Source organism: Peromyscus eremicus, chromosome 5, assembly GCF_949786415.1.
Source record: "Peromyscus eremicus chromosome 5, PerEre_H2_v1, whole genome shotgun sequence".
NCBI classification, from domain to species: domain Eukaryota; kingdom Metazoa; phylum Chordata; class Mammalia; order Rodentia; family Cricetidae; genus Peromyscus; species Peromyscus eremicus.
This window is the reverse complement of record NC_081420.1, coordinates 120,814,145-120,937,853: the sequence shown is the minus strand read 5'-3', so window position 1 is coordinate 120,937,853 and position 123,709 is coordinate 120,814,145. Positions and strand designations below refer to the sequence as shown.

The window sequence follows — 123,709 nt, the reverse complement described above, 5'->3', positions numbered from 1 at the left end:
GTTCCTATGGTTCTGAGGTGAATGTGCCCTGGTCCGTTGGATGAATGGCCTTTTTAGTTGTATAGCCAAAGACATTTAGTATTTTCTGGTTCTTGAAGGTGGTGTATTATTTTGTAGCAGGATTTTTTTAAAAGTATTTGGTAAATATATTGACAAATGGCCACAGCAGCCGCAACTTAGATAATGTCAGAAGTAAGGTGATTTTTTTCTTTTAAATTTGAGTGACCCAGCCAAAATGAGGTGTGAATCTGTCATATTGTTAAAATACTAATAGAATGTACCCTCTCAGTTTATAGTATTTTTGAGTTTTTAGAGTAAATGAAAATTTTATTTTATTATATTTTAAAATAACTTCTAAGTCTTAGTAGCAAGATGGAGTGTAATTCCAGTTTTTATTTTCTATGGAATAGACTTGCTAACTGGAGACCCTGAAGCAGGAATACCCAGAGGCCTTTATGTGCTACACATCATTTGTATAAAGTTTTATATGTGCAAATTGGGTACATAAGCAGTTCTCCATTTTTCTAAGGGAATGCAATAAATGTAGCATCGTGAATAAATATAACTTTTATAATCCTTAAAGTGGTCTTTCTTTCCATCTCTTTGAATTTTTTTCCTTATTTATTTAACTTCAACCTTTTTCCCTTAAGAGATAGTCTGTTTCTCTTAGCTCTCTTCCTCTGAAGCTTAGTTTTCCTCTGTGCACAGTTACTGAAGTCTGCTGTCGTACTGTGATTGCCTGAGTTTCTTAAATGTAAGCTTGCTGATGTGTCATGCATTTAGTCTGTGGGTACTGTAGAGCAACTTGACTTCTTCTCATCTTTCCCAAAGCTGGTTAATATTGACATTAGATGTGGCCTCGTTTTGGAAGAAATAATTGAAAACAGTTCTAAGATTGAGGAAAACTATAAAGGTCATAAAAGCGAGGTTTTGAAGATGGAGAGAAATTGGCAGTGCTCTGCAGTGGAACGATGCTGAACTGAGCATGACGTATCTGTTGAAACCTGGAGATTTAAATATAGAAGAAATACAAAGGGAAATCAAGTTAAAGATTGTGGAAGATGCTAGCCAAATTAAGCATTGGCGATTTAGTCAGTGCTGGGGGTTGTTCTAGGGCCCATTTGGATAGCACTCCACACTCCTGGAAGGAGGGAAGGAGGGAGGGAGGGAGGGAGGGAGGGAGGGAGGGAGGGAGGCAGGGGGAGAGGGAGGGAAGGAAGGAAGTGGCGGTGGTGCCTGAAGCAAAGCCAGAGCCCAGCAGTGTAACGACCGTATACGTAATAACATAAAAATGATAATGTAAACATTTGTATTGCTGTCCTTCTACTTGACAGGACTTCATAATAGACTTTAACTTTGCGTAATTTAATGGCTGTCAGAGTGCACACCTGTAATCTCAGATCTCAGGAATCTGGTGAATTTGAGGCCAGCCTGGGCTACAGAGACCTTGCTCCAAAAACAACAAAGTTATCAATTTGTTAGTGTATTTTAAATAACTTCTTTCAAATAGAATACAATGCATAGTTTTGCATTTCATGTATGTTAACTTTTTTTCTGTTAGAGAAAGGAAATCTCTAAAGTTTTCTTTAGAGAAAGGAAATCTACTTGTCCTTAGAGTAGTAAAGAGGTTTAGATACAATAACAATTTGGGGAACATTTGTAATTCCCATTTCTGAGAAGCCTTTAATCCTTAATGCTTGACAGTCCACTGTTCAGTGTTTCTCTACAACAATAAATTGTATAAGTGGAATCAAGGTTTAGAAAAAAGTGTGTTCCTTCAGGAATACAGTTTACTGTGACTTTTAAAGGAAGGAGCTTGCAGAATGAATACTGTGTGTGGATCTAAAGTATGGGTGCTTGGGCTTCCCACACATTTGGGTAGCCAGGGCTTCGGAATAATAGGCAGTCACTGGAACTTGGCAGCGAAAGCATGTGAGCGCTGCTGTCTTGATGCTTGTCTTTTCTGAAGCCACCCTTTCTGGTAAGAAGTCAGACATCACTCAGCACTACAGGTTGAGTTGATAGGTGTCACCCCAAGTTTGATATTTTGACAGACCTTTCTGGACCTATACTGACACTCTTAAGACCTTCATCTGGGTGATGATAAAGGCAGATTTGGAACTTGTACTGAATAGGATCAGTATTGTACCAAGAGGTGTTGTATAGAATAGAATTGGAAAAGCAATGCTTCAAAATATTTTGCAGAAGGAAAATGAAACCTTAATGGCTGCATAGCAGCAGCATTATCAGTGACATTATTATCAATAGCAGACATTATCAATAAGACTACTTTTTTTTTTCTTTTCCTATGCTGAACCGCTGAGCTTTAATATTTTTCAGGAGGCCTCCCAGTGTTTTCAGGGTGGTCTTGAACCTTCTTCAGCCTCCTCTAGCTGTGACTCCAGGTGCAAACCAGTGCATAAACACCTAGTTTGAAAAAAGGGAGATTATATTTTTCAGACAGTGCTTTATCATTTAATTTTTCTATGTATATAGTTCAGGCTGGCCTGTAAATCTTGTGTGGGCATGCTCCAGTATACCTGGCCTTTAAATTGTTAAATGTTAGCGTTTTAAGTCATAAGAGCCCAATTACTTTAGAGCTGTTTCTTCAGGATGTGGTACTACGGTTGTCAGTGGCAGTGCAGGAGAATGTAGAATCACTAGTGTGGTTGGCACATAGGCTCTGGCACCAATCTCCATCAGCCCTAAAAGTAAGTCAGTTTGTAGTCCAGAAGTTCATGGACTACAGGCATGTTCAAGTTGAGATGCCACCATTTAGAAGGCTTCAGTGTATCTCTTGGTTAGTATTCCGTTTAAATGGAATGGATGCAACAACTTTAAACAATTTTCTTCTCTCAAATTTATGAATATCAAATGTATCCTTAAAGGAAGAGTGCCATTTGAGTAATTCTGGACATAACCTAGAATAACCTAGAAATAGAGTCTTAAATTACATGTTTGTTTGTTTAGAGTGTGTGTATGTGTATAGGAGCACACATGCCACAACCTATGTGTGGAAGGAAAAGGGCAGCTTATTGGAATCAGCTCTTGCCTTTTAGCATGTGGGTCAGATTGCCAGGCATTGACTTGGGAAAGAGTCTTAGGAATTCTCTAGATGAGGTTCACCTGTGGGCATGTCATTAAGGAGGTTCAGGGATTGTTTGGACTGTTACGGGAAGATCAGTTCACTGACAGTGGCACCCGCTAGGCTGGGTCCAGAACCGTCAGTAAAGAAAGCTAGCAGCTCTTGACTCGAGGTGATAGGATAAGCTCTTGGAAGTTCCTGCCTTGACTTCTCCACAGTGATGAACTGTAAGCTGGAATTTTAAGCTCAAATCAATCCCTTTAGCCTCTAAGTTGCATTTGGTCTAAGTGTTTAATGTTGTGTATATATCTCCAATAAGAGAGTTCCCTAGTTAATGCGGAGGTTATAAGCACTACATTCACAAAACCACTTACCGGCACTTTGGGAAACAGTAAGACACTAATTTCCTAGGAAGCAGTTTGTGACACTTCCAGAGATAAGGACAAATGTCTCAACACCTCATTTATTTGAGGGTAATTCCTCAACTAGAAATAGAGTAAAAGAGAAGGATTTTCTGAAAGTCACTGAGATTACGGGATTCAAACTAATCTGTGGCTTTACCTACAGTGTCTGGTGAATTTGGGGGCACATATTTTCAGCATGAAATCCATGATGGACAGAGTCAAAGCTGGAGTCTTCAATTGAGAGTTACCCTGCTCACATGGTAGTTTTCCCAGTACCCTTGCTAATATCTGGGGAGAGTGTGTCTCTCTCTGACCTATAGAAGATTAAACAATATTTGTTAATTGACTTTAAAAGATTTTGGGCTGGAGAGATGGCTCAGCTACTCTTGCAGAGGATGCAGGTTCAATTCCCAGTCCCCACAGGGTGGCTCACAACCATCTGTAATGTCAGTCCCATGGAATCCAAAGCTCTCTTCTGGCCTCATGGGCACTACATGCATGTGATACACAGACTTACATGCAGAAAAAACACCCATATACTTAAGACAAATAAAAATAAAGTATGATTTTTAAAAAAGATTTTGGACCTGGGTAATGAGACAGCCACTAGAGAGCTGTGATTTTCTGATGGGATCACAACTGTGCAAGGTCTTACTTAGAAACTGCTGGCACATATTCCATGGTGGAAACCTCTTACCTTGGACTGGGAAACCTGAACTAACAACAGCAAAACTTGGGCTGACAGAAGACATGCCATCTGTGCAGATCACCTCACAGGAGCCTTCTTATTCTGTGTGTGTAAAGTCATGAATTTAGCTCCCATGTAGGTTTGGAAATAGGTTAAGAAATGTTTAAAACAATTTTTTTGGCAGTTTCTCTGGGTAACAGTCCTGGTTGTCCTAGAACTCTGTAGACCACCAGGTCTGCCTGCTTCTGCCTCCCAAGTGCTGGGATTAAAGGCATGAGCCATCACACCAAGCTCTCTGAAACAAATTAAAGAAGGCGGTTGTGCAAGAAATACCTAAAAGTAATCATGGGGCACAAAGATGTGGTTTAAACATAATTTGGCATAGTGATACATGCCTTTGATCCCTGCACTCAGATCATAGAGGCAGGAGGATCTCTGTGAGATGGAGGTCAGTTCCAGGACAGCCAAGGCTACACAGAGAAACCCTGTCTCGGAAAAAACAAATAATTTGGGGATTTTGATTTATGTGGCATTATTAAGGCATGGATAGCTATAAATATTGTCAATTTAAAATTAGTTAAGAACTTACTAGGTAATCTGGGAGCTATGCAAATCAAGTTTTCTTTCTTGTCTTTTTAGATACACTTTTATCTTGTTATTGTTCATTATCCTTTACATGAAAGAGTGAAAAATAAGAGATAACATAGTTTGGTGAAGGCTTGTGGACAGATTTGGTGAAGGCTTGTGGACAGACATTGAACAGTTGGCAAAAATAACTTAGAGATTATTTGCAGATTTCAGTTAGGGAACATATCAAATAACGTGTGTGTGTGTGTGTGTGTGTGTGTGTGTGTGTGTGTGTGTGTGTACACCTTAACACCCAACATCGACTGGTAAAGAGAGAGCTGATTTAATTGATGACAGTGGGTTTTACTGGCCTTAGGAACAAATGAAACAGAAAAAGGAACAACACATTTTTTATTGGCTCGATCCTTTCTTTTATATATATATTTCTATCTCCATGCAGTTACATAAACTATTTGCACAAACACAATGACAGTACAATATTGTTATTCCAGAGTTGCTAAGCTCTGGAATGGCTCACCTTCAGTCTGTGGTTCGGAGACATCGAAGCTACTGTTTGCCTCGTCAAGGAAGTACAGGCACTCTGCTTGGCAGTCGGTGTTGTCGTTGATGGTAATAGTGGTTTTATTTGGTTCTCCCAGCACTGCACCTGTAGGCATCTGGAGAAGTAATTCAAACTTCTCTGGACCCTCAAAGGCAGGCTGATGCAGGTCATCAAGGATTGTCACTTGGAGTCTCTGTACGCTCACTCCTGGGCTAAAGTGCAGATTTTGGCTGACACCAATGTAGTCTGTTCCAGCTGGGGTGGGGAGGGAAAAAAGACAGTAATGAGACTGTGGGGTTCATTATGTAAGTGATGAGAGCCGCCATCCACTCTGCAGTGCTCCCTCTCCTCAGCATTACCAGAATCATGATTGTAGTGGGTTCCCAGAAGGCGAGAGCTGTCTCTATATTCTAACAAACGTGCAGTGTCTCATCACATGCCCACGTACCACTCTTACCAGACCAAGCACATCACCTTCTACTGACTTCCATGGAGACTTCACTTATTACAGAGAAGAAGGTGGCTTCAACTGGAAATAAAAGAATTTGCCTTTTAAACTTGCATCTTGAAGATAACTGTTACAGGTTTTACTTGATGAGGTTCCCTGTCCCTGGTTCAGTCTTGCAACAACCCAATTCAGTTTTACTCGGCCATGGAGTTTTTGCAATTCTCTGGCTTGTTTTATCAGCCATTTTTACAGGCTGGCACACCTGACCATTTAGATTCTTGGTTATTATTTATTTTAAAAGACATCAAATATGATGAGAGAAGCAATGATAACAATGGAATAAGATAGAAACCGCTAGACATAAATACATACATACTTTGAGGAGCAGAGTATTTATATTGTCTCAGGGGATCTTTCCAAAAAATAGTTAATAATCACAAAGAAAATGAGCTAACTTTATAGTGGAGGAACCTTAGCAGACACCACTTGACCAGATGATGAGAGTTAGATCACCAGAATCAGACAGAATACAGTGAGAACATGGCACCATCTCTGTGATATTTCTGATGAAGGCATCATTTCAGTCTAACCATGAGGAAAACAGGCAAATCTAAGTTGAGACATTCTATACATTAGAAAGACTAGTTCATTATCTTCCAAAACAGCAAGTTGATGGGGGTTAAGAAAGGAAAAAGGTGTGGGGGTGGGTGGAGATTCTAGGGAGATGGCTCAGTCAGCAAAAGTGCTTGCCACGGTGGCCAGGGCATGCGGCGGCCAGGGCATGCGGCGGCCAGGAGCATGTAGTAGAAATCAAATGAGAGATACTTTCATCCCTTTTCCATCACTGTGATAAAGACCCTGACCAAAGCACCTTCAGCCAGAAAGGCTTTATTTTAGCTCACAGTCCAGGTCACAGCCCATCATTGCAGAGAGGTCAAGGAACCTAAAACCACTAGACACATCCACAGGCAAGGACAGAGAGGGATGCTCGTTTTCTCCACTCTTACACAGCCCAAGACCCCAATCCAGGGAACGGTGCTGCTCACTTTTAGGCTGTGTCTTCCCACATCAGTGAATAATGAATGAAGACAATCCCTCACTGAAACTCCCTTCCCAGGTGATTCCACATCCCATCAAGTTGATAACTGAACCTAACCATCGCAGTCACAATACCTAATATCAGCCTCTGACCTTAGAAGGGTCAGGGGGAAGGGGAAGGATGAAGAAGGACCTGTTCTGCATTACTAAAAATTACAGAGGGGCTGGAGAGATGGCTCAGCAGCTAAGAACACAGGCTGCTCTTCCAGGAGACCCAGGTTCCATTCCCAGCAACGACGTGCCCGCTCACACTCATCTTCAACTCCAGTCCCAGGTATCAAATGCCCCTCTCTGGCACACACAATCAAAACACCCAAACGTAAAACATTATTAAAGCAGATCTGACAACTAAATCTAGGGTGAGATTTTGGACTGGATTAGTTGAGATTGGACCATTGGTGGAGTTAACCCGAGGAGTTACAGAAATGTGTCAAGTTTGTGTCCTGGTTTGATGTCTGTGCTGTAGTTATGTGGGGGAATATATTTGTAAGGATTACATTTTGAGCTTTTAGAGTGGTGGCTGTAAATTTACTGGTGACTTCCTCCCAAGGCTTGACAAAACCCTGTGGCACTTGTTGCGTCTCTGTCAGTTGGAGGTTGTCTCAAAACTTTTTGAGAGGCACCAAATAAATGATGGCATTAACAGAAGATCTACGACCACAGTGAAAACTAGCAAGGCAGGGGAGGCAGAGAAAGAGGCCTTTGTACCCCAGGCACTTGGGTCACATCTTGGGTCATTGCTTCATTGCATCTACTAGTCAAACTCATGTGGGCTCAGTGTCTTCAACTGCAAATGCAGATGTTTACAGCTGCCTTCAAGGCCACTGTGAGGACTGGAAATCATATAGCAACCACGGCAGCACAGTATCTGGCGAATACTGGGCATGGAGTGAGTGGAGAGTTAGAATTATAATCATGCACTTCTTTTCTTTTTTCTTTATTCTTCTCTCATGTATTACGTCCTGTCTGCAGTTTCCTCTCCCTCCTCTCCTCCCATTCCCTTCCTCCAACCTCCCTTCTCCTACAGATCCACTCCTCCTCCTTTCCCTTCAGAAAAGAGCAGGCCTCCCAGGGATCTCAACCAAACATGGTGTATCAAGATGCAGAGGTCCACAGCCAAGCACCAGGCCGAGCTCAGGGAGTCCAGTCGAAGAGAGGGAGGAGGGATAATATGAGCAAGGAGGGTAAAGATCATGATGGGAAAATCTACAGAGACAACTGACCAAGCTTGTGGGAACTCACGAACTATAGACCAGCTGTGGAGCCTGCATGGGACCAGACTAGGCCCTCTGCATACAGAAGACATTTGTGTAGTTTGGTCTGTTTGAGGGGCCCCTGGCAGTAGGATCAGGATCTATCCCTGGTGCATGAGCTGGCTTTCTGGAGTCCATTACCTGTGGTCGGATGCCTTGCTCAGTCTTGATGCAGTAGGGAGGGGCTTGGACCTGCCTCAACTGAATGTACTAGGTTTTGCTGACTCTCCATGGGAGACCTTATCCTTTCAGAGGAGGGGATGGAGGGTGTTTTGCGGGGGAGGGGAAGCTGGGGGAGGAGCAAGAGGAGGGATGATGATAAGGAGATCTGTGGTTGGTATGTAAAATGAATAAAAAATTTCTTAAAAAAGAAAGAAATATTTTAGGATACGAATGAAAAAAAAGAAAAGAGTCAGAGACATCCCCACTCACACTGTTAGGAGTCCCACAAGAACACCAAGATACACAACCATAACATATATGCAGAGGACCTAGTTCAGACCCATACAGGGTCCATGATTGTGGGTTCAGTCTCTGTGAGCCCCTATGAGCTCTGCGTAGTTGATTCTGTGGGCCATTTTCTTGTGGTGTCCTTGACTCCTCTGGCCCCTACAATCCTTCCTTGCTCTCTTTCTCAGGAATTCCCAAGCTCTGCCTAATGTTTGACTGTGGGTTTCTGTATCTGCTCCTATTAGCTACTCGATGAAGCCTCTCTAATGACAACAATCATTCATTTTAAATACATATGTGAAATGAATATTGCCTCTTGAGCAGATGGCTAGGTCTATAAGAGTACCTGGTCTGAGTCATTCTTGTTTAGACACACGAATCACTACCCCAAGAACAGTCAGTTCTAGTCCATCCCAGCCCCAAAGTGGCAGTACTTTTGGATTTACCAAAAGGAATTTAAATGTCACCTCCAAATTATAAGCCAAAGAATCCAGTGAACTGAAATTGGTTCTATTCAGTTCTTTTCTTTGTAGACATATTTAGAACGAGAAATGAACCTCTGTGAACATTAAAGAAAGAAAGGTAGATGGGTGAGACGGTTCTGTGGATAAAAGTGATTGATGTACAAGCCTGGTGCCTGAATGTGATCCTTGAATCTCACATAGGTAGAGGGGTAGAGCTGACTCCTGACTCCAGCAAGTTGTCCTCTGACCTCCACATGTGTGCTGTGGCTCCTGTGGCTCCACACACAGTGTTGTGGAGTATTAGTTTAAGACGTGTTACATTTGTTCATGCTGAGGAACATTTGTTTTAATGGTGCAAAGATGTGTTGCATTCTTTTATGTTGCATTTGTTTAACTCTGTGGAGCTGTGTTACTGTGCCTGTCTAAAACACCTGAGATCTAATAAAGAGCTGAACAGCCAATAGTGAGGCAGGAGAAAGGATAGGCAAGGCTGGCAGGCAGAGAGAGTAAAGAGGAGGAGAGATCTGGGAGGAGGAGATCGAGGAGTGAGAAAAGAAGGGGCCAGATACCCAGCCACACAGCCAGCCATGGAGAAAGAGGAAAGGTGTGTAGAAATAGAGGAAGATAAAAGCCCAGAGGCAAAAGATAGATGGGATAACTTAAGAAAAGCTGTCCAGAAATAAGCCAAGCTAAGGCCAGGCATTTATAAGTAATAATAAGTTTTCATGTGTATTTATTTGGGAGCTGGGTGGTGGGCCCCCCCAAAGAGCAGAGCCAAAGAGTAACAACAAAATAACAAAGATCTTGCATGTACACACACACACACACACACACACACACACAATTTTGTTTAAAAGAATAGATGAACTAGTCAGTCATTATTGCTGTTTCATATATCATCTCCCTGTGATGTATGTATGAGTGTTATGATGTCGGTTTTACAAGTCTAAGCAAAATGGCCGTGCTTATCTTCCTCAACCATTTTGGAGATGAAATGACATTATGTTCACATCTTCATTGGTATTGGTGCATTTCACTGTCCTTATGTCTGGTCAGTTATTGTAGACATCTAGATTGTTAGTAGATTCTATTTGTTTAGAGGGCTCTTGCATCTACACTGAAGTATTGTCATGGTTTATAGACATGTAGGCTGCTGGCCCTGAGGTATGCTGGCTGACTGGCTGACTCCCAGGAGACTAAAAGATCCCAGCAGAAATGAGGAAATGCAATCATCTGCGTACTGGTTTTACTTTTATGATAAGCACCTAACAGGCTTTCAGGAGGATGTGGGATCCAGAGTCATCCAGCCTGGCTGCCAGCTAGACTTTCATTGTCTGTGTCAGGAAACACAAAGGTGAGTGGGACGTGAGAACAGTTACTGGAAGTCAAGGGAAATGCTGGAGTCAAGAGGCAAAAATTCTCCTCTTCAGAGGCCTATAACTTCCAGGGGTTCGGCTTATCCAACTATTATGCAGTTCTTACACACACACACACACACACACACACACACACACACACACACACTGTTCCTTAGGAGAGAGCCTTTTAAGACAGGGTCTCTTCTTGCCCTGGAACTTGCTGATTAGGCTAGACTGCCAGACCACAAGCCCCAGAGATCCTCCTGTCTCTGCCTCCACAGCACAGGGGTTGCAGGTGTGCAGTGCCATGCTTATGTGGTCACAGAGGACTGAATCCAGGTCCCCACGCATTTTGCTGCCTGAGCTATTGCCTCCCACCCCTTCCCCCAAGCCCATGTTGTTGATGAGCACTGTAAGGTCTTATAAGTATTCTGGACATTGGAAAAATTCATTGGAGTCCATGATAAGCAAGTGGCTAAGGAGTAAGTCATATAGGCTGTGGTCTGAGGATGCTTTTGCATAGACAAGCCATTTATCCAGTAGAAAGAAGAGATAGAGTCAGAACCCACCAACACAGACCTGGCTTGCTGGCCCCTGACAGACAGCGCCCACCACCAGCATGAATGGTGGTGTTCTCTTCCCTCGGCCCTCTCACCTTCTGCTGGCTGCTGCTCTGTCTTCCTAGAGCGCACAGCGATGGAAGACGCCACAGAAAGGTCAGTGCCTCTTCTCCAGACGGCCACCTCCACGTAACCAGCAGTTTCCTCAACGTGATACTCTGCATCTCCGAAGTGCAGGGCGGGCTCTAGGGAGGTACAAAGGACAACCCAAGGAAGGATGCGATGGACTCCCTGATGTGCTTGCTCTCTTTGCTGGCCCCGTGTGGGCCTGGACATTTGTCACACCTGTCATACCTATCAGGTCACATTAGGTCACACAGACCCTGCTCAGGGAGAGAAAAACCCCAAAACTCAGAGAGCTCAGTCAGTGAATGACATGCTGTGACTGCCTCTTGGTTGGGGTCCCACTTTTTCTTCTGTTTTAAGATCTTTCTGTCAAATAATAGTGACGGCCAGGCAGCCAGGCAGACGCCAGCAGCCAGCTATTGTCTACGGAGCGTAGGGGTGAAGTTAGAGAGGCTTCGCTCTGTTAGGAACAGCCGAGTCACTGTTCTGAGTTTGGGGACCACTACTGCGCATTTTTTTCATAGTATTTGTTGATTGCAGGGACAGATAGCAATCTGGGGCTGGGGGAGGCGGGACTCTGTCGGCTGCGCTAGAAAAGTTCCCCCAGAGGGAAGGAAGTGGATTTTTTGAGAGGGAAAGCTGAAGGAGGTCAGCGCAGGCACCAGCCTCGAGGAAACATGTGTCTTCTAGAAGAAAGGAAAGCTTGATAAAGAGAATGCTAAGATTGGACACGTAAATGTACTAGCTTCATTCTATGACCTGACCTGATTACAGTTTATATGAAGTTTAGGGCTGATGAGTAGAGTGGATATAGTCTCTCCCCACCCAGTTTCATGACCTGAGTTTGGTGCCTGGGACAAATGGAAGAAGGAGAGAGCTGACCTCTGCAAACTGTCCTCTGATCTGCACATGCTGTGGCACACACTCCCAACAAAATAGACAGACAGATAAAGTAAATGCAATAAAATTAAAGTTTTATGAAGTTTAGCTCCTATTTGGGCTGATACTGGAGGTTAAAAAAAAAAAAAAAAAGCAAGCCAGGAAGCTTCAACATGGAGGGATATAACCCAAAGACAGAAAAAAATAGAAAATCAAAGTTACGTAGCCACAGCAATGACGCCTTTGTAAATATATTAAGTGAAGATATATATCTGAATTAAAGTAAAAAGAATCTGGAGAGTAGAAATCAGAATTAAAAGGTGTCTGTTCATGATGTATTTTAGTAGAACAGACACACAGATACGTTGTACTGAAAGTTTTACTGTGGCACATAAGACCTCTCATAGTGTAGTATGACTTGAGTCTGTTTTGCTTTTTGCGCCTGAAGTCATCTGGAACCATGCTCCACCTGAACCGTCCTCCACCTGGAACTATGCTCCATCAGCTGGAACTGTGCTCCACCTGGAACCATGCTCCATCATCTGGAACCATGATCCATTTGGCACCGTGCTCCATCTGGCACTGTGCTAAACCTGGAACCATGCTCCATCATCTGGAACCATGCTCCATCATCTGGCACTGTGCTCCATCTAGAACTGTGCTCCATTTGGCTCCATGTAGTTCACTGTTTCCCAATTATACCTAAGTTTGCACTATGCCTGCTCCACATGGCAAGGGTGATTCGCTGGTGACTTTCTCTGAGCTGGATTGTGCTATTTTGAAGAATGCAAACTCTTCAGGGCTTTGATGAGACATTGCTGGAAGCTGGAGACCCAGCGTGACAGCTCTGGAAGCCATGTTGAATTTTCTCAAGAAATTATAAATTCTGTAAGCTGTGCTTCTGTAAGAGCCTGGCTAGTTTATAATTGTGGGGCTGGCCACCGCAGACTGATAGCAGGGGTAGGCCGTACCCAGAGAAGGGTGCTGAAGCCATCTTCTTTTTTTATACCAAGGATTCTCACCCTACCTCCCTGTTCTCAATCCTGGAGATGTTTATGATGCTCCCAAGGCTGGCATGGGACATGAAATCAAGAGCTGGGAAAAAGTTATTTTCCTTTAAATTCTTAAAATGTTTAATAAACCGAGTTACATAGGCCATTTTTTAATGTGACTATTTAATGTGCTTTGAGAATGTGCTCCCCGATCCCCCGCTTCTCTCCCTTTTTGTGCCCTGCCCTGCCATTAGTCTATTTTGTCCCCATAGATAGTTATTCCTCCAGTTTCGTGTTGTCTGTACACATGTGACTTTGTGGATCTGCAGGGCAGGTCTTTCCTGACAGACATCTTGTTGGTGCTGGTCCTCTCTGGCCTTGGATTTGTTCCTTGTGAAAACGGTGGCATCTTTGGAAGCCTCTCACTCCAAAGCTGGGCGTCGCTCTTCTGTGGTTTCTTCATAAGGATGAAATGTCACCATTTTGACTGTGCCCTTATCAGTCCTTAAAACCCATGTATTTGGTGATGTCCTCCGCTGAGACTGTCCTAGCCTCTAGATGGCGCATTTGGACCAGATCAGCTGATGTCTGCTGTTATTCCAGGATAACCCTCCTTTTTTTCTAGCTAGAATCTGGGAAGACAGCACACTCCCAAAACAGTCCTCTTATTTGTTTGTTCATAAAAGCAGCCAGTAGCTTATCTCCTGCACTAAGGTCTCTCAGACCACAAGAGAGGGGGCTGGGATTGAAGTCTATTATGATGATGATGTTGTTGTTGATGATGATGAATTGTGCCCATTTCTCACTCTGGTTCTTGTTTTCTTAACATAATCAGGAACTCTAGTGTTGAGATCATGTGGAACCTGCTGTAACTCCCTAACGCAACGACATTTTATCATGTGTGCTTCTTGGTTTTAGCACCAGTTGCTAACATGTCCATTTTGTCCCACTGAAGTGAGTCACCCCTGCTCTGTGTGGGCTGTTGTTTGCACAGAGTATCTTTTTCTCCCCTTCATTTTCAGCCTATGTGAGTACTTGTCTACAACGAGTTACGTGCAGATGGTACATATGGCTCTTTTCTGAGTCCCTTCAGTCACTTTTATTTTATGAATTTAATCCATTTGCATTTGAATGTGACAGCTAATAGGGAGGAATATTACCTGTGTGTGTGTGTGTGTGTGTGTGTGTGTGTGTGTGCATGCGTGCGCGCGCATGGGTGCACATGCATGCACCCACACACGTGTGGAGTTCTGCCAGCTTAAGACCACAAACGCAGGAGGCAGGCCCTTGGTGCGGCCCTGCAGGCCCAGACTCCCTGCCAGTTAACTGTTTCCTCTTCTGCCCAGTTCTGTTGTCCTTCTTTTCTTCTCTAATGCCGTTTTTTTATGTTCCATTGAGGCACCGGCTTTTTGGTATTGATATTATAATGGCTCTTCTTGGCTGTTGGCTTGACTGCATCTGGAATCAACTGAAGTAAGGCTCTGGGCAGCCTGTGAGGGATTTTCCTGACTGGACTTTCAGAAGCAGGAAGACCTCCTCTAAATGTGGACGGCACCGTCTGACGGCGGCCTAGAGAAAAGGACTTGGCTTTGCTTGCTTTCCTCGCTCTCACAGCAAGGTCATCTGTTCTGCTGCAGCTGCGTTCCTTAGCTGACATCCAGCTTCTTCAGGATTCCAACGTGGACTGCAGAGTATTTTGAGTATCCAATTTGATGATGTTTTGCTATTGTCTGTCTATCATTTGTTATTTCTTCTTTTACTTTGGCTTGTGATATACTTAATAAACCCATTCATACACAACTGGGAATATGGCTATCATAGACCATCCTCTGGACTGCACAAAACATACCCCTCCTTTCCCCAGCCCTCCCTCAAGGCTGAAGGAACATCACAGAAGGGAGGCAAACAGAGTGTAGGAGGGCTGGAGAAAAGGCTTAGGCATCAGGCTGCTTTTCCTGAGGATATGAGTTCAATTCCCAGCACTCTGTGGGTGGCTCAGAACTGTCTGTAACTCCAATTCCAGGGGCTCCAATGCCCTCTACTGGCTTCTGAGGATGCCAGATATTCACGCGATGCCCAGACAAACATGCAGGCAAGACACCCATATACATTAAAAAAAAAAAGAAAAAAAGAAAAGAATGGAGGCGCTGGAGGATGGGGAGGGGTGGTGTGAAGTGCTGTCTTCTGAACTTGACATGACCATTACATTTGTGGTCTTTATAACATCTGTGGTTACCTGCACATGGTGAGGTGGGTGTCATTTTTCCTTAGGGATGTAGTCGCTTAACTCCAGTAAATAACCCCACACTCACGCAATCCCTAAACTCAGCAGAAGTAGGAGTGTTATTCAGGGGGGTTGGGGGGATGAATGTGGACAAAGTACCTTACATAGTGCATGGAATTGTCAGAGAGTGAATTTAAAAATTAAAAAGAACAAAATAAAATACGATTTATTAACCCAGTAGTGGGTATATACCTGAGGAAAATGAAGTCTTGGAATTAAATTAGCATCATTCTGTTGTCTGAGTGGCATCCGTGGCTTATGGATGCAACTTTATTATTTCCAACATGAACAAGAGTTAGAGAGAGGAGGCTAGCCCAAGTGCATCACCAGAGTGTGCAGAGGCTGAGTGGAGAGAGGAGGCTAGCCCAAGTGCTTCACCAGAGTGCGCAGAGGCTGAGTGGAGAGAGGAGGCTAGCCCAAGTGCTTCACCAGAGTGCGCAGAGGCTGAGTGGAGAGAGGAGGCTAGCCCAGGTGCTTCACCAGAATGCGCAGAGGCTGAGTGGAGAGAGGAGGCTAGCCCAAGTGCATCACCAGAGTGTGCAGAGGCTGAGTGGAGAGAGGAGGCTAGCCCAAGTGCTTCACCAGAGTGCACAGAGGCTGAGTGGAGAGAGGAGGCTAGCCCAGGTGCTTCACCAGAGTGCGCAGAGGCTGAGTGGAGAGAGGAGGCTAGCCCAGGTGCTTCACCAGAGTGTGCAGAGGCTGAGTGGAGAGAGGAGGCTAGCCCAGGTGCTTCACCAGAGTGCGCAGAGGCTGAGTGGAGAGAGGAGGCTAGCCCAAGTGCATCACCAGAGTGTGCAGAGGCTGAGTGGAGAGAGGAGGCTAGCCCAAGTGCTTCACCAGAGTGCACAGAGGCTGAGTGGAGAGAGGAGGCTAGCCCAGGTGCTTCACCAGAGTGCGCAGAGGCTGAGTGGAGAGAGGAGGCTAGCCCAGGTGCTTCACCAGAGTGCGCAGAGGCTGAGTGGAGAGAGGAGGCTAGCCCAGGTGCTTCACCAGAGTGCGCAGAGGCTGAGTGGAGAGAGGAGGCTAGCCCAGGTGAGGAGGCTAACGACAGCCTGTTCTTCCCTTTCTCCGTCTTTCATGTGCAGCTAAGAAACGCTGCCGTTTCAGTCTCCTCGAATTTAACTCCAGACACCGAGGCACACTTAATTTGCCACTTTACAAGCTAGCCAAAACATTTGCCTTTGTCTTTGTGTCCTGCTGTGAGGGTTTCTTGGTTTCCTAAAGAGTCCAGAACATGTGGGGTGCGTTCTGGGGCTGGCTACTTTCTTTGACTCCTGGTTCTTATCACGAGAAGCACTTTCCGTTTCTCCACAGAAGCTCACTCTGCCTGTGAGAAGGCCGCCAGAACGCATCAGCCGCTTGTACGTCAGAGCTTTGTTCGTTTACTAAGTAGCACGTCACGTACATCTCTATCTTAACGTTCGCTGGTAGAGAGCTGGGTTCCTTGTTCAGGTGCTGATGCTAAGTCAGCATGTCACATACGATGTGACAATGAGGATCAGGGCGTATTACACAAGCTTGCTGAGTAGTGTCTCCAGAGCTCATCTTCTGCATCTACTTCTGTCTGTGTGCATGTATGAACATGTCCTTCAAGAGGTGTGCTTGCAGAGCTGCTGCACCATGGAATCATGGGCATAGATTTGCAAACGGAAAGGATGCCGTCCTTTTTGTGGGGCCTACTGAGCAACAGTGACTGGTGGTACCTAATATGAAGGTAGCGTCTTATTACCAAAATACTAGCCAGCACTTCCACCACTGCGTATAGGGAACTCGCAAAGAAGAAGCCATTGCTCTGTAGAGGCTTGGCTATTTGTTGTTGGTGGGAAAAGACCCCAGAATCATCCACTGATATGTCATAGCATGCACAAAATAGACAGAATCCCCACCTCCACACACCTTAAATGAAAATAGGGTATCAGTGATATTTCTATCCCCAAAACGATTTTGTTTCAGTAAACTACATTATCATGATTAATCTTCCCAGAAAGTACTTCTGGATGTGTCTTAGGCTTAACAGAAAATGTAACAAAAATTCAGATTTCCATAAAGAAGAATACTGGAAATTTATACACTGTGTTTTTTTTTTTTTTTTTTTTTTTTTTTTGAGACAGGGTTTCTCTGTGTACCTCTGGCTGTTCTGGAACTCGCTCTGTAGACCAGGCTGGGCTCGAGCTCACAGAGATCCCCCTGCCTCCGCCTGTGTGAGTGCTGGGATCAAAGGCGTGCCCCACCGCCGTCTGTTTCATACACATTCTTTTAGGAAAACCAATCCCTACCTTGTCTGTAATGGAGGTACTGTTGCAGGATACATTCAGAAGAGAACAGAGACCTCAGGTACTATTCTTGTTCTTAGCTCTTGATACTTTAGAAAACGTGTTCTGAAATAAACTTAGTCCTTCAATTTTTTTTTTTGAATGTCACAGAACTAGTGTTATGTGTCTCTGAGGTGTGGTGTAAAACTAGCCCATTGTACATCTCTGAGATGTGACGGACGGGCTGAGGATCTGGGAGCACCAAGCCACTGGAGAGCAAACACTAGCAATCTCACTCATTTGCTCCCTTTCTGTGGCGGTTTTAGAGACAAAAGTTTGAACAGAATGTTGTTGTGTGTGATCAGTTTGCATGCTGTCCTGGAGAGCACGTACCCTGTCCCATCTCCACTCTGGGTGTGTTTGCATCTTGTCCCAGCTCTCAGTTTAATGGGAACTCCATGCCATGTACAGGAAACAGTCATATTAGTTCTGTGGTACTGGCCAGCTTAATCCTGCTCAGATCTGGGCACAGACGCCCTGCTTCTCAGGTCTCCACCGAGGCCTGTCTGATGGATGGAGTGACCTGATATGAGAGTGGTCATGTAATACTAGCCTCCATGTACAGAATCCAACTCTTGAGTTTACTAACATTTTTTCTTAAACGAGACAGTGGTGACACCGAGCTCGCTACATCTTATCACATGGGGGAAGAGGTGGTCGGTGCTGAGGAATGAGGAACCCCTTCATCTTTGGCTGAGTCTCAGTTGGGCTCCTCAGAGATCAGGAGCCCTAGGAAGGGGACCAGATGCATGCACACAGAGTTCTCAAGTCCCCCTATATCATTTTAAGACTCTTTATGCTATTGGGGACATAAATGTTTGATTAGGGATTTTTTTTTTTTTTTTTTTTTTTGGTTTTTCGAGACAGGGTTTCTCTGTGTAGCTTTGCGCCTTTCCTGGGACTCACTTGGTAGCCCAGGCTGGCCTCGAACTCACAGAGATCCACCTGGCTCTGCCTCCCGAGTGCTGGGATTAAAGGCGTGCGCCACCACTGCCCGGCTGATTAGGGATCTTTTAAGCCTTACACGACTCCTTTGGCTTGCTGTTTTTTTTTTTTTTTTTTTGGTTTTTTGAGACAGGGTTTCTCAGTGTAGTTTTGGTGCCTGTCCTGGATCTCACTCTGTAGACCAGGCTGGCCTCGAACTCACAGAGATCCGCCTGACTCTGCCTCCCGAGTGCTGGGATTAAAGGCGTGTACCACCACCGCCCAGCGGCTGTGCTGTTTTTTTTTTTCTTTTTCGAATAAAGTCATACACAAAGTCTTAATCTTCCTGCACTCCATTTTGTCCTTGGTGTTGGTGGAAAAACTGTGGAAAGCTACGGCACAGCTTTAGCGGGGAGCAGAGCATGAAGGTAACGGGCTGCCGTAGTGGCTCAGCTGAGGGTGCCTGCCCATCATGCACAAAGCTCTGGGTTCCAACCCCAGCACATCCAACAGGCATGGTGTCTTACATCCCTAGTCCTAGCACTCGGGACGTAGAGATAGGAGGATCCGAAGTTCAACGCCATCTTTGGCAATACAGTGAATTTGAGGCCAGCCTGGGCTACACGTGAGCTACACGTGACCTATATAGAAATCATATAATTTACCTTACAACTGCAAGAGCAAAGTAGAAGCTGAGTCATTGCTTAGATCAGAAAGAGAACTTACCATCCTCTCTGTTAGCCAGGATTGTTACTCTGGAGGTGGGGAATTTAGCTCCCAGCTGCCCTCCCACTGGCCGGCTCAATGCAATGCTGAAGGACTCCTCTTCTTCATAGAGGGAGTCATTGATGTTCAGGACCTGGCAGGTCTTCTCCGTCTCACCCTTCTCGAAGTGGAGCTTGCTGGTGTTGTCTTCTGGTCGTGAGACGTAATCTGACCAAGATAACTCCACGGCAGGAATCGTGCCAGTGGCAGAACCTGCAGGCATGTGAAGAAACACAGGAACGGTGAGAAGATGCAGAATTCCTAATGGGAGTTTCTTCCTGGTTCATCAGACTATTTGTAAATAACAGCCATCGGAATGACGTACTTACTTCTTCCATTCACAAATATTAATATTGCGGTTGGAAGGCTTTCAGCACAGTCTATTTTGACATGGTGCAGATTTACTGGTCTTTAAGTAGGTGTCAGACCCCAAGGACATTCCACCCTCCACCCCCTAATAAAAGGGCAAGCCCACTGACTGGGTCCGGAATTGAGTCTAGGCCCAGCTCAACCTGGACAATAGAAAGATTTCTGGCAGTTGGATAAAAGCCAGCGTTCCTCAGGAACTTATGAAAGTAGTTCCCATCTGCCAAAAGGAGTCATTCCCCTCACCTTTGGCTCCATTGACAGACACTGTGACTGCATTTCAAAGCCCATGCTGGCATCCCAGCTCCCTTGGTCCCTACTTGAAGTGCTTGCTGTATATTTCACAGTCCACGCTAGCTTGCCCAGGCTCCCCTCTTCGTAGATACCCTTTGTTTTCTTTATAGCAGCAAGGCTTCCCCATCCTGCTGTTATCACTATTCTCTTACTCTCTCTGTATCTCTTGCTCGTCTCCTCTTTCTCTCAGACAGCCCTGGCCATGTCCATTCTGTTTCTCTTTCTCTCTGCTCTGGAGTCTTCCAGATGTCTCTGGATATTTTTTCTCCTTTTTGCACAATAAAAACCTTTCCCTTGACCTTACCATGGAGTGGTCATATATACTACAGCTGGATGAGCCTTGATCTTACATGAAGAGATGGGAAAATGGAGAGGCAGAGAAATGAGAACCAGGAAGTCCATAGTCTGACAACTGCATAGATTTTTTCCTACCTTCCCATGCCATAGTGATACAGCATTTACACAATCTTTCATTCACACTCTGATTAGAGCTCCCTGCACACCACCACCTTTGTGCACCACCATCATATGGCCATGAGATTACCTGTCAGTTTACAAACAGTGCAGGATTGATCAGGGGATTTTAGCTTGGATTCAATTCACCTTACATAGGTATATTTTTAGATTTTTTTTTAACTTTTTAAATTGTGTGTATATATGTGTGTGTATAGATATGGGCAGAAAGGAGCTTAACCAGGAAGGACTATAGGAGGATTTCTGGTGGTTAGATAAAAGCCAGTGTTCTTCAGGAGAAACTGGTTACCATCTACCAAAAGGAGTCATTTCCCTCACCTAGGGCAGAAGGGAAATGTGGCTATCCGTGGCACCATCAATATGCCAAAGCAGATTCTGACCCCAGGCTCCCCCAGCAGCACAAGTACCTGTTACAAATGTCAATGTCTGTGCTGCCATGCTATCACCCCAGCCCTTCTCATACACCCCCCCAACTTCCCTACAGTTCATGGGTTCCTCCCCCGAGCCACTCATTCTCCTTATAACCCTGCTATCCTCACTATGTTTTCTCTGTGCTCCGACTCCGCCTCTCTCACTATCTTTCCTCCATTCTCTATCCCCTCCTCTTTTCCCCTCTCAAAGACAGCCCTGGCCATGTCCTGTCTGCTGGCCATGTTCAGTCTACTTTCTTTCTCTGCCCTGGACTCTTCCAGATGCCTCTGGCTGTTTTCTCTCCCATATCTGCAATTAAAACAAACAAACAAAAGCAAAAACAAAAACAAAACCCCACAACTTTCCCCTTACCATACCATGAAGTGGCCATGTCGTTAGTTTATACATCTGGTGCAGAAACCCAGAGGATGCATGAATGGATCCCTTACTGAGCCGAGCTTCTGACTGGACTCTCCTAAGGTATGGGTCATTTGTTTCTGCTGGCTTCTGCCACCTATCACATTTGACTCCAAATTTTAGAGTCTGTCTCTTCAGCCACTTCTTCCCTCTACCTGCTCTCTCCTGGTACTTAAGTAAATGTCATTTAGGAGCTGTCCACTTTGTCTCTGTCAGCTCCTGGAACCTACTGCTGCTATAACACCCACACTGGTGCATCCAGCAACTTCTCTCACCCTATTGGGCACCCATCACATGGAAAGGGATGCCTTTCTGTGATTTGGGACATCTCTCTCTGATTGTGTAAACTTTCTATATCCCAGGATTTGTAAGTTCAGGGATTTTTATATGATGACTTTTGTTCTGGAATTTAAAAAAATGAGTACAAAATCATGAACAATGTTTAAGGAAAATAGGACTTAAAAACAGCGTATGTTTGATGATTAAGGTGTACTCAGGTTAACAGAAACTGACAGAGATGTATGTCTAGCCATTTATATCTTTTCTAACTGTGTTCAACACCAGGCTTCCAGAAATTTTTAGCATATGTTTAATGAATAAAGTAGATTTGATGAATAAGGTTTATAAATTCCTAAGGTCTATTCAGGCTGGCAAAAACTAACTTGGAGATGTATGTCTAGCCTCCTTGTCTTTGCTAAACTTTTCTAAGCTTTCTCTTTTTTTTTTTTTTTTTTTTTTGTTTTTGTTTTTCGAGACAGGGTTTCTCTGTGTAGCTTTGCGCCTCTCCTGGCACTCACTTGGTAGCCCAGGCTGGCCTTGAACTCACAGAGATCCGCCTGGCTCTGCCTCCCAAGTGCTGGGATTAAAGGCGTGCGCCACCACCGCCCGGCAACTTTTCTAAGCTTTAGTTCTTTGAGGTAAACTGAGTCATACAAAAACCTGTGATATTCTATAAAAGCACACTGTTAAAGAATCAGAAAAATAAGGTTCCCAGTCTGTCTACAGACTGTGTTTATAGTTTAAAGTTTTATTTTGATACAAAGCATCTTAAACCTTCTATTCAAATTTTTAAGACTCAAATTTAACAAGGATAAATTTGTAAAATCCTAATCTTATAAGAGCTACTAACTTGTTGTAACTGTTAAAGATAATTAAGACATACAAGTTAGTAGTCCGTCACCTTGTACATTATTAAATTCTTTAATGTGCTCAGAACTATGTTTGTAGTCATGTAAGCACAAATGTAATTCATTTACAGGGACAAGATTTAGCCTTTTGTATATGTTGTCAAGGTTAAGCCTGAAGCAAGTAACTAGAAATAAGTAGTTTGTTTAAAATCAGGTATACTTACTAGGTAAGATTATGGTCCTTAAACCCCTCAGAGAGTTCTGCTGAATATGGTGTTTAATGAAAAAGGCTTCCCCCATAGACAAAATACCAGGTTTTGGTAGCAGCAGCTGAGGCTATCTCCAAAGACGGGCAGCAGTGGACTCCATCCAGAGCTTGCTTCAAGGGTGATAAACACCTTCAGTGATGTGGCTGGATACAAGACTCACTCAAAAAAAAATTCCAAAGGGGCCAAGAAAGAAATCAGGGAAACTACACCTTCACAATAGCCACAAATAATATAAAATACCTTGAGGTAACTCTAACCAAGCAGTGAAAGACCTATATGACAAGAACTTCCAGTCTTTGAAGAAGGAAATTGAAGGAGATATTGGAAGATGGAAAGATCTCCCATGCTCATGGATGGGTAGGATCAACATAGTAAAAATGGCAATCTTACTAAAAGCAATCTACAGATTCAATGCAATCCCAATCAAAATTCCATCACAATTCTTACAGACCTTGAAAGAACAATACTCAACTTCATATGGAAAAACAAAAAACCTAGGGTAGCCAAAACAATCCTGTACAATAAAGGAACTTCTGGAGGCATCACCATCCCCGATTCCAAGCTGTACTACAGAGCAATAGTAATAAAAACTGCATGATATTGGCATAAAAACAGATAGGTGGACCAATGGAATTAAATCAAAGACTCCAAAGTAAATTCACACACTTATGAACATCTAATTTTTGATAAAGAAGCCAGAAATAAACAATAGAAAAAAGAAAACATCTTGAACAAATGGTGCTGGTCTAACTGGATGCTGGCATGTAAAAGATTGCAAATAGATTCATATCTATCATTCTGTTCAAAACTCAAGTCTAAATGGATCAGACCTCAACATAAAACCAGATACACTGAACCTGATAGAAGAGAAAGTGGGGAATAGCCTTGAAGAAATTGGCACAGGAGACCATTTCCTGGACAGGACACCAATAGCACAGGCACTAAGACCAACAATAAACAGGACCTCCTGAAACTGAAAAGCTTCTGTAAGGCAATGGACACTGTCAATAAGACAAAATGGCAGCCTAGAGAATGGGAAAAGATCTTCACCAACTCCACATCTGACAGAGCACTATTATCCAAAATATGTAAAGAACTCAAGAAACAAACAAAACAATCAAATTAAAAAATGGGACACAAATCTAAACAGAGAATTCTCAATAGGAATCTCAAATGGCTGAGAAAAAAAATGTTTAACATCCTTAGCCATCAGGGGAATGCAAATCAAAACAACACTGAGATAACATCTCACACCTGTCACAATGGCTGAGATCAAAAACACAGTGGAGAGGATGTGGAGCAAGGGGAACACTCCTCCACTCCTGATGGGAGTGCAAACTTGTACAGCTATTTTGGAACTCAATATGGCAGTTTCTCAGAAAATAGGGACTTGATCTACCTCAAGACCTAGTCATACCACTCCTGGGCATATACCCAAAGGATGCTCCATCCTACCACAAGGACACTTGCTTAACTATGTTCATAGCCACTTTATTCATAACAGCCAGAAACTGGAAAGGATCTAAATGTCCCTCAACCAAAGAATGGATTTTTTAAAAATGTGGTACATTTACCCAATGGAGTATTATTTGGCTTTTTTAAAAAAATGACATCATGAAATTTGCAGGCAAATGGATGGAACTAGAAAAGATCATCCTCATTTCTTCCCGACACGTACTTCAACATCTCAGAGGATGAAAGTTCAAGGTGGGCATTTAAACGTTTTCAAAAGCTTAAAAGGAAGGCGTGACAATCGTCAGTGAGTTGTCAGTCAGCATGGCCTGCAGGCACAGTTGAGGTTGAACGAGGGTGGACACAGCTTACCCGTAACCCACAAGTACTGACTGCGGCTACGGTAGGTGAAGGAGGCTTGTGTTGGGGTGTGGTGAGACCCTCAGGGTTGCTTCGTCAGGTTTCTTTTTGCCCCACACTGTCTACCTGTGATGTCTGATCTTGATTGTCGACTTACTGGATTTAGAATCACTGTGGAAACAGCTCTTGGCGTGCCTGTGACAGATTAGAATAGGCTATTGAAGTGGGAAGATGCACAGTACATGTGGGTGGCACATCCTGTGGGCTGCGTCCTGAACTATGTAAGAAGGAGAAAAGGAAGTGAGCATCAACCTTCTCTTCTCCTGCTTCCTGATGGCAGATGAAGTGTGACCAGCTGCGTCATGCTCCTGCCTCTGCGCCTTCCCCATCACCCTGGAGCTGTGAGCCCAGACAAACTCCTCCTTCCTTGAGTTGTTTTTGTCCATATTCTGTCACACAGTGAGGAAAGGAACAACGCACGCATGTTTCATGGGAGGAGTGTGCCTCATCGCTACTTTCAGAACACGACGTGAAGGTTTTATAATAAAACAAGGCATGAAGATGGTTTTTATTTTTTGTAGAGGACAGAGTTGGAAGAATTGAGTCTCCATGATTAGTGCATCCGCAGACAGGGGCAGATTTGGAGACAGGCTGTATGACTGGGCAGTGCTGAACCACATAACCGGAATACTGTGGCTGGGGAGACCGCTAAGAGAGCTTGCTGCACAGGCGTGAGGACCTGAGTTCAAGGACAAAGTCCTCAGTATAACCATGCATGCCTACAATCTCACCACTGTGGAGACAGACAGGAACTCCACGGGGCTGGCTGGCCTAGCTCCCTTCAACAGTGAACATGGTGGCAAGTGAAAGGGCAGGGTACTTGACATCATTGTTTGGCCTCCTCGTGTCCATGGGAGCATCTTGTCACTCACACACATGTGCACTACTCCCCCATAAGTAAATAAATAACCCCCAACTCCCAGAACACTGACTCCGTATCTGTAGCAGTGAACGCAGCTAGCTCTGCAATCAGGAGGAATGGCGAGGGATTGGCCCAGAACTCTCAGCTTCCATACTTCTTATCCCCTTTTCTCATTTAGGAACAACCAGAGAAACCCAAATATGCTCTCTTAGCCAACCACATAGGACCCTAGATTTCTTTCCCCCACTTCCCCACACCACCAGCCTTGAGTTAGGCCACACCTGACGCCTTCCCCTGACTGGCCACTGCTAAGTTTTCCTGTTCTTCTGCCTGCCTTTGGGTCTCTGCCAAACGCACGAGGCAGACTCCCTTGCTCTAGCCAGAACTGAACAAACAGCCTTTTCTTAATCCCATTTGGGTGGTTTTCATTTATTTCCTCATTTTTTTGTTTGTCTGTTGCACAATTCTAATCAGTCAGAGAGCATGCAGCTAGGGGTAAGATGCAAGAGAGTTCAGTCAGGAAGAATGGGGGCATATCTCGTGGTGTGAGGACAGTAGAGCTCCAGGTCGGAGGCTACTTACTGTTGTAAGATGAAAGGGAGAGACAGAGTGACTTAGACTGTTGACAGTGCTGCTTGGAAGCCGGGCACACCCTTAGAGTAGGAACACTTTGCGTATAGTTCCTGTCAACTCAGAGAAACTGTTTCACCCGAGGGTCTCACTGGACTCCCACAAACGATGAGAGCAGGCGTCCTTTTTCCAATGTTGAGGACATTTATCTCTGCTTGACGGAGAACAGCTAGCTGGGGGTACTCAGGGCACCTAAGCAGAGTCAGCCAAGGAGAGAAACCACAACCCCTGGGTGATGGCTGAGCCGGTGTCCAATACCCTGAGCTCTGTTTCTCCCACATCTGCAGCACTCCCAGCATCACTACAACCCCATGCTAATAGCCCTAATCCCACGTGCAAATGCCCCACGGAGTCTTAGACCTGGACGTGTGGAGCAGATGACCGTAAGCTCCTGGCTTGTGTCTCCAGATCGTCTGACAGGAACCAGAAGCTCCCCAACAGCCTCTGCTAGTTTGTATTCTGCCTCTGGAATGTAAACTGTTGATTCTAGAAAAGATGGAAGAAGGTGTTTCAGCAGGATCTAAACTTGGTCCCTGGTATTTTAACAGACCTGTGCAGAGGTGTGCAGTCATTGGCCCCTATGTTTTCAATATGATTAACTGTGTCAAGTATGAGAATGGTGTGAAGTATTTATTACTAGGCGAAAAGCAGGGGAATTGGGTTGTTAAATTGTATGTGACATACCATCTCCAGGATCCACAATTTCAACTATTGCCGTCTCTGGAAACTCCAGTGCAGCCATGCCAGGTTCTGATAGGATGATTTGGAAAGATTCTGAGGCCTCATACTTAATGTCGGGGATAAGTCCCACCTTCCACGTGGCTGTAGACTGGCCGGGGCTGAAGCAGACCTGTTTAGGAGCTGTTCCTCTGAAATCTTCACGTTCTTTTGCGGTCTCCTCTTCGGTTTCAATGCCTGAACAAAGGTCAGGAAACTCGATGTAAGTCCGAAGGAATATTTTCCCTTCAAAGTGGTTTATATTGTTGACAAAAATAGATAACATGGTTATTGCTTCCTTTTAATGTTCCCAAAAGATATTTGTGAACATTGTTCCTGGCTAAAAGAGAAAGCAGAAGTGAACTGAGTTGAGAGGAAAGCAGGAAGGAAGGGTGGGGGGTAGCTCGGTGGTAGAGCAACTGTAAGTATGTGCCAGGCCTTGGGTTCCTCTGCAAAAAGACAATGTGCTGTCCAAAAGCACCAAGGAGGAATGAAAGGGGAACAGCCACTAGTGGATTTATTTTAGCATATATTAACCTATGACCTCTTATTGATCAAATGCTGGGAATTTGAAGATGAGTGAGAAGCAGTTCCAGCCCCTAGCGAGCTCACTGTTTACACAGAACACATTAGAACATGAGCTCCAGGGAGGCTTGGGTTGCTATTCATTAATGAGTGCAATTGTGCTTGGTACATAAGAAGTCCTCAATAAATATCACCGAGAGAATGTATTATGAAAATTTCTATTTCGGCAGGCTGACTTCCAGCTCTCTCAGTAGTTGAGTCTGAGTTTCAACTTCTCACCCTCTTGCCTCTCTCGCCCAAGTTCTGGGATTAAGGCATGGATCACCACACCTGGTTTTATTTGGTGCTGTGGATCCAGGCCAGAGCTTTCCACATGCTAGACAGTTACCTTACCAGCTGAGCACCATCCTCCCACCCCCAGCCTGTTTAGTGACTTTTGATTATGAGAGAATTCTTAGTAGCTTTCTGTTATGGAATATTAGTTTAAGATGTGTTATATTAGTTAATGCTGTGGGATATTTGTTTAATGATGCAAAGATGTATTGCATTCTTTCACATTGTGTTTGTTTAACTCTGTGAAGCGGTGTTACTTTGCCTGTCTAAAACACCTGATTGGTCTAATAAAGTGCTGAACAGCCAATAGCTAGACAGGAGAGGGATAGGCGGGGCTGGCAGGTAGAGAGAATAAAGAAAAAGGGAGGATCGAGAAGAAGGAGGAGGAGAGGAGAATGCCAGGGGCCAGCCACCCAGCCACACAGCCAGCCATGGAGTAAGAAGGAAAGAAAGGTATATAGAATAGAGAAAGGTAAAAGCCCAGAGGCAAAAGGTAGACAGGATAATTTAAGTTAAGAAAAGCTGGCTAGAAATAAGCCAGGCTAAGGCTGGGCATTCACAAGTAAGGATAAGTCTTTATTTGAGAGCTGGGTGGTAGGATCCAAAAGAGTAAAAAAACAAAACAACAACAACAACAACAAAACCAACTACAGTTTTCCAGATAATAGATCTATGATAGTGAAAATGGAGAGGTGGGGACTGAGTGGAGTTTTGTCAGGAAGTAGAAGTTAGTGACTTATGGAAGACACTCATCCACAGCAATCAAAACAACTCAGGAATATGTAAAATAGCCAGTGTCAGTCAGACACAGCCGTGAAGACTCGCTGAGACTGAATAAAGTCTCTTTTTCTGTGACGTGTCAAGCATGTTTCTTTGTTTGATTCTGTATGTCAGGGTGGGGTGTGTGGGAAAGGAGAGAAGGCAGAAACAAAGGTCCTGAGGTAGAAAGGTTCACTAATGTTTGGGGGAAGCCCCATGTTATTTTATTTATTTATTTAATTTTTTATTTTATGTGCATTGGTGTTTTGTCTGTGTGAGGGTGTCAGATCCCCTGGAACTGTAGTTACAGACAGTTGTGAGATGCCATGTGGGTGCTAGGACTTGAACCTGTGTCCCCTAGAAGAGTACCCAGTGCTCTTAAGTGTTGAGCCATCTCTCCAGCCCCTTTATTTAATTTTCTTTGAGGCAGGGTTTCTCTCCACAGCCCTGGCTGTCTTGGAACTCACTATGTAGATCAAGCTGGCCTCAAACTCAAGAGATCCGTCTGCTTTTGCCTCCCAAGTCTGGGATTAAAGGTGTGCCCCACCACATCCAGCTAATTTTTTTCAATAAAAATAATAAAATTGTACATTCAATTAAAAATTTTGAATCTGTAATTGTTTGGGTGTGTGAAATCAACTGTAATAATATAATCCTTGTAAATGATACCAGGTCTGGAGAAAAATTGAGATTAATAGCTGCTCGTATAATTCTGCTGCCTCCTTGTCAAATTGTCTGAAACGTCGTGGATGATGACCCTCGGCTGTAAAGCATGGACATCGTTTCTTGGGTAGGAGAGCTGGTTTTGTCTTGTAAGCCTGTGAAGGAAAGGCTGAACTCAGGGGTGTGGCTCAGGGACTAGAGCGTCTGCAGAGAAGCCTGAGGAACTGTGTCCAGGCCCACCGCACCCAGGGACAAGCCAGACACCACGAGCATCTGTCACCCTAGTCCTGGGGGGGGGGGGAGCTGATGACGAGTGGATCCCTGGAACTTGCTGCTCAGCCCATCTAGCAGAATTGATAAGGTCCAGGTTGGGTGAGGAGATTCTCTCAAAAGATAAAGTGCAGATTGATAGAGGAAGATACCTGATGTCAAGCTCTGGCCTCCACATGCGTGTGCACCCTTGCACACTCATGTGTGACCCATACGTAAGCATAACACACACACACACACACACACACACACACACACACACACACACACACAGAGCTGCATTCATACAATTTGGAAGCCGAGAGTGACTGTCAGATATTTAGAAGCACACCCTTGGCCACGTGTTGGAAGTAAAGACTGCAAGGAGGTGAGTGATCTCCTCAGTGGAGGCTTGGAAGGAGAAGGTGCCACTGTTACAGAAATAAAGCTGGAATGTGGCTCCTTGCTCAGTACTTATGGAGGGTATCAGTATTCTGTCGCAGGGAATAAGGTGCAGCCACCACTACCCTCAAGGAGTTTTCCATGTATGGGGACATATACAGATGAACAGATGATTTCAACCCTGATAGAGTCATGGAGTAACAATAGTGGTCATCATTTGAGTATCATTCTGAATTACTGTCATGTATCAGCTATCAAGGCATTATGAGGTGGACAATCCATGTATGAGGAAGCCTGTGTTCTATGTAATACTCTGGAAGGCCAGAGCTGGAACAGGAAACCGGGCTTCCTGCTACCTGTGCTCTGCTGGTAGCCCTGGTCTGGGATGGTCGTGGGAGTCAGGGGGACTTCCTGGAGCAGTGGAGTGAGCCATGTTAGAGGCTCTCTTCAAGCAACAAGAGGCGGCTTTCACAGTCACGTTGCTAGGGTCCCTGTGAGAGTGGAGCGAGCTATCTGCTGCAGAGGACAGACTGTGACACATGGGCCTCTCAGTGAGCTGGAGGATGGCAAGGGTGCAAGTGGGGGAGGGGCTGGCCCAGGTGCAAGGCCTCCTGAGCATCTCAGTCACACACAGCCAAGCGCTCCTCACAGCCGCTACTCTAAAGGCGGAATACGGAAATTCTTCCTGACACACTAATTCAAACTCACAAGGAGGCCTTGGACTACAAATTGCAGAAGCCGAGTCCTAGAAGAGAAAGGAGGCATATTTCAGTTGAAGTTCCTGGCAGCAATCCCAGCCACGCATCGAGGAAAGGACCTGAGGCGTGGGCTGAGGCTTCAGCTGACCTAAGAGAAAAGCCTGTTCCCGGAGCCTCCTGTAAAGCACACCTTTCTTTGACTAACGTTTCCTGTGCCATGTTTCCTTCCTGAATCCCCTTCACTGATTTTGATATGGTAGTGGAATTCTGCTTGTCCGCGAAGCTCCTTATGTTCATTCGTAAAATGAACATCAGCAGCAAAAGAGGCTGGGTGTAGCACTTTAATCCCAGTGCTTGGAGGCAGAGACAAACTCTGTGTGAGTTTGATGCCAGCCTGGTATACAGAGTAAGTTCCAGGACAGCTGGGGCTACACAGTGAGACCCTGTCTCAAAACCGCCCAGAAGTTAACATATTCTCGTTTGCCTCCTCAAGAGATCATAAAGGTAAAGGCAAAATGACTTCTGAAGGTTCTGGTAGCTAACAGTGCTGTCCAAATGTAGTGGGTTGTTAGAACAATTATTATTAATTATTAAAGATAGTAATTGGATCCTTTATGCAGACCCTGCCTATGTCTTTACTCCAAAAAGCTATGTTTTGCTGGTAGGTGTTTGTATAGCATAGAAAACTTGACACTATGCATGTCCTTAAGCAAGTTATAACCTCAGAGCTGGATTAAAACAATTACATATAATCAAGTAGTTCAATTTAAAACAGCAATTAATTAGAAAATAATCCTTGAGAAGAATAGCTAGAACTAAGCATGGCAATGAATTCTACACTCAAAGGCAATTTTAAAAGAAGTTCATTGTGGCTTTATTTCTAATAGCCGGAAACTGGAAACAACCTAGATGTCCTTCAACCGAAGAATGGATAAAGAAAATGTGGTACATTTACACAATGGAGTATTAAAAAACAAAGGACATCATGAAATTTGCAGACAAATGGACAGAACTAGAAAAAAATCATCCTGAGTGAGGTAGTCCAGACCCCGAAAGACAAATATGGTATGTACTCATTTATAAGTGGATATTAGCTATTAAGTAAATGATAACCAAGCTACACTCCACAGGCCCAGGGAGGCAGGTAAAGAGGAGGGCTCTGGGGGGGATGCATGAATCTTTCCTGGGAAGGGAAAATAGAATAGATTTTGCTGGTGGGCTGGAGGTAGGTGGGAATGGGATTGTGAGAGATCAGGTTGTGAAGGGTGGGAGGGATGGAGGGATAGAGTATGGGGAGAGACAGATAGAATTGGGGGCATTGGAGGGGGCGGTGTGGAAACCTAGCACGGTGGGAACTTCCTGAAATCTATGAGGGTGACCCTAGCGAGGACTCCTAGTAATAGAGGATACAGAATCTGCACTGACCATCATCTGCAGCCAGGCCAGGCTTCCAGTGGTGGGACAGGGTTGCATTTGGTTGAGTTGTTGGTCAAGGGGGTCCTGTGGAAATCCCTAAACAACCCAGGCTGATGCTAGGACAGAAGGTCTCTCTCTGAAAACCGACAGGGGGCCACACTGCAGAGGACAACATCCACTTGTAGAGAGGTCGAGCTAGTGCCTGCATGGAGCCTTACATTCTAGTCACCCCTACATTCTAGTCTCTGGCACAAGAAGGTACTCTGCAGGCACCAGAAAGAGAAAACTGGACATCAACCCAGCCACAAAACCCGGACCTACAATCTGTCCTGCCTTCAAGATGTGCTGGGGCAATGGTAGCACAGAACTTGTGGGACTGGCCAACCAATGTTTGTTTAACTTGTGGCCCACTCCACAAGAGGGAGCCTATGCTCTACTCTGCCTGGATGGCTAGGAACCTCGGAGACTGCATAGCCCAGGGATCCAGAATGGAACCAAATACAACTGGCAAAACCAAACCAAACCAAAACAACAACAACAAAAACAAGCAAAAAACAGTAAAATGACTTCTAATGATATTCTGCTATATTCACAGATCAGTGCCTTATCCAGTCACCATCAAAGAGAATTCCTCTGGCAGCAGATGGAAGCTGGTACAAAGACCCACAGACATTATATGGAGACAGAATCTAAGTTAGAGGTCTCTATTGGGCGGTTCCGCCCTTGGAGATTAGAGAATTCAGCGGAAGACCGGGAGGAAAGACTAGGCATTAGAGGGGATGGAGGACACCGGGAGACCATGGCCCACTGAATCAACTAAGCAGGGCTCACATGGGCTCACAGACTCTGAAGCAGCAAACACATGGCCTACAAGGGTCTGCACCGAGCTCTGTGTGTGTGTTATGGCTGTTAGCTTGGTGCTTTTGTGGGACTCCTAACAGTGGGATAGGGTGCTTCTCTGACTCTTTTGCCGCCTGCTCTTGGGACTCTTGGTCCTGTTTGGTTGCCTTGTCCAACCTCTTGAGGGCCTTAGCCTTGTCATAGTGTATCTTGTTTTGTCCTGTTTGGCTGTTGTCTCTTGGAGGCCTGTTCTTTTCTGAAGAGGAAATAACGGAGTGAAACAAGGGGAGAAGGGAGGGCGGGGGGAGAGGGGGACAGGAAGAAGTGGAGGGAGGGGAAACTGTGGTCGGGATGTAATATATGAGAGAAGAATCTATTTTCAACAGAAAACAAAAAAGAAATTGGGTGAGCGGGAGATTGTGGGATGGGTAAGAAATGTCTCAATTTTCCAGGAGTTTTTTGAGTTATAGAAAAGAAAAAGAATATTATCTGTTAGAAAATGGAAAACACACAGAAAATAATCAAAGCGTATCAGCTTATAGCTCATACAACACAGTTTTCCTGTAACTTTTGTAGGTGTTTCCACCAAACCAGCTCCTGATGCTTTTTCACTCTGCTTTTGTGTTCCCATGTCTTTTTGCTGACAACCAGTCCCAAGCTACTTACTGATGAAGGATGTGCTTCCAAGGTATCCCCTGCGTGTGAGGGTCACTTCCAAGAATGTGGAGTCTTCATCCACAATGTAGTACTGTCTTTCCAAAGAAATCCAAGCCCAGTTTAGACGGAAAGCTTGATTGGTCAGTTTGTTTCCTCCTGGGATTGATGGGGATAAAGAAGACATCAGCAGAAGCAATGAAAAATAATGATCAGGGCACTTAGTATTATTATTCTTTGTAGAGAAGAAAGGGTCTTTGATTTTCTAGAGAACGTTGTAAGTGATTCTCAACATATGGGAAGTGACCACCACAGGGGTTGCATATCAGATATTCTGAATATCAGATTTTTACATTAAGACTCATAACAGTAGCAAAATTATACTTATGAAGTAGCAACAAAAATAATTTTATGATTAGGAGTCACCACAACATGAGGAGTGTTAGGAAGGCTGAGAACCAAAGGCTTAGAGACACAATGCTACAAATTGTTGGGCACAAATGAGATATTCAATACATGTCAGTTACTTTCATCAGGGTTTTTAATTTATTTATTTTTAAATTTGTGTGTGTGTGTGTGTGTGTGTGTGTGTGTGTGTGTGTGTGTGCAAGCACACGTGTATTTGGATATGTGCACATGGGTGAAGGTGCCAGGGTGTCAAAGCACCTGGAGCTGGAGTTACACACTCTTGTGAGTTTCTCAACTTTCATCATAGTTTTAAAGGAACACGGACCTGATTTACACCAGGCTCTCCACCCCTGGTGTAATATTCCTTTGACTAATAACTGGATTATTTGTATTTTGAAATGTTTGCCAGCCTCTACTTCTATCCTAACATCTCAATTCAAGGCATTTGCCTACTTCTCTCTGCCTAGTTAGCCTAGTCCTAGAGCAAGACAAGTAAATATGAAAGTGTCCCTGCCTCAGGCCTGAGCTTATCAGTCTCTGGCCTGACACCTAAGGCAAGCCCTTGCTTTCTGCAAGCCCATGCTTGCTGTGGAACTGCCTATCGATTCGCTCTAGAGAAATGAGAAACAGGAATGCAGATAGACAGCCGGTGTGGACAAACAGCCAGTGTGGCAAGACACCCAGCAGATGTTTGCACCAGGTGTGTTGAGGGGAGAGGCCAGATGAAGCCAAGAGGTGAGGTCCGTCTATAGGTGCTTTGAGGCTGTTGTTGCTAACATTGCTAAAGAACGGCAGCCTCAGAAGTAAACAAATATCTAAGAAACAGCTTGACAGAGCCTCAGTGTAAGGGTACATGCTGCAAGCACATACAATTAGACACTGTGAAGAAAAAAAACGTCATGGAATATTAGAAGCTCCAAGTGGTAAGACAGCATAAGAAACTTCATACTCCTTATATTGGTCATCTCCCACAGACTGGTCCTAATATGCACCCATTAAAATATGGTAAAGACATTATTACATTAGAGTTAAATGTGGACTTTTGTCAATGACAATATTGGATGCTGGACCTGGCCTATACATGATGCCACCTTTAAGAGGTGGAGCTTCCTGGAGGAGTTTAGCTCACTGTCTTTGAAGGGACTATCACTACTCCAAGCTCTTCCTCATCCTCCCTTTCACCTTGGCCATGAGGAAGGGTCTTTTTCCCCATAGACTCCCATTGTGATATTCTCAGCCTTTCAACAGCTCCCAAATCAGCAGGCCAACAATGGGCTGCAGCCTCTAATGTTGTGAACCATAGTAAATGTTTCTTTTTTTGTAAATTTTGATTATGTCAGTAAAGAAAAGCTGACTAACACAACTATTAATGAATGATAGAGATAACAACTGAATTGCAGAATTTCTGACTTCCTGAAATGTGAGTGACTGCTATGTAGGTTTGAATAATTCCAGACAGTTTCCTATCTTATATCTAGTGGGGAAGTTGAGCTACCCACTCCCTTCCCAGTGTGACATCATGTCAGATCTGTGCCTGAGAACCTGACGTCCTTTCCACCCGAGGGGAAGTTACATTGATCCTGATCGGATCCCAGGTTCGAGTTGCCGACCTTGATGACAGCCCCAAATGTGTACAAAGTTGAGAGCGCATTTACGGAGCTTAGGTCCTGAACGCGTGTTGTGACAGACTACACTCTGTCAGCCACTTCTCTGAAGCAGAGCTCAGGTCACCAGGGCAGTACCCTGTAAGCCTTGGGGTTTTGAAGCCATGTCTGCTGACATGGACACTGGCTATAGTATCAAGGGACCTCACATGTCACCAAGGAACTTCACTGCAGTAGCCAAGCCAGTTTCTCCTGAGAAACACTCATGGCCGGGTGTGGTGGTGCGTGTCTTTAATCCCAGCACCTTTATATATTTGAAACTCATTCTGAGGCTAATTTACCCCATTGCAAATTTACCTCATTTATCAAGTGTATACCCTGTGAGGCTTATTGGTGTTACTATATAGTAGGAAGGTTTCTCTGGTCCCACCAGTCCCCCACAGTCCTGTGGCCTGCTTATAAAATAATCACTCAGAAGCTTATATTAATTATAACTGCTTGGCCATTAGCTCAAGCTTATTACTATCTCTTACACTTAAATTAATCCATAATTCTTATTTTTGTTTAGCCACGTAGCTTGGTACCTTTTCTCAGTTCTGCCTTGACATCTTGCTTCCTCTGTGTCTGGCTGGCAACTCCTGATTCAGCCCTTCCTCTTCCCAGAATTCTGTGGTCTGCTTGCCCCACCTATACTTCCTGCCTGACTACTGGCCAATCAGTGTTTTATTTATCAACCAATCAGAGCAACACATATTCACAGCATACAGAACAACATCCCACAGCATTATTATTCTTCTTTAAACATTCTGAATCTACAAAAACTTCTCTTTGTGTGGCAATAAACGGTATTTATGATCATACTTAGATCAGCTCTTCATTTCCACCTGACCTAACAACCTAACCTGGATTCATGGGACATGAATCCAGGGCTTAGAGTCTTCTAGGAAGTCCTCTACCACTGAGCAACATGACCAGTGCACAGTGAGACTCATGTCTTCACAACTGTCTCTTATCAGGTTGAGAAATGTAAGAAAATACATCAAATTTTTATCCAAGCACTATATCCAGTAGTATATTTTATACAGGTATCAAATTATCATATTGTATACTATAAATACACACAAACACCACTGAGCAAAAAAGACAAAACCTCTAGATATTGTATCCAGGAAGCCAATACCTGATTTATTTTATTTTTATTATTATTATTATTATTATTATTATTATTATTATTTTTTTTTGGTTTTTTGAGACAGGGTTTCTCTGTGTAGCTTTGCACCTTTTCCTGGAACTCACTTGGTAGCCCAGGCTGGCCTCGAACTCACAGAGATCCGCCTGGCTCTGCCTCCCGAGTGCTGGGATTAAAGGCGTGCGCCACCACCGCCAGGCCTGATTTATTTTAGTTACTAAGTCTTATTGTAGAAATAAAATTTTCTTTAAAAATACAAGAATTTGGAATTAAAAATAAAAATAAAAATTGGGTCAGCAGTGCTTGTGGACAGACCTGATGACCTGGGTTTGATCCCAGAACCCACAAAGCAGGAGGGACTCAACTCCTGCAGGCGGTCCTCCGAGCTTCTCACGTGTGCTGGGGATGTAGCCCAGTGGTACACACAGAATAGAAAATGAATGCAAAAAATTTACAACTTAAAAAGGGATTATAAACAATCAGAGAAAAACTTGAAACTATAATTAGTAAATCCTGACTCCCAAATAGGCAAAATTAAATACTAAATGATAAATTAGCAGCTGATGTCAAATGTTTAAGACCTTTAAATTTTGGGGAGAAAATATTGTTGAGTAGGGTATTTGGGATGCTAATAATTTAAATGAACACTTTCATGTTCAAATAACTTCAACTGTCATAAGCATTTCGCTCCTGCAGCTTTTATCATAATATAGCTTAACATGTCTTTAAATTCATTTACAGCTTTTTATTATGAATTTGGGAGTATAATTTGGAGCTTACAGCTGTTGCATAGTCCATATCGTTCAGAAAACATTTCACAGTGCCTTATGGGGATGTATTCCTCTGAATTATTGTTTGATATGCACAGTTGCATGGCCTCAGATTAAAAATAGAAGTCTTTTTTTTCCTCCCAGAGAACTATAAATTTAGGTAAAAGAAACTCGAGATAGAAAAGTTTCAAAATTAAAGAGAAAAGCCGAGTTGCATGTCCCCTGGGTCTCCGTTTACTTCCCGAAGTCTTTACCTAAGTGTCTGGAGTTGTAGGTGACAGTTTCTGAAGTCTGCCTTGTGGGGAAGCCCTGTCACCTCTCCCTCCAGACAGGGTGATCCTCCAGGTGGCTGCCATTCCTCAGGCTTTGGTTTAAGACACATATTTCAATTATTCTACAGGTCAGCCTGATTCTCCCCGCTCAGTGCTTCAGGGTTCTGGGAGGCAGAGACCACCTCCGTGCAGTCTTCAATATCTCAGACTCCAGCATTCTGTTCCTGAGAAGGTAGACTATTTTTGTGTAACTACACATTAAGGTTTTCAGAAAAGAAGTAAAAAACCAAAACTAAAGTCTCCCAAAGGCTTGAGATCTCTGTAACTGCTTCTCTAGTTGTACTGACCTAAGCTATTGTGGGGTATTACTTTAACTGTGAAAGTGTGTTACATTTGTTTCGTTATGTAAAGATGTGTTGCATTCATTTGTGCTGCATTTGTTTTGTTATGTAAAGATGTGTTGCATCAGTTGCACCTTGCCTGCCTCAGGCACTTGATTTCTAATAAAAAGCTGTACAATATCTAGGCAGGGGAGGGATAGGTGGGGCTGATGGGCAGAGAGAATAAATAGGAGGAATCTAGGCAAAGGGAAAGAAAAAGGAGGAGAGAGCGAGGGAAGAAGAGAGGGACATGCCTGGGGCCAGAAGCCAGGCAGCTCCCTGCCTACCAGCCATGGAGACATCAGGAAAAGTAAGATATGCAGAAAGAAAGAAAGGTAAAAAGTCCTGAGGCAAAACGTAGATGAAGAGAAACAGGTTAAGTTATAAGAGCTAGCAAGAAATGAGCCTAGGCTAAGGCTGAGCATTCACAATAGTAAGTCTCCTCATGATTTGGGAGCTGGTTGGTGGACTAAAAGAAAGCCTGCTACACTAAGCTGAGGATACAGTGTGCGACTTTGCTCTTGGATATGCTTCTAGTTCCTTTGAAGCCATGGGTGTGAGTGCTGCGCAGAGAGGCCTTTGCTTTGGTGGGTGAGGTGGCAGGTGTCAAGATTTCTTGCTCTAATCCAGTAACAAAGAAATGTCTGGAACATTCTTTCTGGAGGTGCCTCCAAACTGTATTGATGATATATTTGGCTCTCCATCTTGGTAATAAGAACACAGCATGTGCTGCTGTGCACAATACGTGTGTTTTTGCTCTCTGTCCATTCTTTAGAAATAGTTACTCAATGTAAGTTCCAGGAAGCAACTCAAGGAGATTACAGATTTTCTTAGATGTTTAGCATAGCTCAATAGAGGCATTGCTTGATTTGGACAGAAAATAAAGGCACTTGAAGAAGTCTCAAAGCAATCTTAGAGAATTAAATCAAATGTATTTCAAGACTGTGTTAGCAGTTTTCAGTATATAGGAGAGCAGAAATACATAGATGTCATTAACATGTGGGCCAGTGTGGTCAGGCTTGGTTGTCAGCTTGACTAGATGAGACAGGCTTAGGTCATTGCTAAAGCATACTTCTGTCTGTCTGTCTGTCTGTCTCTCCCCCTCCTTTTCCCCTTCTCCTTCTCTCTCCACGTGCATGAAAACGCATGCACACACACTTGTACATACAGGAACATGTACACACAAAAACCAATTTTCTCTCCAAGAATTCTCCCTTCTGTGTTGAAATTGTTACAAGGATCAAAGATAATGACATGCAGACATTGCATAGAACTTTGCATTCTGGGAATTCTAAACTTTCAGGGATGTGGGCTGGAGGAGAAGGCTGGTCACCTACAGAGACCACAGGGCCGGGGGAGGGGAGGGGGGGTAGAACAGCCTTTGCAGAGGAGACTGGCCAACAAGTGAATGAACCATAGGAAATAACCGGTCTCTTCTGCCGCTGCCTCTGGAGTGGTGGGATTAAAGGTGTGTGCCAACACGCCTGGCTGGATGTCAGCAGCTTTCCATAGGTGAACTTGGCACATAGGGAGGTGGTGAGATGTGGCGGCAGTGCTGGACTCAGAGGGAGGAGACAAGTCTCAGCGATGCCACTAACTGGAGTCGGCCCTTTGGGTGATCTGCCTCTGGGACCTCAGTGTTTCCCATCTCAGGGAAGGAAGAGGAATCACATTTTTTCTAAACTCATTTTCAGGTTTAATCCCCAATATTTTTTTTCTGCCCATCTTAGTATGAGGCACTGCTGTTAGCAGCAGAAAAACATTAATTTATGCCCCTGTTTAGACAAATTATATTACTTAGTGTAAATCCAAGAGGACTTGACAAATTGTGAGTTTTAAGCTCTCTGGTGGTCTGAGCCTGAGTCAGGAGAATGAACTCTGGAAGGAGCAGGAGGTGCCTGAAGAGTGCAGTCCTGACTGCGTAATGTTATCATGTCCTTCCAATCTCTCTATCTCCTGTGAAAACCCAGTTCTTAACAACTGCTATTTCTATCAGGAGCCAGTGTACTGACATTTGACAAATTACATCCCTGTGGTTCTGTGACCGTGCCTCTGTCCAGGTCCCAGAGCTAGTAAATAAATGAAAAAGTATGCAAAGCCTATCAGGGTGTTTGTTTTTCTCCGTTGTCTCCTGCCCCTCTTACTGCCTCTGCTGAGAAACGGGCCATTTGTCATGTTCACCGTGTGAGTCTGCAGTCTTGACAGTTCATGCACCTGGTAGTCGTGGCTTATCTACCACTTACACTGTGGTAACACTGTCACAAGACTGCAGTGTCTGAGTGTTGATCTCGTTCTTGTTATGGAATTGATTACAGGTTTCTTTTCATGTTGGTGCACATAGCCAAGTCACTGGTGATTAGCAGGTCCCCAATAAGTACCTGTGTGATGGCTGAATGCCTCCTGGAACAACTGGCTTGTGTATGGATGGAAGCATAGCATGAGCACCTATAATAACTTAACCTATGCATAGTTTATGCACACATTACTTCTACTTATTTACTGCGCAGTAGACAATGGTTACAATTTTCTAGTAATATCATAGTACTCAGTCAAGTGTCATAGTATGAAGTCAAGTTTTATTCTAGTTGGCAACAGAGCAGTACCCATGGCCAAACTTTTGCATTTTTGGCGTCTAAAAAGTGCTGTGTGAACAGCTAGGCAGTGGGAATTTTCAAAGTTTGAGGGTCTTGTTCTAGAGAAATCTTTCAAAGATTTAATTCCTGTATGTATGCATGTCTATGTGCAGGTGGGTACACATGAATGTTCTTGTAGGGGGCAGAAGAGGGGATAGGATCTCCTGGAGTTACAGGTGGTTATAAGTCCCTTGATATGGATTCTGGAACTGAACTTGAGTCCTCTGCAAGGGCAGTGCATGCTACTGACTGCTGAGCCATCTCTCCAGCACCTAGAGAAATCTTTTAAAAACAAAGTAATAATTTTTATGTCCATAATAAATAATATCTCACAGTTTCTTATTTTTTTCTAACATTTTATAAACTGATCATGTCACCTTGGTAATACAGGCTTATATTTGAGTATTTATTTTGAATATTTACTGAAAAGCCACTCTACATTGTGTGCCTTAGGAAGGTCAAGTTCCTTATAGAATAAAGACTTCTGCTTCCTTTTGAGTGTCCAACACATGAGATGGCCCCCAGCAAGTATGTACTGATGTCAGCAACTGAGGGCTCTGAAATTCAAAATTAATTACAGTGGTAGAGAACACAAGCAGCAGGCAGAGAAGGCATGGAGGTAGAGACAGAGGCAGGAACAGGAGGCTGATGGACACACTGCTTCCATATTCAGGAAGCAGAGGGTGAGCAGGAAGTGGGGCTGGTCCCCAGTGACCTACTTCCTCCAATGAGGTTTTACCTCCCAAAGATTCTACAACCTTCCCAAACAGTTCCACCAGCTGGGGACTGAAAATTCAGAAATGTGAGCCTTTGAGGGACATTTCAAATTCAAACCACAGATTACTCAATGGGACCCAGCACTGTAATTCAACATTATTATTTTATTTTCAATTCAATGGATCTATTGTGGGCAGATCCATGTTTGTAACCTCCAAGGAACTAACAGCTCAAACATTGTTTCCCCAGCTATGTGGAGAAGCTCATCATTTTGTGCTTAATATTAAGTGCTCCCCATTTCATCTATTTATTTGGTCTCCCTGGTGTGTACTAAAGACAAAACCCTTACAAGTAACTAAAGAACTCAAAGCTGTATAAAATTCTTGAGTCCAGCTGATAACAGGGCTTAGACTCTGTGCTTTGGGCACAAGGAAGCAAATCTGAAATACAAATAGCTCAGAAATAATTATTCGGACTGATTTCTGGGGTAGTTTTCTATTGCCATGTAAGAATGAGACCGTCTAAGTAGACTGGAAAAAGAAGGTATATATACATTCTCTCCTAGCTGCAGTGGGTCAGGTATATGGCTGAGCCGGAACCCTGGATCAGATCTCAGAAGGACTAATACCAAGGTGCAACCTGGTCTGTACTCTCAATTGATGGAGAATATGCTTCAAACACACTGCAACCCCATCTGCAACTGAGGCTCCTTACAACTTTGCACACGGCATTGGCCGGAGGCTGCCCTCAGCTTCTCTAAGGTTCCTGAAGTCTTCCCATGCTGAGGGTCTTCTAGTGGCTACTTCCCACCATGATCATTTGCTTCTTTAAGGCCAGGGGACAATTGCTTTAGTATCCTTTGGCAGGAAGGAGGCCCACCTACCACGCATGTGTGCACACACAGGCGTGTGCAAACCTAATCACAGTAGGGACATGTTATCACCCTTGACATGTTCTGTTCATTGGAAGTGTGTTAGTTACTTTTCTATTACTGTGATAAAACACTACAACCAAGGCAACTCGTGGAAGGAAGGGTTTTATTTGGTTTTCTGTTCCGGAGGGATGAGAGTCCTTTACGGCAAGGAGGAGTGACAGCAGGTGGCAGACACAGTGGCTACAGCGGAAGCTGAAGGCTCACATCTTTTCTTTTTAAAAACTCATTTAAAAGAAATTAAAAAAATTCAAGTGTAAGTGTGTGTGTGTGTGTGTGTGTGTGTGTGTGTGTGTGTGTGTGTGTGGCGATGTAGTTATGTGAATGTGGCTGTTGCAGAGGTCAGAGGTCTTGGACCCTCTATGCCCAGAGCTGGATTTAGAGGCAGCTGTAAACTGTCTGATGTGGGAGATGGGAGCCAAGCTTCATCCTCCAGGAGAGCAGTGTGTGCCCTTGACCACTGATCCATCTCTCTAGCCTGGGACTCAACATCTTGAGCCACAAGCAGGAAGCAGAGAACACACTGGAAATGGCACAAGAAACTAAAAGTCTGCCCTGGTGACATTTTTTCCTCTAGCAAGACTACACCTTATTTTTTCCTCTAGCAAGACTACACCTTCTACCTCTACCCTGCAACAATGCCACCCACTGGGGACCAAGTATTCAGACATCTGACCCTATGGGGGCCATTCTCATTCAAACCACCACAGGAAGCAAGTCATTATTCCCACTCACAGTCAAGGAGAAGCAAAGGGAGGAAGCACATGGGGCTTATCTAAGAATTTTACTTGCTGTAGTTTCCATTCTGATTGTGCATTACAACTGCTGGGAGAGTTCCTTAGCACACAGATGGCTTGGACACACCCTGAGGATCCAAAGACCTGGGCCCAGACTTGTGCTCTCTTCTATAAAAAGGTAATCAAATTATTATACAACAAATGTGTCACAAAGCTTCAGGTGTGCCTATTATATAACTCTGGAAGCATGGGGCTTTCTTCTTTTGAACCAAGAAGGACTGAAATGCTAGAGAATTTAAAAGAACTAACCTCTTTTCAGTAGGCAGTACACAAAGTGAAAGTTGGTGAACAAGTGAGACTGTGTCCAGTAGTCGAGTCCGAGTCAATACCTTTGGGAGATCTGTTGGTCTAAATCTAGATATAAGGCAACAGGTTAGCGAAGCCTCCTGTCACCCAAAAATAATGATGGGGAGAGGAATGAAGACAGAATTTAAGGTGATTAGAGGTTTAAGAGGCCTCGGGCTTGATCACCAGTACCAGGGCAAACAAAGCTGTTGGAGGGGCGCCTGCTGTTTCTAGGCACTTTGTATAAAAGAGCTCAGCCAGAGGGATTTACCAGGAGAAGATGAGTAAGAACTAACAGGAAGGACAAAAAGGAAGAATCCTGTGACTCCCAACGCTATCATCTGGATCTGAATGGCCTTGGAGGGCCTCTGAATTAAAGGCTGCATCCTCAGCTGGTGGAAGTGGTAGACCCCTTAGGAGGCAGAGTAGGGTAGAAGAGATTTGGATCACCAAAGGTGTGCCCTTGAAGGGGATAATGGGACCCTTCCAAGAATGCTACTCTACTAAAACACCCTCAGAAGGGCATTTTGTTCTAGCTAAAACTGTTTAGAAAACATGGCATTTTTAGAAAACAGAGCATTTTTGTCCACCATTTAAACCTTCTAAACATGGCCGCTGCAGTCTTAGCTGAATGTGCCCAGAAGCATGTCCACCATCTTTCCTTCTTGAAGGATGACCTTCAACAAAGCATCCTCAGGAATATTCTGTCAAGTGCTTTCCTTTGTGAATGTGTGTAGGCTCCTCCAACAAAGCCTGTACTTCCTTTGTTAAAGGAGGCATTGCTCTTGGAGCATCTGCTGTGCCATGCTTCCCTTCATCAGGTAATACGCCTTTCTCTACTTGTCTATTGGACATGCCTTTTTTCACGTCCACTCACTAAGATGTGAGCCCATTGAATTTGGTTGTATTATCACAGGCTCCAAAGCAACATAGTCAAAGAAAGATGTACTGAAACCATTGACAACAAGTGAATTAACCTTTTAGTTTTTAAAAGTTGATGTCAAGTACTTTGTCTTAACAACAGAAAGCTAACATACCAATCTGTTCTGTTGGAAGCTCCACCTCAGCCCTCCTCATCCCTCTCCAAATGCCCCACCCCTCAGAAAGCCGCCAAGTGGCAGCTCCTCCCCCAGAGCTGCTCAAGACCATGCCTACAGGGTATTTAAGCTCTGGTCCATAGACCTGTCACATGATTTCTCCTCCTCCCTTCCCCGAAAATCACCCGGGAGTGCTTTGCTCAGATTAAACCTAGTCTTTTACTTTTAATTTGGCTCGATTTGGCTTATTGAGTCATCAGAGAAACCTAGCACGGGGATTTAAAATACCTATCACAATCTTCTAGCTGCTGTGGATATCGCTCTGTATGAATAAACACTGATTGGCTGGTAGCCAGACAGGAAGTATAGGTGGGACTAACAAAGAGGAGAATTGAGGGAACAGGAAGGCAGAGAGAGAGACTGCCTGGAGCCGCTGCCAGGACAAGCAAGATGTAAGGTACAAGTAAGCCATGAGCCACGTGGCAAAGTAAAGATTACTAGAAATGAGCTAAATATAAGAGTAAGAGCTAGACAATGATAGGCCTGAGCTAATGGCCAAGCAGTTTAAATAATGTAAGCGCCTGTGTGTTTATTTTATAAGTGGGCTCCAGGACTGGCAGGACTTGGTGGGACCCGGAGAGAAAAGCTCTCCAGTAACATCTAGCTGCCATTGCTTTCCATTAATGTAGTTTACACATTTATCAGTGTCATGTATATGCACCCCCTTTTCTCTTCTGCCTCTCTCCTCTGTCTCTTTCTTCCTCTGTCTCTCTGTCTCTGTCTCCTCTCTGTCTGTCTGTCTGTCTTTCTGTGTGTAATTAACTACATTGAATAAAACAATGTCACTCATTGAACTGTTGTGTTTCTATGTTACTTGGCAGGTAGAGTTCTTGAACAAGGAGAGAAAAGAGTATCTTTTCACACAGTGACTCTTGAACTGGATTTCCAAACTGTGTTTGTTCTGTTCTGTTGTGTTACTCTGCAATGAGCTATAAAATGAGGCCATATTGTGCCTAGACAGGAGACAAGTTAAAGATAACAGCAGGTACAGAAATCAGCTAGGAGGAGCACATAGCTGGGGTGGGGGCTGTCCTCTCAGTCCCATACCATTGGTTTATGTAGATGATTGAGTTGGGGACAGGTTGTGTGGGGACAGCAAAGTTGGGAAAGGTCTGATCTCAGTGCCATGGGAATATGTCAGAAGTCCTTGGCCAATGTCTTTACTACTCCATGAAGCAATGTTCTTGGAACAAAATGTTTTTCCTTCTAATGTTAACCTTTTGACTGTAATTTCCATAGGGCCCTACACAGGAAGCAGCATGTTATTATGATAACATTTATTTTTATTTTATTTGCATTATGTTTTGCCTTTACGTATGTCTGTGTGAGTGTATGAGATCTTGGAGTTACAGACAGTTGTTAGCTGCCATGTGGGTGCTGGGAATTGAACCTGGGTCCTCTGGAAGAACAGTCAGTGCTTTTAACCACTGGACCATCTCTCCAGCCCCCAGCATGTTCTTTTAAATTCTTGTAAAAACACTTGAAAGTTATTCTATTAGTGCTTCCTACACCTTGCACTAAAGACTTTACAGGGCATTTGAGCATGAGTCTATGCTAGAAACAGTGGGAAGGACCCAGGACCTGCAACATGGCTGGAGGCTATGAACTTTGAAGTGTCAGAGGCATCTTAAGAATTCTCTGTGAATTTTATACCATTTTATACTTAAGTACTTCTATTATTGTAAAAGCAAAACTCAGCTCAGACAATACGCACCCAATTTAGTGTTATTGCAACCCTCTAGCTCATGGATCTAAGCCCCAAATCAATCAATATCAGAGTAAGTATGGGCAAAACTAGAAAGTCTCTTGAAAGACTAGCTCACCAGCTGGGGATGTGACTTAGAGTTAGATCACTTACCTTGGAAGTGAGAGGGTGCTTATTTCAACCCCCAGTGTAAACAAACAATAAGAAAAAAAATGACCAGAAAAACAGACCATGAAATGAAAACCCCAGATGGCAACCTTAGGGTACTGAACTCCTGCAGAGCGTGGCACTAAAATTCCCCTCTGATAATTCTATACCAAAAAGAAGTTATTTGTACATACTTAGAAAATGCCTAAGTCTAAATGTGTTTTTAAAAGAGATCAAATTATTTTCTCTCAGAATAGAGAGGTGTTCTGCCAGGCAGCAGTGAGCACAGATATCAAGACGTTCCAAGCTCTCAAAATTGAAGGCTTCCCTCTTCATAGCATGCCCAATAGAAACATACACACAACTTAGAGCCACACAAAAAGTTGTTCTTGGATATTTATGAAAGCAATATTTACCAAGACTTATAATGGCATCAAGTCCATACATTAGACTACAGTGCATACAATGAAGTATTATCTGGACATAAAGGAATGATACATACTAAAGCATGGCTGAACTTTTCAACATTTTGCTAGATGACAGAAGCCAGACAGAAGCCATTCATACGGAAGGCCCCAAATGGGCAGCTCTGTCCAGATGGAGAATAGATTAGATGGACATAGGAGTGACTGCCAGAGGGCATGTGATTTCTTCAGGGCCTAAAGTTGGGTTGTCATGAGTTTGGAAGTCTGTGCACATTCTAAAACCATTGGACTGTGTACTTTACATGGGTAAACTGTACAATATGTACATTCTGTCTCAAAGAGTTGCTAAAGTGCCATGTGCTTTTTGTTTTTCACTTTGCTAATGTGCACTATTACTGTTAGTGATGCCCATCCTGAGATCCAAAGCCACCTACAGATTCAGTGCAGTCACTATCAAAATTCTCCTCGTTCACTGAGGAGATAGAAAAAGAAATCTTTAAATTCATGTGAAACCACAAAACAACCCAAATAATCAAAGCAATTTAGAAGAACAGAGCCAAGGTTTCATTCTACTCAGTTAAAAATATACTACAAAGTTATAGAAAATAAAACAGAATAGTATCAACATAGAAATTGATATTAGACCAATGGGACAACCCATTAATAAACCCACGTCTTTATGGACAACTATTACAGTCAGAGAAGGTGAATGAGTTCTGGAGCTCTATTGCACAGTAGTAAGTGTAGCTAATGAAAGCACAACTCATATTTTGGAGAGGATTTCAAACTTTCTCACAATGAAGAAATGATGAATAATCAGGTCTGAACTGGAATCCAGGTTCTGCTAGGTGGTGTATTTTTATTTTTATTCTATAGATTGACATCAAACATTTTAAACTTCAAACACTTAAATCAAACAAGTATTTTTCTTATCAAGAAACAAAAACTTGAGCTGCGGTGGCACACACCTTTAACCCTAACCCTAGTACCGGGGCAGTGGAGGCAGGCAGATCTCTGAGTTTGAGACCAGCCTGGTCTACAGATCAAGTTCCAGGACAGCCAGGGCTACCCAGAAACCCTTTCTCAACAAAACAAAAAAAGCAAAGCAAACCAACAAAACCAAAACAGTAACAACAACAACAAAACAAAAATAAGAAAATTAATTGGACATGATGCCACATTCCTGCAGTGTCAACACTGGTAATTCAGAAGCAGGAGGATTGCCTTGAGTTCTTGAGTTTGAGACCAGCTTGGGTTATGTACTGAAAAATAAATAAAATATAGCCAAGCCACAGCAAGAATGAAAAAATTTCTCTCTCTCTCTCTCTCTCTCTCTCTCTCTCTCTCTCTCTCTCTCTTTAAGATTTATTTATTTATTATGTATACAGCATGTATGACTGTAGGCCAGGGCACCAGATCTTATTACAGATAGTTGTGAGCCATCATGTTGTTGCTGGGAATTGAACTTAGGACCTCTGGAAGAACAGTCAGTGCTCTTAACCTCTGAGCCATCTCTCCAGCCCCAAGAATGAAAAATTTAAACAAACTCTATAAATGGTACAGCAAAGCAGACTACAGTAAATTCATGTTAGATGTTTAAAGAGACGACAGTTCTATGTAGGTGATGCAATTTTTTAGATTCCTTTTTCATTCTTTGACAATTTCATGTGTGTACATACTGATTGTGGTGGTTTGAATAGGAATGGCCCCATAGGCTCATAGACTTCAATGCTTGGTCATTAGGGAGTGGTGCTACTTGAGAGAAATAAGGGGGTGTGACCTTGTTGGAGGAAGTGTGTCACTGGGGGTGGGCTTTGGTATCTCAGAGGCCAAAGCCAGTCCCAGTGTCACTCTCTCTTCCTGCTGCATGCCTGTCCAGATGTAGAACTCTCAGCCCCTTTTCCAGCACCATGTCTGCCTGTATGCTGCCACATTTCCCACCATGATGATAATGGACTAAACCTCTGAACTGTTAAGCCAGTCCCAATTAAATGTGGACCATGGCAGCATTCTTCACAATCCCCTAAACAGCCCAAGTGCACATCAGCAAATGAGTGGATAACAGAGTGTATATATATATATATATATATATATATATATACACACACACACATATATATGTATATATATGTAAAATGGAATATTGTTCAGTCAAACAGTGATGTGTTTGTTGATAAAAGCTACAAGATGGATGAACCTAGAAGACAGTATGCTAAGAAGAGTGAGTCAGACAGAAAAGGACAAATGTCATATTAATCTACTCGTCTATGACTTATGCACTGAAAGATTACTGAAACAAGAAAATTTAGCCGGGCGGTGGTGGTGCACGCCTTTAATCCCAGCACTCGAGAGGCAGAGCCAGGTGGATCTCTGTGAGTTCGAGGCCAGCCTGGGCTACCAAGTGAGTTCCAGGACAGGCGCAAAGCTACCCAGAGAAACCCTGTCTCGAAAAATCAAAAAAAAAAAAAAAAAAAAAAAAGAAAATTTATGTTATATATTCTCCATGGTGGCTCATGTCCTTGGCAATTGCAGCACTTGGAAGGCTGGGGCAGGAGGATTGACCAGAGGTTCAGGGCTAACCTGGGGTATAGAATGATTTCTAAGTAGCCTTGGACTAGAGTGAGACTCTGTCTCAAAAACAACAGCATTAGTAAAAGTGAAATATTAAAAATTATTGAATTGTACATTTTATTTTATTTAAAATAATTTACTTATTTGAATTTTATGTACATTGGTGTTTTGCCTGCATGTATGTCTGTGTGAGGGTATAGGATCCTCTGGAACAGGAATTACAGACTGTTGTGAGCTGCTATGTGGGTACTGGGAATTGAACCTGGGTCCTCTGGGTGCTCTTAACCGCCCAGCCATCTCTCCAGCCCCGAATTGTACATTTCAAATGAACGAATTGGTGGTTTGAATGAAAATGGCCCCCACAGTTTCATGTATTTGGATACTTGGTCTACAGTTGGTTGATTGTTTGGGAAGGATTAGGAGGTGTGGCCTTGTTGGAGGAGTATGCCACTGGGTGTGGACCTGGAGGTTTCAGAGTCCATGCTGTTCCCAGTTGCTCTCCTTCTCTCAGCCTTGAAGCTGCTGTATCGACATGAAGCTCTCAGCTGCTCCTTCAGTACCACGTGGGCCTGCCTTCTGCCACACTCTCTTTCATGGTGGTCACGGACTCACCCTCTGGGACTGTAAGTCCGATGAACTCTTCTATAACCAGCCCCAGTCATGGTGTCTTAGCACAGCAATAGAAAAACAATTAAGACAAATTGTGTGGTATATGAATTGTATCTCAATAAAGCTGTTAACAAAGAAAACTATGAAAAACTTACTAGCAAAACAGCAGAGTACTGATGAATGAAGGTGTTTTGGCTTTTCTACAATGTCTGTGAGTTGCTATTTCTATAGCTACACAGACAAGACAGGCAGTAATTCTGTCATTTGTTACCTACATGTATATGGAACTGAGATAATATTACATTTTACACGAAAGTTATTGTGCTACATAGTTTTATGTCAGCTTGATACAAGCTAAAGTCATTTGAGAGGAGGGAACCTCAATAAAGAAAATGTCTGTATAAGATCAGTATGCCAGCAAGTCTGTAGGGCATTTTCTTAGTGATTGATGGGGAGGGCCCAGCCTATTGTAGGTGATGTTAACCCTGGGCAGGTGGTACTGGGGTCTATAAGTAAACAGGCTGAGCAAGCCATGAGGAGTGAGCCAGTAAGCAGCACCTGCCATGGCCTCTGCATCAGCTCCTGCCTCCAGGTTCCTGCCCTGCTTGAGTTCCTGTCCTGACTTCCTTCAGTGATGGACAGTGATGTGGAACTGTGAGCAACATAAACCCTTTATCCCCAAGTGGCTTTTGGTCATGGTGTTTCATCACAGCAATAGGAGTCCTAACTAAGACAGTTAGTAAAAATAACTATTATTTTATTTGGGTTTACTCCCTCTATGAATTCTATGGAGCGATAGGGACTAAGATGTGTGTATTCATCCTATGGAACCACTGCTCTAGGGGAAGACCCTTTGCCTTGGCTTTCTTTAATTTATTGTCATGAACGATTTTGGCAATGGAGAGCTCAATATTTGGCAACAGTTACTAGTTTAGAGTTGCATATTAAATCAAACTATCACAGAAAATGGGAAGCCTATGACAAAATTTTCTTTGAATCATCACTTGTTAACTCTAGTCACTTCAGAGACTAGTAAGTCATTGTCTTAATGAACCCGACCTCTTATCCTGTAATTCCTTGCCAATCGGCACGTTTTCTGCTTTCCCTTCATCAGAGGACACAGAGACCGCAGCCCGTCAATCTGTCAGAATGTCCTTGGACTCCTCCGAGCTCCACCGCATCCAGCTGTAACACTGCCAGTTACAGTGTCTGCTCTCCGTGACTCGGTGCCCTCTTCAATCACTAGACAGAGGAGGCTTGCCCCTAAGAGCTCATTGTGTGAATGAAACATCTTACTTAGCCAGTCTCTGAGGGAATTCAGTCTCTCTTTAGTAGGGTTTAGTTGTTTGGTGGAGTTTTCTAATATTCTTACATTCTTACTTTTTCTAAATGGGGTCTCCCTATATTACCCAGCCAAGCCCAGAACTCCTGACTCTGAGTGGCACTCTGCTTTATCCCCCAAGTAGCTGGGGCCTACTGCTGCACCTACCAGGCCAATGGTATTCTCAGCTTTTAAAAAAAAAACATCACAAATGATTCTGTTTCGGAGATTTTTACTTCTAAAATGAACAAACTACACTTTATAAACACTGTAGTAGTCAAATATAAAAAGTGGTTTGTCATGTGGAGTCTAATTTAATAATTGAATCTGTATTTTTTTATTTTAACATAATTTTTTACTGATTCTTTGGGCATTTCACATCATGCACCCCAATCCCACTCAGTTCTCAGTCCTTCCATGTCTGCCCTCCACCCTTGTAGCCTCCCCCCCAAATAAAAATAAAAATAAAAACAGCCCCTCCTCTCCCCTGCTTCCCCGCCCCTTCGTTGCACATGCTCATCGTGGTGGCGTTGGGAGCTGCGCTGTGTCTCGGAGCACACCCCATTGTCCAAACAGCTTTACTTGCAAATGTTCGTTGTGCAATGTGCTGTTGGTCTGGCTCGAGGACTCTGAGTGTTGGGGCATGGGTCTGTGACACTATGCTTGACCCTGAAGTGACTTGGGAGTTTGCTTAATGAGGCAAAATGAGAACAGCTTTGACTTTCAAGAACTCAGCTCTCTTCTCGAGGAGTAGCGTGCTCCTCAGCTGATGTGTACTGTAACCAGGATATTTAGAAACTGAAAAGGGAGAGCAAGGGGTTCACAATAAGGCCGTGTAAGCGTCATGCCCCTCTAAAGCAGTAGGTGTTCCTTACTAATAAAATGTGTTAAAGGAAAGTCATTTACTTGTTTTGGAGCTTGAGAAAAATTTTGTTAGCATTTAAAAGAAAAACTCCATGGCAGGCAAGCTGTAAATCTCAGCTTGGAGAAGAGAAATAAAAAAAAAAAAAAAAAAAAAAAAAAAAAAAAAAAAAAAAAAGAGCCGTTCTTTTGTGTAAGCTGGCACAAAGCCCAGCAGCTTGGTGGCCAGGTAGCCACATGACAAGGAGGGGGAGCTGGAGAGATGGCTCAGCGGTTAAGAGCACTGGCTGTTCTTCCAGAGGTCCTGAGTTCAATTCCCAGCAACCACATGGTGGTTCACAGCCATCTGTAATGAGATCTGGTGTCCTCTTCTGGCCTGCAGGGATATGTGCAGACAGAACACTGTATACATAATAAATAAATAAATCTTTTTTAAAAAAAAAAAAAAAAAAAAAGAGAAAAAGGGGAGTAGTTCAAAGCACCTGAAGAACGCTTGGGTTCTGACCAGCACCCCAAAGAGAAGACAGAGGAGAAGACCAGGGAACAGTTACGACTTTCTGAGTCAGGAGTCAAGACTCAGGCAAACACCTTGTGGCTCCTCCCAGGTCTGCTGGGGCTGGGGATTCTGGGAAGGAAAGTGTGTTCTCTCATTAAGGATTGACTATTCCTCCCGCCTCTTTGATATGGCTTAAGGTGACTCTGCCTTCCTGAGGTCCTTAGCCAGGTTACTGACCCTGTCCACCTGGAGAGCTGGGACTCCATCTCCACCTACAGAGATTCTATTTTCTTGACCAGAAGGAGTCTTCCTTTAACAGGCAAGAAAATCATGTATAATGTTTCTCTTTCTTTGAAAAGGGTTTCTCCTATTAATTCTTCGTTAAAGTATGTTCATTTTCTTGCACCAAAGTTTTCTTAGATTCCTAGATACTCACGCTGACCTTCTGTTGTTGTTTTTAGAAATTAATAATTAAAAATTAATTTTAGTAACAAAATGAGTGCACGTCTCGCTGTATAAAGGTAGAGCTGGTGATGCATGTAATTTTTCCTGCTGAAGAAGACATTACTCTGATTCCTTATTGCTTGGGTTTCTGAGCCCACTGTGTTGTTAAAGGGCTATTTCTGAAGAATAATGTGCTTAGTTCTGTTAATCAATGTTATTGAACCAACTTGGCTGTGGTGCATTCATACATTCTCTTTTTAAAACAGAAATTGCTTTTTCCTAATAATAGGAGTGACCTCTGTAAAGCATTTACACAAGAAAATATAAAAAAATAAAAAGCAATAAAAAATTTATGATCCACTATTGCTATTATAAGCTAATTTTTACTATCAATGTATATACTGTAGAAATTTCCTCTGCTTCAACACACATACACACACAAACACTACATACACACACACTTCCTACTTCCCTACACACACACACACACACACACACACACACACACACACACCACATACCCCATCCCCTTCAAATCCATACCCCAATACTACGCTTGCATGCAGACACACACCATACACATATATAATCCTCCCCACACCTATCCCCACACACATAGGTATAACCCCATCTCCAACATATACACACAGAAATACCTCCCACAAACACAGACACACACCACATATGTTACACCCCCATTCCTCCCTCTTTCTGTTCCTACACCACACACACACACACACACACACACACAAATGTACACACAGACACATAACACTAACCCTACCTCCCCTCTGCAGAGACACACAGACACCATACACACATAGAGAGACACGCGCTCACGAAATTTTCTTTGTGTCATTGCACACTGCTTTGTACTTGGCCACTTTTATTTAGTGACACAGTGTGAACCTCCTTCCACATTCATAAATGTAGATTTATTATGACATCAAGGACCATGGAATGTTTTACATGTAGTCTTATTACAGTTATGCTTCTTTTGATTTGACAAGGAGCCATAGAAACATGAAACATTTATCTCACCACTGTATTATGATTTTGAATTTTTTCAGATATGATTTTAGTTGAAATAGAATTATATCACTCCTCCTTCCATTTCCTTCCTCCAGCCTTTTGTGGCTACCCTTTCTTGAACCTTTTCCATTCTCTTCCCCTAAGTTGACACACACACACATACACACACACACACACACACACACACACACACACACACACACACACCTCTCCGAGTATAATGATGTAGGGAGAGGAAGATAAATGTTTATTTGACATATGTTTAATTGACATAGTTCAGAATTAGAGGACTCTGAAGTGTCTTCTCTGTTCCACTGGCGGCTTTCTTGGCAATCTTGAATATAACGAAGCTTACCTCAATATTAAAAAGAAGACTGAGGGCTGAGAATATAGTAGCTCAGTGGTAGAGTGCTTGCCTGGTTAGTGTAAGGCTCTGTAGAGCTTTGGATGAGAATGGTTCCCATAGGCTCATAGATCTGAGTGCTTGGTCACCAGAGAGTGACACTATTCGAAAGGATTAGGAGGTGTGGCCTTGTTGGAGGAAGTGTGTCACTGGGGGTGGACTTTGAGGTTTCAAAAGGCCATGCCAAGCCCTGAGTCTTTCTTTCTTCCTGCTGCCAGCAGACCTGGATGTAGAAAACTTAGCTACTTCTCCAGCCATGCCGCCCGCTTGTCAGCATGCTCCTCACCATGATGATAATGGACTAAACCTCTGAACTGTAAGCCAGCCCAGTTAAATGCTTCTTCTTTTAAGAGTTGCTATGGTCATGGTGTCTCTCGACAGCAATAGGACACTGACTAAGACAGGCCTTAAGTTCAGTTTTCAGAGTCAAACAAACAAAAAATACCCTCTCCCCCAATCTTGGGACTAGAGAGATGGCTCAGAAGTTAAGAGCACTTTCTGTTCAAGGACTTGGGTTTGGTTCCAAGCACCCATATTAGGCAACTTGCACCTATCTGTACGTCCAGTTCCAGGGAGCTGACACCCTCTTCCTGCCTCTTTGGGTACCTGCATGCATGTGGTGCACATATATGCTGTGGGATGTTCTGTATGTTAAATGTGTTGCTCTGATTGATTAATAAATAAAACACTGATTGGCCAGTAGCCAGGGAGGAAGTATAGGTGGGACAAGGAGAGAGGAGAATTCTGGGAAGTGGAAGGCTGGGTCAGAGAGACGCTGCCAGCCGCCATGAGAAGATGTTAAGATACTGGTAAGCCACGAGCCACATGGCAACTTGTAGATTAATAGAAATGGGTTGATTTAAGATATAAGAACTAGATAACAAGAAGCCTGCCACGGTCATACAGTTTGTAAGCAATATAAGTCTCTGTGTGTTTACTCGGTTGGGTCTAAGCGGCTTCAGGACTGGCGGGTGAGAGAGATTTGTCCTGACCGTGGGCCAGGCAGGACTGGAGAAAACTCCAGCTACACATACATTCAGTAGGCACATGTATACACACATAAATACATCTATAATTAAAAGACCAGACTGAGAGTTTGCACTGGAATGGCCCAACTTGAAGTTCTTTAAACTAGAAAATGTTGGAACACACAAATTAGTCTTATTATCAATTTTTTCATTAAATTGCTAGTTAAGCACTATCCAGGTATCATTATATTCACAACTATGTGAGAGGCCCGCTTACGCTCAGTGGGCGACTGACATATCCCGGGCCTCCCACTACGTTTTGATGTCTGTTACTTCACTAAGCTGTAACAGAGCAAAAGGAAAAGGCGTAGCTGATTGTGAAACCAAGAATTGCACAGGCAAGGTGACCAGCTCAGCAGCCAGTGCCGAAGCCCAGACTGGCCCATCAGTACTTCCCCTTCCTCCTGCGCCTGCTTCTAGCAGATACGACAAGCTGGGTGGAGTCACAGAGGTGAGAATCATTATAAAACGTTCTTAAAAACTCACAGTGCAGAATGCAGTGGGCAGCTTTTCCCTTTGGGGGAAGCCTACTCCAGTCTTTCTTCAGAGTGCACACTTTGCTCTGCTTTGCTAAATATATACTTAATCAGGCTGTGTCTCTCAATCAAATTCTTTCCTTCAAGAAGAGTGAACCGGGAGACTGATCCCAGATCTCTATAACCCTTCTTCCTCAGTGTACGGTGGAAAGTGAATCACTAGACACTTACCCACCCCAAACTGCTGAAATGGCAGGAAGTAATACCTTCTATTAGTGTGTTGGGAAAGAAAATTATTAACAATTCAGATCATAATTTTTATTCAACTTTCCATTTCAAATTTTAAAAAATAATATATTTATTTTCATTTTATGTGAATTGGTGTTTTGCTTTCATGCATGTCTGTGTGAGAGTGAGAGATGTGTGGGTTCCCTGAAGCTGGAGTTCCAGGCAGTTGTAAGCTGCCTGATGTGAGTGTTGGGAACTGAACTCAGGTCCTCTGCAAGAGCAATACATATTTTAACCACCGAGCCCTTCCTCCAGCCCAGAGCAGGAATATGTTAAAGGGGAATAAAAGATTAAGTTGGCTCCTGTGGAGACATAGACTAAATTTTTTTTGAAACTATCAAATAAAAAGTGTTTAAAGGGAACTCTTTATCAGCTGTTAGAATCACCAGTAGACGGACCTTAGCTCTATGCTTGGTACTCAGCAGGCAAGGGCACAATCTACTGAAAATAAAAAGGACACATGACTATGTAATTAGCTTATGGCTCCACACAGATGTTTTAAGCTCTAGCTGTGACTACAGCCCCAGCTGTGACTACAGCCCCAGCTGTTTCAGTGTCTGCACTTGGTTGTTCTTGTGGCTTTAACCTGTAAGGTGTTTCTTTGTTGGCCAAGGAAGGGCACCTTGAACCTGTTCTCTGTCCTCTTTCATGGTCTTAGCTTTGTGGATCTCTGGCACGTTAGAGTCTTAGTGTTAGAACCAGGGTTTTGATTCTGTCTCACTGGCTTATTAAGACTCTGACCTTGAACGAGTTCTTCAGCCCCAGTGTTTTCATCCTGAGACAGCCTTGTGCCATTTCCTATTAATCTTACAGGGATTACAAGTCCTGATTCATACAAGTGCTGCCTGCGAATAAGAAACACTCAGCTGTGCAGTGGTGGCGCACGCCTTTAGTCCCAGCACTTGGGAGGCAGAGACAGGTGGATCTCTGTGAGTTCGGGGCCAGCCTGGGCTACAGAGCGAGTTCCAGGAAAGGTGCCAAAGCTACACAGAGAAACCCTGTCTCAAACAAACAAACAAACAAACAACCCTCCATCAGAATCTTCATAGAATTATCTTGTTTCTGGTTTTGCCTACAAATCACAGCGCCAGAATTAGGGGACATCTCCTTTTCAAAAGCATAAGGCAAAATATCGACTATGCAATGTCCATGTAGCTGGCGGTGGTAGTGCACGCCTTTAATCCCAGCACTGGGGAGGCAGAGACAGGTGGATCTCTGTGAGTCCGGGGCCAGCCTGGTCTACAGAGCAAGATCCAGGACAGCCAGAGCTACACAGAGAAACCTGTCTCAAACAATCAAAAAACCAAACTAAAACAAACAAAAAACCAAAAATACAAAGTCCTTTGAGTTAGATATGAAGACCATCTTTACATCAACAGGGAATGAATGAGAATGGGGTCAAAGAACCTTGCTCAAGGCTGCCTGGGGCAAGTTCATCCTCCAGCCTCTCATACAGAATGCCTTTGTAGTAAATCAGTCCTTGACTGATGACACACGATTCAGGCAGGGGACAGATGTTACTTGCTGGGGTGAGTAATGATTTCTACTGAGAGAGGTTATTGAGTGGCAAGCAGCACATGGACATAATTTCCGCTGTTATCCTGTCGTACCTTGAAATGGTCTTCTTTCTGAACACGTGATTAGCCTGTCCCGTCTTCTGTTAACTGGCTGCTTCCTGCTTGTGACTTCGAAGGTACTGTGGATAGGCTCAGGAGCAGCAGAAACAGGGAGCTTTTTAATAAGCTTTCCTCTATGTCAGTACGTCCATTTTCTTCCCCATCTAAGAACATCAAAATCCCAGTAATTGCACTGGGGTGCGTGTGTGTGTGTGTGTGTGTGTGTGTGTGTGTGTGTGTGTGTGTAGCTGTCTGACACATGCAAAATGTATGCTGCACCGATGCACTGATGCACCCCATCAGTCCCCGATAAGATTAAATTTTAATGTTAGGAAGCCACAAAACTCACTCTGTAGCTGAAAATGCTGATCAAATCTAAAGAGAGCCTTTCTATGCAGTGCCGGTCTGATAGACACCATTACCACGGGTCTCAGAATCTCCTAAAGTTGTGAGGATTCAGCCATGAGAACCACCATGTCAGGAAATCACTCACTGCATTTCCTGTCACATTCGTCAAACCCCTGGTTGTTTTCTGCTCTTAAAAGCTGGCTTGCCACTCCGTCATCCTTTTTTTTGTGCTAAATGTCAACACTCCCTTCAGAAGATTGAGGAATAAAAAGTTTGCTTAAAACACAGTGCTTTGTCAAGAAGCACTGAGTGTAGGAACAGAGAAAAAGCCAAGGGTTCATTTAACGGCTCAGTGTGTGACGTCATTGATTGTGACGACGTTGTGTGCAGTTTACACTGACACTTGCTCACCTTGCTGCGTTCTAGGGCTTAACTAGACTCACCGCTGGCTTCAACAGAGAAGTAGAAGGAGTCCTCCGTCGCTCTGCTGCCCTTGCTCAGGATGTAGTGGACCCGCAGCTCATCAATGTCAGCTTTAAACAAGAGCAAACACCACACTGAGTCACTTCTGTACAACGGGAAAGGGGTGTTGGCAACTTCAGTGTTTATATGCTGTGGAAAAGGTAACAACGTTTTAAATAGAGGTGGAGGGCATTGAATTTTTATTTACACTTATTTATTTAGTGTGTGTGTGTGCACGAGTGTGTCTGTGTGTGCTATGGTATATGAGTAGAGGTCCTAGGACAACTTGCAGGAGTCTGTTTTCTCATCCCACCACATGGGTCCCGAGGACTGAACTCAGGTCGTCAGCCTTGGCTGCCAGCACCGCTACCTACTGAGCCATCTTGCTGGCCAACAGATCTGCTTTTTAAAATTAGAAAGGAAAAAAATCAAGGAACATTTTGCAGTGCTGCTGTGAACATGTGTTCCTGAATACGTCATGCATCCAGGGGACATTCTGGCTGTATGTGTTTTATAGCATCCTGCCAGTCTGTGACGATCCACGTCGATACGATCTTCACAGAGCCATAATGACCAGTACTTGTTAAGTATTTGCCACAAAATTAGTTTAAATAACCATAAAGATTACATCTGGAGAAAAAGAAAATGAGAATAAGCCACTGTGTTTTCTTCTTGTCTGTAACCCTTTCCTTTAAAGAAACTTGTTCCTTAGATCTGTGATTGTTTTTTATATTAGTAACTACTAGTATTTTAATGACAATTTGCACCCAAGTGGAATTTATTTAGACAAACAATTCTTATAGAGCTGTATGTGATGTCACTGGCTTCAGAAGCAATCTGAAAATATAACCAAGCTGGTTTTTAAATACTGTGATGGTTTGAATAAGAGGGTTCCTCCTCCATAGACTCATATGTTTGAATGCTTGGTCTGCAGTTGGTGGAACTGTTTGTGAAGGATTAGGAGGTGTGGCCTCTTTGGAGAAGGTGTGTCTCTAGGGTATGCCATTCACAGTTGGCTCTCTCTTTGCTTTGTGCTGTGGATCAGATGTAAGCTCTCAACTACGGATCTAGCACGATGTCTACTTTCTGGTTGCCATGCTCCCTGACATATAGACTCACACTCTAAAACTGTAAGCCTCAATAAACTTTCTTTTATAAGTTGCCTTGGTCATGGTGTCTCTTCACAGCAATAGAAAAGTAACCAAGACAAACACCCTCTGCTCTGACACCAAGGTATATTGAGGGTAAGATATTGCATGCATCTCTTTACATCTCACAAGTAAAGCTACTTGCTGTGGAATGTCATTCTGTATGCTGTGAATGTGTGCTGCTCTGATTGGTTGATAAATAAAATGCTGATTGGCCAGTAGCCAGGCAGAAAGTATAGGTGGGATGAGCAGACAAGGAGAATGCTGGGAAGAGGAGGGCTGAGTTAGGAGTTGCTAGCCAGACACAGAGGAAGCAAAATGACAAGGCAGAACTGAGAAAAGGTACCAAGCCATGTGGCTAAACATAAATAAGAATTATGGGTTAATTTAAGTGTAAGAGCTAGGCAGTAATTAATATAAGCCTCTGAATGATTATTTTATAAGCATCTGAGGGACCATGGGGCCGGGCGGGACTGGAGTAAACTTCTGACTACAGCTACTTAAAGAAACAGTAAAGAGCAGCCAAAGGGCCTCTAGTGCTGCACAACCTGGAAAAGCAGGGACTTCCTTCTAGTTCAGTGCTATACTAACCTCAAATTTAAAAGAAAAATAAAATGTAAAACACAGTCCTTTTTACACTTAAGACTAACTTAGTTCCATGTACTTTTGATAAATAAATTACAATTTTTCCTATGGGATCTTACACTATAGCCTAGTCTGGCCTGGTATTTATGTGTTCCAAACTGGCATCAAACCTGCAATCCTACTGTCTCAGCCTTCCAAGTCCTGGAATTACAGGAGTGAGCCACCACCTCCACCTTCAGAAATTACTTTTGAATAGTACATTAAAATGTGTGATGTAATCACTTATATCTCAACTCTAGATAACAACGATTATCTTAAAAATCTAGACTAACAAACCATGACAATGATTCTTAGGTATGTCATTCTTAAACTCTGAAGCATGTTATCAAAATAAATGTAACCTTATGATATTTCCAAAGCCCAAGCTTCTGTGTTTTGCTGTTTGAAGGTGTAATTACAGTCCATTAAATATTTTTGGGTTTCTGTTAAGTGGCTCTTCTAATGAGTGGTTGAAGAAGGACCATTTTAGAGAACACCGAGATCTCTAACCCACTGGGGGAGAGAGACAGAGACACCAGGAAAGAGTGTGACTCACCTTGTGTGAACATGTGGGCACTCTTATTTCCAGTGCCAGCATTGACAATGTAGCCATGCTCGGGTCCTCTGGTCACTTTATACTTCAGGAGTCTGTGGGGACCATCCTGATTGTCTGCTTGTAGATACTTGTTAGTAATGAGGAAACCCAGGTGTCCAGTGTGAAGGACCTTCAAGGCTGTGGCTCCCCTGTTAATGGCAATCTGTGGGAGCCAGCTGCCAAGGGGACTTATCTGGATCCACATTGTCTGAGGCGCGTGCATCTCCAGGGTGGTGTCTGGGGAGACATAGAACCCAGTGTGAGTGCCGTCAGTCACAGTGAAGGAGACTGTCATCAGCTGTCTCACGACCATCATGACAGCAGAGAGTCAGGTTCTCAGCCAGGTCCTTCTTGGTGAAAGTGGTCACAGGATGACTGCCACGGATGGGGGCCTGGGTGACGGTAAAAACAATAAAATCATCTGGAGTGTCCTCATCTTCCACTGCCGACTGGAAAGGAGTGACCTCTGTGCTGTCCCCTCTTTGCAGTGCCAGTGTTCGGATGGCCAAGGTGGGTTTCTTATTGTCCCCATCTGTGACAAATATCCTGAAGATTCTGAACACAGAGCTGTGCCCGCCAGTCACTCTAAGCTCAAAGTGGTCCATTGTTATCTCATCCTTTGAAATGCGGACATAGGATATCTTGTTGCCAGCCAGTTGAACGTGAGTAAAAGAAGCCATGGGCTCCCTGTGCTGGTCAGAGCTTTCCAAGTAGCCCATGCTAGGAGCTTGTGTGATGTTATAGTGAAGTTCCTCACCAGGGCTGTGGATATTACTGATATTAAACAGTTCAGTGGTGAGGGTCACTCTGCCATCTTCTGTCAAGGTGAGCCTTTTGCCGACAGCCTCAGGGGGGATGCTGTTTGAGTTGCCAATGGTGATATAGAAATAGTGGTCCCTCAAAGGGTTAACTCCATCAGTCACATCAAATTTGAGAAGATCAACAGCGCCCTCCTGGCCTGTGTGGGTATAACAGATAAGTTCTCTGTCAATTTCATCCTGGGTGAAGTTCATTCCCACGGTGAGGTTGTTCCTCACTTCTCCTCTTGGCTTCCTCAGTCATTGTAGGAGCCCCCGTTGAGGCTCAGAATGGAGAACAAAAGTGAGGCTCTCGTTGTCTGAGTCAAGATCTATGGCTTTGAGCATGCGGTTTGTGATGATCTCAGCGTGTCCAGTTTCCACTTCTAGCCCATCATTGGTAGTCAGCTGAGGGGCCTCATCATCTACCAAAATTACAACGATGGGTACCTTTTTGTGAGTGGTGTGCCTGCCGTCACTCAGCCAGACCTCAAAGCTGTCCTCTGTGCTCTCTGAGTCATCGTGTTCATAGGCAATGGAGGAGGCCTCCTGGATCTCCTGCAAGGTAACGCTGTGGATGGGCTTGCTGCCTGTGGCCAGCTGCTGTATGATTTGTCCATGCTGGGGAAGGACGGTGAGTCGAAAATGGAGCTTATCTGGTGGGAGGTCAGCATCTACTCCATTGAGCAGTGGGGTGTCTATGACCTGGCTCATCCCCTCGAATACCACAAACTTATGGGTGAAAAGTTCGGGCTGCTCGTCATTGGTGGGCAAGATGGTCAGAGGGAGGAGGACATCTGGGGAGAAGTTGATGCCATCAGAGCAATAAAAGGAGAATTGATCTGTTTCTGGTTCTACCCCCTTGTGGATACTCTGTACATAATTGATGCACCCGACTTGGACATCCTTGAAGGAGAAGGCACTGATGGGGCAGCCAACCCGTGACACTTCTGAACCAGGAGCTGGTGCTGAGTTTTCCAGGTAGCCAGAGGACGGCTGACCAGTTAGAGTGCAAAGGATTTCATCTTCGGGAGTGTCCACGTCTTCAATGTTGAGATGTTGTGTGGTCAAGAGGCTCTTCCCACCTTCATACACAATGAAGGACTCTCCCACCAAGACCTCGGGGGCCATGTTGTCCACTGGCAGCACTGACACTTGCACTAGCACCCTCTCCAGTACGTTGTCCCCCATGGACCAGCGGTAAGAATCTTTGACAAGGATGAGGCTGAAAGCATCATGTACCTTTTGGAAGCCAACTTCACCTCCAGTGTGGACATAGGTTACTGCCCCACCAATGAGGTCCTCTTGGGTGAATTGTTCTTCAGGAAGACCATTCACCAGGATAGTGCCCAATTTAGGCTTGTCCTCTACAATAAAAGACAGCATTAAATCCTTTGTGTCCTTTCTGCCACGATTAACATCCATGGTGATCCCAGTAGCTGCATTCTCAAGCACATCTATGGAAATAGCCAATATTCGAGATCCTGTGATAGAGACCCTGGGACTTTCATCAGCCACTATGGGCTGCACAGAAATCCAGACAGTGATGGGTATATGGTGCACCCCATCACTTACCTCCAGGTAGAAGATGTCACTGGTAGTTTGATCTCTGCTATGCTGATAAGAGATGTTCCCATCAATAATATCAGCTAGCATGAAAGAGTCCCCCGAAACCATATATTTTTTAAAGTACTGCAAGTGTCCATGCTGGGGACCCCAGACTAAAATGAAGAAAATTTGATCAACATTTGTGTTGGGGTCTGCAACATCAAGTTCACTGCTGCTGAGAATAAAGCTGCCTCCCTGAAAGACAGCAAAGCCCCTGTTGATGACTTTTGGTGGCTGGTTGTTCAAAGGCTGCAGGAATAATGTGAATGTGCCTGGCACACCATTGCCTGCAGCATCTTCTACCTGGTAGCTGAATTGCACAACCCGAGGTACAATGCCCAGATTCTTCTGGGGGGGTTGATAAGCAATTTTTTGATGATTGACCTGGGCCTGGGTGAAATGAGTAATGGGTCTATTTGGTGAATCAGTGAGCACAATTTCTCCAGCCTGGACTTGGTGGTTGCTGTCAGTGTCAGTTGGTGGTGTCAGTAGGGTGTACCACAGGTTCTGGTCATCTGAATTCTGGTCAACATATTGGAGGAATTTCTTCTGGAAGCAAGTGAGCTGGTGTCCTTGCACAGTCATTTCTAGGATAGTTCCTGGATACAACTGAGGACTCAGCCTATCTGCAGGCTGGATACTGATGGTGAAGAAGTGCTGGTTGGAGAGATTTGGTGGGTCATGGTCATCTTGCACATGGAAAGCCAGATGGGCCACTATAGATTGAGGAATGTGTGGTCCAGCATGGAAGAAGAAAAGTCTCCCTTCCATTATGTCCTTCTGTAGCCACTCAGTCACCACCTTCTCATAAAGACCCTCCCTTTCCACATAGTGCCAGTCACCCTGCAGAAGGGAGAAAGGGGGTTCAGCCTGCCTTAGCAGCATGTTGCCTGAGGGCTGGCTTGAGTTGTAGGAATCAGGAGCCTGATCCCCACTCCTCTCTTCCTGTTTTCCTTCCAGATGTTGGTCTTCCAACACAAAGAGTATAGTTGAGTCCTCGGAATCAGCATCTGTGGCACTCAAGACAAAGGGGGATATCTGGATCACCTGCCCTTCAGTCACTGAGAGTCCTAAGTTGGTGGTGACCACTGGTGGCTCATCGTCTACAGTCACGATTGTGACGGGGAAGAGAAAATCCACCCGATGATGCCTGTCCTCCATCCTGAAGACGACGTTGTCGCTGTAAGAGTCACTGCCATCATGCTGGTACACCACGCGCCCTGCACTTAGGTCTGCTGGTGTGAAATACTTACACCCCTCAGGTGCCCCGAGCACCACCAGCTGTCCGTGTTGCAAGCCTCTTACTGCAGCAATTCTAATTTCTTCTGAATTATCTTTATCACTGACCTGAAAGCTTTGGCTGTTGGACAGGGGCCTTGCCTGGCCTTCCAAAACCAGAAGTCCTCTGTTGTAGTTAGTCATCGGAGCCAGGGCGTTGCTAGACTTCACTACCACCATGAAGGCAAAAGGGTAAGAGGTGTCGCCATCTCCATCCACCACCTGTAGTTCTAGCTGGAAGATGCGGTCTCCTTCTGAGCTCCCCATGGGAGGGTGATAGGCAATTTTCAGCTCCCGCAGCTCCTTCTGGGTGAAGAAGGAGACTGGAAGGCCCAGGGGGTCATCTGTGTTCACCATGTAGCCCTGCCGACCTTGGTGTCCAGGTGGGGCCTCAGGGGCATTGAGAATGTTGAAGACTAGGTCGTCTGGATCTGATTCATAGTCATCTGCAGCCAGTGCATCAGGAGTCAGGGCTGTAAGCAGGGACTGATCAACTTCCACCATCATTAGAGCCCCCAAACTGGGCCTGGGTGCTGTGCCCCTGGCTCCCTTCTGGATTCTGACTTGAAGCTGCAAGTACTCCTGGTCCAGCACCTCCACTGACCCAGTACTTTGGGGCTCTGGCCCTAGAAGTTCTACCATCATAGGCACATAGTCCCTGCTGGGTGAGGATGGAGTGGCAGTGTGCTGGTAGCGCACCCCAGCCTGGACAAAAGCCTCACAGTCAACCAGATGGCCCCTGGAGAGAGGGGTCCCAGCGGCGTCCACCAAGTGCCCGTACTTGGGGAGTAGACCGCCAGGGTGAGGAAGCAAGGTGAGCCTGCACCTACTCCTGGAGGCAAAGTCCAGCACCCTCTTGTCAATGGCATGGCTGCAGCCTCGCAATTTAAACACTTTCAAAGGCCTGTTGCGTGTCACCAGCTGAAGCTTGGAGAAGACCACGTTCACATCCAGAGTGAAAGGCAGTACCAGTGTGGAATTTCCTGCTTTGTATCGCAGCTGCAGCTGCACCCAGGAGCTTGTGGTGCTGGGCGAGCCGAAGTGAGTGTACCTGACCTGGTGGGCCCCGAAGTCGCAGGGAAAGTGGCACAGGGAGAGCGTGCCTTGGAGCCAAGGGATTTCCAGCACTGTCACCTCGCACTGGTCCCCTGGCTGCACTTGAATCACCAAGTCCCCCAGTGGGTCCAGCCAAACCGAGCGGCCCTGAGGCACCTGCAACCTAGGGTTGGCGATCAGGATGCGAGGATTCTGGTGGCTACCACCATCAAGTGCTCCCCAGGGAGGGAGGTAGAGCTCCCAGTGGGATGCGTTCCCGCTCAAGGGTACCTGTCCCCTCAGTGCGCGACAAGTCAGAAGCAGGCAGGCAAGAGCCACTACCAGCTGCGGAGACATGCCAGGAGGGTGCAGAGAACCCCCAGCCATGGTACCCAACGGAATTCTGGTGTTGAGATACCCAGATGATGTCCAAGGACTCACTTAGCCCCAGGTGCTGGCTGGCATGGAGGCAGTGATGCTCTGGGGGAGGGCGGGGAGGCTTGGATCCCTACAGCTACAGTGGCTGCACTTGAGCTGCCGCAGGTAATAGCGAGGGAAGGGCTTTCTCTGTTTTCTGAATTCCAAGTCTCCACCTGCGCTGGTTCCAGGGGCCACCCAGGTGTGCCCCAGCGCGCCGAGACCTAGTGAGCATGCAAGTGCTCCCCCTCCACTCCCAGTGTCTTTGTCCTAGTTACCTTGATCTGTCACGGTGCAGCCTCCGACTGGCTAGTCTGGATACCCTCTTTCCTGGGAGCCACAAAAGGATTGTCCCTCAAGGCTGGGAGAGCGACTGCGCCTGGGTGAGTTCTGCGCACGGGAGACACCGCTGACACGGTCCATTCACCCAGGAATGGTGTCTTCTGGTGGAGTGCGAGCCAGAGTCTTTCTCTTACCGCGGACAGGAGTGCTTTTTCTTGCCAAAATTGAGTTTCACTTTGGACATTAAAAAAGCTGGTGGGAATGATTTTGCAAAAAAGATCTTCTGTCTGTCTGACCGAGGTAATCCGCCCTTGCACAGCAATCCTGGTATTTTCTTTTTGTTTTTGTTTTTTTGTTTTTGTTTTTGTTTTTTGGGGGTAGTGGTGCTGGTGAGGGGATGCAGGATGGGGGCGGGCAGCTTCGGGAGGTTGGGGGGGTGGGGAAGCGACAGCTTCCAGACAGGCGAACTTGAATAGTCTGTACTCTGTTCTCAGTCAGTGGGTCTCACATAAAGCAATGGGTGTGCAGGTCAGATTCCTGTGGCTTTCTTAGAATGCGGTTTCCATACCGAGACATGGCTGCTTCCTAATTACTTTCTTTGTTGACAAACATGTGGTAGTCAGAGGTGAGGATGTGGGAGCAGTATCAAAGAAAACCTCACAAATAAATCTGTGAGTCATTCATCTAACACTTGGGATGAGGCTTTCAAACGACCATGATTCCCACCTGAGAGTGGAGTGAGGGGCAGGTCCTGAGGTGTCCTCATTTCTTAGGGACTGTGCAAGATAATCAAATTCACCTGATCCTCCCTCCCTCCCTCCCTCCCTCCCTCCCTCCCTCCCTCCCTCCCTCTCTTCCCTTTGCTTTCTTATGTCAGAGACTTTTTAATGACTGGAAATAGATTCATTGCAAAACTCTCGATAAAAACGGCTTCGATGGGGCGACAGCAGCCCTGGGAACCGTCATCCACAAGTCAGTCTTTAGATCGTCTACAGTGTTGCAGACATTTATTTACTTTAGCAGCAGAAGAACACAGAACAAGCCTGAAAGTGTTAATCTGTCTGACCGCTAAACTAGATCAACCCATGAATTCGTGTGTGTGTGTGTGTGTGTGTGTGTGTGTGTGTGTGTGTGTGTGTGAGAGAGAGAGAGAGAGAGAGAGAGAGAGAGAGAGAGAGAGACTCTCTGGAGCTGAATGCTAGCCCACCTCATTAGCACCCAGACTTGTTCATATAGCAAGATAGTAAGAGACAGTAGATTTTAAATATGTAAATTTAGCTTAATTATATGTTACCTAGCACATTCAGAAAATGTTCTTTGAAACATGTATTTTTTTACACTTAAGCACATTTATAATTTCATTGTGCATGAATGAGGCATTGTATTCCAGAAAGTGTTCATAATCAAACTTTTAAAATTGCTCTTGTTTTGAGATAGGCTTTCACCATATGGCTTAGGCTGACCTCAAGCATGGGCTCCTCCGGCCTCAGCCCCTCGAGTGCTGGAATTACAGGCATACACCACTTTATCTGGCATAATAGAACTTTGTTTTTCAGTCTACATGTATTAAATTTTACCAGCTGAGCATTCATGCATGAGTAGTTTGGTTTCTGTATAAGCATTATTCCCTCTAAGGCAACTATCTTTTGCACACACTATTTCTGTGAAAAGTGGAGGTGCAGAGCTAAGATAACAAGTAGCTAAATTATTATTAAATTCATGCTTTTGATCTCTGACCCTCTCTGCTCAGCATACATCTTTCTTAGTGTTCTGTATCTGGAAGGGTCCCTTGTCTCTCACCATCTTGTTTCTTTTACCTTAGGACACTCTAGCCTGGCTTTGAACACAGACCAGACTCTTGCTGCGGCCATCAGTAGCCTCCCTTCCAGTAACATGGCTCTGCCAGTCATGGTACTAAATTTCCTATTCATGCATGTACCCGTTAATTGAGGTCTGTCTTCCCTGCCAGTCCTAAAGCTCTATACCTGCAGTGAGAGTGTGGCAGTCACCACTGATGCCTAGGAATAGAGGAAAGATGGCAACTTCCAAGTAGCAACGATATGAAACGCAGACACTCATCAGAAGCCAGTACAGCAGATGTAACTTTCTTCCTTTCCCAGAATGCACCAACTCATTAGAAATTGCCGTCACTGTGTTTACACCGTGCAACTTGTTTTCTAGACGAATCTTTGCATCATTAAATCTTTGTTTCCTCAGAGCAATTTCTTTCGTCTCTGTTGTGTTTCTGTATTTCATCACCTCAAATTTATCCTTTGAACCTGAGCTACATTTCAAATCTATCATTAAGCAGAAGAGAAACAAAACAAAATTATAAAGTGTAGGCTCTGCTCTTATTTTTATAAGCCCTACATCATGTGATTCTGCAAAAACCTTGCAAAGTGCCTGTGTCGTGTCTCTAATTTATATGTGATAATGAATCCCACTTCATCCAGTGGCCACAAGAATTAAACACATTACTACTCATAACAGGCTTCTTTGAATACTGCCTGGCACACAGTAAGCACTCAATAAATGTAAGTTATTATTGTAATTACACATAGGAAATTGAGATTTATAAGCATTAAACAGAAAACTTTTACCTTGTAAGTGAACTCCACTATCACCAAAAGGGGGTCCCACAGGGAAAGACTCCTTGTGTACACTTGGCACGTTCCCTCATGTGTTATTCCATAAGTGATATGCTCTGAAGTGCATAGAATGAATGACATTCAATACAAGGGAAAGAACTAGGTGCCCAAATGTCCTGCATGTGCTTGGTAGAGAGACAAGCCATTTTCAAAAGGTCACATCCAGCTTCTGGGACAATGACTGAGAATAGGTGAGGAAGTTCTGTCCATCCAACGATAGCATTTCTTAGTTCCACAGGCTATCCCAGCCAAGACTAATTCAACTGACGTTTGCCAAAAGTTTTTTTTTTTTCTCTACCATTTTAGGAAATGAAAGACCTTAGACACTGTATATCCGAGGCACTTGCCTCCAACTTAGCCAATGAATAACAAAATACTTCAGTTCTGTCTACCTGGAGAGTTTAATCTAATTGACCTTGAACCAGCAAGGGACTCTCAGACATTGGAAGACCTGTAGTGGGAAGGCTACAGATAAAAATCAAACAAAACATTTAAGTGACATTGGTTACAGGGGTCATCGGTCACTGGGCAGAACTTCAGTCTCAATGGAGTTAGCGATGATACACAGGCTGTCTGAAGGACCATCTCACTGACTGTCCCAAGGCAAGGGCCATCTTCTGCACAGATCTGGGCAGAGCTCTCTGTGCCTGGAGGGATGAGTGTCTTTTCACATGGCAGGCTGTTGTTGAGGGCAGGCCTGTCCAATAGCCCACGGAGAACACTCCCAATGGGAGTAACCACACAGTGTATCTCTAAAATTTCACAGTGAACTAATTTTAGTCAGTGTTATGATTTGAATGTGAAATGTTGCTTCATAGGTTTGCACATTTGTACACTTGGCTGCTAGCGATTGGAGCTGTTTTGTGAGTTGTAGACCTTCAGGAGGCAGAGACTTGTTGAAGGAAACAGATTAGGGTGGGGACTGACCTTGAAGTTTCACAGCTGGACCCCACTCCTCATCTGCTCCCTGCTTCCTGCTCCCAGGTGCAAGACTCCTGGCACCGGCCGCCACCTGTTGTCACGCCTTTTCCATGACACACTGTATCTCCTCAGACTGTAAGCAGGGCGCTTAGTCACAGCAGTGACAACGTATTTAATGAATGCTTCCTGCTTGCTCTCCTTCAAACAACTGTTTCCTGTCAAGGCAAGCTGATACCATCAGAGCCTTCGGTAATGAGGTGGTGTGAGGAAGGAGAAGCAGGAGCAGATTAATAGTTTCCCTGTCCTGAGATATCGTCTGGCATGTGGCAGAGAGAGGCAGTCTTTAGGCCGTTGGTTTCACGGTCCCTGATTCCCAGAGGACAGGTTAAGGCTGCCATAGCTCAGGGAGAACCTTGGGTGGTAAGGAGTCAGGAAAAGGAGCCATGTGGGAGGCAGACGAGGAAGGCTCCCTGCTGCCGCACGCCAGTGCAGGAACGGAGGAAAGCAGGACTTTGGGAGGACAAGGGGGCTTGTTCAGCACTGACTCACAACATGATAATTGGTTGTCTTATTTTAAATTATAAAAGTATATAAAAGAAACAACCTTTTCTTTTTTTTTAATTTCAAAGGAAGACACCAGGAACAAACATGAAATGAAAACTAAAGCTGAAAGTTGAGAGATTTTTCCAGTCTCCTTGATGGGCTTTGCTCCATTTATTGCATGTGGATGCACCATGGCTCTCTCCTTTAAGGTTATTATAGAATTCGGAAGCAAAATCTCCCACGATGGATAGTGATAGTGTATATTTCGTAGTTTTTAAAGAACGTAGTTAAACTCAGAAAGACTTAAGAATGATATTACTTTGTCCCTTGTTCTGAGTTTCCATTAAACTGGTGTGGTGGTTTGAATAAGAATGGCCCCCATAGCCTCATATATTTGAATGCGTGGTCACCAGGGAATGACACTATTTGAAAGGATTAGAAGGATTAGGAGGTGTGGTCTTTTGGGAGGAAGTGTGTCACTGGAGGTGGGTTTTGAGCTTTCCAAAGCCTGCTCGAGGCTTGTCTGTCTGTCTGTCTGTCTCTCTCTCTGCTTATGGATCGGATCAGGATGCAGCTCTCAGCTGTTGTTCCCACACCTGTGTCACCATGCTCCCCATCATCATGATAATGGACTAAACCTCCAAAACTGTAAACAAGCCCCCAACTACATGCTTCATTCCCTAAGATTTGCCATGGTCATGGAGTCTCTCCACAGCAGTAGAACAGTGACTACAACAACTTATGTGCCTATATAGGCATTGTGTTTGGAAGGGTCTGCACTTGGCTGTGCTAGGGGGAGGTCTTTTGCTCCATCCGTTGGCATTCCTTTATAAAGCCCTTTAGAAGAGACAGAAGGGGCTGGTGGATAAGGATCCAGGCCCTCCAGAAGCTATCATGTGTTTCTGTCTCTCTCTCCCATCTATATTTCTGTCTAAATCTCTTATCCCTCACTCCTCAAGAGTACCCTGGGAAAAAAGATTGGAGTGGGTCCCCCACAGAGTAGAAAACTAATTAGGGCAACAATAAGAAAAGGGGTGTGTCCCAAGCACATATGAAGTGTGGCAGAAGTAGCCCACAAACAGTCCTGGACCCTGAGCTTGGAATAATCCCCTTTGCTGGGTACTCGACTCACTGTGTTTTCCCGAGGGGCAGCTCTGCTCTCGTGCTATTGGTGGGCAGGTGGTAATATTCTGGAGCAGTTATGTGAAGGGATGGTTTGTTCGTTTCTAGTGCTAACATGGAGTTTGGTATCAATTCCATATTTTGGTGATTAGGTGGGAAATCAACTCTAGAAGTTTCTTCATATGAGAGTAATTTATCAATTTATTAGTAGGTTCATTCCAAGAATAGTGACAAGGAAAACTATCAATGAGATGTCATATAGTCATGCTTATTTTTTTTTATCATGATTCATCTACATGGAACCAAATTATTAAGCAAATTCAAACTAACTTATTGCAGATCCCCAGGTATAGCTATCCATATGATATTTGATTAGGACTAAAGGTGAGGTAGGTTTTCCTGTATAAGCTGACTGGGATGATGATGGGAAGAATGTGTAACATAACTACCAAGTAGTGTTAATGATGTTTGCAATATTTCTAAAGTATGATGGGGAGTTTTATGTCAACATGAATGAGTGGACTCGGTAGAGTAGATCCCCTTCTCCAGTGCACCTGGGTGTCATCTCAGCTGCGGAAGGCCAAACGAGAACAAAAACACAGAGAAGGAAGTCATCCTTTCGCATCCTGTCTGCTTGCTTGAGCTGGGGCAGCTAGCCTTTGCTCTTCTGGCCATTCCGAGTTCATCGTGCTTTGCACTCAGGCTGAATTATGCTGCCAGCTGTCCTGGGCCTCTAGCTTGCAGACGGTGGATGTAAGACTTTTGGCTCCCATGCTGCATGACCCAATGTCTTACGATAAACAATCTGTTATCCTGTTGGCACCATTTCTTTGGAGAACTGTGATTACTATAAATGGTGAATTAATTAATTTACTTCAAGGACATTTCAAATGTACTTAATAAACTTAGATAAGGTTTATTAAGCATCTTTGTTTAATAAGGAAACTGAGTTAATTATTTGTTAAAAATTTATAACTGGTACTTCAAAGCATTTTTTGCTTTATTATTATTTTTTAAAGATTTATTTATTTTATGTATATGGTGCTCTATCTGCATGTAACCACTGAGTCAGCTCTCTAGCCCTCAAAGGCATTTTTAAAAGAGGCTGATGAATAGTGCAATAATTGAATGTGTTAGATTTGTAGATAGATGTGGGCATATGCTTGTTCTCAATGAGGAGGGTTATCCTGGGTTTGGTGAAGGTAGTTCTTTCCCTTAGAGAGCAGGCAGGACCTACTGGAGTCTCAGCACATGGCACATGTTCCATCTTCCTGAGCTCCCAGATGTGGCAACCTTGGGATCACTTTTAAAACTTGGCTTAGGAAAGAAACTCATTTTCAAGTTGAAACTACATGGCCCTGGGAATGTGGAGGAAGATTAACAGGCACTGTAGGTCTGTGTTTGGATAATTGGAAGAAGCCGCTCTAAATTCAGTTCTTTACAGGGCTAGATAAGTGATGTGAGACACAGTGGCAGAGGAAAATGAAGGACAAGAATGTTTAGACTTTACTGGATGAGCATAAAGTGCATGCTTTACACCTGAGGTGTGCTTTTCATTCACGAAGGGCAGAATGTTTCACAGTATACCTTTTGTCTTCTAAATTATTTTTTTGGAAGATGGTGCACATCTGAGGCACTGGGGGACTATTTAGCACACCAGGGTGTGTGTCATCATGGGCTAAGGAAAAAAGGACCTTCACATATATTCCATTTCATTTTTGGTTGCTTTTGTTTGTTTGGCAGGTTGATTTTTTAAAATTAATTTATTTTTTATGTATGAATACTCTGTCTGCATGTACACCTGCATGCCAGAAGGGGGCATCAGATCTCATTACAGATGGTTGTGAGCCACAATGTGGGTGCTGGGAATTGAACTCAGGACCTCTGGAAGAGCAGTTGGTGCTTTAACTGCTCAGCCATCTCACCAGCCCCTCCATTTCATTTTTAATGGAAATCATAAACTACCTTTGGTATAAAGCTGTGTGTATCCCAAAGCAGGCATGGCAAAGTGGCACTCAGTCCCTGTCACTGATGAGCTGTGGTGCTGCAGGGTGCTGCGGTGGTGTAGGCCCTGCACACTGTGGATTGATCTTGAGGGTCATGTGCAGGCTGTCTGTCCAGAACAATACCTCCTCAGCTCCACGTTACTTTATTGTGGGGAATCGGGGAGAAAAATGGCAGGGTGTTTTAGGGGAAGCGAAGAGAAGGAGGGAAATAGACGCACGTCTGGAGGGCCAGAAACAATGAAAAGGGAAGGGAAGCTCACAGGGAGAGAGGACGAAGGGCCCGGAACTGTGGCGATGTATTGTGTTCCCCAATATACTGTGTCCCCCAATAAAATTTATCTGAGGATCAAAGGAAAAAGCCAGCCACTATAAGTAAATATAGAAGTGAGGCAATGGTAGTACATGCCTTTAATCCTATCATCGGGAGGCAGGGATCTGTCTGGATCTCTGGGAGTTCAAGGCCACACTGGGAACAGAGCCAGGTGTGGTGGCACATGCCTTAAATTCCAACACTAGTTAACTATAGAGGTCTGGAGGTCTGTATAGGCAGACAGGAGTGACAGAGCTGGGCAGGAAGAGGAAGTGATGTAGCTGGACAGAAAGGGCAAATGATATAGAAGAACAGAAAGGCATATAGGTGTGGGTGTATAGGAAGTAGCTCTCTTTGGAGACTGAGGTGCCTGTGAGGTGAGGTTAACGTGTGGCTTTTCTATTTCCCTGATCTCTCAGGTTTTTACCTCTATATCTGGCTTCATATTTTTTATTTAATAAGACCGTTTACCAATTCGTCTACATGGAACAGAGCTCCAGAGTGAGGAGTTCAGCAAAGTGACACAGGACAGTCCCTGAACCTGGACCTGGAACTCGAGGCGCCCGACGTCTGTTGCTTCCATTTTAAATCTCTGTATGTTACCTAGGGCCTGATGCTTAGTAGGTGCTTGTGAGTGGTTTTGCTTATTTGTTTTTAAGTAAATCATTCTAAATGCATCTCCAACTGCCATACTTTACATAGTTATTTGTTGTTGTATTTGTAGAACTTTTCAGGCTTGCTTTTAGTGTCTATATATTTTCTGGAGGAATACAGTTTGCAGACATTTTGAGGACTTTTATCTACACACACACACACACACACACACACACACACACACACACGCGCGCGCGCGCGCGCGTGCGCGCGCACGCGCACACACACACACACACACACACACACACACACACACACACACACACACTCACAAGCACTCAGGTCCCAAAGTGCTCTTGTGGAGGTCAGAGGACAACTTGCTGGAGTCAATTCTTTCCTTCCAACATTGCAGAAGGTGGTGGAGGGTGAGGAGGATGTAGGGATTGAACTGAGGTCTTCCGGCTTGGAGGCCAGTGCCCTTACCCACTGAGCCATCTCACTGGTCCTCGATATTGGTATTTAGAGAAATCTAGATGGCGTTTGTGTCAACTGAAATTGTGAATTTTAATAATCTAAAACAGCTGCCATGGAGGTGGAGTGAATCTTCTGGCTGTTGCCATTATGTTACTGCCCCCAAAGGAGCTTACTGTTAGTAATGTAACCTGTTCATTTTTCATTTAAACCATCTGCAAAAACAAGTTGTGAACAGCCACTTTAAGCATATGTGTGAATCCTGAGTTTTCTCAGTGCACATATGACTTTCAATTATATTTTTCTTGACTTATTTGCTATCAAGACTTTTATGGAGCTCGGTCCCATTGCTTTTACATGTGCACTTTAAAGTATCAGCTGTCAGAAATTAAGATGTGGTTGGTAATTGTGTAGTCATTTGAATTTGTGGGCTAAGTTTGTAAGCTGGTATTTATGAGAAAGAGGTGGCTACTGTTCTCAGGCTTGGGAGAACTAGAGAGCGTCCTATAACGTAAAAAAAAAAAAAATCCATGGGGAGTCGTAACACACACTGGTGAGCAATTGAAAGACTGAGTGTGACAAAATAATCTGGTTTGGGAATACAAATATTTCTGTTGTCTCAGAAGTTTGGCCACCGCCTCCTCTGATCTGTGACAGAGCCAAGACATATCTGGAATATTTCATGTCTGACATGATTAGATCTCCTTGGGACGAGACATATATACCATCTACCATCGTCAGGATTTTCATCCACGCCTGTGGGTGTTTAGCATGGCCAAGCCCCCATCTATGGGTGCTCTATAGTCCTGTACAAAGCCCAATCTACCACCCCCCCACATGTGCCCTGGTGCCCCCAACTACACTGTCAAAAAGAGCAGGTACGAGGAACTGAGCTCCATTATCCGACACCAAAGACTGTCGGTGCCCCAGCCCACACTTCCAGTTTATGTAGATGTAACCAACCGTCTTATTAAATAAGAAACACAGAGTCGCCAATTCAGAGAAGAAAGCCAAGAGGTCAGAGCTAAGAGCCTTACCCTTCCTGCTTCAGCGATCCTCTTCAGCCAAGAGAGCTCTCTGAAAGGGACCTACTTCCTGTGTGTTTGTCTTTATAGCCTTTCTGTTCTGCCTTCTCATTGTAAACCCAAACACATGACTGCCTCCTCACTGCCTGTCTGTAGAGACTTCCAGGTCTTCTATGGTTGGGATTGAGATTAAAGGCGTGTGTCTCCAATGCTGGCTGTATCCTTGAGCACACAGAGATCTACCTAGTTCTGTCTACCAAGTGCTGGGATTAAAGGTGTGCGCCACCACCGCCACGCTCTTGCTATGGCTCTAATAGCTCTGACGCCCGGGCAACTTTATTTATTAACATACAATTAAAATCACATTTCAGTACAAATAAAATATCACCATAAGCTTAAGTCATTTTTATGCAATTATTGGGAAACCACTTTTCCTGCTGTTTTTGTTTCATTGAGATTTTCTTGAAATGGCAAGGAAAGCTGTAAAAAATGGTTCTCACTTACAACTGTGCTTGTGCCTGAGTTAGATTTCCTATGTCGGTGACATGGAAGTAGATTAAGGAAGGAACTGCATTTCAAGCAGGTAGTTGTCCATGGTGAGGTTTGCTGTCTCTACTGATGACCATGGGGCTCAAAGGTGACGGAGTAGGGGAGATCTGTCCTGGTGCTGTGAGGACCTGGACTCTGTGTCGGTCACGATCTCCTGGAACAGAGTCAGGCTGGTCCCAAACTTGAGATTGTAAGCCTCCTGCCTCAGTGTTGAGTACTGGGATTACCGGTATATGCCATCAGGTCCAGCTGAACCCAGTTCAGGAGGAGTAGTGATTTGCAACAGGAAGGGGCTAAAGTTTGCAGAAATATATAGCAAAATATCATATTTTAATATATTACTAGGGATTTTAATGTAATCTAAAATAAAACAAGTCTCCTCACCGGATTTTAAAATGTGCGTTACTACTAGAGATAGTAGATACAGAACATTCAAGCTATAATAGTGAATCTACATTCTAAAAGATACAATTTACAAAATTCAGTAAAGTCCCCTTTTTTGAACATTTAATCTGGAGGTGATTGCCAAACTCGTCCTCTACCCCTGGGTACTTCAATTGACCATTTTGCCCTGAATTCCTCGAAGCCAGATGTAACCATGTGACTCGGCTTGTTAAGTGGAAATGATCCATGATTCACCCAGGTGAAGCCACAGAGACTCCTCACATGTGATCTCCCATGCTCTTTTCCACTTCTGGTGGTAGGGATGAGTATGATCCCACAAAGGTCTTGGAAACCTGGCATTGAAGAATAGAGCATATGTCAGAAAGGAACCCATGTCCCTGACATTCCGTAGAGGAAAGCTCACTGGCCAGAGATATTCAGGCTAGATAGTTCAACTCTACTAAAGCCGAGTCTCACCACAGCAAAGCTCTTCTGTGGATGTGATGTCTTACTTTCTTGCTTTAACATACCTGATAGTCTGCCTTTTTCTGAGTACATTAGCCTGCTTATCCTTCCTGTCCACTCCCCTAACCTTGGGAAGGGGAGGGCAGAGTCCAGGGTAAGGTGAAGCTAGTAAAAAAATGATTCAGAAAGTCACACAGCCTCTCAAACTTGGACTCAGCTGATGACAAAATTGTGGGCTGAAGATAAGAGACAGAAATCAACCAAGAGATGGTGCTGGAAATTTCCAAGCAAAATAAACATCAGTCCAGCATCACAGCGGGTGGGTGTGTATGTGTGTGTGTGTGTGTGTGTGTGTGTGTGTGTGTGTGTGTGTGTGAGGTACAGAGTGGGCAAGGATGTGAGCGAGGTGAGGAATAGGTCAATTCAAGGGACAACTTTTATAGGACCAAGGATTCCAACTGGCTGGCTTTCTTTTACACAAAGCTTGTCAACTTGCCGGGCAGGGTGAAGGAACACTACATCACATTACATTTTCAGTCATTTCTCCCCCAGGGCGCTGCAAGGCCTTCCCATGTTCTCTCGTTTCTCTCGGTCTAAGGAGTGCGTGCAAATCCCCTCAACTACGCTGCTCAAAACAAACCTTATGCTCCACAGAACACAGAGAATACAAAACAGCTGTGGACATCTTGTTATATTTTCCCATTGCTTTTATTTGTTACCTTTTCTTGGACAAGGGATTTTGTGTCCGTGATTCTGAGCCTTCAATTCATGCCACCTTGGAGAAGTCGTAACTAAGATTTCACAACAGATAATAGGAAAACATTTCAACTACGCATTTTTAGAAGGCATCTACCTTTTTGTGTATTTTAGAAAACATTTTAAATGAGCACACACAGCATGTGTTTCAGTACAACACTTTCAAGCAAAGCTTGTTTCTGCCGCTCCTCCCTGTGTTCTCTCTCCTTAGCCGGTCACTGTCTTTGGATCCGTCTCCCCTGTCATAGCTGCCCGCAGCTTTCACGACTCCTAGGTCCTTGTAGTAGTTACTTCTTTAGATGAAACACCACAGCCAAGGAAACTTCTATAAAAAAGAGTTTATCTTGGATTATGGTTCCGAGAGCTAAGAGCCACAGCAGGGAGGCAGGGCAGCGGTGTGGGCCAGGAGAGGAGGCTGAGAGCTCGCATCTCCAAAGCCAACCGTGAAGCAGAGGGGGCTGCCAAAGCCCTCCGCCAGTGACGTACTCCAGTTGTGTACTCCAGTGGCATACTCCAGTTGCATACTCCAGTTGTGTACTCCAGTGACGTACTCCAGTGATGTACTCCAGTTGCGTACTCCAGTGATGTACTCCAGTGGCGTACTCCAGTGACGTACTCCAGTGGCGTACTCCAGTGACGTACTCCAGTGGCGTACTCCCTCTGTCAAGGTTGCGTCTCCTAAACCTCCCTGACAGCACCACCAACCAGGGACAGATGGTAAATATCTGAGCCTACGGAGGACAATTTTGTGTAATGCTCTTCCTCTCTTATGGTCTCCTTTCTCTTTTCATAGCCTCGCCCCCCTTACCAAGCTGCTTTATACCCAGCATAAACTCTTCACTTTGATACCAATTTACCAGGCAAACGTGGGCAACTGCAACAGCAGCATGGCTGTTTCCGAGATAACGTCTCCTGATTGGACATGAGGTCTGATCCACAGAAGAGAGTTCACTTATGGTACTGTAAATTCAGATAAATCCCGTGCCTGGGGAAGTAATAGGCCCAAGGGAGGAATCTACTCATCTTGTTTAGCTCAATTTGTATAGCATCATTTTACCTTTTATCTTAGTCACTGTTCTATTGCTGTGAAGAGACACCATGACGAGGGCAACTGTAAAAGCATTAAACTGGGGGCTTGTTTACAGTTTCAGAGGTTAGTCCATGATCCTCGTGGCCAGAAGTATGGCAGGTAGGCAGGTGTTGATCTGGAGCAGTAGCTGAGATATTGTATTTTGGTCCTCAGACAGTAGGTAGAGAGAAAGCAAGATTGGGCCTGGTATGGGCTTTTGAAACCTGGGAGTCTACCCTGACTGACACACTTCCTCCAACAAGGCCACACCTCCTAATCTTGCCTAAGAAATCCAACAACTTGGAACCAGACATTCAAATATAGGGGCCTATGAGGGCCGTTCTCATTCAGAGAACGTCCACCATGGACCTTCTAATTGTTTATGTTTACGCCCTTAGAGAAATGCTACTTCCAGCCTTAATCAGAGAAGTCTCTCTTTGTACTGAAAGGTGATGAATGCAGAGACACACGACTGCTCAAGACTCTGAAATAAGTGACAGCTGAGTGCTTAGCCATCAACAAAGCATCTATACTATCTTCCCTAATACTGGGAACATTGCAGAAGAGGCCTTGAAAAGAATGTAAGGGCAAAAAGAAGGTAGGAAGAAGGGCTGTGAAATGCCCTAATCTGGGCATGAAAGAGCCGTTTCAATCACGAACACACTGCAACCATGCTTGCCTACACCCCGTCTGCACAAGAATGGTTCTGTCAAGAGCCAGCCATGGATGGGGACGGTTTCAGAGGCCTGCCTCCAACCACTGAACTACTGGCCACCGACAGATTCTAGGAAACGGAGAGGTACCGCCGTCAGTTGTGTAGCCACTGGTGACCGACCCTACTAGGCTCCAAACTCACGGACACACAGAAAGCCATGGTTAAACCCACTGGGTCTCCAGACAAAAGTAAACAAAAATACACAAATATGGGAAAGGGGCCTGTTGGGAAGAGAAGGGGTTGATAGAGGCGGGCCAGAGACCTGGGAGGGTGGGGAGGGAGTAACCAGATGCTTTGTATGCATGTGTGAAAATCCCCAAGAACAAATCCAATAATTTTACAGATGGAAGGGATGTTAACCATTAGAGTTGGTGAAAATAGTCTGTGTTCTTAGCATGTTACACATTTCCCTCAACTTTTTCATAAAGTTGGTCAGAGCAGCAGTCCTGGCAAGAATCCATCTGTTTATTAGTTTAATAGCCTTAAAAATGATTTACTTTTGGAAAATATTTTTATATCCAATAATGTAATATATGGGAGATGGGAAGTGTAATTTGAAGGAAAACTTGGCTACCTTCTAAGATCAATTGACCTAATTCTTTTGGTAATTCTAACAATCTATAAAATTACATTTGGATTGTTTATAATTTACTCCAAAGCTTTATGAGGGTGATTTCACTGAGTAATTCTCAAATGGGGACAGATTTTCCTTGTAGGAGACATTTTTGGCTTTCACTGGAAGAGACAGAGCTATGGCCTGTTGGGACTTTGTGGTGGATCAATACTCTGCAATTCACAGTACAACTTCCTGTGGCAAAGATGGCCCTAGGTCCAACTGTCAACAGTGCTGCGCTGGAGAAACCCTGGTTTAGAAAACGAAGTGTGTATAGAAAAAGGAATCTTCCAGCCACATTTCTCAACACCCTTTCCCCCCTTTTAACTCCGCCGTAATGCCATTACTGGAATCCCAAGGACAAGTCACAAAACAGTAGAGTAGAGAGAGGGAAGAGGACACTTTTGCTCCCCTTCATGTTGAACGGTATTTCGGAAAGGAATTTGGCGTGGCCTCTCTTCTGGAAGTGTCTGTCAACTATGATGGAACATCAGTATCCTAAGAAGATTTGATGCGGCAGCTCAGACACCTGCTGCCTGCCGGATGTCAATCTGTAAGCTGTTGTCGCAAAGGTGGTACCTGCTCAGAGGCTGCTGTCATTTAATAAGAAGTCTCAGGGATTGGGGAGATGGCTCAGAGGCTAAGAGCATGCACTACTCTTCAGGAACACCCCAGTTCAATTTCCGGCACGTCCATCATGTGGCTCACAACCACCCGTAACTCTAGCTCCAGAGGGATTCAACACCCCTGGTCCTTATGGGCATCTATACTCATGTGCACATACCAGCACACAGATACACATCCATACACGTAATTGAAAATAATAAACATAATTTCAAAATAAAAGTAAGTCTCTTGTGGTACTTACTCAGAAGAAGTAAAGATTTACCTCTCATGAGAAGAGTCCCCAAGAATCCAGGAAGAAGCCACCATCTAAATGAAGTCTGAGTCAGCGTATAATTGTGCACCCCGAAATCAGTGGCATCTGTGGGTCACAAGTGTACAGTTGCATTTAATCTGTGAATAGATGTTGGGGGAGTGTCTTAAGGGTTTTCATTGTTATTTATACTTAGAATTTAGATAAACATTATAATGACTTCCTCCCTCACGACCATATGAGAATGTGACTAATGATGATCTGGAACGGACAGGTGTCTGTAAATATTTAAGGCTATTTTAAAAGGTTCCTGACTTGCTCCTACCCTTTATTCACCTCTAATATTCTCAGATAGGCCTTTCCTTTCCCCCCAACCCTGCCTGCCCAAAAAAGCAATTCCTTTGGGGCTGGAGAGATGTCTCAATGGTTGAGAGTGCTTGCCGCTCTTACAGGGAACTGGCATCAGGTGGCTTACAACATATGTAACTTTTATGGTAGAACACTATTGAACTGTCAGCATATGTTTATATTCTCTGTCGTTTACTTTTAGAAATTTTACTTCACTTTATGCCAATGAGTATTTTACCTGTGTGTGTCTATATACCATTTGTATGCCTAGTGCCGTGGAGGCTGGAAGAGGGTGTTGGATTAGCTAGAGGTACAGATGGTTGTGAGATGCCATGTGGGTGCTGGGAATCAAACCTGGGTCCTCTGGAAGAGCAGCCAGTGCTCTTAACCACTGAGTCATCTCTCAAACCCCAGGTCATGGTGTTTTATCACAGCACTAGAATCCCCACCTAAGTCACCCTGGGAAGATGAACTCATTCCAATTTCATACCAACTCTAAGGCATGATGGATTCTACCCTTATTCAGATGAAGAGCCTGAGCTCACAAAATCTAAGTTGATTCCCTCAGGTTGAATGAGTGGCGAGTGGCAGAGTCAGCCTTAGAGTAAACCACCTCACTGTGGTACCTGCCTGGGGTTTCTGCTGCTGTAGCTCCTAGGACAGTCCTGACTCTGATCAGGAGCCAATAAATATTGGTTGATTGAATGAAATGGCCCCACGAACACTTGGAAACAAACAGTGGGTATTTTTCCAAGCTGTTTAGGCCAAGCATTTTACTTCTGAACGCTCAACTACATAGACCAGAGCCCTGCTCTTTAGATAGTGAGTACAGCCTTAGCGTGGATGTCGGGCAATTCATTTTCTGTATAAAGGACAATGAAATTTAAAATTTATCACGGTGGTTCTACTTCTCAGGAAAACATTTCAAGTCCCCAAGAAATAAGATCAGCAAGGCTGAATCAAAGTGTGTCAGTTCATTTTGCATATCACCAATGTTCATTATTCTGTCAATATTCATTATGGAACCACAGAGTTCAGTAGTAATTTTGAGGCTATTTAATAATCAAATCCAGTTCTCCATTGGAAGCAAAATATGAAGAATTAAGTTAAAAAATTAAATATAATGTGAAATTTTAACCTTGTAACCTGTCACTAACACATCCTCATAAAAGGGGCAGATCCAACCTAGACGGATGAGTGCTGTGACAGAGTTGAACACTGGACCATGCAGAGCCCATGTGGAGACCTCTAATTCTGCTGAGGTGCAAGAGAAAAGGTTTCTGAGCATCCCTAGACATGGTCCAGGGAGGAGAAGACGCTCACTTTGGAAAGAAAGAGTGGCCTGTGCAAAGGGCCGCAAAGTTCATAAACTGGGCAGTTTTATCAAACACGTTTACTAATTGGACATCAAAAATATCCTTGGTCATTTGAGACGAGGTTTCACTATGTATCTCAGGATGACATTGCACTTAAGATCTTCTTCCTGCCTCTGCTCGGTTTGCAGACTTGAGCCACCATGACCAGCTAAATGTTAAAGCTTTTCCATTGTTGTCTGTAACAAGTCACTGACTCAAATTGTGTGTGTGTGTGTGTATGTGTGTGTGTGTGTGTGTGTGTCCGTCCATCCGTATGTCCATTCATGTACACATGTGCAAACTGATGCTTCTACCCCCAGTATCTATCAGAAGAATCTGTACATTGATCTGAGGTAATTAATAAAAGCTCAGGCTTGCTGGATTCCAAAGACAGCTGCCATTGAAACTACAGGAGAACACACTAATCTACAATTTTCTGGGATGCTGTTCACCACAAAACACACAAATGAGTGACAATCTACCCCACCAAGTGGTGTTGAGGTGTCAGGGAGATAATTGGAAGTGCCATGTTCATGCATCAGTATGGCGAGTTGGTGGATGACTACAGATCCAAATTACCGTACGGTAACAGTGCAGTGAAGTATTAACAATGGAACACAAATAGAAAATACAAGCAGATCCAAAATAAGTTTCTGAACCATGAAAAGAGAATGCCCATTGTGGGAAGGCTTCAAGTTTAACAAGGAGTTTCAAGTCAGCCTCCAGACACAGTGACGTGTCAGTGACGGTTGTTACACACAGAGAGTGATGACAGCAACCATGTCAGGAAAGCAGGGCTCTTCCCAAACGGAAAAATCAAGCAGAATTTTCGACTTTGGAAATCATGATGATGTAGTGAGCAATGATGTGGATACCTTCCTCAGCAACAGAATCAGGAGCAACATGGACTCTGGGAGGGGAGGGGTCTAGTCCTGCTCCACATACAGAATATGATGTCTGCTGATGAAATTTGTCTTCTGATGGAATTGCACAGATGCAAGGATGGCCACGTTTCTAAATGGCCTTCAGTGCATGTTATTGGCTTTGTCAAGGCTTTGATGCAGTTCACAGGCAGTGTTTCTGCCTTTCTGACAGGCTGAGCAGCTTCTTAAAAGCCACGGATTTGTAAAAAACATGGAGAAATGAAAACACATCTATTTGCTGAGAGTCAGCAGTGGTAACATTGGTTTTAGATTTAAGACAGTAGTTGGCTTAGACGCCCTGGGTTTGATGCGTAGCTCTTTCTTCCTCATCCTGTCAGGAGGGAACGTGATCCTCAGGCTGGCTTATGTCTGCACCATTGGAAACCATGACCACCCGTGATTACATTCACAAGCAGCAGCACAATTTTGTCTTCTCAACATTCAGGCAAATCACTTTATCTTCTTTCCACCAAGCATTTTTCCTTTTCTACTTTGTTTTCAGACAGTGTTTTACTGTGCAGCTCTAGCTGGCTTGGAACTCACTGTGTAGGCTAGGCTGGTCTTGAACTCACAGGGATCTGTCTGCCTTTGTTTCACTAGGGTTGGGATTAGAGGCACATGCCTGACCATTTTTCTTATTTTTAAAACTAATTTCATGTATTACTGTAATTAGATTCTATATGTATTTGATATATATCATAATTTAACAGATATTGATGAAGTGTATTTTTTTTCCAACCTCAGTTTCTGAAATGTGCATTCCATTTTCCAAGAGGCAAATATTATTTATTATGTAATTTCTGGGGAAAATTTATATACTTTAATGTAGCTTTAATTTCATTTTCTCAATATGAACAAAACGGAATATCCTCATCAACCATTTGCTGTTCTGATCTGTTAACTGTCTTTTTCATATATTTTGACCTGTTGGATTTTTGGCATTTTCACTTTGGGTTTTAGAAACTCTTAAAGTAACAATATATAAGTTTGTTTTGTAAAACGTTTTTCTCAGTTTATTATCTTTTCACTGTTTTATCTTTATTGGCCTTCTTTTAAAGATTAATTTATGTGTGTATTTATGTATGTCTCTCTGTGAGAGTATGTGCAGTTGCATAGCCCTGAATGTGCACACAGAGGCCAGAAGAGGGCGTGGGGTATCCCCCTTCTTTCATGTTCAATCAACTTCTTTGAGGCGCGGTCTTTCCATGACCCTGGGGCTCACCCTTTCTCAGTGAGTCTGGAAGCCAGTAAGTCAGTGATCCTTCTGTCTATGCCTCTCAGAGCTGGCCTTAAAGACATTTGTGGGATCATTGGGCTTAAAATGTGGGCACCCAGATTTGAACTCTGGTCCAGTGACTGTAGACCACCCTTAGCCACTGCGATATTGTATCAGGCTCTGTTTTGTTTATTTTTTCAATTAATGCAGGAATCGGTGACTTTTTAAATGAGAGTTTCTTTTAGGACCTCTGATTTTGATGGCGTGCCTCCAAAGTCATCCCTGCTTTGCGGTTAAACAGCACTCCCATTGGTGTCGTATGGTTTTTCTCTTCTTATTTATTCTTGGTGTCTTTCATATCATGTATCTCAGTCACATTCATTTCCCATCCATTCATGTCCATCCTCTGCCATTGCAATCTCCCCCGCTTGGCCCCCCAAAAATAAAATAAAATTTAAGAGAAAAAAGAGAAGGAAAAAGTAATTCTTGCATGGGAGCTGTAGTGTGGCACAGTGAGTAACACAGTAAGCCCTTTGTCCGTGTGTCTTTACTTGCAAGTGTTCATTGCAGAGTCATTGGTCTGGCTTGAGGCCTCTCATTTCTGCTACACTATGGATGCTGGGCCCTCACTGGAGCTCCTCTTGGTCATCCTGCTGTTGCCCTGTGTTGTGGAAATCCTGCAACTCTGGGTCCCTTCACGTGTTCCAGCAGATCACAGATGGGGTGGATGTTGGAGTGGGTCAGCACATAACCCTGGTTCTGGCTGGGTAGCTGTAGCTGGTCAGCCTGCCAGTTCTCCCCTGTCCTCACCACCAGGATGAGTTCTCCTGCATTGCCCTGGTGAGTTCACCCCTTCCAGTGATGAGCAAGGGGTGGGGCCAGTTCTCCTGCTTTCATGTCCTCAGGGTTGGCTCTCCTATGCCTTCAGGGCCAGCTCTGCTGTGTTGACCAGGCGTGACATAGGGGCCACTCTCCCTAGTGCTGCAGCTGAAGAGGAGCAGGGCTAGCTCTCCCCCTCTAATGACCTCAGGGCCAGCCCTCCCACCTGCCTCAGGTATTGATGGGCAGGGGTGGAGGGTGGGGGGCTCAGGGTATGGTGGGGGGTGTTACCTCTCTCCTGCCCATGCCACCATGTGACAAGTGAGTAATGGGGACAGCTCTTCTTTGTAATATTGGGGCAGGCTTGCCCACACCTCTGCCAACAGAATTGGCTCTATTGTGCAGCCCATGCAAGGTGCAGGGCCTGCTCTCCCTGAGTGTTGCAGCCGGTGGCAGGCAGGGACTGCTCTCCTGCTCTTATTTGTCATATATTCTTTTAAGTTTGCTTATTTTATTCACTTAAATCTTTATTTTGCTGAAGTTGAAATCCAGATTAATACTCTCCCCCCCCCCATGACTACTTAGTTGGCCAAACACCATGAGTAGCTTGTGGATGTAGAAAACCACATCTGTCATCCCAAACTTTCCTGTACACTTGGGTCTCTATCAGGCCTTTGTTTCTCTCAGTTGTCATGTGTTTGCATCACCATTTCATGTTATTCTGCTGTTTTAACTACAGCATCTTTATAGACTACTTTAAGATCTAGAAGTATGACAACACATTCTAATTTTGGCTCTTTCTTCTTGTTTATATTTTGTATTGATGTTATAATTACCATGCTCACTTTCCCAATGAATCATGTTACTATTTCCTGTTAATTGTATTTAGTTTCTAAATAAAGTTCAAGGTTGCTGGGTAGTTCAGGTTGGCCTTGAATTTTCAATCTTCCTGCTTCAGCCTCATGAGTGCTGGGGTTGTAGACCTATGCTGTGCTACTATTACTAAACACACCATATTTTGAAATATATATATTGGTTTTTCAAGTCAGGGTTTCTCTGTGTAACAGCCCTAGCTGTCCTGGAACTTGCCCTTTAGACCAGGCTGCCACAGATGTCCACCTGCCTCTGCCTCCCAAGTGCTGGGATTAAAGGTGTACTCCACCACCACTTGGTATATTGTATCTTTTTTTTTTTTTTTTTGGTTTTTCGAGACAGGGTTTCTCTGTGTAGCTTTGCGCCTTTCCTGGAACTCACTTGGTAGTCCAGGCTGGCCTCGAACTCACAGAGATCCGCCTGGCTCTGCCTCCTGAGTGCCGGGATTAAAGGCATGCGCCACCACCGCCCGGCTGGTATATTGTATCTTTTAATGCTGGTTTTTGCATGTTAATTTTTTCCTCCACTAGTACGTTGACTTAATAGTTGAAATCGTTTTCTTGGGTGAATCATTTAAATTTTCTAGCTGTATAGCGGTAATCTCTACAAAAACCATGATTTTCTCACCCGTTTTTATGCTGGCCACATCTTACTTATTGCATTGGTTTATCAATATTAGTGATAGTGGAGCTCCTTGTCTTGTCCTTAATTTTAATTGGATAATGTGATGGCTAATCTTGGTTGTCAACTTGACACACTTGGGAAGAGGGAACTTTAATAAAAAAAATTGCATCCAGCAAATTGGCTTGTTGCCATGTCTGAGGGGCACTTTCTCGATTGATAATTGATGTAGGAGGGCCCAGAACACTGTGATAGCATCATCCTCAGGCAAGTGGGCCTGGACTGTGTAAGAAATGTAGAATGTGAATCTGGGAGCTAGTCTGCAAGCAGTGTTGCTCCATGGGTTTTGCTTTAAGCTTCTGCCTTGAGTTCATACTGTGGTTTCCCTGATGATGAACTGTAAAGTGTAAGATGAGATAAAGCCTGTCCTCCCCAGCTGTGTTTGTCACACTGTTCATCCTCCCCAGTTGTGGTTGGTCACACTGTTCGTCCTCCTCAGCTGTGTCTGGTCACACTGTTCATCCTCCCCAGCTGTGTCTGGTCACACTGTTCATCCTCCCCAGCTGTGGTTGCTCACACTGTTTGTCCCTCCAGCTGTGGTTGGTCACACTGTTCGTCCTCCCCAGCTATAGTTAGTCACACTGTTTGTCCTCCCCAGCTGTGTCTGGTCACACTGTTTGTCCCTCCAGCTGTGGTTGGTCACACTGTTCGTCCTCCCCAGCTGTGGTTGGTCACACTGTTTGTCCCTCCAGCTGTGGTTGGTCACACTGTTCGCCCTCCCCAGCTGTGTCTGGTCACACTGTTTGTCCCTCCAGCTGTGGTTGGTCACACTGTTCATCCTCCCCAGCTGTGGTTGGTCACACCGTTTGTCCCTCCAGCTGTGGTTGGTCACACTGTTCGTCCTCCCCGGCTGTGGTTGGTCACACTGTTCGTCCTCCCCAGCTGTGTCTGGTCACACTGTTCATCCTCTCCAGCTGTGGTTGGTCACACTGTTTGTCCCTCCAGCTGTGGTTGGTCACACTGTTTGTCCCTCCAGCTGTGGTTGGTCACACTGTTCACTGCTGAGACACAGAAGCAGATGAGAACACATTGTTGTCTTTGTTTTCCTGTTTGCCATTAGGCTGACTGATGTTGTAATATACACTGAAGTACCCATTTCAGTGGTTTAAAAACCTGTAGCTTTTGGTTTTTAAAAAAACACTATTATTGAATTTATCAAGTCATTCTCCAGTGTCTGTGGAGATAATGATGTGATCTTTTTCAATAAGCTACCATACTATGATAAGTTATTCCATTTTCGAGAATGAGTTTTCAGTAAATTCTGAATGAGTTGTGCTTGGTAATATTTTAAGATTTTTGTCTCAAAAGCTAAGTATGGTATTTATTTTTTATTGTGTCCTCTATTGCTGAAGACACCATGCACTTCAGGAACAGGGCCTGGAGACCCTGAGCTGGAACTGATGTGAGCTCTCCTCCCTGAGGACTGGTTTTCATGGTACCCGAAGCCACAAGGTAAGCTTCCAAAGGAGGGAGGCAACCAACAGTTCTACCCCTATAAACCATGTCAATGACCAGCGTGGCATAATAACCCTAAAGGTTCAGCAGTGGCACACATACCTTGGCAGTAACCAACAGCTCTCTAATCAGACTTAAGATCCACTCAAAAAAAAGGGAAACCATGCCTGGTACTGGGAACCTTGACAACTACCCAGGTCTAGTAAAGTCATGGATCTTGGATAAGAACTTACATCCACCACTTTACTAAAGAAGCATAATCTAAATACCCACAGATAAGTGCAGTCCTCACCCTTCATCAAAGAAACTTCTTTTTTACAACAGACAGAGACCACTGTAGAAAACCACAACCAATCAAAATGCAGAGTTGTGGATCCCAGTCCAAATGTATATGCCTACAAAACACTCCCACACCTAAGGCTCAGGGAACATTTTGGAAGAGGTGGCAGGAAAAGCAATAAAAGCCAGAGGATCAGGGACTTTGCTGTGAGATTGTATCTCTTAGTAATGTCAGAAGCTACACCCATAAATTCTAAACAACATGACTGCACAAATGTGAGCAAGGATGACACCAATGGATATGCCAAACTGGACAGGGAAAAGCCCATGAGGCTTCAAGCCTACACAAAGAACTATAGTGTAACTGAAGTTTTCTCTGGTCTTGCCCAGCCCCACAGACCCCGCAGCCACTTATAAAATAATCGCTCAGAAGCTTATATTAATTAAAACTGGTTGGTCATTAGCTCAGTCCTACCACTGACTAGCTCTTACATTTAAACTAACCCATTTCTGTTCATCTATATGTTGCCATATTTTCTGTGGCATTACCTGTGTGCCATTACATGCTGCTCCATGGACAGTGGGCTGGCATCTCCTGACTCAGCCTTCCAGCCTTCCCACAATTCTCCTTGTTTGCTTATCCTGCCTAAACTTCCTGCCTGGCTACTGGCCAATCAGCATTTTATTTATCAACCAATCAGAGCAACACATTCACAGCATACAGAGCGATATCCACAGCACTATAGGAAACTAAGGAAAGCTGGGGGCAGGAGAGGTGGTCTTCTTCAAGGTAGAGCACATCAATTGACTGTCCAGTGCCAAATGGTCAGCCCTGAACACATACATACAGGTAACATTACACAGAATGAACAGGTTAGGCCAGCCCTGAGCACATACATATAGGTAACATTACACAGACTGAACAGGTTATATTTTAGGAATATATGTGCATATATAAGTACATATACACATATAATAGCAATTAGTGATAAAAGAGTCCATGAACCTGAAGAAGAGTGGGGATGAGTACATGGGAGGGTTTGAAGGGAGGAAAGGGAAGGGAGAAATGTAATATATTAATTTCAAAAAGAAAATTTTCATTTCAACAGGTGGGTACGGTGTTTATTTTTATAATGTGATTTCTGTTATTCTGGTATTATATAAGAATTATCTAAAAGGTCTCCTTTTCATGATCTGGAACCATTGACGAATCTTGATACTTTTAAATGTCTGGTGAAATTGTTTAACTGGTATCTGAGGAGGGGCAGTTGCTCCTTTGGCAGTTCTCTCTATTAAAAATAATTACATGCACTTATTTTGTGTGTGGCACATGTGTATGGATGTCAGGGGACAACTTTCAGAAGTCCGTGCTCACCTCCTACAATATGGGGTCCAAGGACAGACTTCAGGTGGTCAGGTTTGGCAGTCTTTACCCCCAGGCTACTTCACCAGCCCCAGTTTATTTTATAACAATAGTTCATCAGTTTAGATTTTTATCTTTCTGGCTTAGTCTTGGTAATTTACATATTCGCAGATAATTAACGATGGCGTGTTGGTTTTCAAATGTGCTTTCTCAGAATTAGCAACATTCTTCAAGGTTTTGCAAAATTCTTTATACATGTGTTTTTTTGATGTCTTTGTCTCTTTAGTTCCGTGTTTTATGCATCTACTTTTCTTCCTTAGGTTATCCAACAGTTCATTTTATAAGCAACATCAAAAGAAATCAGTTCTTGTGTGTATTCATTAGGCTTATTCAGTTTTTTTGTCTCATTTGTACATTTTCCAATTCTTGTCTTTTTATTAAGTTAATTTTCTTTTTCTAAACTTTGGAGCTTAAAGTCTAGTTCATTTATTTTTATTACTTCTTTATTAACATGACTATTTAAGTTTACAGGCTTCCTTTTTCTGTAAGCTGTACTTGGCTTAGGCAGCAATAGCTAACATTTGTTATGTGCTTTCATGTCTTAGGGCCAGCTCTAAAACTTTTTCAACAACAGTATGATGTAATTAGAGTTATTATCACTGCCATTTGTCAACAAAGAAGTTGAGGCTCTTGGGAAATAACACAAACAAGACCAAAAGGAATCTTTTTTTTCTAAGTGGGGCGTCAGCAAGGGTCTCTGTGAACACAGGAAGTGGGCACGTGCTGAGACTGTCAGCACTTCCTCCTCTAAGGTGGAAGCTGCAGTTGGTGCAGGGGGACTGGTTTAAAGGAGAGTTTTGCTATGTAGCATTGGCTTGCCTGTAACTCACCATGTAGATCAGGGTGGTCTTTGTGGGGGCCCACAGAGGCTCCCCAGTAAGGCCTTACTCAAGTCAGAGAATCTGAGCTTGTTTTACGCAGCAGGGCTGCATAATGGGATGATTTGGCCAGGGGTGTGGTTACCAGGTGTTTTGAAGGGTCTACACTTAGCTGTATGTTGTGCTTTGATTTTGAAAAGGGGAGGTCTTTTGCCTCTCCCCTTGGCATGCTATAAAAAGCCCATTAGAATAAAACTCTGGGCGACTGGATATTGACCCCGGGTCCTCCTAAAGCTATCCTATGTCTCTCTTTCTCATCTGTGGTGATATATTGTGTCCCCCAATATATTGTGAACCCTAATAAAACTTACCTGGGGTCAGAAAACAGAACAGCCACTAGATTAGACATAGAGGTCAGACAGTGGTAGCACACACCTTTAATCCTATCACTCAGGAGGCAGAGATCCATCCCAATCTCTGTGAGTTCAAGGCCACACTGGAAATAGAGCCAGGCAGTGGTGATGCACACCTTTAATCTCAGGACTTGAGATCTCACGTCTTGCTTGGGAAAGACACATACTTTAATCCCAGGAAGTGATGGCAGGAAGCAGAAATGTATATAAGGTGTGAGGACCAGGAACTAGAGGCTTTTAAGCTTTTAGGCTTTTAGTAGCAGTTCAGCTGAGATCATTCGGGTGAGAACTCAGAAGCTTTCAGTTTGAGGATTCGTGGAAACAGGATTGGATGAGGAGTTGGTAAGGTGAGGTTGGCTGTGGCTTGTTCTGCTTCTCTGATCTTTCAAAATTCACTCCAATATCTGGCTCTGGGTTTTTTAACTAATAAGACCTTTTAAGATTTGTGGGCTGGGCAGTGGTGGTGCACACCTTTAATCTCAGCACTCAGGAGGCAGAGGCAGGTGGATTTCTGTGAGTTCGAGGCCAGCCTGGTCTACAGAGTGAGTTCCAGGAAAAGCGCAAAGCTACACAGAGAAACCCTGTCTCGAAAAACAAAAAACAAAACAAAAAAAGATTTGTGTTATACTTGTCATCTCCGCCTATATTTCTATCCAATACTTCCTCATCCCCCCCTCCCCCCCGCCCACCCTCCCCAAGAACCCTTCGACAGGTTGGAGTTGGTCTCCAGCATATGGCGCCTGAACATGGAACTTGTGTACAGAGGATAAAGAGAAGAAACACCGCAGGTAAGTGGGCATGCTTGGGTAATTAATTGGGGTGCAGTGATTTTCTTTTTCGGGAGTAAAAATGTAAATCTAGAACAGGGTAATAGTAGACAGCTGTTTAAAAAACAGCCAGATGAGCTTAGGCTGCAGCAAATCTCTCTCTTTCTCTCTAAGTTAAGTCTAAAGTTGTAATATAAGTAGGTCATAAAAGTTTTGGTGAAATTTGAGAAATATAGGCTTTAGGTATGTTATGAAGGTTTGGTGACCCAGCATTGGCGTTGCTGAGACCCACGGGGCATCACTGAGTCATCTGCAGCAGATGCCGAGAGAGCCATCTCGAGCTGCAAGGGTCTGCGAGTTTTCTGCTGGGAAGAGGCTGCGGAGAGGGGAGAGCCAGACTGATATGGCTGGAGGCTGTGTCCGGCAGCCTTGACCTACTGGGTGAGAGAAGGCGTACAAATGGTAGAGGAGGCTTCAGACCCCAGCAGCCAGAGCAGCTCTGTCACCTGGAGCCAGAATCCCCAGCAGCCAGAGCTGAGCGAGGGACGCCCCAGGAGAGCACAGTTAGAGAGCCAAGTGGGCAGCTAGTGGGCAAGTACACAGGGTGCCTTGGCCACTGTTTGAGAGACAAAGCCTCTAGAGAAAGATGCCTGCAAGGCGCACCTGTTGGGCCAGGGAGGAGGTGCCTCCAAGTCTGAGTGTGCCTAGTTGGCCATGGGTTCTGGGGACATGGGGGTCTCTGCAGAGATAAGACAGCATCCCCACGGGCGGAACCGTGTCAGAGGTGGTGCTGTGGATCCAGGGGAAACTGCTGGCTGACAGGCCAGCCTGCGCTCCCAGCAACAGGGTGAGGCAGAGCCATGGAGCTAACCTGGCGTTAGTGTTCAGTATGCAAGCAAGGCAGTGCACAGAGACCTTGGTCACTGGCAGACCTGGGGTGCCGAATGAGAGCCGCAGCTCATAGTAATGGGGCAGCACCTTGAGTGCTCGTGGCATGAGATGCTTGAGAGCCCTTGGGCCTCAGGACACAGGGGCCTCTAGGCTGGCGGAGGCGCAGACAGACCAGGACTGTAAACAATCTGAACGGGAGAGAGACAGCGGCCAAAGCAGCACAGCTTCTGTTTGCTGTGTGGCTTCCTGACTGTACCGAGAGCTCTTTCGAGAGGTCTGTACCACCGGCCCGCTACAGTGACACAGACTTGGCCCTGGAGACAATTTTCAAGGTGAAGGCTATCAATTGGAGGTGCTACTGTAGCTAAGAGAGAGGTTTCAGAGACTCTTGTTTGAACTGGTTTGTTGCATGCAAGGGAACTGCAACAAGTTTTTCGTTGATGGTCTCCATATTTGGAGCTTTTCACTTCAAGATTCATTATGACTTGGATAGCTATGCAAAGACTTTAGAGAAACTGTTGAGTCAGGCCCTGATCTTGAGCTTTCAGTGGAACATTAAGACTGGTATCAGAACTGGCTTTTTGAACTTTTCAGACTTAAGAAATGGGATGGACAGGAGTGGTTCAATTGCAATGGGACCGTTTTGATTTCGCCTATGCATACTTTTATTAACTGTGGTAACTCACGAACTGTTTTGTGTAGAAATGTACTGATGAATAGGAGTTGGGATAAAGTTTTTGCTGCTGGACTGGAGCAGCTCAAACACAAAAAACATTTTCTTGTTCTTTGTATGGATAATGTTAGCCTGTATTGATGTACCCTATGTTTTGTTAGCAAGAAATACAAAAGGTTCTATTAAGAAATTGCTTTTGGATGTCTGCTAAAACTTTATGAAGTGTAAATAGTTCTATTAAGAGTTTGCTTTTGGATGTAAGTTTATGAGAGTTGTAATTGTGTATAGTAATATTCATACTAGAATTATGATGTTAGCTTGTTAATGTTAATGAGCCATGGTATGGTGATGCTAAGGAGTCCTTAGATTTGATGTGGCTACATCAAGAGTTTACTGATTTATTTGATGTTGTTGCATCAGGAGTTCATTGATTTTAAAAAGGGCTTGATGTAACTAAGACTGCTGTAGTTATCTTAGACCCATTCACAAAGGCCATTGCATCTTGATCATCCTCTATTCCTTTACTAGGAGGTATAGCATCCATAAGGAACAGGTGTATAGCTATAATTAGTCCAGCTACTTGAAAGCTCTTAGTGGAAAGCTGATTCAGAGTTAAGATGCATAGAGTTAAGCTCTGTACCCTCACTTGAGATCTTTATATTTTAAAGAAGGGGCAATCTGTGGGGGCCCACAGAGGCTCCCTAGTAAGGCCTTACTCAAGGTCAGAGAATCTGAGCTTGCTTTACCCAGCAAGGCTGCATAATGGGATGATTTGGCCAGGGGTGTGGTTACCAGGTGTTTTGAAGGGTCTGCATGCTGTGCTTGATCTTGAAAGGGGGAGGTCTTTTGCCTCTCCCCTTGGCATGCTATAAAAAGCCCATTAGAATAAAACTCTGGGTGACTGGGTATTGACCCAGGGCCCTCCCGAAGCTATCCTGTGTCTCTGTCTTTCTCATCATCTCCACCTATATTTCTATTTAATACTTCCTCATTCCTCTCTTCTCCCCCCAAGAACCCTTCAACAGGTCAGAGCTGGACTCCGACAGGTCTTGACTTTGATAATCTTCCTGCCTCTGTCTCCTGAGTGCTGAGATTACACAGTGTAACACAATGCCCAGGTTCAAACTTAGTTTACATACACATATTCACACACACTAGCATTTGTCTGCTGGTTTGTAAAGTGAATTTGACTTTGTTAAATTTTAAGAGTTATTAATATCCAGGAATAACTCTGCAAGGAAAGTTTGGAAATAGAAAGATATCAATTAAGGATATAAGTTCTGTATGCCCCACCTTTGATAACCCACAGCACAATGCAGGGAGGAGAGACAGGCAGCCTTGGGGGTGAGCAGGTATGAGCTGAGCTCCACATTGTGACCTGGGAAGCCAGGTTTTCCCTATATTACCTTATATCTATGCAAGGCCATTGGGCCTCCTGCTCCAGATCCTTCTCTTAGCTTCTAAAAATCAGTCATCTGCTTATAGACAATCGTACAAGGGAGGCCATTATGATGGCTTCAGTGTTAGCAATGGAAGGGTATGTACTTCTGTGGATTTATGCCTTTGTTACTAATATATGCTTCTAAAAGCCACCAAAGTGACATCTTTCTAGTCAGGGATAGCCTGTCTTTTGGCTTTTCTGGGCCATAGTGGACTAAGATTTGTCTTGGGCCCATGGATTGGAAGAGCATACATGTATTTATTTTGCATGACATTGTGTTGTGACACTGTCATCTACAATGTTCATGCTCAAGAACTGTGCAGTTGAGTTATAACAACAACTGTGAAAATGCTCTCATGATTTAAGGATGTTTATAATTTTGTGTTTGGCTGCATTCACAGACATCCTGGGCTTTATGTGGCCAATGGGGTGGGTTGGACACTCTTGTGCTGGATGATCTATGTGCCCCTTTTTCTTGTAGGCCATTTGAGTTCACCAGGGTGACCACAGCTGAATGGAACATGTATGGATGTCTAACTCATAGTATGTCAACAATGTTCTCTTTTCGATAAATTAGAACAGGAAGACTTCAGTAACCTTTGGATTTATAGTTAGGGAGACAATTTAGATTAGCATGGGAAGTTATATGCACACAAACAGAGAAAATAAGCTTTTAGAGAGAGAGAGAGAGAGAGAGAGAGAGAGAGAGAGAGAGAGAGAGAGAGAGAGAGAGAATTTCTTTTATTGATTTGCAGTGGCTTGTCCCTACTTCCCGTGAGACCTGGTTATACCCCCCACACTAAGTTCCAGGAAACATTCTTCTGTTTCCTTCAGCTTAAACTCAGCTCAGTGAGTTTGTCTTGCCACTGACAACTGAACAGATCCTTCGTAATAAGGTAATATTGACATTAAGCCACCTGAAAGTACAGACACACAATGCAGTAGCCAAGGTCATCTGTGTCTATGGCTCAAAACAGCACGTTAATATCTGTCCTATATTCCAGGGTACACCCTGAAATATGCTTATTCATGATCAGAACTGAAAGCGGTGATAATGCGTGCTAAATTAAATGGAGAATTCCGTATAATCATAGAGCTATTGGGCTAAAAGGAGAAGCTGGTGGAAATCAGGCCACCTTAATTTCCCTTCCTGTTTCTTGGTGGGGACCATGTGGCCAGTGTAACCTAGTGCTTGGAGAAGAAGTGTCACTTGATGTCACATGTTTAAATTTAATACAGCATTTGTCACCCTTCTGCTTTGCAAAACTCCAGGAATAATCATTTTTTTTAAGTGTTGAATTTCTACCTAGATCTGAAGCTTCAACTCTTCTTCCTCTTCCTGTTTGTTTCCAATCATTTAAAAACAGCAAACGAACATTTATTATCTTGTGAGTATGTTTGTGTGTGCCATGGCTCATGTGTGGAGGCTGTGGGGACTGGTTCTCTATTCAGATAACCTGTTGAGACATATTGCTGACCCATTTAGTTTCTTGAGACAACTCTGGTTGACCTGAAACACAGCCCGGTCTGGTCTTGAATTCACAGCTGTCCTGACTCAGTCTACTGAGTATTGAGTTTATGGAATGTGTGATTGTCTTGTGATGTCATTGTTAAGTTCCTTCTCTCGAGTGCCACCTCCATTTCATCCTACTCTACTGAGCATGCTTGGAGCCAAGATCCCTCTGATTTTTATTAATTTTTCTTAGCTAGATATTCATTGGTGGGCATATTGTTTGGCTACTACAAAAGTGCATTGACCTTTTCTGATATGGCAGGAAGAACTTAACTATGGCTTCAGAGACTTGACCCATGAAGGGGGAATTTTAACCCCCAGAGGCACAGCTATCGAGATACACCTGTAGTTTCTTTGGTTATCTCATATCCAGCCCCTTGCCCACTCATTCATAAAAGGGTAAATGAAATCAAATGCTCTTTGCTGCATAGGCTATAGTCAATGGTCACAGATAAAATGCTGAGAAGAACAGAGTCAGTGTGGCAGGGAAGAGAGGAGAATTAGATCTGAATTAGAGGACATTGAGAACGCTGGCTGGGATCCATCAACTACCCATTCCACAGCAGGATAAGTGCAGAAATGGAGATGAGACAATTTGAAACTTTTAGAACAATTTGACCCAATCTTGATGTGTTTTACTACACTGGAAGAAATATTTGTTCAAAATAAACCAGAGCTGAAAACTAGGTCCTGATCACAGGTAATTTGAAATGTGCAAACCAGTCTTGAACATTCTAACACTGAGAAGCCAGAGAACATTCTAACTCTTTTCTGAGTAGTTCAAATACAACAAGAAATGTTAAAAGTTGAATAGATTTTATTATTTATGAAGTATTTTTGGACGGACAGGAAAAGTGAGAGGAAGAAACAAAGTCTCAGCTCCGCCCTTGTGTCAACAGTGGTACGTCATTCCAGACGATGTACCCACCCACCACATCATGACACTTGAAAATCACACCTGTATTTATCTTTAAAGCATCCTGACAGCATGTAGTGCAGTTGAGTAGAGAACACACATTTCAATGTGTGTTCTAATGACTAATGACTCATGCTCAAAGGCAGGATACTTCTTGTAAATGCAGTCAAATTCTTTCCAAACAGCATGACTCTGTCACAGTTTTCAAATTATGACCCCAAAACAAAAACAAACAAAAAAGCAAAAACAAAAACAAAAAATCCCAAAACAAAAAAAATTCAGTGTTAAAATTTCTGTTCTGAAGAATCTAATTTATTTTGTAATACATTTTATTTAGTTTAGCATCCAAGTACTGCAAACGCAAAGAAAAAATTTGAAACTAGTACTATTGAAAGAGCAAGCTTCAGTGACTAACATTGATTCAAATAATGAGTGCATCCGCTGACCAAAGATGTCAAAACCAGGGTTAACACTATGTTCACAGCGGTGGAATAGGACAAGAGGGAGGAGACGGGTAGGGGATGGGGGAGTGGGTTATATAGGGAGGTGGGAGGAGGTTCAATATAACTAATCATTTCTTTAAAAAAAGAAACAAGAACTAGCAAGATGGATCAATGGATAAAGGTGCATGCCACAAATGCCTGACAACCTTTTGAATTCAATCCCTGGAACCCACATATAGAAGGAAAAAACCAATTCTACAAAGGTCTTCTCTGACTTCTACATGTGTCCTGTGACACATGGATTCACACATATCACACACACACACACACACACACACACACACACACACGCACACACGCACACACATGAACCCAAACCACAATGAATAGGTTTTCTACTGAGTTTTCAAGATCTAATGGATGACAGAAAAGAAGGTGAGGCCAGTCCATTTTGAGATAGAGATAAGGGGATTTTCCCAACACCCCCAGTCCTCCATGCATGGCCATGATAGCATTTTCCTTCTTTGCTGCAGAGCAGGTCAAGTGCTGCCAATAATCAATTTCTCATAACTTTAACTCTGTGCTCTGAATGACTGGCTGATACTGAAATATTAAATCTTCATCATGTTGAAATACAACATATGAGGGCAGTTTACAGCAGAAAATGAAACAGATAACATTTTTATTTGTCTTCCTCTATAAGAAATTCCTAACATGGTCTGAAAGCCTGGGTGCAGTTTCAGAAGAGAAATGCGTGTGTAATCCTAAGAGTGGAGGCCTCAGATTTTAACTGAAGCTTTAGGAAGGCTTTCTTGCTTTCAATCTAGAAGATTTATTAACATATGGTTTTGAAATTAAAATAAGCTTTGTAGTTCAGCAAAATGGAAATAGCTGCAATTAAAAGATTATTTATATCCTTTCTCTCTTTTTTTATAGCTCCATAATGGGCAGTCTATTCCAAGATCCCAACTGAGATACTCTCAGGCCGAGTCACAAGCTATCATTTATTATATATATCTCTTGTGTACATGGTTGAGGTCTACAATAGGGATACATTACACTACTAAAGCTTTTTTTTTTTTTATCAAAAGGACAAGTTTGTAAACAGGAAAAGGAATTGCTTCTAATTACAATCACACACACACACACACACACACACACACACACTTTGGATTAGATTCATTACACAAAGAATGAGATTTTACAATATTAAGATAATTCTGCATTAGTTGGCCAAGACCACAGCCTGAGAAGCACTAATGGCCAGTGCCTGCATCCAGGAGTCTGAGGACATAAATGTTGACAGTCACACACACACTGGAACACGCTGCTCACAGTTTCTATGCTATCCCACTATACAGCCAGAAACATGGACTATTTCTGGTTTAAAACCAAAGAGCTCCATAAACTGAATTTCCGAAAAGGGCCTGTACTCGTGTTAAGCACCCTATAATGCTGTTTGATTGTGGAGAGCTGGAATGTTGTAGGTTGAAAGCTAAAATTATCTTGGGCTATCTTTGGCTCTTTAAATAACCATTGGTGGTCTAACTATCATCCTTGCTGCTATTAGCCACATTCTTTTAGAACAGTGGTTCTCAACCTGTGGGTCACAACCCCTGCGGGTCACCTAAGACCATTGGAAAACATAGGTATTTATATTATGATTCATAACAGTAGCAAAATTACAGTTTAAAGTAGCAATGAAAATAATTTCACAGTTGGGGTCACCGCAATGTGAAGAACTGTATTACAGGGTTGCAGCATTAGGAAGGCTGAGAACCACTGTTTTAGAACATACAAGTAGACCCAAGATTCCACCCACCTACAGGCTAAGAATGTCATTGGACAACACCTGAGACCTATAGGAGAGAGTTCCCTGCTTCACTGCAGCCTGCCTGTCTGGTATCTCCACCAAATGCACTATTTAAAGGGTCTTGATTTATGATTTGTTTTGTTGTGTTACTATGAAAACTTTATGAAACTGTTGCCACATTGAACACAGTGTTTGGGGTAATCTAAATCTGTGTTCCTGGACCATCTCCACTCATATTTGGCTTCAGAATAAACTGTCCTTTATTTCCTTAGATGTGTGTGTAGCTGAAGTTTTCTCCAGTCCTGCCCAGCTCCATAGACCCTGCAGCTGCTTATAAAATAATCACTCAGAAGCTTATATTAATTAAAACTGCTCGGCCATTAGCTCAGGCTGACCACTGACTAGCTCTTACATTTAAACTCAGCCTATTTCTGTTAATCTATATGTTGCCACATGTTCCGTAGTTTTACCTGTGTGCTGTTACATGCTGCTCCCTAGACAGCGGGCTGGTGTCTACTGACTCAGCCTTCCTCTTCCCAGAATTCTCCTTGTCTGTTTACCCTGCCTATACTTCTTGCCTGGCTACTGGTCAATTAGTTTTTTATTTATCAACCAATCAGAGCTACACATTCATAGCATACAGAACATACCATAGCGTGTGTGAGTTCTGTTTTAGTCAACATCTTAATCATTTTGTTGTAGACAAATTTATATAATAGGAAAAGGAAGACAAAATATGACTGGTATTAAAGAGTTCTTTCACCACATCCAACATAAAACTTGTTGGTTTTTTTGTTATGTATTTGTGTGAATGCCTGTATGTATATATGTATGTATGTTTGTATGTATGTGCACCATACACATGACCACAGAAGCCAGGAGAGGACATCAGATCCTAAACTAGTTACATGCAGTTGTGAACAATCTCATATGGGAGCTGGCACTAAACATGAATCTTCTATGAGAACAACAAGTGTCCTTAACCATTGAGCCACCTCTCCAGCCTTCATTAATTTTTATGGCTGAATATAATGTTCCCTTGAATGAATGTTCTCTACTATGTTTAGCCATTTGTCTGTTGAAGAGAATCTTGATTGATTTTAGTTTTCAGTAAATTCTAATGATGTGGGCAGGGTTTAGACAATTAGCAAGGAGTGATATGAAACCCAAGAGCTAGTAACCAATATGTGAAAGGAAATGACCCAGGTGAGAGAAGCTTTACAGAGCATGAGGCCTCTCCAAAAGCCCCGGGTAAAGGTTCACTGAAAAGCAGACAACCTTTGGAGACCCAGAAATCGAGATGATAAACACTCTGATCATTTTGATAAACACTGATCATTTTCTTTTCTCTCTGACATCTAACCCCTGGTTATCTTAGTTATATTTTTATTGCTGTGATAAGACACCATGGCCAAGGCAACTTAGAGAAGAAAGAGTTTATTGGGTTTACAGTATCAGAGGGTGAGTCCATGACCATCAAGGCAGGAAACATGGCAATATGTAGGTAGAAATAATACTGCAATAAATGTTGAGAGCTTACACCAGCAGGCGGCAGACAGGAAGCTAAGTGGGAATGGCATGGGCTTTTTAAATATCAAAGCCTATCCCTGGTGATACCCCTCCTCCAACAAGGGCACATCCCCTCCAAAGCCATATCATCTCCTAATCCTTCCCAGACAGTTCCACTAATTGGGGAGTAAATTCAAATCTACGCTCCTATGGGGGCCGTTCTCATTCACACCACCACAATGCTTATGCCTCTCAGTGGCTTCACACAGCTGGATCCAGAGCAGAACAGGTTCATGGACTCAGTGGAAACTGGCCAGCTCCCACTGCCCAGAAGCCTGGAAAAACATGTGCAGTATCTTGTGGATTAAATGAAAAGTTCAGGATGTGTTGGTTTCTGTAAACTTTGACTATAAATTCATGGTCATTTTATTTTTGGCATTTCAAATCAGTCCCTCTTTGTGTGTATTTTCAAAATTGGTATCATTAGACCTGAGACAGTGAAAAATGTGAAGGCTGCTGAAGGGCTTGTGCTCACCACACAAATTATGTCTAAAGTCCTGATGCCTCTAAGGGCTTACTGTTTGTGTCATCATCTAATATGTGTGCATGCATGTGTATATGTAAAATACATTCATTTTATACATTTCAATGCACATTGTTTCTTTCAATGGCAGCTACTAGCACATATATGTCATAACTTGATCTGAAAATAAGACTGAATAATTCACAAAGGATTGAGTGAATATTTGAGATATCTGTCATATCTTTAGTTCATTCATTTTTTTCTTTCTGAATGAGAAAAATAAACATGTTCATCAATTTATGCTTTCCTCAAAGACAATGTACAAAAATCTACTTCTGTAAATGTGATGACTTATTCCCCTTTAGATACATAATAATTATTTCAAATGTGTGTTTAAATTACTCAGCTATGCCATTAATAAAGGCCAGTTCTCTAGCTTAAGTACATGGCTTATGAATATTGAAGGTTTGTAGATGGCTTTAAAGAGAATCTGTTTTCTTCCCCAATGGTGGCCTCCTCATTTAGCCTCCCACGCTCGCTCCCTCTCTCCCTTCCTCCTTCTTTCTTTCCTAGGATTTATTTGTGGGGCAGTGGTGATACACACCTTTAATCCTAGCACTTGGGAGGCAGAGGCAGGTGGATCTCCGAGTTCAGGGCCAGCCTGGTCTACAGAGTGAGTTCCAGGACAATCCAGGGCTACACAGAGAAACCTTGTTTTGAAAACCAAACCAAACCAAACCAAACTACAAAAACAAAAAATAAAACCCCACCTCCCCCAAACATAAACAAGGAAACACTTCTGCATTTTTATTTTGTGTTTGTGGATATTTTGCCTGCATGTGTGTCTGTGCACCATGGGCCTGCAGTCAGTGGCAGCCAGAAGAGAGCGCCGTACCTGGAGTTACAGATGGTTGTGAACTACCGCGTGGGTGCTGGGAACCAACCCTGGAGTAGAGCAGCTAGTTCTCTTAACCACGGAGCCGTGGCTCCAGCCCTCTGAGGATTTCTCACCGACGCAATGACTCTGATCAGGGACAATTCCTGCATTCGCCGAGGGAAGCAGTTCAGGAACCAGCACAGATGCCTTAGTCCTTCAACTCTTCTCCTTTAGTAAAAACGTAGGCGATTTTGGCTGCTGGAGAGGCTCTTCCCGAGGGCACTGATGACTCATCGTTTGCTAAATCCACCGGACATTTGAGTATTTAGTGCTTGACCCCTCCGCTGCGCCTGCTGCCCCGGATACTCCTTTTCTGGAAGTTCTGTCAGCCCTGGTCCTTCCTGCCCTGTCCTTGTTCTTTCGAGTTGCGGGAGCTAGATTGTCTGGCGTGTGTCCTTGCACTGTCATTACAATCCATGCGACCTTGATAAGTCATCAAGCTTCCTTGGGACCTAGTTTCCTTATATTAAAATGGAGATAAAATAGAACCCGTACCACAGAGCAGGGGTGAGTGGTCACTGAAGGCACCTGCGTGAACAATTTGGCATTTCTCTACCACAGCCAGGGAAACCCGGCTGTCTAAAGAACAAAGCCCTAGTTCTGTTGTCGGCCAGTTTCATCAAGATGATCACTGAGCGATTCTGTGAACATACCAAATCCTTGAATGGGGGAGGGTGGTGTAGGTGACCCATCCACAGCTCATCATTCATGGTTACGCTTGGCACTTAGAACAGTTACAGGTCTCTGTATAAACCACTAACTACCCTCTCTGAACGAAGCTGAGAGCCACACAAACCTCTGCCCTAAGTTTTACTCACTTGCTGTGCATAATTCAGTGTTTTTCTATGTTCACAGAATTGTTCAGTGGTCACCTCAATGGATTTCACGATGTTTTCATTCTTCACAAAGAAACTCTATGCCCAGTTATAGCCATTTCCTTTCCTGCCGCTCCTTTCCCGGACCCAGCTGTCTACTTTCTGTCTCTATACATTTGCATATTCCAGGCATTTCATATGAGTGAATCATATGACATGTAGTTTTTGTATATGCCTGTGTTCACTTTGTAAAATGTTTCCAATGTCTATCCACGATGTAACATGTAGTGTTTTACTCCTTTTTAAAATCAACTTTTATTTTATTGATTATTTTATTCATGCACACGAACACAGACCATGCATGGAGTGTGTGTGAGGTCAGAGGACAGCTGAGGTGCCAGTCATGGCCTTCCATTTGGAGATAGCATCTCTTTGTGCACCAGCTGGCTGGTCCACGAGCTTCTGGGCGTCTCCAGCTCCTGCCTGCGGTCTCCCTACAGCAGCACTAGGAGGTGCAGGTCTATGTTTTAGAACAACCACCGATCAAGTCTATGTTTTACGTGAGAGTTTGAGCTCACACCTTCATGCTTACACACTGTGTGCTGTTACTCACCGAGCCGTTGCTCCACCTCTTCAGACTTCTTGTCTAGGACTAATACTTCATTGTATTGATTTACTATGCTCTTATCTATTCATCAGTTAATGGAGCACAGGTGGGCTATGACAATGAACACTTTCATGTGGCTTCATATTTTTGAGTTTCTCTTTAGTATGTATCTAAGAGTTTCTAGGTAACATGCCAACTCTATCATTTCTAAACTGATTTCCCAAGAGGATACAAGATTTCATTCTTGCTGGCATTACAGAAGCATTTGTTTTTTAAAAAATATTCTTGTCAGTGCTTTTTATCTGTCTTGATTATAGTTATTTTAGTGACTATGATATGGTATTCCTCTGCTATTTTGATTTGCATTTTCCTGATGGCTGATAATATTGAACAGCTTTCTATGCCCTTTCTGACCACTTGCATTTCATCTTTGGAGAAATGTCTCTGTGTTTATCTAGTTTTTAATTGGGCTATCCATCTTTTTACTGAATTATAATGGCTTCAATTACATTTTTATTCATGAGTCTGGAGACAAATATTTTGAGTCCGTATTTCTTGTTTGAGCTTCACAGTTGCCCCAAAGGTCCCACAAATTCAACAGTTCCTCCAAGCCTGCTTGCCTTTCTGAATTATTTTACTGAAAGTTCCCACAATCTACTCTGGAGCCCAAGTACCATCTTTATATATAGATTTTTTCCCTTTATGTTCAACTGACCATCAGTTGCTGTTTCCACCTCTTAAGGCATAAAATTCCCATCTCGGCAGCCAGCGTTGCCCAGGCCATCATCAATAGGTCCCTGCAGTTTCTGTAACTTCCTCTTCAAAGACCCTTCAGTGCTATTCACTCTGTGTTTGAGAATGGATGTTTTAAAACATAAATTAGGTCCCACTGTTCACCTTTCAGCACATTCCTTTTTCTTTGAGGACAGAATTCAGAGTCATGGAGTCTGTGGAGGTTAATTCCTAAAAACTAGAATGCTCAAGGATGTATTAGACCAACTCAGGATTCAGATCTTGTCAAGGAACCACCCAGGCAGAGTCTGCAAACATCTCTGCAGGGTGGTGGGCACAGCCATGCTTTAAGTAGATAGGAGAAGCTGGAGAATCCTTAACATTGTAACTAGCTGAAGCAATAATGCAGCTCCTCACGCACAGCAACAGCCAAAAGATCTGATGACTGGAAAGACCTCATTGACGTACAAAAACGTATGAACCCAGACTTGTGAATATATAGAGAGCCATAAATGCACCATTACAGCTTCTAAAATGCTCACATAATAGGAAAGTGCCAAGTGCATGAGAAATCTGTCATTGTAGTAAGGATAAAAGAGAACAGTAAATTATAGAACCAGTTAAAATTATGATTCTAGAAAATCCAATGAATTTTAGTTTAAAATAAATTGAAATAAAGTTCACTTCATTTGCCAAAAATATCATTATCTTCATGTACATGGGGCATTGGTGATTTAAAAATCTGATAATCATTAAGGAGTCTCTTTGTCAAAAGCTTGTCCTTCAGCTCCAAAGTTTCAAAGTGTTCATGAGGCTTCAAAGGTCCGTCCATGAATACACACTGAAGGAGCCCAGACCTACAGAGTGCAGAGGAGATGTGATCAGAGACGACATAAAACGGTGATGTGCATTTCATTAACCAGTTAGCCTCACCGACTATTAGGAGGATTACTTTAAAATTACAAGTGGATCATGTTTGTGCAGCAAATGAATTAAATAATATATCTAGTAAGGCAATTGCACGTTCATATAATCTTAGAATTCAAGAGGATGAGACAGTAGGATCACAAGTTCAAAACTTTCAGGGATCATACAGTGAGACCCTGTAACAAAGCTAAACAAAGTGATCCACCATACACACACTCAATGCCCTGTCCAGCTGTGTGTGCTGAACCACCATACATACACTCAATGTCCTGTCCAGCTGTGTGTGCTGAACCACCATATACACACTCAATGTCCTGTCCAGCTGTGTGTGCTGAACCACAATACACACACTCAATGCCCTGTACAGCTATGTGTGCTGAACCACCATACACACATTAAATGCCCTATACGGCTGTGTGTGCTGAACCACCATACACACACTCAATGCCCTGTATAGCTGTGTGTGCTGAACCACCATACACACATTAAATGCCCTATACAGCTGTGTGTGCTGAACCACCATATACACACTCAATGCCATGTACAGCTGTGTGTGTTTGTTTCAGAAAGATTCACTACAATGAAGAAGAAAGTTATCTAATAATAGAAGCATTAAGAATTTAAATTATAACTATTTGAGTTATGAGGAATATTTAAAATGTTGTAATAATCCCCCACACCCTCAAGAGCCTATTGAGACTTTTATGTGGAAGATTATTTTGAATATTTTTCATTTACTCTAACAATTTCATCCGTGCATACAGTATATCACGACCATATTTACCCCTAACCTCACTTTCTCATTCCCCTGAGTACCCCAACACATCCCCTCTCACCTTCATTTACTCTCTTTTTTGTTTTCAAAAACCACTTCATCCAACTAGAGTTGCCTGGAATGTTGACCGGTCTTGTGGCTTGATCTTGTGCAGGTAACCATGGCTGCTGTGAGGTCATGAGGGTGACAACCGTGTCTTCTAGAGGACAGCATTTTACAGCACTCCTCAGCTTCTAGCTCTTACGTTCTTCCCATCTTCTCTTCCTTGGGGTTCCCTGAACCTTGGACAGTGGGGGACAGGTAGAGGACAGGGGTGTGATGTCCCATCTAGGGATGAGCACTCAACAATCACTTGGACCAGCTATGAGTTTCTGCATTAGCTTTTGCCCACTGCAGGAAGTGATTTCTCTGGCTGAGGCTGAGAACAGCACTAATATATGGGTATCAACAGAAATATTTAGAAGGCAGTTTCACAACATGAGCATTTAGCCGAACAATAGTAGGTTCCTGGCTAGGCCATGACCTCCCCATCCATGGACTTCTGACCAAGTTCACAGTGCTGGCTATGAATTCCCTCTCATGAAAGATTTTTAAAGATGTTTACAAAAATTGATATAGAGAGATAGCCATCTATGCCTTGAGACTTGATTTCAAGTTTTGAGAGTACTGTAGCCTGGTTAGTTCACTTGTTTCTTAAATACTATTCTAAAATTAGAAATGATCATGACTAAAAAGGCAAGATGGGCCTTTTTACAGATTTTTGAAGTTGAACAATAAGCTGATTTGCTTACAGAAAAGAAAGACACAGTTCATGGTCTGCCCTGGCAGACTAAGTGTCATGGATAAAAGATGTAACTGAGAACCAGCAAGACATCATTCACTAGCTCTGCCATGTCGGATTTAAATTACATCCTCAAGTGCTGCCAACTGCTCTAAGTTGGATGTCATTAAGGACACACCATTAATTTGTCAAGCTGCTTTGTCTGAGGGGGATGAAATATGGTGATGTTATTTTCCTGGCTTGAAAGAGAAATAGGAGGATCTAAGAAGGGACAAATGTCTCTTTTGATCCCATTAATTCAGATGAAGATGAATTCGAAGTGAACTTGGAGTTGCAGAGACAAAATCTGTTGAGCTGAAATTTGGATATATTTGTGCGCATGTTAGTCGACTTTCTGTTACTGTAACACCTCAGAGTCTGGACATATTTATGCACATATTAGTCGACTTTCTGTTACTGTAATACCGCAGAGTCTGGACATATTTGTGCACATGTTAGTCAACTTTCTGTTACTGTAATACCGCAGAGTCTGGACATATTTGTGCACATGTTAGTCAACTTTCTGTTACTGTAATACCGCAGAGTCTGGACATATTTGTGCACATGTTAGTCAACTTTCTGTTATGATAATACCTCAGAGTCTGGACATATTTGTGCACATATTAGTTGACTTTCTGTTATGATAATACCTCAGAGTCTGGACATATTTGTGCACATATTAGTTGACTTTCTGTTACTGTAATACCTCAGGGATCAACTTACAAAGAAAAAGGCCTCTTTGGCTAATAATTTTGGAATTTCCAATCCATGATTTTGGCTGTTGGCTGGGACATTATTTGGTGTAGATATTATGAAGCAAAACCACCCACCTCATGGTCAAGAAAGTGAAGAATGAGGAGCAGACCAAGAGCCTATTCAGGGGTGTGGCCCCAATGACCTAAAGACTTCTCACAGATTCCATCTTATCCTTCACAGGATAAGATAGTTAACCCCCACTGTTATCCTTACAGTGGTTGCTCTACCCCCTTCTCCCCACATTCCTGTGCTGAAATCTAATCTCCCAAGGTAGTGGTACCTTAGAGGCAGGATATTTGGGAAGGGATTAGATTATTTGTCTTTATAAACAAGACCACAGGGAGTGTGAGGCTGTACTAAGAAAGTATCATTTATAAATTAGGAAATGGACTCTCAGTAGACCCTACATTTGCAAGGTATTATGGGTTTGGACTTTTCATTCCCAGACTTAGGAAACTTACATTTCTGTTGCATATATGCTATACAGTCTATGGTATTTTGTTATGATATCTCTGTATTATTTATTTTTTCTTATTGCTGTGACAAAATACACTTCAAAGAAACTAAAGGAAAGGAGGGTTTATTTGGGCACACAATCAGAGATACAGTCCACATGGTGGAAAAGGCCTGGCGGAGAGAGTGTGATGTGGCTGTTTACATTCTGTCTGTCATCAAGAAAAAAGGTGTATGCTGATGCTCAGGGACCTTTCTTATTTATTCCTTTTTGTCCACTCAGGGTCCTTAGCACATGATATGGTGCCACCCAAGCTCAGGTTAGGCCTTCCTTCTTCCATTGAACTTCTCTGTAAATGCTCTCCTTACCTCCTGGCCCCGCACCAAGATGTACCCAGTGGAGCATCTTCTGTTGTGACTGCAATGGATTGACACTGGAAATTAACCCCTGCAAGTCCAAGCAGACTAGACATTCATGTTTTACCATGAAGAATTTATCTTTAGCTTTATAAACAGGATAGGCCTGTAAAACTACAACAAATTTTCAACCTATGAGTAAAGTTCAATAGGTATGTATATTACAAGTGTTTTGTTTTAAAAACTGACACATGCACACTTCTGTGTATTCTAAGTACTCCTGTAAGTATACATACATGTATATTCTTGACTCTACTGTGTTTTCATGGTACATCAATCATATGTGTGTGTATGTTATGGACTGTCATTTATTGTGCTATCAATATCCATGTGATCTTATGCCTATGTTGCATTGTTTTGATTAATATAAGTTAGTAGCAAATTAGGTATTGTTAGGTCCTTGTATAACAAAATTATTCTATAAGGGCAGGCCTCTAATGACCTAAAACCTCCCACCTTCCCAGCTTCTTAATATTTCATGGAAGCAACTGTCTATCCATTATGAAAAACAACAGATATCACCTTAGCCTCCTTGTATGTGTTTCACTGTCTGAACTAGACTTGGATGCAAAAATTATAATGGCTAAACTTCTAAAACAAAACTTTGGCTCTTTGCTTTAAGAATTAGCCTTTCAAACAAGTTTAGCCAGTCAGGGCTGTTCTTTGAGAATTTAAGATTTTGTGAATGAGATGGGGTGGGGAGAACCAGTAGGAACTCTTCAGCAGGAGCTGAGTGATGAGTCACATGCTGGTGGAGAAAGCTGGTGCATGGGAAGAGAACCGAATGTGTATTGAGAGACAGGAAGAGAGGCTAAGGAGCTGGGAGGTGAACTCCTGAAGGCACCAAAGTGAATGTGTACAGTTCTTTTTCGCATGTGTGTTAGCATTCTGTGTAGCAATTTCTTAAAACAATTATTTTGGCTAACAGTTTTCAAAGCTTTAGTCCATGATCAATTGGTTATTTTGCTTTTGTGCCTGTGGTGAGGCAGCACATCATGGTAGGGAGTCCAGGACAGAGCAAAATCACACACTTCATGGCCAGGAAACAAAAGAGAGGAAGAGGTCAATCATTATCTCTTTCAGGGGTACACCTGAAGTAACCCAAAGGCTTCCTACTAGGCCCCACCTCCCCATGGCACTTCCCTGGGAACCAAACCTTCAGTATAGGGGCTGACTGGAGGGACACCACCCTACCTCAGAGATCAAGCTTCCCATAGAACCCATGGAAATTTCTCATTGGCATACATAGGCCAGGAAGAGGTCACTAACTACCAAACTTTCAGACCTGCTGGTAGTTGACTATATTTCAAATGGACACCCAATTTTTACAGTGCAGGGAAATAAATAAATATCATGTGTTCTGTATAGTCAAAGCACGTGTCCTAAAATCTTACTAAGTTAATAAAAACCAGAGCACTCTGTGTCATGACTCACCTGTAAGTTACTGTAATTTCACTCTGTTCCCATGTTGTTACTGCTTAGAATTACGTTGGGATGATAAAGCCTTATGCTATTTTTGGGAGACCTGGTATCTTCTAACCTACAGTTTTTAAAGCCTGGGTCTTGACTCTGTGTAGGGTCACATAACTGAATGTGGGGGTTATGAGAAACTTGACAGCAGTGAAAGATTTCTGAGCATGTAACAAGCAAACTTTAATTCAAACGAAAATGGGTAATGGGCCTGGGCCCTGACAGCACTTGCTCGTGTGGCCTTCTCTATGTCACTGTAGCTTGCTTTTGAACATACAACAAACAGGCACACTGTTCACTGTGTATGCCCTCATACCTCCTCATCCATTGACAAGGGTGATGACTCTTTGACTTAATTTCCTCTTCAAGGTCTCCCTTAATAACTTCATAATGGTGGTTAATTTCAGCACAAGTTTTGAAGGGGACAGTCAAACCATGACAAAGTATCAATCTGGAAATATAGTGGCCAGGGACGTGCTTCCCACCCACAGTCTATGTCTAGTCAGGGGACATGAGCTAAAGCTCCCGTCTTTTTGGAGTCACTGTCTCTTTGTTTTCTTTCTTCTTTAGTTTATTTATTGAGACGGGGCTTGCTATGTCCAGGCTGACCTTGAACCTGTGGTCTTCCTGCCCAGCCTCCTGAGTGCTCACAGTGTGAGCATCTGCCACCACACCCTAATCTGTCATTCCTTTAATGATCAAACTAAACTCTGTGGGTTCTACCTGACATTACTCCCGTTATCCCAGTGCCTGTCTCGGTTTCTAAGGTTGTCTGGGAGGCTACATCCCGTTTTCTGAAAGCCACTGTAAGACCTTTCTGTCACATTCCTGTTAGAGTCCCTGTCACAGCTGTGCCCAAACCTGCTCTGCTTCATGTTTCTGTGGCCTGGTTTGCAGAACTGAATTTTTATTCTCTCTCTCTCTCTCTCTCTCTCTCTCTCTCTCTCTCTCTCTCTCTCTCTCTCTCACTCTCTCTCTCTCTCTCTCCACTTTCTCAGGACTCCAAACTCCTGCTTCTTTTTTTCAGTTTTCCCAAAGAAAAGCTAAGGATTGAAAAAGCTGAGTGTTAAAAGAGGAAATCAGTGACAACATCAACAGACGTTCTGACTCAGGAGGCGAGCCCCTTGACGAAGCAGGAGAGTAAACCTATTTATAGGTGAGTTGTCCTACAAAAAGCCTTCTTTTTCTTTAATGAAAAATCAGTCCTCTCCAGGGTCCAGACTAATTATACAGCCCCATCAAATGATTTTTAAAATGCAATCTTTTCCTATCTACTCAGATAGTTGTCCATCAGGGTACAGAGCTGCTGTACGGAAGGTGCTGAGTGAAGGCTATCTGAGCTGGAACGGGGAGTTCCTGGTCGGGAGGGGGACAGTGGGACAGTGGCCTGTGGGGACTTCCTGGATGATGTGGAATGAACATCTGATGGACTGACAAGTGTGAGAGCTGGCAGGTGTGCAGCGAGCAGAGCAAGGAAGGAATGCATGTGGCGACTAGACTTCGGGTGTGCTGTACCTGAGAGATGTTGATTCACTCAAGTGAGTGAAAGTCTAAATATTGATGCTAACAAGCCAGGAGACAGAAGCAGCTCATTCAGAGGGAGAGGAAGCGTGGGCTGGAGTCTTCACTGGAAAACTAGACACAGTGGAAGAGTTCAGGCCATAGAGAGAACGATGGGTCGGTGCAGGGAATAGGAGGAATGCCACAGCAGGAGGGAGGAGGGCTCCAGGAACCATGACGTCAACAGACTCCAGCACTGCAGCAGGAAGAAGCTAGGAGAATCAGATCTCATCCACAGGATTTCCCACCAACGATGGCACACTGTGTCTCAGATATCCGCTCTGAAGTCGGTCACCTGTCTGCACCATGTCTTTCTCTGTTGAGTTTCCAGCCATGTGCCAGTGTGGAGTGATGGCTACTGTGTTTCCTGTCTCTCCATCCTGAGAGGCTCTCTCTGAGGAACTCTCCCAGCTGGCTTAGTCCCCAGTTCTTTCCCTTGTTGCCTGGCCCCCCTTCCCTCCCCAAGAGGAACTTAATGACCAGTTGGAAATTAAAAAAATAAGTGTGCATTGGAGACCTGTTAAAAACATGTCACCAGGTGTGGAGGCATACCATCTAAGTCCCAGCACTTGGAAGACTGAGACAGGTCCCAAGTTGAAGTCAACCTGGGCTTTACAATGAGACCCTGTCTTAATGCGGGAACAAAACATCACATGGTAGTGACTGTTGGCTCTAATGCCTACCCATCCCATTAAGGGAAACAGCCCCTAACAGGGCATGTGGTCACTCTTGACCTTTGACCTTAGCTTCAAATCTTCTCTGTACTCATTTTAACTTTTCTGTTACCCCTTATGCCAGACCCCAGGACACCTGTACTTCCAGGCTCCCTCTGCCCCAATGCCCCTTCCCTACAGAAGGCAAGTGCCTCTTTAAACACTATTCAAATGTCAGTCTTTAGAGAGGTCTCATCTGACCAATGTAGTTTTAATTTCAGCCACATCCTAAGAGTCCGTTGCTCTCCTCTCAGCTTTATGCTTTTCTCTTGCATTTGTGAAGATCTAACATGTTGTATGTCACTTGTCTCACTAGACATGAGCTCCAGGAACACCTTTTCATTTCTACCTGTTTCCTTTCTGGGTCTCTAGAATCACAGTTCTTTAAGCAAGACAGAATTAAAGTCAAAATTTGTAGGTAAACAAATGAATATAGTTGTAGATGTAACAGTCTTATTAAATAAGAAACACAGAGCCAAATGCAGAGTTAAAAGCCCAAGAGGTCAGAGCAGTAGCTGAGAGCTGAGACTAAAACCCTTTCTTACCCTTCACTGCTGCTGCCGTCCTTCCCTGCTGTAGATATTGTTCTGTATAAATAAAACACTGATTGGCCAGTGGCCAGACAGGAAGTAGGCGGGACAAGGAGAGGAGAATTCTGGGAAGTGGAAGGCTGAGTGAAGGAGTCACTGCCAGCCGCCACCATGACAAGCAGCATGTGAAGATGCTGGTAAGCCACGAGCCATGTGGCAAGGTATAGATTTATGGAAATGGATTAATTTAAGCTATATGAACAGTTAGCAAGAAGCCTGCCATGGCCATACAGTTTGTAAGCAATATAAGTCTCTGTGTTTACTTGGTTGGGTCTGAGCAGCTGTGGGACTGGCAGGTGACAAAGATTTGTCCTGACTGTGGGCAAGGCAGGAAAACTCTAGCTACACTTCCCCTTAGAACGAGGCCTATTTCCTGGTATCTGTCTTTTTATTGACTTTCTGTTCTGCCTTCTCATTGGTTGTAAACCCAACCACATGATCTCCTTATCACTGCCTGTCTATACAGACCTCTGGGTCTCTATGGTTGGTATTGAGATTAAAGACGTGTATCTCCATGCTGGGTCTCTATGGTTGGTATTGAGATTAAAGGCATGTATCTCCATGCTGGCTGTATCCTTGAACACACAGAGATCTGCCTGTCATGTGATTGGGATTAAAGGTGTGTGCCACCACCACCCGGCTTCTGCTATGGCTTGCTATTAGCTCTGACCGCCAGGCAACTTTATTTATTAACATACAAATAAAATCACATTTCAGTACAAATATCACCATATATAGTGGCTACTGCTCTTCACCTCAAGAGGTCTCTCTGGTGTTGGGTCTATATATTTGATTTTCCTAAGACCAGCTGATGAGTAGGGGGTGGGACATGGGGAGTGTGGAAGATGGAGGTCTAGGAAGAATCAAGTGATTTAGGAGTTGGGGGACAGGTGGGAGGGCTTCGAAGCTGTGTTCCAGTGAGGTCAAAGTTTAGAGGATTGAATGGCAGGTGCTACGGCTGGGTAATCGGACATCAACGTCATCAGGCGGATAGGTATGCAATCACACCTTTGTTTCAGGAGGTGCCGTGGTTTAAGGGGTTGAGGACGTGGGTCCAGTGAAGTCCCTGCTGCAACTGTCTCTCTGCTCCCTTGGATCTGTCGTTGCCTCTTATTTATGATATTTTCCTGCAAATTCCAGACTTCTCGTTAAAATGCCACTGGCTACATTATATAGCTGCTTTCTGTTGGCTGCCAGGTGTATCAACCGGTCAAGCAGAGAGATCACAGGCAGACCTGAGCGAGCCAGATGCTGGGGTGGGCTCCTCACACTGCACACGTGACAGGTCTGCGGTATGCTTTCTTTCCGGCTTGAGTTGTGTGCAGTTTTGGTTCCATGTCTCCTCTAGATTTCTTCTCTTGAAGCTCTTCTCTAGTTTTCTCCTCATCCAGACCATCACCGCTCTCCTCCTTCTGCACTGCCTTCTCCTTCAGCATCCACATAACCATCCTCATCTTTATCATCAGCAGGTGTGTCTCTCTCTAACAAAGCTTTCTATCTTCTTCCTCTTCACCCCCTGACCTTGTCCACAGCTGTTAAGTGTTTTCTCACCATTCAGCACAGGCCCTGAGCTACATACACTTCAACCTTTTGACCACAGATGATATGACTTCAAAGTCTCTCAGGGAAATTGTACCTACACAAACGTTTTTAAAGTGTTACTTCAGCTGGACCGCCTCCCTACGTCGTCGCTCTGCTCTGACAGTGTACTGTTCGTTCTTTGCATCAGTCCCTAACCCGACCTTCTCAGAGATAACTGGTGCTGATGTTGTCATTACCCACCCGTTGGCACAGTCAGCTTCAGCTGTCAACTTGACACCCAAAGTCGCACGAAAAGAGGGAACCTCAGCTGAAGAATTGCCTTGAGCAGATTGGCCTGTGGCCATGTCTGTGAGATAGTTTCTTAATTACTAATTAATGGGGAGGGCCCAGCCTACTGTGGTCACACCACTCCTATGCAGGTGGGCCTGGGCTGTATAAGAAAGGGCTGAGCCAGCCTGAAGGAGCAAGCCAGTGAGCAGTGTTCCCCTGTGGCCTCTGCTCCAGCTCTGGTTTCCTTTGATAAGCCAAATAAACCCTATCCTCCCCACAAGTTGGGTTTTTTTGGTCAGTGTTTTATTACAACCACTGGGGGGGGGGGAAACAACTATTATTCCCATGTTAAAGTGATAATCTTTGTTGGCCTTTAGTTCCCAACTGAAAATATAGTTCCGGAACCTCCAGGGGCTCATGTAGATTTCTATGGAGCCTCAGTCAGTGGAGGCCTGTGTTGAGGTAGATGAGAAGGCAGACAGAGATACAATTCCCACCCCAGAGAACAGCCACGTAGGAGGTAGGAGGAAACTGCTTCCTAGTGTGCTGCTGGGACAGCGGTTTCTATGGCTTAAATATATTAAATTTAAATTTAGTATAAATTAAACTGGTTTCCAGTGTTAGGAACTCACTTCCCATTAGAGCAGTAGTAAGAGGGAAAGCCTTTGGGGGACTGATTAAGTTGTGAACCCCACCTTTCCCAGTGGATGAGAGCCCTCCTCAAAGGCTTGCCCTCCTCCCTTCTGCACTGTGAAGATGCAGCAAGAAGAGCCCCATCAGGAATCAAATGCTGACTCCTTGTTCATTACTTCCCCATGGGGCATTATAAAAGATAAATCTCCTTTCTTTATAAAGTACCCAGTCAGTGGTATTTTGTTATATCTAGTATCTTCTTATGATTTTGGTTTGCATTTTCCCACTGATCAGTGAAATCCAGCATTTTTGTTGTTGAATTGTAGTTCTTTTTACATTCTAAATACTAATCTCATATTGGCTAGAAAACAATATTTGCTTCCATTTGCATATATATTTTATTTTATGTAATTATTTTTTCAATTTATTTTTTAATATAACAAATTAAAATAAAAACAAAAATGATCACATTGAAGCTGGACAAGACAAATCAAGAGAAGACACAGGAATCAGAGACTCACTCATTTGCATATTTAGGAATCCATAAAAACATTAAACTGGAAGCCATAATATATACACAGAGGACCTGGTGCAGACCCGTGCAGGCCCTATAACATTATACTGCTTCAGTCTTGGGTTCATATGAGCTTTGCTCATGTTGGTTTAGAGGGTCTTGTTTCCTTGGTGTCCTCCATTCCCTCTGGCTCTTAAACTTTTTCTCCCGCCTCTAATGTGGGGCTCCCTGAGCTCTGAGGGGAGGGATTTGATGAAGACATCCCATTTAGGGCTGAGTCTTCCAAGGTCTCTCACTCTCTGCATATTGTCTGACTGTAGGTCTCTGTATTTGTTTCTATTCGCTGCAGGAGAAGCTTCTCTGATGATGATTGAACAAGGTACTGATCTATGAGTACAGCAGAATGGCATTAGGAGTCATTTTATAACTATTTTTTTCTCCTTTTTTTAAGACCAGTAGTATTTGGTTTTACCCTAGGTCCCTGGGCTATCTAGTCTCTGGTTCTTAGTTACTCAAGTAGTGTCAGATATGAATTCTGTCTTGTGGGTGGCCCTTAAGTCAAACCAGACATTGGTTGGTCACTCCCACAAGCTTTGTGCCACCATTGTCCTAGCGTATCTTGCAGGCAGGACAGTACTGTAGATCAAAGGTTTGTAGCTGGCTTAGTGTTTATGTTTCCTTTTGGTAGCCTGCAACATGCTTCATGTACCAAAGATGCTAGAAGGCAGGAGTGAAGGTTCTGTGTAGGCACCAGCTCAAGTTCTCCATGTTTGATGAGGTGTGTAGGTGTTGTCTTCAGCAATGGACCTTGCTGTCAGTTTGTGGAGAACAAACTATTATCTTGGCAACAGTCTGGGTTGTGTGATTAGATGTAACCTAATCCCAGTATTGGAATCTTCATTTGTTAACAAAAGATGTCTAGCTGGGACTCTGTCTCCCCTATTACTTAGCAATTTCATTTAGATCACCTTCATATATGTATATATATTTTAGAAAGTTTCTACTGTATTAGGTTTCCATAGTACCCCTCAAATGTCCCTTAATTGTAGCTGTCTCTTCCATATCCCCGCCTCCAACTCCCTTTCCCTCCCTTCCCCACTTGATCCTCGCATTCCAGCCCCCCCATTCATTTATAATTGTCTATTCTATTTCCCTTTTCCTAATGAGATCTCTCTGTACCCTCTTATTCCATACTCTGTACTTACCCTCTGGTTCTACAGGATGTAGTTTGCCTGTCTTTGACTTAACAGCTTATATCCACATATAACTGACTACATAACATATTTATCTTTCTGGGTCTGGGATATCTCACTCAGGATGATTTTTTTCTAGTTCCATCCATTTGCCTGCAAATTTCATGATGTCATTATTATTATTATTATTATTATTATTATTATTATTATTATTTAAAAATAGCTGAGCAATACTCCATTGTGTAAATGTACCACATTTTCTTTAGCTAGTCTTCTGTTGAGGAACACATACATTGTTTCCAATTTGTGGCTATCACGGATAGAGTAGTAATGAACATGGTTGAACAACTGACTCTATGGTAAGATGGAACATCCTCTAGGTGTGGTATAGCTGGATCTTGAGGTAGATCGATTCCCAATTTTTCTGAGGGATCACCACAGTGATTGCCATAGTGGCTGTACAACTTTGCACTCCCACCAGCAATGGATGAATATTGTCCTTATTCCACACCCTTGCCGGCAAGAGCTGTCACTTGTGTTATTGATCTTAGCCATTCTAACAGTTGTAAGATGGAATCTCAGAGTTGTTTTGATTTGCATTTTCCTGATGGCTAAAGATGTTGAACATTTCTTTAAATGTTTCTCAGCCATTTGAGATTCCTTTGCTGAGAATTCTCTGTTTAAACCCAAACCCTATTTTTCCATTGGGTTATTTGTTTTCTTGATATTTATTTTTTGAGTTCTTATATATTTTGGTTATTAGCCCTCTATTGGATGTGGAGTTAGTAAAAAAAACCTTCTTCCATTCTGTAGCCTGCTACTTTGTCCTACTGATGGTGTTCTTTGTCTTACAGAAGCTTTTCAGTTTCATGAGGTCCCATTTATTAACTGTTGATCTCAGTGTCTGTACTATTGGTGTTCTATACAGAAAGTCTTCTCCTATGCCAATGATTTCAAGGTTATTTCCCACTTTCTCTTCTATCGTACTTAGTGTACCTGGTTTTATGCTGAGGTCTTTCATCCACTTGGAGTTAAGTTTTGCGAAGGGTAATAAGTATGAATCTATTTGGATTTTTCTACACGCAGCTGTCCAGTTTGACCAGCACCATTTGTTGAGGAAGCTATCTTTTTGCCAGTGTGTAGTTCTGGCTTCTTTATAAAAAAAAATCAGGTATTCATATGTGTGTGGATTCATTTTTGATTTGGCTGATCAGTTGTCTGCTTCTGTGCCAATATCATGCTGTTTTTATTACTATAGTTCTGTAGTACAACTTGAAATCAGGAGTAGTGAGACCTCTAGCAGTTCTTTTTTTTTAAATTCAGGATTGTTTTAGCCATCCTGTGGTTTTTTTTTTTTTTTTTTTTTTTTTTTTTGTGTGTGTGTGTGTGTGTGTGTGTGTGTGAGTGTGAAGCTGAGAATTACCTTTTAAGATCTGTGAAGAATTGTGTTGGAATTTTGATGAGGATTGCACTGAATTTGTAGATTGATTTTTATACAATGGTCATTTTTACTATGTTAATTCTACCAATCTATGAGCATGATAGTATTTTCCATCTTCTGATATCTTCTTCAATTTATTTTTCAGTGCCTTACAGTTTTCATCATATAAGTCTTTCATTTGCTTGGTTAGAATTACTTCCAAGATATTTTATTTTATTTGAGATTATTGTGAAAGGTGTTGTTTCCCCAATTTCTTTCTCAATCTCTTTGTCATTTGTATATAGGAGGGCTATTGATTTTTTTTTTGAGTTAATTTTGTATCCAGCTACTTTGCTAAAAGTCTTCATCAGCTGTAGTAGTTTTCTGGTGGTATTTTTAAGGCCACTCATGTATACAATCATATTATCTGCAAATAGAGATATTTTGACTTATTGCTTCAGAATTTGTATTGTCTTGATCTTCTTCAGTTGTCTTACTGCTCTACTTAAGACATAATAGATATGGAGAGAGTGGACAACCTTGTCTTGTTCCTGATTTTAGTGGAATCACTTTGAGTTACTCTCCATTTAGTTAGATGTTGTCTATAGGCTTGCTGTAAATTGCCTTTACTATGTTGAGGTATGTCCCTTGTATCCCTAATCGCTCCATGACTTTTATCATGAAAGGGTGTTGGATTTTGTCAAAGGCCATTTCTATATTTAATGATAAGATCATGTAGTTTTTGTCTTTCAGTCTGCTTGTTTATTGATTTACCTATGTTGAACCATCCCTGGATTTCTAGAATGAAGCCAACTTGATTAGGATGGATAATATTTTTGATGTGTTCTTGGATTAGGTTTACAAGTATTTTTGTGTCTATGTTCATAAAGAAAATTGGTCATTAATTCTCTTTCTTTATTGAGTCTTTACGTGGTTCAGGAGTCAGAATAACTGTGGCCTCATAAAATGAATTGGGCACTGTTCCTTCTGTTTTTATTTTGTGAAATAATTTGTGAAATATTGGTGTTAACTCTTCTTTGAAACTTTGGTAGAATTCTTTGCTAAGATCATCTAAAAAAAGACCTGGACTTTTTTAGTTGGGAAACTTTTAATGGTTGCTTCTGTTTTACTAGGGGTTATAAGATTATTTAAATTGTTTATCTGATCTTAATTTAACTTTGGTAAGTGATATCTATTGAGAAAATTATCCATTTCTTTCAGATTTTCTAATTTTGTGGACTACAGGTTTTTAAAGTATGTCCTCATGATTCTCTGGATTTCCTCAGTGTCTGTTGTTATGTCCCCCTTTTTGTTTCTGATTTTGTTAATTTGGATATTCTCTCTCTGCCTTTTAGTTAGTTTGGATAAGGGCTTGCCAATCGTTTTTCTCAAACCAACTCCTTCTTTCATTGATTCTTTGTATTGTTCTCTGTTTCTATTTTATTGATGTCAGCCCTCTGTCTCATTATTTCTTGCCATCTCCTCTTGGATGTGATCACTTCTTTTTGTTCCAGAGCTCTTAGGTGTCCTATAAAGCTGCTAGTATGAGATGTCTCCAATTTTTTTATGTAGGCACTTAGTGCTATGAGATTTCCTTTTAGCTCTACTTTCATTGTGTCTCATAAGTTTGGGTATTCTTAGTGTTCAATTTCATTGAATTGTATAAAGTCTTTAATTTCTTTCTGTATTTCTGTCTTGACCCATTTTTCATTCAGTAGAGAGTTGTTCAGTTCTTCTGAGTTTGTAATCTTTCTGTTGTTTCTGTTGTTGTTGATATCCAGCTTTAATCTCTAGTGATCTGATAGGATGCAGGGAGTTATTTCAATTTTCTTGATTTGTTGGGACTTGTTTTGTGTCCAAATATGTGGTCAATTTTGGAGAAAATTCCATGAGGTGCAGAGAAAAAGGTATATTTTTTTGTGTGTGTTTGGGTGGCATGTTCTGTAAATAGTTGTTAGGTTCTAGTTAGCTCTAGTATTTCTCTGTTTAGTTTTTGTCTGGGTGCCCTCTCCATTGGTGAGAGTGGGTATTGAAATCCCGCACTATCAGTGTGTAAGGGTCAATATGTGATTTGAACTCTAGTAGTGTTTCTTTTACAAACTTGGGTGCCCTTGTTTTGGGGGCATAGAGGTTAAGAAATGAAAGATTATCTGGTGGTTTTTTCTTGTAACAAGTATGTAGTATCTTTTTTTGATTCATTTTGATTTGAAGTCTATTTTGTTAGATATTTAAATGATTATACAAGCTTGCTTCTTAGGTCCATTTGCTTGGAATATCTTTTTTTTAACCCTTTCCTCTGAGGTAATGTCTATCCTTGATGTTGAGGTGTATTTCTTGGATACAGCAGAAGGATGGATCCTGCTTTTCCATCCATTCTGTTAGTCTGTGTCTTTTTATTTGGGAATTGAGACCACCAATAATGATAGATATTAGTGACCAATGATTGTTGATTCCTGTTATTTTGTTGTTGTTGTTGTTGTTGTGTGTGTATGTGTGTGTACACGTGTTTTGATTTTGCTGGTGTGAGATTATTTACTTCCTGTGTTTTCATGTGCATAGTTAATCTCCTTAGGTTGGAGTTTTCCTTCTAGTATTTTATGTAGAATTGGATTTATAGATATATATTGTTTAAATTTTTCTTTACATAGGATATCTTATTTTCTCCATCTGTGGTGATTGAAAGTTTTGCTGGTACAGTAGTCTGGGCTGGCATCTGTGGTCTCTTAGAGTCTGCAGCATATCTATCACATTTGTCCATGCCCTTCTGACTTTTAGAGTCTCTAATGAGAAGTCAAGTGTAATTCGTGTCTTTTTTTGTTTTTTTGTTTGTTTGTTGGTTTTTTTTTTTTTTTTTGTCTTTTGAGATAGGGTTTCTCTGTGTAACAGCCTTGGCTGTCCTGGAACTAGTTCTGTAGACCAGGCTGGCCTTGAACTCACAGAGATCCTCCTGCCTCTGCCTCCCAAGTGCTGGAATTAAAGGCATTCGCCACCACTGCCCAGCAGAAGACAAGTGTAATTCTAATAGTTCTTTTTTATATGCTAGCTGGGCATTTTCTCTTGCAGCTTTTAATATGCTTTCTATGTTTATTTATTTCTATTCAATATGTTTAATGTTTTGATTATTATGTGGAGAGAGGAATTTCTTTTCTGGTCCGATCTATTTGGTGTTCTGTAGGTTTCTTGTACCTTCATAGACGTTTCCTTCTTTAGGTCAGGGAAATTTCCTTCTGGATTTTGTTGGAAACACATCCTGGGTCTTTGACTGTTTTGTTCTCCTTCCTATATTCCTATGATTCTTAGGTTTGGTCTTTTCACACCGTTACAAACTTCCTGGATGTTTTGTGCCAGGAGTTTTTAGATTTAACCTTTTCTTTGGCCAAGGTATCCATTTCTTCTATTGAATCTACAATGACTGAGATTCTGTCTTCCATTTTGTGTATTCTGTTGGTGAAGATTGCCTCAGTTCACATTTCTAAATTTTTCATTTCCAGATTTCCTTTGGTTTGTGTTTTCTTTATTGCTTCTATTTCCATTTTCAGATCTTGAACAGTTCTATTAGTTTCTTTCAAATTTTTGTTTGTGTTTTCTTGGCTTTCTTTAAGGTATTTATTCATTTACTCCAATTGTTTGTTTGTGTTTTCCTGGGTTTCTTTACGGAATTGATTCATTTCCTCTTTAAGGACCTCCATCAGATACTTGACTTTAAGATTCTTTTCTTGTGCTTTGGCTATGTTAGCATATCCAGGGTCTGCTATGGTAGGATAGTTGGGTTATAGTGAAGACATATCACCCTGACTGTTGTTGATTGTGTTTTTATGCTTGCATTTCATCATCTAGGTTTGGGATGAGTGAAGGTCTAGCTGCTGATTTCTGGATTTGTCTTTGTTGGGTGGGTGTTTTGTTCCTTGGCTTCTGTTTGCATTCTGGATTTTCAGAGAGTGTGATGGCTGTGTGTTGCCTATTTTCCTTGCCTGTTGAACTGGTGTGTTAACAGGGAAAGCTTGCTGTGTTGAAGACTGGCTAACTGAGATGAGTTGGAGGAGGGTAGGTTGGAGAAGAAGGTCTTTGTGACCCATTGGGGATGGGGTCACAGAGGGAAGGGAGACCTC

The 123,709-nt window shown here is 43.3% G+C and overlaps 1 protein-coding gene across 1 annotated transcript; it reads right to left on the bottom strand.

The window, feature by feature from the left end:
• Window positions 1-5,202: 5,202 nt before the first annotated feature.
• Frem3 (FRAS1 related extracellular matrix 3) lies at window positions 5,203-65,984 on the bottom strand. The gene is given in 9 exon segments (XM_059262643.1): window positions 5,203-5,561; window positions 11,033-11,182; window positions 19,181-19,432; window positions 26,302-26,427; window positions 26,626-26,856; window positions 33,210-33,356; window positions 58,494-58,583; window positions 60,841-61,166; window positions 61,168-65,984. Coding segments are annotated over 9 exon segments (6,453 nt in total). The 3' UTR covers window positions 5,203-5,247.
• Between the last annotated feature and the right edge of the window lie 57,725 nt (window positions 65,985-123,709).